At 40.3% G+C, this 133,643-nt stretch overlaps 1 protein-coding gene, 2 long non-coding RNA genes and 1 pseudogene across 15 annotated transcripts; 2 read left to right on the plus strand and 2 right to left on the minus strand.

Moving 5' to 3' along the window:
* Positions 1-20,464: 20,464 nt before the first annotated feature.
* On the minus strand, positions 20,465-20,854 carry LOC145524324 (small ribosomal subunit protein uS15 pseudogene; annotated as a pseudogene).
* Positions 20,855-25,560: 4,706 nt separating this feature from the next.
* Positions 25,561-46,968, plus strand: LOC145524327 (uncharacterized). Its single transcript, XR_014067402.1, has 3 exons — positions 25,561-25,765; positions 28,543-28,627; positions 44,696-46,968. It is a non-coding gene; the product is annotated as an uncharacterized LOC145524327 (long non-coding RNA).
* A 16,393-nt stretch (positions 46,969-63,361) lies between these two features.
* Positions 63,362-85,880, minus strand: LOC145524326 (uncharacterized). The gene is made up of 3 exons (XR_014067401.1): positions 85,535-85,880; positions 84,986-85,140; positions 63,362-66,022 (listed from the first exon to the last, which is right to left on the minus strand). It is a non-coding gene; the product is annotated as an uncharacterized LOC145524326 (long non-coding RNA).
* Positions 85,881-86,626: 746 nt separating this feature from the next.
* On the plus strand, positions 86,627-117,013 carry EED (embryonic ectoderm development). Of its 13 annotated transcripts, none has more exons than XR_014067399.1 (13): positions 86,627-86,758; positions 91,715-91,867; positions 93,758-93,850; positions 97,196-97,261; positions 98,569-98,694; positions 99,335-99,416; positions 101,471-101,562; positions 103,248-103,381; positions 105,384-106,529; positions 106,630-106,704; positions 115,295-115,453; positions 116,195-116,268; positions 116,681-117,013. XR_014067399.1 is itself a non-coding variant. In XM_081536338.1 (13 exons), the coding sequence occupies exons 1-13, from the start codon at positions 86,645-86,647 to the stop codon at positions 116,805-116,807; spliced, it is 1,401 nt and encodes a 466-aa protein (XP_081392464.1). In that variant the 5' UTR covers positions 86,627-86,644; the 3' UTR covers positions 116,808-117,013. The 13 variants fall into 13 exon arrangements, 11 of the variants coding, with proteins under 11 accessions (XP_081392464.1, XP_081392469.1, XP_081392465.1 ...); XM_081536338.1 differs by having other exon boundaries at positions 105,384-105,489; XM_081536343.1 differs by lacking the exon at positions 115,295-115,453 and having other exon boundaries at positions 105,384-105,489.
* Positions 117,014-133,643: the final 16,630 nt, after the last annotated feature.

Here is a 133,643-nt window from a genome sequence, read left to right on the forward strand (position 1 = left end):
GAAATGCTGGGCTGGAAGAAACACAATCTGGAATCAAGATTGCCGGGAGAAATGTCAATAACCTCAGATATGCGGATGACATATGGCAGAGAGTGAAGAAGAACTAAAGAGCCTCTTGATGAAGGTGAAGGAGGAGAGTGAAAAAGTTGGCTTAAAGCTCAATGTTCAGAAAACTAAGATCATGGCATCTGGTCCCATCACTCCATGGGAAATAGATGGGGAAACAGTGGAAACAGTGTCAGACTTTATTTTTTTGGGCTCCAGAATCACTGCTGATGGTGACTGCAGCCATGAAATTAAAAGACACTTACTCCTTGGAAGGAAGGTTATGGCCAACCTAGATAGCATATTTAAAAGCAGAGACATTACTTTGCCAACAAAAGTCCGTCTAGTCAAGGCTATGGTTTTTCCAGTGGCCACGTATGGATGTGAGAGTTGGACGGTGAAGAAAGCTGAGCGCCGCAGAATTGATGCTTTTGAGCTGTGGTGTTGGAGAAGACTCTTGAGAGTCCCTTGGACTGCAAGGAGATCCAATCAATCCATCCTAAAAGAGATCAATCCTGGGTGTTCATTGGAAGGTCTGATGCTGAAGCTGAAACTCCAATACTGTGGCCACCTCATGCGAAGGGTTGACTCATTGGAAAAGACCCTAATGCTGGGTAGGATTGGGGGCGGGAGGAGAAGGGGACAACAGAGGATGAGATGGTTGGATGGCATCACCGACTCGATGAACATGGGTTTGGGTAGATTCTAGGAGTTGGTGATGGACAGAGAGGCCTGGCGTGCTGCAGTTCATGGGGTCTCAAAGAGTCGGACACAACTGAGTGACTGAACTGAACTGAGCTGAACTCTGCCATATTATTTGTATGACTAATTGTAGTATTAATTTGTATGATTATTATAACTATTATTAATAATTATAAATTAACTATAATAATTATAAAATAATTATAATTTATAATTATATATTTTATATATAATTATAAATTAATTATAACATTAAATATAGTAATAATTATAAATTAATTATTAATTAGTATGATTATTTGTATGTATTAATTGTATGAACTTCAATGGAGTCAATTAAACTTCTGAGTTGGTTTCCTTAACTGAAAAAAAGAGGGAATACCCCTACTTCACATGTTTGTTTTCATTTACTTGTTTTTCAAATAATTCTACATTTTTTGATATGGGCACTAAGTTAAGCACCAGAAATATAGAGATTAAAGTTATGGCCTCTGCTGCCGAGATGTCCACAGTCTAGTGAAGGAGGCACGTAAGAAAAAAAATTCCTTTTCTGATTAAAATAGCCAGAGTTGGCTTCTGGTATTTGCAACCAGGAACCCTAACTGATACAACTGTTGGGTCCAGAGTAGGTGGTCCTGGATCCTGGGAAGCCAAAGGTCAACAAGTAACTTCTCCCTGATGCAAAGCTGACACAGAGATACAGGGTTGCCTTCAGTCTGCTCATTCCACCCCCACATTTCCTCCTGACAACAACTCTACCCGTAGGCGGGCGGGGTAAGTGGAAAAACAAGATTTTAAGATAAGGAAGATGAGGCTCAGTGAGACTAAATGGCTTCCCTGATGTCCCCAAACTAGTGACAGAACCCAGACTACAATCCAAATTTTTTAATTTCCATACAGAGGCTCTTTTACCCTGATAACACTGAATGAGCAGCTTGTACTGAATTTTTAAAACTTCATTCACAAATACTCATTAAAGATCTGTTAGGGGCCAGTCATTGATCAGGACAATGAGCTCTCTTTATCCTAGGCTCAATATTATGTTCTCTGAAAAGTACTATAAGGATCAGTAAGAAGGAATTCCTTGGTGGTCCTGTGGTTAGGGCTCAGCGTGTTCATTGCTGGGGGCTGGGTTCAATCCCTGGTCAGGGAACTAAGATCATGCAAGTTGCACGGTGAAACTAGAAAAAAAAAAAAAACGAGGTATTCCTAAATATATTCAGTTCAGTTCAGTCGCTCAGTCGTGGCGGACTCTTTGTGACCCAATGGACTGCAGCACCCCAGGCCTCCCTGTCCATCACCAACTCTCAGAATTTATCGAAACTCATGTCCATTGAGTTGGTGATGCCATCCAACCATCTTATCCTCTGTTGTCCCCTTCTCCTCCTGCCTTCAATCTTTCCCAGCATCAGGGTCTTTTCAAATGAGTCAGCCCTTCACATCAGATGGCCAAAGTATTGGAGTTTCAGCTTCAACATCAGTCCTTCCAATGAACACTCAGGACTGATCTCCTTTAAGATGGACTGGACTCCTTTAAGCGACTCCCAAAAGTCTTCTCCAACACCACAGTTCATTAGGAATATGTTTATTAACAATACTTTACTTTTAGGAAGCAGTATGATGCTGTTAAAAACCTGAATCAGACTACTTGGGATCACCCCCATTTCCCCCACTTACTACCTGGGTATAGCACATAGAGCTTTCATGTCTACACCCTGAAATTGCCTACAGAGGACACCTGTGACTCCCTGCTTAAAGGGCGCGTTTGTCCCTTTTGCAGGAGAAGCTAGGAAAAGTGTCTATTTTAATCAGAAAAGGAATTCATTTAAGAGATATTAAGAAGAAGATCACAGAACTGGCAGAAAGGCTAGAGTCAAACTTCGGAAATGGACATGAAGCAAAGGAGACCACCTCAAAAGACAGAAAGACCACATCACAGAAACAACTCAGCCCAGAGACTGCCGCCGCTCCCCCAAAGCAGTGGACCCCGGGCTGCCACAGCACGCATTCTAATCGGTCCCCAGGACTTAGGTCACGGGCTTCAAATGCAGGGTCTGGCAGGCGCATAAGCAGGACCCAACTCAGATCATATGCTTGCCTTCCAGCTGCCAGCGATCCAGGAGGGCCACAGTCTGGCCTCTTTTCCAGCTTCCACAACTCAGGATGTGGGGGAAGTGAGGATGTGCGCGTATTGAGTCATGTCTGACTCTTCACAACCCCATGGACTGTAGCCCGCCAGGCTCCTCTGTCCATGGGATTTTCCAGGCAAAAATACTGGAGTGGGTTGCCATGATCTCCTCCAGGGGATCTTCCTGATCCAGGTCAAGTCACCTGCATCTCCTGCACTGGCAGGCCAGTTCTTTACCACTGAGGCACTTGGGAAGCCCTGGTTCAAAATTGGAAAGCCAAAGCTAAGAGGTCATGATTTACTGAATAGGAACAGTGACTTGAGACTTTATTTACCAGGAACTGTTCAAGGCACTGGGTATAAAAATGACTAAGACACAGATGCTGGCCTCAAGGTGCTCCTGTCGGGTAGGGAAGAAAGATAAACAAAATACTGAAATAAAATGTGAGAGGGAAAGACCGTGACTGATAGACTACAAAGTAGAAAGGGAACACAAGAGTAAAGGATTAAAGCTGGGGACCGTGGGGATGGTCAGGAAAGCTTTCACAGAGAAGACAGGTCTAGAAGGAAGGAAGGGGAGAGGAGGAAAGAGCATTCGAGGCAAAGCCACGTCTGGTATGATTTAATCTTCTTCATCAGCCAAAATCTGGTCCTGGCATTTCCTGCTCAGTTCTTCCCCACTGCCACCAACCACAGCACACATGCTACAATGATTAAGGTCTAAAATTAGTATCAGTACGGCCCGAGTGTTATTAGAGCACTGTTAGAACCACGTTTTGCTTCTGCTGGTCTCCCCCCCAATCTCCAGTGCATAATGCTATTGGCACACGCTACTGCTGCTTCTATTGACCTTGGATGCAACCAACCACATGCTCAGTCAGGCCTGGGTTTTAAATAATCAGCCAGCCATTGGCTAATTGTAAGGCCTCTCCAAGCCTCGATTTCCTGGAAAGTAAAATGGGAATCAAGCTTACTTGCCTCCCTAAGTCTGGATGGGAGGGAAGTTTGGGATACATGTATATGGATGGCTGAGTCCCTTCCCTGTTCACCTGAAACTACACAATATTTGTTTATTAATTGGCTGTACCTCAAAACAAAACACAACAAAAGTTAAAAAGAAGAAAAAAAAACTTGCCTTCCAAATAAACAAACTCATAGGGAAAGAGATCAGATGGTGGATTACCAGAGGAGAGAGGAAGAGAGAAGGGAATTGGAGGAAGGTGGGCCAAAGGTACAAGCTTTCAGTTATAAATAAGTACTGGGGAATATAACATATGACAAGAGCTTTTAAAAATATTTATTGATTTATTTGGCTTCCCTGGGTCTCAGTTGCAGCATGAGGAATCTTTAGTTGGGCACATGGTTTCTAGTCCCCTGTCCAGGGAACAAAACTGGGCCCCCTTCATTGGAACTGTGGAGTCTTAGCCTCTGGACCACAAGGGAAGTCCCACAACATGATTAATATATCTAAAACACTGCTCTATGTCATAGATGAAAGTCGGTAAGAGAGTGACTCCTAAGTGTTCTCATCACAAGGGAAAAAATATCTTTTTCTTTAGTTTCGTATATATGAGATGATGGATGCTCACTAAATTTACTGTGGTAATCATATCGTGGAAGAAAAAGCTATGACCAACCTAAACAGCATATTAAAAAGCAGAGACATTACTTTGCTGACAAAGGTCTGTCTAGTCAAAGCTATGGCTTTTCCAGTAGTCATGAATGGATATAACAGTTGGACTGTAAAGAAAGCTGAGCACTGAAGAATTGATGCTTTTGAACTGTGGTGTGGGAGATAACTCTTGAGAGTCCCTTGGACTGCAAGGAGATCAAACCAGTCCATCCTAAAGGAAATCAGTCCTGAATATTCCCTGGAAAGACAGATGCTGAAGCTGAAACTCCAAAACTTTGGCCACCTGATGGGAAGAACTGACTCATTTGAAAAGACCCTGATGCTGGGAAAGTTTGAAGGCAGGAAGAGAAGGGGATGACAGATGCTGAGATGGTTGGATGGCATCACTGACTGGATGGACATGAGTTTGAGCAAGCTCCGGGAGTTGGTCATGGACAGGGAGGCCTGGTGTGCTGCAGTCCATGGGGTCGCAAAGGGTCGGACACAACTGAACGACTGAACTGAACTGAACCATATCATGACATATGTAATTAAAATCATTAAGCTATACACCTTAAACTAGACAGTGCTGGATGTCAAGTCTATCTCAATAAGACTAGAAGCAAAAAACTACTTGCCCTCCAGGTCTGTTGTGGGGATTACCTGACATAATGTTTGCAAAGTGCCATGGCTCAACTGTTAGCCATGATTGCTGGGTTGAGGCCCTTCTCTGCAAGTCTGGTGAAGATGAGAATACTTCTCTGCTCTTTTGCTTTGACCTGAAGGGTTTTATAGAGAAGCTGAGGAGATCACAAAAAGGAAACATCTTCCACCAACAGATGACGTGAAAGAAGACGTGATACATACACACAGTGGAATATTACATAGCCATAAAAAGGAATGAAACTGGGTTATTTGTAAGACATGGATGGACTTAGAGAGTGTCAAACGGATGGATTTAGAGAGTGTCAAACAGAGCAACGTTAAGTCAGGAAGAGAAAAATAAATACTGCATATTAACATGTATATACATAGAGTCTAGAAAAATGGTACAGATAATCTTATTTGGAAAGCAGAAATAGAGACACAGACATAAAGAACAAATACATGGATATGAAGGAGGAAAGGGATGGTGGTGGGAAGAATTGGGAGATTGGAACTGACACATAAACACTATTGATACTATAGATAACTAATATAACATATAGAGAACATACTGTATAGCACAGGGAACTCTACTTATTGCTCTGTGGTGACCTGAATGGGAAGGAGGTCCAAAAGGGAGGGTATATATGTGGGTGATTCATTTTGCTGTACAGCAGAAACTAACACAATGTTGTAAGGCAGCTATACTCCAATAAAAATTAATTTAAAAAAAAGAAAAGAGAGAAATGTCTTCTGAGAAAGAAGGAGATGGTTTGTGCCAATAATGTAAGGAAACTGAGGTGAGAGGGGAGTGATATGAAATTTATTATGAGCTCTGAACCCCTTTCAAACTTGAATTCATGGAGGGACTACAAGTCTGGTTCCTGGAGTTGAAGAAGATTTTCCAGTCCCACAAGAATGATTTCAAAAGCAGTCCTCCTGGCACCAAGAATGTTTGCCTCTGCCCGTTATGAGGAGGAAATGACTTACTCAGATGCAGGCCCGGTCAGGCTCCCTTCTCTATCAAGATCAGGCGGCAGAGCTCGGAAGGGTGGAGGACAGCAAGCCCATCCATTAACCAGCTGTCTTCACACACTGTTCCCACACGGTCACCCTAACAGGTTGAATAACACTGGTGGAGTAACATGGTGTCCTTTCAGGATAATAAGCATGATATCTGAGGGGAATTTGCTACAGACAGGAGTGGCTTAACAAACAGGGCATCTCCAGATGTGAAAATGCCGCGTGGCTTGGAATAGACACCAAATTATGTGAAGAATGAATTCAGACCCCCTTTCTGAAATTCCTGGTGAACAATTTATGAGTCTCTTCTTACTAATAAACAATGCTGTTCTAGTCCAACCTTGGATTTCTAGGTAAATTCTGATCATTCATTACTACACAACTGTAACACTGAGTACTTAGCACACGCCAGGCACTGAGAGAAGGTTACTGGATTTTTATTCTGGTTCTGAAGGAAGGAGAGGAGATCAGTTTGTAAAAATTCAGAGGTCTTCCCCCTTCAAACTGTATTTGTGAGGGAAGTGTGAATGTCCCCCAACTCGCATAGGGAACAAACAATTTCATGCAAAATGGCTTAGCTCCGGTGTTCAGCGGGCTCCTTGGCTTGTTCGGGGGCAGGCTGAGGAATGGGACCGTTGCTATGGCAACCTGGCATGAACACACCTTTGTACTAGCTCCGTTGTGTTGCCCCCAGATTACCTTTACAACCAGTGTACATTTTCAGAACATGGAAAGCTTTTCTTAATGTCTACACAGCGAGATATAAAGCATTATCCAGGGCAGATAGACAAAGGGAGTGTCCTTTGTTTATGAGACTGAGGCTCTGCTGACGCTGCTTCTTCAGGCACAATATAGAATCAGGATCTAAACTTCCGGTTTCTTTTAGGGAAGATTAAACTTTTAAATCCATCTTACAGCCTATCTCACTTTTCACTCCATGTTTTTTAACCTCATGCTTAAGCAAATCAAAAAAGCAGAAAAACGAACCTCCTTAACATTTATGCCTCAGAATAACCATGTAGGTAGGACCTAATATCTCCCTTGCACAAATGAATTTTCCATGATATGTCCACAGTCACACGGTTAGAAACCGTGAGATGAGGAATAGAACTACGCCTTTAGGTTCCAGATCTGGTGTCTTTCTGTTAAATCTCTACTGACTCCCAGTCTCTTGCAGCCTTCACTGTTTTACAAAAACACAGACATATACAAAAAAAGAAAAAAAGTGTTGCTTTGCTTTTTTAAAAATGGCTTTATTGAAGTATTATATATATAGTTCATAAAATTCACCCATTACAAACTTACAGTTCAATGATTTTTAAGATCTTTATGCAATAGCTTTATTTGGATAAAATTATATGCCATATAATTTACCCACTTAAAATGTACAATTGAAAGGTTTTTAGTATATTCACAGAGTTGTGCAGCCATCACCACAATCCATTTTAGAACACTTTTATCACTTCAGAAAGAAACCTGTGCCCTTCAGCTAGCTCTCACTTCTCAGTCATCCCACTCTCCACCCCACCCCCTGAGCAACCACTAATCTACTTTTTATCTCCGTTGATTTGCCAGTTCTGGAGCTTTCATATTAATAGTATCATATAATACATGATCATTGTGACTAGCTTCTTTCACTTAGTATAATGTTGTCAAGGTTCATCCATGCTGAAGAATGTAACAGTACTTCATTGCTTTTTATGGCCAAAAAGGATTCCATCTTTTATTTATTCCACCTTTTATTTATCCATTCTTTAATCTATAGACATTTGGGCTGTTTCCACCGCTTGGCTACTATGAATAATATTGCTTTGAATATTCATGTACACATTTTTGAGTGCACATAAGTTTTCTTTTTTCTAGAAATGAAATTGCTGTGTCAACTTTCATTCCTATCTCTCTAGGAATAATTTTAAATTTCTATCAACAATATGCAAGGGATCTAGTTTCACCACACCCTCACCTTCATTTGGTGTGCCTTCCTTTTTCCACTTGACATTATTTCTTACACATATTTCCATATGCACTGTGATTGTCAGTTTTAACGGTTACATAGTGTTCCAAAGCAGTTAGATGTTGTTTAAGCATTATGTTAAAGCTGAGAGTTAGTACTGTTTCCAGATTTACTCTAAGTAGTGGGAGGAGGATCTGTACCACTTACTACTTTTTTCCTTTAGTTTATATCCTTCAGATATGCTCTGAAGTGGGACAAAGAGCACACACAGCTCTTTGTCACTGCTTCCCAGGTTACTCTGCAAAGACTGACTGTGGTAATAACGCCACCTGAAAATCTTATGCCTTCCCACTTTCCTACAACCTCTGCCAACACAGCACTTTATGGCTTTATTCATAGTACACTTGATCTTAAGACAAAAAGCCAAGAAGCAATTTTATTGCTTTATTCATGTGTATTAATAATACAATATATAATAGAATCTTAAAGTTCAATTTGCATTTCTTTTGTTGATGGTTAAGCTTAAAATTTTTTTAACAGCCTTCAGTCAGTCTGAGTCTTTGATCTAAAGAGGTCAGGCAGTGCAGGAGAATCTATGGTCAGAGCAAAGGGTCACAGAAGGAGCTGGGTTTGGAAACATGGGTCCAGCTATGTTTGATTGGGGAGGGGGGGGTTGCAGCACCTCAGCTGTAGTTGAAGACAATGCTGCTAGAATGCCATGCTGATTTAGGCAGCTCCTTTTTCAAACTCCCCCTCCATTTGGCATCTCTTCTGGTTCCGCTCCTCCCCCTCTGACCTTTCCTTGTCAGCCCTCTTTGAGAGTTTCTTTGCTTTTACTTCCCTCTTAGAGATTGATATTCCCCAAGATTTCATTCACGGGATTCTTTTTCCACTTAGTACTCTGGACAAACTTATCCACTCCGGTAGCAGTAACGACTATGTAAGTGCTGACCACTCCCCAGCATTTATCTCTAGCCAAGGCTCCTCTCCTATGATATTCAGATACAATAAGTCCTTGCGCACAAACCTCCAAGTTGTGAAAGATACAAACGTGTATTCGCATGTCCAGTCACGTAAGTTAGTTCTATTGGAGGAGGTACTGTTAGTTTTCAAGGCACAAGACCTGAACGTAAAACAGTACAAAGAATGTAGCAGCCGTTCAGAATGCAGTCCAGTGCTACTGCATCATCTATGACAAGGGAGAAAAAAAAGAGCTGCTACCCAGAACCACTGGATCTTTTGTCCAACAGGGTAGATAGAATTGAATCCAGCAAGGAGCCAGAACCTGTGCCATCAACGTCAGACATGAGTGAAACTGCAGCCTGCCCTCCGTCTCTGTTGCTGACGACCCTTCGGCTCTTCCATCTCCCACCTCTGCTCCCTCCTTCATCAGTAACTCTTCTTGCCTGTTCACCCGATGCCCGCTGTGTGCCAACTGGTGTGCTGTGCTACTGTACTATTCAAGGTACTGTACTGTAAGATTAAAAATGTTTTCTTTCGGACTTCCCTGGTGGCGCAGTGGATAAGAATCGGCCTGCCAATGCAGGGGACGTGGGTTCAATCCCTGGTCTGGGAAGATTCCACAAGCAAAGGAGCAAATAAGTCCATGTGCCACAACTACTGAGCCAACATCCTAGAGTCGGAGAGTCGCAACTTCCGAGCCTGCATGCTGCAACTACTGAAGCTCCTGCGCCTAGAGGCCGTGCTGCTCAGCAAGAGAAGCCGCTGCAGTGAGAGGTCCGCACACTGCAGTGGAGCGCAGCCCCTGCTCACCACAACTACAGAAAGCCCACACAAAGCAATGAAGACCCAGCGCAGCCAAAATATTGTTAACTTTAAAAATGTTTTCTTTCTTTTTGTGTTTGTTTTGCTGTGTCTTGCTTGTATGAAAAGTACTATAAACTTATTACAGTACAGTACTAGGCGGCGGCAGCGAGAGGAATTACCCAAGGCCCAAGGTAAGAGAAACCCAAGTAAGACGGTAAGTGTTGCGAGAGGGCATCAAAGGGCAGACACACTAAAACTAAAATTACAGAAAACTAGCTAATCTGATCACACGGACCACAGCCTTGTCTATCTCAATGAAATTAAGCCATGCCATGTGGGGCCACCCAAGACGGATGGGTCATGGTGGAGAGGTTTGACAGATTGTGGTCCACTGGAGAAGGGCATGGCAAACCACTTCAGTATTCTTGCCTTGAGAACCCCACGAACAGTACAAAAAGGCAAAAGGATAGGACACTGAAAGATGAACTCCCCAGGTCAGTAGGTGCCCAATATACTAATGGAGATCAGTGGAGAAATAACTCCAGAAAGAATGATGGGATGGAGCCAAAGCAAAAACGATACCCAACTGTGGATGTGACTGGTGATAGACGCAGAGTCCGATGCTGTAAAGAGCAATATTGCATAGGAACCTGGAATGTTAGGTCCATGAATCAAGGCAAATTGGAAGTGGTCAAACAGGAGATGGCAAGAGTGAACGTCGACATTCTAGGAATCAGCGAACTAAGATGGACTGGAATGGGTGAATTTAACTCAGATGACCATTATATCTACTACTGTGGGCAAGAATCCCTTAGAAGAAATGGAGTAGCCATCATGGTCAACAAAAGAGTCCAAAATGCAGTACTTGGATGCAATCTCAAAAACGACAGAATGATCCCTGTTCGTTTCCAAGGCAAACCATTCAATATCACGGTAATCCAAGTCTATGCCCCGACCAGTAACGCCGAAGAAGCTGAAGTTGAACAGTTCTATGAAGACCTACAAGACCTTCTAGAACTAACACCCAAAAAAGATGTCCTTTTCATTATAGGGGACTGGAATGCAAAAGTAGGAAGTCAAGAAACACCTGGCGTAACAGGCAAGTTTGGCCTTGGAGTACAGAATGAAGCAGGGCAAAGACTAATAGAGTTTTGCCACGAGAACGCACTGGTCATAGCAAACACCCTATTCCAACAACACAAGAGAAGACTCTACACGTGGACATCACCAGATGGTCAACACCGAAATCAGATTGATTATATTCTTTGCAGCCAAAGATGGAGAAGCTCTATACAGTCAGCAAAAACAAGACCAGGAGCAGACTGTGGCTCAGATCATGAACTGCTTATTGCCAAATTCAGACTTAAATTGAAGAAAGTAGGGAAAACCACTAGACCATTCAGGTATGACCTAGATCAAATCCCTTATGAGTATACAGTGGAAGTGAGAAATAGATTTAAGGGACTAGAACTGATAGACAGAGTGCCTGATGAACTATGGACAGAGGTTCGTGACATTGTACAGGAGACAGGGATCAAGAAAATCCCCATGGAAAAGAAATGGAAAAAAGCAAAATGGCTGTCTGAGGAGGCCTTACAGATAGCTGGGAAGAGAAGAGAAGCGAAAAGCAAAGGAGAAAAGGAAAGATATTCCCATCTCAATGCAGAGTTCCAAAGAATAGCAAGGAGAGATAAGAAAGCCTTCCTCAGTGATCAGTGCAAAGAAATAGAGGAAAACAACAGATTGGGAAAGACTAGAGATCTCTTCAAGAAAATTAGAGATACCAAAGGAACATTTCATGCAAAGATAGGCTCGATAAAGGACAGAAATGGTATGGACCTAACAGAAGCAGAAGATATTAAGAAGAGGTGGCAAGAATACACAGAAGAACTGTACAAAAAAGATCTTCATGACCCAGATAATCACGAAGGTGTGATCACTCACCTAGAGCCAGACATCCTGGAATGTGAAGTCAAGTGGGCCTTAGAAAGCATCACTACGAACAAAGCTAGTGGAGGTGATGGAATTCCAGCTGAGCTATTTCATATCCTCAAAGGTGATGCTGTGAAAGTGCTACACTTGATACGCCAGCAAATTTGGAAAACTCAGCAGTGGCCACAGGACTGGAAAAGGTCAGTTTTCGTTCCAATCCCAAAGAAAGGCAATGCCAAAGAATGCTCAAACTACTGCACAATTGCACTCATCTCACATGCTAGTAAAGTAATGCTCAAAATTCTCCAAGCCAGGCTTCAGCAATACGTGAACCGTGAACTTCCAGATGTTCAAGCTGGTTTTAGAAAAGGCAGAGGAACCAGAGATCAAATTGCCAATATCCGCTGGATCATCGAAAAAGCAAGAGAGTTCCAGAAAAACATCTATTTCTGCTTTATTGACTATGCCAAAGCCTTTGACTGTGTGGATCACAATAAGCTGTGGAAAATTCTGAAAGAGATGGGGATACCAGACCATCTGACCTGTCTCTTGAGAAACCTGTATGCAGGTCAGGAAGCAACAGTTAGAACTGGACATGGAACAACAGACTGGTTCCAAATAGGAAAAGGAGTCCGTCAAGGCTGTATATTGTCACCCTGCTTATTTAACTTATATGCAGAGTACATCATGAGAAATGCTGGGCTGGAAGAAACACAATCTGGAATCAAGATTGCCGGGAGAAATATCAATAACCTCAGATATGCGGATGACACCACCCTTATGGCAGAGAGTGAAGAAGAACTAAAGAGCCTCTTGATGAAGGTGAAGGAGGAGAGTGAAAAAGTTGGCTTAAAGCTCAACGTTCAGAAAACTAAGATCATGGCATCTGGTCCCATCACTCCATGGGAAATAGATGGGGAAACAGTGGAAACAGTGTCAGATTTTATTTTTTGGGCTCCAGAATCACTGCTGATGGTGACTGCAGCCATGAAATTAAAAGCCGCTTACTCCTTGGAAGGAAGGTTATGGCCAACCTAGATAGCATATTTAAAAGCAGAGACATTACTTTGCCAACAAAAGTCCATCTAGTCAAGGCTATGGTTTTTCCAGTGGTCATGTATGGATGTGAGAGTTGGACAGTGAAGAAAGCTGAACCCCGAAGAATTGATGCTTTTGAGCTGTGGTGTTGGAGAAGACTCTTGAGAGTCCCTTGGACTGCAAGGAGATCCAATCAATCCATCCTAAAAGAGATCAATCCTGGGTGTTCATTGGAAGGTCTGATGTTGAAGCTGAAACTCCAATACTGTGGCCACCTCATGCGAAGGGTTGACTCATTGGAAAAGACCCTAATGCTGGGAAGGATTGGGGGCGGGAGGAGAAGGGGACAACAGAGGATGAGATGGTTGGATGGCATCACCGACTCGATGGTCATGGGTTTGGGTAGATTCCAGGAGTTGGTGATGGACAGAGAGGCCTGGCATGCTGCAGTTCATGGGGTCGCAAAGAGTCGGACACGACTGAGGGACTGAACTGAACTGAACTAGGTAGCCAGTTCTGTTAGGTGGGTACCTACTCTTTGTAAGTCTAACTTTGTTGGACTTACAAACGTGCTCTTGGAAGCGAGCTCGTCCATATGTAGGGGACTTACTGTACATATGTCTAACTTCCTATTGTACATCTCCATCTGAATGTCCCCTCGGCATCTCAACTCCCGTATTTCCCCTTCCAACCAACTTCTTCTCTTCTCACATCTTTGGTGATGGTGGCAACATCTAACCAATCACCCAAGTCAGAAACCTGGAAGTCACTCCTTTCCCACCCTACCTGTCTACATAGCCCATAGCCCTACCTGTCTCTCAGCTGAATCTTCTTATCTCCAAACCTATTGCATTAATTTGATTCTGTTTTCATTATTTCTCCCAGTAATTGCAGCATTTAACAGTGTCTATTAGATAGGGTTTTATTGGTCGTAATTCTATCATTTGAGGAAGAAAAAGAAAAAAGATTTTACTGAATGGATACACACACATGGAATGAAAGGAGGAACTGAGCAATCATGGGAAAGGCAACTCCAGGGCTGTTCCAGGGACCTTGAAAGCAAGGAGGTTGCCCATGGACTGTCTCTCAAACAACTGCTATGAATGAGACTTGGTTCCAAAAATGCTTAAACTCTGCCTCTCTCAGTTCAAAGTAATAAATTTCTGGGAGAGTCGAGACCAGTGAAGATCCGGAGGGTGGAGGGACTGAGTCATGTGAGAGAAAAACAGATGCTAGAGGATAGTCTTCACGTATCGGAGGCAATCATCAGAGGAAAAGACAGGGTGTGAGACAGACAGTCTTTCCAGAAGTTGCCTACTACACTGTCACAATCTCAGGACTGTTCTTCCTGCTGTAGCCTTCCCCTTCACCACCACCACCCCACACATATACCAGAAAGATCCTCCACAATACAAGTCCAGGAGAAAAAAGAAATAATGGGGAAAGTGTGGGCCCGAAATCCTCATTCAGCTCTTACTAAGTCTGGGACTTTGAGCAGGAAAAACTCTCATCTATTTGAGTCCCTGCTATTTGCCAGTGCTGTGTAGGCACTTCGTATCTGTTATTTCTACTTCTTGTACAGTTCTGCAAGGTGAATCCTGTAATTATTGTGCAGGGGAGCGCAACCTAGATGGTAGAGTAGAAAGCCTGTAGGCTCACCTCCTCTCATGAACATACCAAAATCACCACTAACTGCAGGACAATCATCAGTGAAAAAGACTGGAACCTACCAGAAAAGATCTTTTACAATTAAAGTCATAAAGAAGGCACCACAGTGAAGAGGGTCGGAGCCAGGGACTCGTGCTATAATCAAATCCCATATCCCCCAGGTGGATAACCCCACAAAGCGGAAAATAAATATATTGAGGAGGTCCTCCCACAGGAGTGAGAGTTCTGAGCCTCAGCCCATGGGTCTGGCACCGGAAAGATGAGCCCCCAGAACATTTGACTTTGAAGACCAGTGGGACTTAATTTCAGGAGCCCCACAGGACTGGGGGAAGTAAATTTTTTTTTTTTTTTTTTGCCCTATCTTGAGGGATCTCGCAGTTCTGTAGGGGGTGAGCCAGAGAGAGCGGGAATGAGAACTACTCAGCTATCAGAGGCCCCTTGTCTTAGACATGTCAATAAGCATTATGGCTCATGTTGAAGTGTAAAGTTCTTAGAGAGATGGGAATACCAGACCACCTTACCTGTCTCTTGAGAAACCTGTATGCAGTTCAAAAAGCAACACTTAGAACCCTGTACGGAACAACTGATTGGTTCAAGATCAAGAAAGGACCTACGACAGGGCTGCCTCCTGTCACCCTGTTTGTTTAACCTATATGCTGAGCACATCATGAGAAATGCTGGGCTGGATGAATTATAAGCTGGAATCGAGATAGGTAGGAGAAAAAACAACAACCTCAGATAGGTGGATGATACCACTCTCATGGCAGAAAGCCAAGAGGAACTAAAGAACCTCTTGATGAGGGTGAAGGAGAAGAATGGAAGAGCCTGCTTAAAACTAAATATTAAAAAATCTAAAATCATGGTATCCGGCCCCATTACTGCATGACAAAAAGAAGGGGAAAAGGTGAAAGTAGGGACAGATTTCCTGTTCTTGGGCTCCAAAATCACTGCTGATGGCGACTGCAGCCATGAAATCAGGAGACAATTGCTAATCTTGGCAGGAAAGTGATGACAAACCTAGACAGTGTGTTGAAAAGCAGACACGTTACTCTGCTGACAAAGGTCTGTATAGTCAAGGCTACGGTCTTCCCAGTGGTCACATAAAGTTGTGAGAGCTGGACCATAAAGAAGGCAGAATGTCAAAGAATTGCTGCCTTTGAGCTGTGGTGATGGAGAAGACTCCTGAAAGTCCCTTGGACAAGAAATCAAACCAGTCAATCTTAAGGGAGATCAACCCTGAATATTCATCGGAAGGACTGATGCTGAAGCTGAAGCTCCAGTATTTTGGCTGCCTGATTAGAATAGACAACTCATTGGAAAAGTCCCTGATTCTGGGAAAGATCAAGGGCAGAAGGAGAAGAGGGTGTCAGAGGATGAGATGGCTGGACGGCATCACCAATACAATGAACATGATATTGGGAAAACTCCGGGATATGGTAAGGGACAGGGAGAACTGGAGTGCTGCAGTCCATGGGGTTGCAAAGAGGCGGACACAACTGAGTGACTGACCAACAACAACAACCTTTCAGGCAAACCCCAAGCCTCACGGACACATCCCCACTCTCCCCCCTCACCTGCAATCTGGTCAGTCACAGCGCTGCGGCAGCTCGTCCCAAGGGCTAATCTAGGTGTGGGGCATCCAGCACCCTCTTGCCCTGTGGAGGTGCAGGGGCAGCCTGTAGCCTGGTTTGGGTAGTCAAGACTATACTCTTAAATGTCACACACAAAGTCTCCTGCACTCCACGACCAAGGGCAAAAGCTGTCATTTGATAGGAGCCTGAACCTGAACTACCTATTGGTCTTGGAGAGTCTCCTGAAGAGACGAGGTACAGGGGATCAACAGCAGCTCAGGCACGTGGACATCGGTGGCAGATATACTCATAGGGAGACATTCAGCCGTGCGCGCTGATAGCTTGGCTCATGAGCACCAAAATCTAGCACCACCCAACAGCCTGCAAGCAGCAGCGTTGCAATGCCTCGGGCCAAACAATGAACTGGGCAGTGGCAGCCCAATCCATCATCAGACAGGCTGCCTTAAAGACTCAGAAGTCCATAGCTGCCTCTGAATGTGCCCTCCGACAGAGCTCCACCCACTAGTAGACACACACCAGCCCCTCCATCAGGAAGCCTACACAAGCCTCTAGACCAGCCTCACCCACCAGGGGGCAGACACCAGAAGCAAGAAAACCATGTTCCTTCAACGCTGGCCAGACGCTACCCTGGGAGCAGCTGGGCCCTGCTCTTGCCAATGCAACATTTGGGACACCTCTGAACCCATACCCAGCCAGTGATCTGAAACAAGCTCTGGAATCCCTGGGCCCTGCAGCTAGACTCAGGAACCAGCTCTGCCCACCAGGGTGTGCATGCGTGCCTTGTTGTTTGCTCAGTCACTAAGTCGTGTCTGACTCTTTACGACCCCATGGACTTCAGCACACCAGGCTTCCCCATCCCCCACCGTCTCCTAGAGTTTGCCCAAGTTCATGTCCATTGAGTCTGTGATGCTGTCCAACCATCTCATCCTCTGCTACTCTCTCCTCCTTTTGTCTAATCTTTCCCAGCATCGGGGTCCCAGCATTAGCATGCATGCTCAGTTGCTAAGTCATGTCTGACTCTTTGCAACCTCATGGACTGTAGCCTGCCAGACTCCTCTGTCCGTGGGATTCTCCAGGCAAGAATACTGGACTGGATTGCCATTTCCTCCTCCAGGGGTTCTTCCCAACCCAGGGATGGGCAATAGCTCCAGAGTCTTTGGGACCCTGACTCCACCACCAGTGAGCCAGCACTAGTCCAGAGCTCACGAGGCTTCCAGAACCAGCCACCTCATGGCCAGGATCCATCAAACAGTGGCCAGCACCATCCACACAAGGTAGGATCTGACAACCAACCAAACTAGGGGCCACCAAGCCTCCCAGACCACCCACATAGTTAGCCCACCACAACAGAAGGACTCATGCAACTCTCTTAGGGGGAACCCCTAGAGCATGGGGCTTGAGTGGCCAGAGGGGACGGCACAGGTGGGATGCATAAGACACCACCTACAAAGGGCCACTTCTCCAATGTAACTAACTTACTACACACATAAAAATAAAATAAAAGAGCAACTTACACAAAATGAAGCAGCAGAGGAGTATGTTCCCGTTGAAGGAACAAGAAAAAAAACACAAAGAAGGACTAAGTGAAGTGGAAAGAACAGCAGCAAATTACCTGAGAAAGAGCTCAGAGTAATGATAATAAAGATGATGTAAAATGAAAATGTAGGATGAAAGGGAAATTAACTCAGTCGTGTCTGACTTTTTGCAACCCCATGGACTGTAGTCCATGGGATTCTCCAGGTCAGAATACTGCAATGGGTAGCTGTTACCTTCTCCAGGGGATCTTCCCAACCCAGGGATTGAACCCAGGTCTCCCACATTGCAGGTGGATGCTTTACCAGCTGAGCCACAAGGGGAGCCCGATAGAGGAGCATAGGATGGCCCTTGTTAGGTAATTATTAGAAGTTTCAAGTCAGCACCAGCAGAGCATTAAACCAAGTGCAGATCCCTCCTAAATGCGGGGTTTGTGTAACTGCATAGGTTGAACATCCATGAAGTTGGTCCTGGAGTTAGGGTTAATGTACATGTGATATTTTATATAGAATAGAGGCTCTTAAAATTATAGTTGTAATAATTATACTAGCTTCTTTTTGCTGCTGTAAGAAATTACTATAAAATTAGTAACTTAAAGCAACACAAATTTACTATCTTGCAGTTCTGGAGTTCAGAAGTCCAAAAGGAGTTTTACAGGCCTAAAATGAAAATGTCAGTTAGGGTCACATTCCAGGAAATCCACTTTCCTGTCTTTTCAACTTACTTGAGGCTACTTACATTCCTTAGCTCATGGCCCCTTCTTCCACCTCCAAATTCAATCTCTCTCTCTCTCTCTGACCTTTGTTTCCCTTGGCATACTTCCTTCTCTGACTTTGACTCACATGCCTTCCTCTCACAAGGACTCTTTTGATTACAATGGACCCACCCTGATTATCCAGGAAATCTCCCCATCTTAAGATCTTTACTCAATCACAACGGTAAAGTCCCTTTTGCCATATAAGGTAGCACATTCACAGGTTCCAGGAATTAGGATGACATCTTTGGGAAACCACTATTTGGCCTATAATAATAATATTTTGCCATTGCTTCATTGTTCTCTTATTGAAGTATAGTTAGATTTACAAAGTTATGTTAATTTCTGCTATACCAGCAAAGTGATTCAGTTTACACACACACACACACAAATATATGTAGGGGCTTCGGGGCTTTCCTGGTGTCTCAGACAGTAAAGAATCTGCCTGCAACTCAGGAGACCCATGTTCCATCCCTGGGTCAGGAAGATCCCCTGAAGAAGGAATGGCTACCCCCTCCAGTATTCTTGCCTGGAGAATTCCATGGACAGAGGAGCCTGGCGGGCTATACAGTCCATGGGGTTGCAAAGAGTCGGACACTCCTGAATGACTAACTCACCACACTATATATATGGCAACCCACTCCAGTACTCTTGCCTGGGAAATCCCACTGACAGAAGGGCCTGGCAGGCTACAGTAGATGGGGTTGCAAAGAATCAGACACAACTGAGTGACGAAGCACACATATATATTATATAATATATACTTTTTTCATTTTCTTTTCCATTATGGTTTATCACAGATATCAAATGTAATTTCCTGTGCTATACAGTAAGATCTAGTTGTTTATCCATCCTATACATAATAGTTTGCATCTGCTAATCCCAAACTCCTAGTTCTTCCCTCCCCTACCCTTCTTGCCTCTTGGCAATCACGTCTGTTCTCCACGTCTGTAGTCTGTTGTTGTTTCATAGATAAGTTCACTGGTGTCATATTTTAGATTTCACTTGTAAGTGACATCATATTGCATTTGTCTTTCTCTTTCTGACTTACTTCACTTAGTACAATAGTCTTTGCTGCTGCTGCTGCTAAGTGGCTTCAGTCGTGTCTGACTCTGTGCGACCCCATAGACGGCAGCCCACCCGGCTCCCTCGTCCCTGGGATTCTCCAGGCAAGAATACTGGAGTGGGTTGCCATTTCCTTCTCCAATGCATGAAAGTGATAAGTGAAAGTGAAGTCGCTCAATCTCTTCCTAGCGACGACATGGACTGCCGCCTACCAGGCTCCTCCATCCATGGGATTTTCCAGGCAAGAGTACTGGAGTGGAGTGCCATTGCCTTCCCCGACAATAGTCTTTAGGTCCATCCATATTGCTACACATGGTATTATTTCATTCTTTTTAAGACTGAGTAACATTCCATCATATAAATACACCGCTTCTTCGTTATCCATTCATCTGTTCATGGGCATTTTGGTTGTTTCCATGTCTTGGTTAATGTAAACAGTGCTGCTATGAACAGAGGGGTGCATGTAGATTCTTAAATTATAGCTTTGTCTGGATATAGCCCAGGAGTGGAAGTGTTTAATCACATGGCAACTCTATTTTAGTTTTTTTAGGAACCTCCATACTGTTTTCCATAGCAGCTGCAATTTACGTTCCCACCAACAGTGTAGGAGGGTTTCGTTTTCTCCACACCCTCTTCAGCATTTGTTCTTTGTAGACTTTGTAATGATGGCCACTCTGACTGGAGTGAGGTGGCATCTGACTGTAGTTTTTTTTAAGTTTTTGATTGGAGGATAATTGCTTTACAGTGTTATGTTGGTTTCTGCTATGCAACAACGTGAATCAGCCATAAGTATATATATATCCCCTCCTTCTAGAGCTTCCCTCCCACCCCTCACCCCCGTCTCACCCTTCTAGGTTGTCACAGAACACCAGGCATGCATATATATTGAATCTTTATTTTTTTTTCTCTGTTAAACAATGATTTTATTGCTTTAGTACAATAGACAAATTTATGCAAACAGGGCAGAGGCTGTGGATGACTCGTATTTCCAATTGGGGGGAAGGACTCATTTGGTCTTGTAGTATCGAGCCAACTGGTGAATACGGCTCTCAATTAGAATCAGACGGAATTTAGCCTCTTTATCCTTTCTGTTCCTCTCAAGATGCTTCCGAACAGCAACAGCTTTCTTAATTAAATGACAGAGATCCTCAGAGAGATCAAGAGCAAGTCCTTTGGACTTAAGAATTCTCAAGATTTTGTTGCCTGTCACAAAACGTACTTGTGCAACACTGTGTGCGTCTCTCAGGATCACACCGATCTGTGAGGGAGTCAGGCCCTTCTCGGCCAGTTTGTAGATCTGCTCCTTCACGTCGTCAGAAGTCAGCTTCAGCCAGATGGGGATGCTGCAGCAGTAGGGCAGAGCAGACTGGGACAGGCCCTTCCCGGGAGCGTGCATGCGACCCGTGATGGTGGCAATGTGGTAGCAAAAGGCTATATTGAATCTTTAAAGATGGTACTGATGAACTTATTTGCAGGGCAGGAATAGAGATGCAGACATAGAGAATGGACCTGTGGACACAGTTGGGGAAGGAGAGGGTGGGACAATTGAGAAAGTAGCATTGAAAGATATACATTACCATATGTAAAACAGATAGCTAGTGATTGCAGTTTTGATTTGCGTTTCTCTAATAATTTGTTACTCTCCTTTTTTTAAAGGGCTTTTAAAATTTTTATTTATTTATTTTAATTGGAGGATAATTACTTTACAATATTGTGATGGTTTTTCCCTATATCAACATGAAGCAGCCATAGGTATACAAGTGTCTCCCCAATCCTGAACCCCCCTCCCCACCCCATCCCTCTAGATTGTCACAGAGCACCGGCTTTGGGTGCCCTGCTTCATGCATCAAACTCACACTGGTCATCTATTTTACATATGGTAATGTATATGTTTCAGTGCTAGTCTCTCGAATCATCCCACCCTCTCCCTCCCACACTGAGTTCAGAAGTCCTTCAGCAATTTCAGGGTAAAGTCCAAACCCTTGCAGGACATGGCAGCTCATGGTCATCTGACCTGTGCTTATCTTTCTAGCTTCACTTCTGCTCCCCCACGTGCACAGAACACTCCAGGAACATTGAAGCACTTGTAATTCTTCAATTGCAACCTGCTCTTATTTGCTAACCAGTCTCTTTTCTACTGTTATTTCTGCACAAAACATACTCTACCATTTCCCCCACCTTCAACAACCTTCTTTCCTTTCAATTCTTTTTATTTATTACTTTTTAACACTTAGCCCAGATTTTCTCCTTTGGAAATCTTCAATTTACCACTTACCAGTGACCTTGAGTAAATTACTTCACTTCTCTAAGTCTCAGTTTTCGTACCTAAAGAATGAGAATAATAAAATAGTACTTACATTATTGTAAGGATCAAACGACATAACCCACAGAAAGCTCTTAGTAGACTACCTGCCAGATTTAAGTGCTCACGAAAAAGTTGTCTACAATTGTCATCATAAAGATTTCTCCCAATGGGATTTAAGAGCTTTCTCTTCTGTCTTCTATTAGCAACCAGTACATGGAAGGCAATAGTCTTTCCCATTACTGCCTGTTGATTTGTAAGTCTTTTCTGCTGTACTGATCATTCTTTGAGATCAAGGATCAATCATTTATTTCCATATCCCTACTGTCTAGCACAGGATTTGCACCTGTAGATTAGTATTTATTGAGGCAAAATAGGAAAGTAATTATTAGGAGGACACTGTGCTAAATCACTTCAATTGTGTCCAACTCTGTGTGACCCTACAGACTGCAGCCTGCCAGGCTCTTCTCTCCATTGGATCTCCCCAGCAAGAATACTGGATGGGTTGCCATTTCCTCCTCCAGGGGATCTTCTTGACCCAGGGATCAAAGGCGAGTCTCCTTTGTCTCCCTGGATTGGCAGGTGGGATTTTTACCACTAGTGCCACCTGGCAAGCCCTATTTAGGAGTACACATGCTAATTCTACTGTCAGAATGTTTCTGTAAAGTGTTCATTTCGTGTTTATCTTCCTGAAGTAGCAGCCTAAAAAGATTTCATTTGTCTACCTTCAATCTGTTTTTATTGATTTATTTACTATTTGCAGCTGCGTTGGGCCTAATTGCTGCACTCAGACTTTCTCCAGCTGCGGTGCGCAAGCTTCTCATTGTGGTGGCTTCTCTTGTTGCAAAGCCCGGCTCTAGAGCATGGGCTCAGTAGTGGTGGCATGTGGACTTGGTTGCCCTGTGGCATGTGGACCAGGAATAGAACCGGTGTCCCCTGCATTGGCTCAGATGGTTAAATAATCTGCCTGTAATGCAGGAGACCTGGGTGATATCCCTGGATTGGGAAGATATCCTGGAGAAGAAAATGGCTACCCACTCCAGTATTTTTGCCTGGAGAATCCCATGGACAGAGGAGCCAGATGGGCTACAGTCCATGGGGTCAAAAAGAGTCGGATATGACTGAGTGACTAATGCTTTCACTGCACTGGCAGGTGGATTCTTAACCACTGGACCACCAGAGAAGAACAGTCTATTTTCAATTCAAATAAAAGTACAGCCTTAACAAAACTGAACCTGTGATACCAAATTTCTTTTTGTCTTCCTTTGCTCTAGCCACTTCCTCCTGGTCAAAATCATCTCTTTCTGTGTCATAATCCAATCTTTTTTTTTATTTGGTGACAGTCTGTTTCCTAAAATTTGCATTATTGCAAGCTCGCCAGAAAGCTGTGAGTGTTACCCATAACAAAGGAAACCTATCCTTCCTTCTGCCTTTGGTACTACAGCCGTTTGAGTCACCAGGGTGTCTGGAATCTTAGCACAAGGTCAGTACATGCCCCCTCTCCCTGAAGGTTATAGCCATGCTAGAGTTGGGCAAGGGGTTAGAATAGCCCAGGCACACATCCAGGCATTATTGTAAAGAATGAAGTGCTCTGTGAGCTCAGATTTGAGGAGGAGATGTGGCTTGGAGAATACTCTTGAGAGTCTTGAGAGTACCTTGGACAGCAAGGAGATCCAACCAGTCCATCCTAAAGGAAATTAGTCCTGAATATTCATTGGAAGGACTGAGGCTGAAGCTGAAACTCCAATACTTTGGCCACCTGATGCGAAGAACTGACTCATTGGAAAAGACCCTGATGCTGAGAAAGATTGAAGGTGGGAAGAGAAGGGGATGACAAAGGATGAGATTCTTGGATGGCATCACCTACTCAATGGACATGAGTCTGAGTAAGCTCCAGGAGTTGGTGGTGGACAGGGAAGCCTGGCGTGCTGCAGTCCATGGGGTCACAAAGAGTCAGACATGACTGGGTGACTGAACTGTGTGTGGCTGCCTAATATATTCATGAAATTGTGCATTTGACAGGCCTCACAGAGCTCTGAGGCCTACCCTTTCACGTAGTGGAGAGAAGCTGCACAGTTCAGTGGAAAGAGTGCTGACTTTGGAGTCAGGACTTGACTTTGAACCCAGTTTTACCACAATCTGGCTGGCTATTCTTCTGGCCAATCACCAATATGTGAACACTTTGCAATACATACAAATACATGATCTTTATGTTGTATTCTTGAAACCAATATACTGTCATATGTTATGATGCCTTAATTTTTAAAAATCAGGCTTTCCCATGACTGGCGTCCTCTTTTAGGGTCACCTTCCCTAGCTAGACAGGAGATGTGAGATTTGAGATTAACTCTCTCTGGTGAGAGTCTCTTTTCCTTCCTTCCCTTTATTCCCTCTTTTCTAGGAATTGAGTAAGGAACCCTTGTTGTATTAAGTCACTTCAGTCATGTCTGATTCTTTGTAACCCTATGGACTGTAGCCTGCCAGGCTCCTCTGTCCATGGGATTCTCCAAGCAAGAATATTGAAGTGGGTTGCTATGCCCTTCTCCAGGGGATCTTCCTGACCCAGGAATCGAACCCACATCTCGTGTTTCCTGCATTGGCAGGTGGGTTCTTTACCACTAGCACCACCTGGGAAGCCCAAGGAACCTGTAACTCTCTGATTATCTGTAATTCAATCAACAAGTTTGTACTTTGGCATCACCTTAAAGTCTCCTGACTCTAGTCTTCTAAGGTCCTGACCTTAAATTATTGTCTTACTTTTTCTCTCGTGTTCTGTTTGTATTCATGGTTGATTCCCAATTGTTCCAAAATTTATTGATTTAATGGCTTAGCTCTATAATTCAAACTTACTCTGAAACTCGGGTTCAGAAACCTAAAAATAGGGGCCTGTCACCTAATATATATTGAACTCAATGTTCCTAAACTACTTGTAATCTAATCACAGATGTGTGATTTATACACATCAAAGTAAAAGATTGGGCAGAACTAAACTCTAAAATACATCAGTTGGTAAAGAAAAGGCAGTAAGGTCTAGTGGAAAGAAAACTAAGGCCAGGAGACATGCAATCTAGTTCTGTCATTAATTGGTTTTAGCTTTCGCCAAGTCTCTGAACCTCAACCTTGGAATTGGATTCTATATGATTTAGAACTTAGAACTTTGTCACTAAGTGCTATGTGGCTGAAAAAAGAGAACTGCTTGGGTGGCATTTGTTGGGTAAGCCTTCAGGGGAGAAATAAAAAGGAGTTTAAGATGACTCGTACAGATGGGTGGGGTTTTTGATTGGGAAGATAAACCTGAGCACACTTGTGAGTTGGAGTGTGAGTTGGAGGGAAAATCATTAGTCAAGTCGGGAGGTAGGAATGAGTGGAGTGGTTTATGGCACAACTAACATGCAGGCCTGAACCAAGAGCTGGGGAAGCTGGACAGGCATGTTATGGAGGACACGAGACTGACGGGTAGAAGAGGATCCCTGAGGAGGGAAGAGTGGTCTGGGAGCAGTGGGCGGGATGGATTGGTAAGAGAATATATTGGGGTGGGGGGTTAGATGGTGATGGTGGACAGGTGTTAGTTAAGTAAGTTTGGATCAGAATAGGTGAGGAATGAGCTGAGCACATTTTGAAATCTGGGAGACATTTTGAGAAAGAAATGAAATAAAGAAGAAAAGAAGAGAAAGCAATCCAGGGTTGCCCCCAAGAGTGGAAGGGTATTTCTCTAGGGTAGGGTTGGTGTGCTAGGGAGTTTTATAGTTTCATTTTTAGACATGAACATGTTTGAATGAAAGAAAGCTGAGTGCTAAAGAATTGATGCTTTTGAACTGTGGTGTTGCAGAAGATTTTTGAGAGTCCCTTGGACTGCGAGGAGATCCAACCAGTCCATCCTAAAGGAAATCAGTCCTGAATATTCATTGGAAGGACTGATACTGAAGCTGAAACTCCAATAATTTGGCCACCTGATGCAAAGAATTGACTCATTGGAAAAGATCCTGATGCTGGGAAAGATTGGAGGTGAGAGGAGAAGGGGATGACAGAGGATGAGATGGTTGGATGTCATCACCGACTCAATGGACATGAGTTTGAGTAAACTCTGGGAGTTGGTGATGGACAGGGAGGCTGGGGTGCTGCAGTCTCTGGGGTTGCAGAGTCAGACATGACTGAGTGACTGAACTGAACTGATGTCTGAATAGTTTTACTGAAAATCCTCTAAGGTGAGCACATCTTTCTAGGCAGTTAGAAATGGAAATATGATTGTCAGGACCAGATACACAGAGTTTTTAAAAGTCATTCACTCTGAAGCAGTAGTTGAAATTGTAGGAGTGGATGCTATGTATGAAGAAGAATATTACAAAGAGAGAGACATACAGATAAAGTATTAGAAAATCAAAAGAGTATTAGAAGTCTTTTACAATTCCCGGAAAGTCTATTTTAGCTTTCATTGTAGTATTTACATCTCTTACAGTACTCCTTTGACTTGGAGTACCACAAATCTCTCTCTCTCTTTGCAAAAATGTTAGCCTTTTCATCTCTGGGTACTTATGTTAGTAAAATAAGTGAGCTTACACTTACAATCAAAGTCTCAGTGGCTGAAAAAGTCCTTCTCATTCACTGTACATGTTTGTCACTTCCACTCACATTTTATTGACCAAAGAATCACAGAGACACATCAATCTTCCGAAGAGGTGGAAAGTGCATATTCCAGTGTGCATTAACAGAGAGAGAGTATTGGTGAACAATTCTGACAGTGACCATGATAACAAACTTTTTTCCTTAGACTTCTATCTACAACCATGCTTCCTCTGCCCTCTTCTGTGTATCATCACTAAAATGTTCCTGGTATCAGCGTTTTATAATCTATGGCACCAGAGCAGAATTCCCCTGCAAACAAGTTATTCCTTCTTCTGTTCTCTTTGTTTCCTCCTTATTTTGATGTTGAGCTTCCCTTTGGTTCCATGGTTGGCTCTTTACCCTTCATTTTCCTATTCTTGGAATGAAAGAGATTCAAGAAAATGCTACCCCCATAATCAAAACAATCTTTACCCCCTTTTTCTCCTGCCTATGGTTTTGCTTCTCTTCCTTCTTTCATAAGAATAAATTCCTCCCCTCTGGGTCCTGCCACACTTCCTTCTTCTACTTGCTTGCTTTCTTATCACCCAGAGTTTAAGGCCATCAAAGAGCAAAATAACCAAAATAGATATTACTCCATCCACTATTTATTCTGTCCAACATTAAATAGCAGGTTGCCCTGATTTTCAGTCTGTGCACATCTTGTAAGTTGTTGACTTAATTATTTCTGATCAGAATTAAACTTGTTTTCCATGAGAATCCTATAGAATGTTATTTGAAACCCTAGTATGATTGTCACAGTCTGCCTTGTCTCAGGGTTATTTTTATATATTCTTCCTCACTAAATCGTGACATCCTTATAGATTAAGCTGTAATTTGCATGCAATAAATACTCAATAATTGTTAACTCACTGGTGAATCTTATATTTGACTGAACTGACTATTGCTTTTGGTAACATTTGGATTTATCTTGATTCAGCAGTGAGCACTTATTAGACCCTTGCTCATGTCTAGGGAAAAAGGAAGAGACATGATCTTTTTTTTGACATGATTTTTTTTAATTGATGACCTCTCAATTTCTCACCTTCCATATTGAAGTGTAGTATTATTGTTTGTTTACAATTCATACTTACATCTACCTCCTAGAAGATTTTGAAAAATAGAGGTATTAGTAAATCCATTTATTCACTTATTCATTCATTGATTTATTCAATAGTCACTTCATGAGTGCTTATAACAAGCTAATAAGACATCGTGATCTCTTTCAAAATCTAGGAGCAGGTGGGAGACAGGTAAGTAAAGCAATTTGATAAATGCTATGGCTTAGAGGGAAAACACCTAAAATCAGACAGGGACTTCTTGGGAGATTGGACCCCGGAAACTAACTTTGAGGTTAAGAGAAAGAAATAGTTAGGAAGCAGGGGTGAGACATGAGCTATTTATGAGAAGGAAACAAGCCACATGCAAACACTGAGATGGGAAATTAAATCACTTGCTCCAGAAACTGCTCAAGAAATTCAATGCGACTGAAACGTAACATACAATTTGAACGAATGCCAGCGACAAAGCTAAAAAGAAGAGCAGGTGTCAGATCTAAAATGGGCTTGTGTGCTAAACTAAGGAATTTTAATTTCAAAGCTTTGGAGCATATCTGAAGTCTCCCAGGCAAGTGGGATCAGGGATGTCATTCTGGGACTACAGTTCCAGAGGCTGGGTCTGGTTATGGGCGGGGTGAGACGTCCTCATAATGTACAGGAAATGGAACTAAGAGGATTTGAAAGTGATGGCCCGGGACCCGGAATCCAAGATTAATTCAAATCTGAGAGAAAAAACAAGGAATGGTTAATGTGGAACATGAACCAGAACAAACAGGTCAAAATACAGGACCAGAGGCACAGCCAGGTGTGATTTCTTAAAGCCTCCTCTTCCCTTTCCGGGCTCCTTCAGCCTTAGACCTGAGGTCTCTCAAGGATTTGAAACAGAAGAGAGATAAACTCTTGTTCTCTTCCTAATTAGGCATACAGCGTCTTGTCATGTCCTGTAAGCACTTCCCCAAGGGTATCTGACCCACAGTAAGTCCTCAAAAAGAATTTAGCAAAGGATATGAACTTGCTGCTAATTGCCGAGCACAGAAATGCTTTCATTGAGATATTCACATGTTGTGTGAGTCTATTGTTGTTGCTGTTGTTTAGTCACTAAGTGGGTTTCCACTCCTTCTCTAGGGGATCTTCTCAAACCAGGGATGGAAACTGAGTGTCCTGCCTTGGCAAGTGTATTCTTTATCACTGAGCCACCAGGGAAGTCTGCGTGAGTATAAGGGACAAGAAAATGGATTTCATACAAACTCACAAGAACTCACTCTTCTCTTTAATAAATTCACTCATTTAATAAATGTGAACTAAAATCATGTTATTTACAAGCCATTCAGATGTAAAACTAAACTTTTTTTCACATGTCTTAGGCAAATCACATCATACGCATTAAGAAATAAAACAATAGAAAAGAAGCACCCCCTCCAAGAAGAACCGAGTAAAACAATAGAACAACCCAAGTAGTTTAGCAGGAAGGTGGTATGTCTCCGAAACAACAGTAATCCAGAAACAGTGCCTGAGGTGATTGTCAAACATAAGTTTGAACCATACGAAGCTGCTCACAAATCTGTATGTACGCATGTGTGAGTTACCAATTGTCACTGAGGATAGGTGGCTCAAATTAATGGGGGCAATAACGAGCTAGAACCCTCTGGGGGAGAAGCCTCAGTATTCGCCTGCCATTCTGAAGTCAGGGGCAATCAGATAAGCTTAAGTCCAGTCCACCAGGAGAGAAGGCTTTAAACATAACAGTTGAGCAGGGTGTGGCCAGACTGTACACATGTCACAATGGTGCCATCATGAGACAAGTCCACGTAATATAAAAAGCAAGGGAGGAAGTACAAACTTCAAGTGAAGACTAAACTGCTGAAAGTTGCAAAGCCTCCTAAATTACCCTTTCTCCACAGCACAAACATCTTGTGATGTGATGTGATGTTCACCATAAACTATTTCAACATTTAGTAAATTCAGGCATTTAGACCTGTACTACGATTGCAGTGATTTCCATGAACTTTCTGTCTCAGATTTCAGGATGATTCCCTCATATTTAACATCACCAGAGAACAGGAAGCAGCATTCTTTTTCTGCAGTGGTATTCCTTGTGGTATAATAACAATGATAGTATTTCTTTTTAAAATACTTCTATTTATTTATTTAACAATGTATTATTTGTTGCATTGGGTCTCTTAGTGGCATCATGTGAGATCTTTCTTTGTGGTGAATGGACTCTCCAGTTGTGGCACCGGTTCCCGGATGCACCGGCTCAGGAATTGTGGTGCTCAGGCTTAGTAGCTCCAGGGCACACAGGATCCTTGTTCCCCAACCATGGATCAAACCCATGTCCCCTGCATGGCAAATACTGGACCACCAGGGAAGTCCCAACAATTCTCTTTTAAAAGTATTCGATCTTTGTCCCCTGTTCCTGGAACACAGCTCCTTAGAGAGATGAGTATCTTTTGTATGCTAATAAAATGACTGGTGACTGGGGACCTGCAGAAAGCTTCAGGATAGGGGTGGCCAGAAAGACCAAGACTTGATTAGAAGCTTGGAACTTTTAGCCCCAAACCCCAAACCTCCAGGCAAGGGAGAGGGGCTTAAGACTGAGTTCAGTCACCAATGGCCAGTGGTTTAATCAATCATGCCTATATAACGAAACATTCCTAAAAACTTCTGTGCCTCCCAGATGGCTCAGTGATAAAGAATCCGCCTGCCAATGCAGGAGCTGCAGAAAATGCAAGTTTCATCCTTGAGTCAGGAAGATCCCCTGGAGGAGGTAATGGCAACCCACTCCAGTTTTCTTGCCTGGAGAATCCCATGGACAGAGGAGCCTGGTGGGCTACAGTCCATGGAGTCACAAAGAGTTGGACATGACTGAGTGACTGAACACATACATACACAAACTCCTAAACAATGCGGTGTGGATATCTCCCAAGTTGGTGAACACATCAGCGTGCTGAGATGGTGGCCCACTCCAGTTCCATGGGGACAGAAGCTCCTGCCCTGGGGACACTTTTGCACCTCGAACCATGTACCCTTTCATCAGGCTATTTATTTGTATCCTTTATGATAAATCAGCAAACACAAGGAAAGTGATTTCCCAAGTTCTGTGAGCCATTTTGGCAAATTTTTGAGCTTGATGAGAGGGTAGTGGGAAGCCTTGGTTTATAGCTGGTTGGTCAGGAGTACAGGTGATCTGACGCCTGTGACTGTTGTCTGAAGTGAGGGCAGTCTTGTGAGACTGAGTTCTGAAACCTGTGGGTCTATCACTAACCCCAAATAAGCTAGTGTCAGAATAGAATGAATCATGGGACACCCAGTTGGTGTCCAGAGAATTGGTTGGTGTGAGGAAAAAAACCCCATAAATTTAGTGTCAGAAATGTTATGAGTAAAAACAGCTCATCCTGGTTAAATGTACCTTTCTAATCTTACCATGGGCTTCCCTGGTAGCTCAGTTGGTAAAGAATTCACCTGCAATGCAGGAGAACCCGGTTCAATTCCTGGGTTGGGAAGATCCTCTGGAGAAGGAAATGGCAACCCACTCTAGTACTCTTGCCTGGAGAATCCCATGGACAGAGGAGCCTGGTGGGCTATAGTCCATGGGTTTGCAAAGAGTTGGACAGAACTAAATGACTAAGCACAGCACAATCTTACCATTCTATTTGTTGAAAAGTTAGTATCTAGCAGATCTCACAGGTTCTCTGTGTAGTGTGTAATCATGAGAAGTTCGAAGTAAAGCTTTGGTAGGTATAGAAGAGAATCTGGAGGTTTTTTTCCCCCTGCAAACAATTCAGGCCCAGATTTAATGTTGCACTGTTCTTTCTACTCCACGTTCTTTACTTTCTCAAAGAACGTGTCAAGTTAACTTGCTGCTTTGGGGAATAAATGTCAACCCCACCCCACTCAATTACTCTCTACTCTGTTCTGTCAGATACTCCATTTTCTAACACATTCTGCAAGGCGTTGGAGAGCTGAGGAATTGTTTCAAGCTTTGAAGACATGGTAAAATTTGCAATGATTTTAGGGAAACACGTAGGCCCAACGCTACATAGAACATGGATTTGAGAGAAAGTTCTGTGTGCTGGAATGCACAAAGCACCAGTTCTGGAGGCATCCGAACCTGGGTCCAAATCTAGTTACCGACACCGATGGCTGTATAACCTTGAACAAGTTACTTATACTTTCCAAGGTGGCATTTCTTTATCAAGGATGACAGTAATGGCTTGCAATTAAGTCATGTTTATGAAGTGTAAAGACTGGCACATAGCAAGCACTCACAAGTGGCAGCCATTCACTTTAATTGCCATGTTGTTCCATGAACATTTTTCAGTTGGGTCTTTGCTTGATTTTAAACCCTTTCTCATCAGCATGTTTTACTTCCCATGAAGGGCACCTGATAAAATGTCTGTCTCCCAGTCCTGAGTAGAAGGTTATTCAAATGTCATCTGAGTCCTCCTGTGGGGCAACCTTGTGTCAAAGGAATGTAGACCAATCTGCACTGGTCTTTGACACACATCTTTCTTCTAGAGCCCTTGAGACCCTGTTCACACTAGCCTTCCACTTCTGGGCTCATACCTCATTCAACGCCACCCATCCACACCACTCCTGTCCTGCCCTTCTAGAAAGAGTCCTTTCAAGAAGGAGGGGACATATGTATACCTATAGCTGATTCAGGTTGATGTATGGCAGAAACCAACACAATTTTGTAAGACAATTAAAAATAAATAAATTTTAAAGAAGAAATGTAAAAAGGTCCATTCTCATCAACCATTAAAAAAACAAACTCATTCTTCCACATCATATACATTCTGGCTCTCTCTGTTAACTAATTTTTTCAATATATTCAACCAACTTTTACTGAATGCTTACAACATGCTTCAAGCTGGAGAACCAAAATGCAAGCAGTACAGCCTTTCTACTCCAGTAATTAATATTCTACTTTGTTATGCCACAGTAAGAGCTATGATCAGAGATTCTCAGTCCAAACATTAGAACCATCTGTGAATTTTTTAAAACTACAAATGTTTATTTCCTACCGAATTTAATAAATCTGAATGGGACTAAGATATACAAAATTTCCAAATTTTCTCCAAGATTTTACTGACTAGCCAGAATAAAGAAGAACCCAAAGAGTATTGCTGAGTATGAAAAGATGATAAGAATTTGGAAGAATTAGTGGACTTCATGTTGGAGGTTTAAATTGTATGCTGAAGGATAAATAAGTTTTCCAGGCGAGAAGAGAACTCCAGGAAAAGGAAAAGCATAAAGCCTAAACCTAAAGTGTCTGAATTTGATCAACACAATTTTCACTAATATTCTAGTGGAAGAGCATTAGAAGACTCATTTATGAATAACATTTATGCATATTAGCTATAAATTTCTGGGAAGAAATAGCCTTACTTCTCTTTATCAATGCAATTAACACACAGCATCATAACCGTTTTACTTTCATGGTTAGTTTTTTCTATAAATTATGAACCCTCTCGGGATAAGAACATGTGACTTAGTCTTTGTAACCCCAGAGCTGGTGCACGGTAGGCTTCTCAGTCCATGTTTGTTGAATGAATGAATGATGGTGTCTATGTCATGATCTGTTTTTTCAGTGTCCATCAAGTTTTACTGGGACACAGTAATGCTCATCCACTCACCTGTTATCTGTGGCCACTTTCACATCACGATAGCAAAGCTGAGTATCAGTGATCATATGTCCCACAAAGTCTAAAATATTTACTATCTGGCCTATCAGAGAAAAAAATTGCCTGCCCTTGCTTCACACCAGTGCTGTTCAATAGAACTTTCTGGGATAATGAAACTCTTCCATAACCTTTTTGTCCAATCCACTAGCCACTAACCTCATTTGGCTATATAAATTTAAGTTAAAATTAAGTGAAATTAAATATTTATTTCCACAGTTGCCCTAGACACACTTCAGTGCTTGATAACCACTCATGGCTAATGACTTTCTTATTGGAAGTACAATCCTATGTCATGATCTTAATAATGAGAATTTCAAGTCAAGTGAGAGAGGAGGTGTTTGGGGGCAAGAAAGCATCTCAATTCCACTTGTAAAACATGAAAGTGATCACCTGCACCTTGTCTAGTTTGTGATCCTGTTTCGAAATACCCATTTATTTGACAAGAATTTGTTGAGTTTCTGTTACATACCAGGCCCTCTATATACTTATTTTCAAAGTGATATGAATTAATTTCTTGTTGCTTTTTAAAATTATTTATAGGGACTTCCCTAGTGGTGCACTGGCTAAGATTCCATACTTGAATTGCAGGGGGCCTGGGTTTGATCCCTTTTCAGAGAACTGGATCCCATGTGATGCAACTAAGAGCTGGTGCAACTAAATAAACAAATTTTTTTTTAAAAAAAGGATTTATTAGTTAATATTAGGGAAGAGAGGTTTGTATGTAGTGAATACCAATCATATCCTTGGCCCTTTACGTATCTGATCTGTAAAATACTGTGCAATTTTTATTAATAATTCTTATATAAACCTGGAAAATAATCTGCCCCCTGGAAGGGTGGGATGAATTGAGAGAGTAGCACTGACATACATACACTACCATGTGTAAAAGAGGTAGGTAGTGAGAAGCTGCGATATATTTTATACCACAGGGAGCTCAGCTCAGTGGGCTGTAGTCCTGCAGTATAAAGCACACTCTCACTGAGTGTTCAGCAACGTCGAAATTTTGCAACTTACTACCTACAGGCAGAATAATCAAACTCTAAACTGATAGGAAGGCTTCCTAGGTGGCTCAGTGGTAAAGAATCCACCTGCCAATGCAGGAGACACAGATTCAATCCCTGGGTCGGGAAGATCTCTTGGAGGAGGAAATGGCAACCCACTCCAGCATTCTTGCCTGGGAAATCCCAAGGACAGAGGAGCCTGGCGGGCTACAGTCAATGGGGTCAAAAAGAATAGGACACGACTTAGTGACAACACCACCAAATGTTAGATGAAGTTCATAAATTGTCCCAAAGCTGAGACTCCTGTGTGGAGTCTCCTATACCCTCCTGGTGGCTTTAGCTCCCCTCTTCTTAATTTTATGGTTGGAATGTCCCAACAGGGGGCCCATCACTGTCCTAGCACAGCCCCCTTTCTGCGTCACTTAGTAGTCAAAGCTTTCTCCATCTTACTCAGAAAATATCGAGCCCCTTTGAAGGCAGCAAGAAACAGCCCACGGCCTTCACTCTTGAAGCAGGGCCTCTCTCTGGGGGAAGTGCCCAGTGCAGGGGTGAGACCTGGGCAAAAACCTCAGTGTCACCCACAGAGTTTCTCCCTTACCCACCACTTGAGGCTTCTCCTGTTTGTGGCTGGGGAATTCCAGCTCAGTCATCTCTGAAGACCTTTGAATTAAGAGCTTGGGCTTCCACTCTGGTTCCTTTTGGTGGGGAGAGGTGGCTGAAGCAACTGTCCCCACCCACACTGAACCTTTCACACTCAACTACTTGAACCTTCCAAAAGACTCTGTCCTCTCTGAGAAAAATATGCATGCTCAGTTGCTAAATTCTGACTCTTTGGACCCCATAAATGTAGCCTGCCAGGCTTCTCCATCCATGGGATTTCCCAGGCAAGAATATTGGAATGGGTTACCATTTCCTCCTCCAGGGGATCTTCCTGATGCAGAGATCAAACCCATGTCTCCTGCATTGGCAGGTGCATTCTTTACCATTGCGTCACCAGGAATAGCCCGTGAAAAATATACCATCCTTATAAATCCCCCAAATTAGTCAGATGCAGACACAGCCTTCAGAATTGTGTACACCCACAACAGCTATATTTGGCACACTCTTTCCATAAAATTCTCCAGTCATTAGTCACATATTAAAGATTATCACCCCTATCGGCTTACTCCCCCTCCTACACTCCTGAGAATAGTACAGGAAGAGACAGGCAGGTCTGGCTCAACCCCTTGCTAGGCCACTTAAAAGAAGGTTATCAAAAAGCTTAATTTGTAGAATATAATCAATGTGTGTGTGTGTACTTAGTCACTCACGCGTGTCCGACTCTTTACGACCCCATAGACTGTAGCCCACCAGACTCCTCTGCCCATGGAATTTTCCAGGCAAGAATACTAGAGTGGGTTGCCATTTCCTACTCCAGGGGATCTTCCCAACCCAGGAATCAAACCCATGTCTCTTGCATCTCCTGCACTGGCAGGCAGATTCTTTACCACTGCGCCACCTGGGAAGCTGTAGAATATAATCATTAACTAGCATTAAATCAGTAGACAGGCTGTTAAAGCTGAAGATTCTCTGTGCCACCAGTGTCCCTGTCTTTTTTTTCTTTCCTTCCTTTTTTTTTTTTTTTTGACTGCAGGACATTAGTTCCCCCATCAGGGATCAAACCTGTGCTCCTTGCAGTGGAAGAGCAGAGTCTTAACCACTGGATCACCAGGGAAGTCCCCAAAGTCCTTATCTTTTGAATGCTGTCCACTTCACTCGTGGCTGTTGACAAGATCAGGAACCTTTCTGCTGGAGCTTCTCCCTATAGCTTCCACCAGTGACCTCTGATCCACTTGTGCCTCTGGCTCTTGTCTTGGACCACAGTTGTGCTCTCCATTTCTGAGTTCTGCCATCTCAGGCACATTCTCAGTTGAGTATTCAGCGACTTTAAAATTTTGCAACCCACAGCCCACAGGCAGAATGCTCAAGCTCTAGACGACAGGAAGTCCGAAACCTGTGCCTTAGTTCCCTCATGGTTGTTGTCTTTTTCTTCTCCCTGATCCAATATATTGACCTTGCCTATTGTGGTTCTTGGCAGGAAGTGGAACTGACTTTAGGGTTGGTGCCCTTGGAAGATTCACCCCATCTCTCTTCCTACCGATTCCACGAAACTCCATCCTGCTCAACGGTGCTGCTCAAACAGGATAGATAATGGCCACCCCAAGATATCCCTGGAACCTGAAAAATGTTGCCTTATTTGGAAAAAGGCTCTTTGCAGGTGTGATTAAGTTAAGGATCTTGAGATGAGGAGATCACCCTGAATTATCAGTGAAGTGAAAGTCGCTCAGCTATGTCCAACTCTTTGTGATCCCACCTACTGTAGCCCGCCAGGCTCCTCTGTCCATGGGATTCTCCAGGCAAGGATACTGGAGTGGGTAGCCATTTCCTTCTCCAGGGGATCTTCCTGACCCAAGGATCAAACCTTGGTCTCCTGCATTGCAGGCAGATTCTTACTGTCTGAGCTATAGGGCTAAAACATTATCAGTTCTCGGAGTGAGTCCTAAATTCAATCACAACTATCTTTATAAAGAGTGGCAGGGGGGTATTTGACACACAGAGAAGGTGATGTAAAGATAGATTTGAAGCTACTGGCCTTGAAAATTAGAGGGACACAGCCATGTGCTCAGGAATGCTGAAAGTCATCGGAAGCTGGAAAAGGCACAGAACTGATTCTCCCACAGGGAAAGTGGTCCTCCTGAAACTGATTTCTACACAATGAGACTGAATTCAGACTTCTGGTCACCAGAACAGTGAGAGAACAGTCTACTCTCTGGGTGATTGTTTTCGGCCACCCCGCATGTGGCCGTTTGTTATAGTAGCCGCAGGAAATGAATACAGCAGCCACACCCAAAGCATCTTTCCACTGCATCTCGCCCATTTAATGCAAGTAGTTCTGATGACCGACTCCCTTCTTCCTCTCTTTTCCAGGAAAGGAAGCCGTTTTTGCCAACAACAGCATAGGTCATTTTCCAAGAATCCTTTAGAAATTTTAGGCTGCTGGATCGCTACTTTCTCTTCTTTATTTTCTTTTACTCTAAATAATTCATGGAAAAGAAAGTACTGTTAAAACTGGTAGAGTTGGTACTCTCTCAACCAAAATTCTCCATTAATTAACCAATATCTCTAAGGTCTTCAGTACAATGGTGGTCTTCAAAATGACACCCTTAAGACTCAGCAAAAGCATGAAAACTTTTCCTAGGCACTAAGAGAAAGGTTAATTTTACCAATTTCTCATATCTCTAGAAAGGCATAGACCTTTAACCTCTGGATTGCTGGGCATAGAGAGGGTCTTGAAACCAGAAGACTGACGGATTTTTTTTTTTAACCAATATTTTAAAAAATTTACTATTGTATTTATTTATTTTTGGCTGTAGCTGGGTCCTCATTGCTGTGCAGGCTTTTCTCTAACTGTGGCAGGGGCTACCCTTTAGCTGCGGTGCACAAGCTTCTCATTGCAGTGACTTCTCTTGTTGCAGAGCACAGGTTCTAGGGCACACGGGCTCAGCGGTTGGAGTTGTAGCTCCCAGGCTCAACTGCCCTGTGGCATGTGGGATCGCCCTGCACCAGGGATTAGACCCATGTCCCCTACTTTGACAAGTGGACTCTTCACCACTGAGCCACCAGGGAAGCCCAGATTGACAGATTTAAAAGAAACAGAAGAACAAAAGAATTGTAGATATTAATGAGATAATCGTAAAAGCCGAGGAATGAAGCTGGAGTGGAAAGAGATGGTCAGAGAAGTCTAAGACTTAATGTAATGTAAGGGCTGGCACCATATGGGTGATGTCAAAATCCTGGCGGAGAATGGAAGTACCTGGAGTAAGCTGATGGCAAAGGGCACTGGTGTCAGGAAGGCACGAAACTGGGAACTTGGGATGTTGGGTAGATCTTTCGCCTGGGCGCTGATAGCCAGGGATGCATGAATCCAGGACATAGAGAGGAGGGAGGGGAAAGAAGCACTGTGACCAGGATTTAAAAAAAAAAGCCTCTGTAAGTGAGGATGTTGAAGGACGCTAGGTCAAGGGAGGCAGGGGGCAGGGAAGGATTCAAAAGGGGTTTTAAATAATGTGAAATGAATTAGAGAACTGAAACTACAGAGAATTTCAAGAGACTGCTGCAGTTGTGGTAAAGAGGTTATTAATGAACTTCAGAAAAGCAGTTACCCCACATTAAAAAAACACCTTTTCATACTGTTCATGTTCATGGGGTTCTCACAGCAAGAATAGTGGAGTGATTTGCTAGTCCGTCCTCCAGTGGACCACATCTTGTCAGAACTCGCCACTGTGACCTGTCTGTCTTGGCTGGCCCTGCACAGCATGGCTCAAAGCTTCACTGAGTTACACAAGGTCCTTCGCCACGACAAGGCTATGATCTTGGCATGCTGCAGTCCATGGGGACGCAAAGAGTTGGACACAACTTAGAGACTAAACAAGAAGAAAAACCAGTGTTCTAGAAAATATCCTCCTAGTCTTTCCCCCTTCCTTTCCATTTCTAAAGGGGTTCAGGCTTTTGCTGCTGTGTTTGAAGGTGGGTTTCCTGATTCTAACCTCACTTCATTCCAGTCCTAATTGCCACACTAGAAAAATTTCCCTTAAATGTATTGTGAGTATGTCACTCTTTTGGTCAAAATCCTACAGGCAGAGAGTTAAGTAAGCCACCCAAAAGAAAGTGACTCAAGACCCTTCTCATTTACCTAAGACTGAGGAGTTTCCAGGAATGCAGGACTTTCAATGCTAAAACTAGGGAAGTTCCAGGCAAATCAGGATGAATTGGCAACCCAGAGAATTAATTCGAAGAGAAAAATAAGTTTCCATTATTATCCAAAGATCCAGGCAGTTAATAAAGCCCATCAGAGTACTCCTTCATACAAGGCCCACATCACCAGTAAATTTAAGACCAAAACGTAAATACAATGAAATCGCAGAACCATAACACAAACAACTGCCAATTTGTTACAATTGCCTGGCTGACAGAATTTCAAAACAAAAGCTGAATTCCCAGAATCTAATTTTCACTGTATTTTATAATCTAGAACCACATTGCTGTTACCAGTCACAAGGTGGTTATATCACTAAAAGTCCCACATCTCAGCAAACCAGGTTAATTGGTTACCCATGACCTTATTGGCTTTTTTAGAAAACAAGAACAGAAGAGGAAAGAGAAACGTCTCTATAAACTTGGTTTCTCCAGATTTCCCATCAGTCTGTGTTGTTTGTTGAGGTTTTATTTTCCATAAACTCAAAGACCATTTCTATCAAGAAATTAATTGTAACAGTGTTGTGCTATTTAAGGAAATACAAAAAATAAACCATAAACACTACAGTCAAAATAAGATAAATCTTACAAAATGAAACATACTCTTACCAGCACTCACACTCCCTGATATTTACTCAAATGAGTTGAAAATTTGTCTACACAAAAACCTGCATGGAAATATTTATAGATGCTTTATTTATAATTGCCAAAACTTGGAAGCAACCAAGATGCCCAACAGGTGGATACATAAATAAACTGTGGTACAGCCATACAGTGAAATGTTACTTGACAGTACAAAGAAATGGGGATTCCCCAGTGGCTCAAATGGTAAAGAATCTGTATCCAGTGCCAGAGACGCAAGAGACTGCGGTTTGATCCCTGGGTTGGGAAGATCCCCTGGAGGAGGAAATGGTAACCCACTCCAATATTCTTGCCTGGAAAATCCCTTAGACTGAGGAAAAAAAGAAATGAACCATCAGTCTGCAGAAAGACTTGGAGGAAAGTTAAATGTGTGTTACTAAATGAAAGAAGCCAATCTCAAATGGCTGCAGGTGGATGATTCCAACTTTATGATATTTTGGAAAAGGCAAAACTATGGAGACAGTAAAGAAAAAACAAATCAGCAGTTACCAGGAGTTAGGGGGAAAGAAGGGATGAAAATGTGGGTGGAGCAGAGGGAATTTTTAGATCAGTGAAACTATTGCATGAGACTGTAATTGTAGACATATGTCATTTGATATGTCATTTATCAAAACTCAAAGAATGTACAGCACAAAGAGTGAACCCTTATGTAGATTATAGACTTTTGTTAATAATAATGTATCAACATTGACTTATCAATTGTAACAAATGTGCCACAATTATGCAAGATGTTAATAATAGGTAGGGGGGCCTCTGGCCAGGATGGGAATGGGATGGTATATGGGAACTCTCTACATTCTGCAACATTTTTCTGCAAACTTAAAAGGGCTCAAAAAACAATCCATTAATTCAAAACAAACAACAATAATTGACTCCATCCCTCAAATGTGGAGTCAATTGATTTATAATCAAATTGGATGCATATTTTTCCAGAATATTAAGCAGAAATCTGAGAATTTTACAGGGGAATTATCCATAAAGTGGAAAAATTGAATTATGAAAATATTATTGAAGAATACTAAATGTGAAAAATTTCAGACATAGAAAACAAATCTATGGTTACCAAAGAAGAACAGAAGGGGGGCAGGGAGGGATAAATTAGGAGCTTGAGATTAACAGATACATACTATATACAAGATAGACAAACAACAAGGTCTAGTGTACAGCACAGGGAACTACATTCAATGTTTTGTAATAACATATAATGGAAAAGAATCTGAAAAAGAATATATACGTGTGTGTGTGTTTGTGTGTGCATGTGCTCGGTCGTGTCTGACTCTGCAATCGCATGGACTATAGCCCACCAGGCTCCTCTGTCCATGGAATTCTCCAGGCAAGACTACTGGAGTGGGTTGCCATTCCCTTCTCCAGGGAATCTTCCTGACCCAGAAACAAACCTGTGTCTCTTGCCTCTCCTGCACTGGTTGGTGGATTCTTTACTACTGTACCACCTGGGAAGCCCATAAGTATATGTATACACATATATATAACTGAATCACTTTGCTCTAATCTGAAACTAACACAACATGGTAAATCAACTGTACTTCAATAAAAAAGTTAAAAAACAAAGTGAAACAAACATTAATATGCTAACACATTTAATGTCTTTTAAAGGACAAAATTATAAATGGTAAGAACTTTGGAAAAATATTGCAACAATATGATACCTGAAGGACTGGAATCTTCACTGTAAAAAAGAAGATTTTATATTCTCTATTTGGTAGCACCACTTGGCTTTTGGGGTCTTAGTTTCGGGACCAGCGAGCAAACTCCTTGCTCCCTACAGTGGAAGCACAGAGTACTAACCACTGGACTGCCAGGGAAGTCCCAGAGATCTTATGTTCTGATGAAGAAATAAACAAACTTTCTAACAGAAAAAATAGGCTACAAATACGAACAGCAGATTCACAATAGAAGAAACACAAATAGGCAATTAGCATTCAAACTGAGTAAGAATCCAAAAAATAAAAAAGAAATGCCAATACTCATCTGAAGGATGTGGGCAGTGGACACTCTGCTACGCTATTTGTTCTTTTTTATCTAATTGATTCATTTATTTTTGGTGTGCTGGGTCTTCATTGCTGCACTGGCTTTTCTCTAGTTGTGGCGTTTGGCGGCTACTCTCTAGTTGCAGTGCACACGCTTCTCATTGGGGTGGCTCCTCTCATTGCAGAGCGTGGGCTCTAGGCAGGCAGGCTTCAGCAGTCGCAGCACATGGGCTCAGTAGTCGCAGCTCATGGGCTCTCAACCACAGGCTCAGTAGTTGTGGTGTATGAGCACCACGGCATGTGGGATCTTCCCAGATCGGGGTTGAATCCATGTCTCCTGCATTGGCAGATGGATTCTTTACCACTTAGCCACCAGGGAAGCCCATGCACTGGTTGCTCTTATATAAATGACTATGACCTTTCATGGGGCAATTTTTCAGCATACATCAAAAACCTTAAAATATGTATTCTCTTTGACTAGCATTTCTACCTCCAGGAATTTATTCTTAGGAAATAATTTGGCAGAACTAGCAATGTACCACAATTTATGTCACAATCTTAATTGTAATAGGAGTAGCGAATATGAAATAATCTAAATCTAGGAGACTGATTGAATAAATATTAGGATAGCATACAAGGTAATAATGTAAATTTATCAAACATGGTAAGGAAATATTTTATAATTCATTGACATGAAAAGATCTCTACATCATACTGTCAAATTATAAAAAGTTTCCAAACAGCCTATGTCAAATGAGCTCAGGTACACAAATCTGAGAGGCAGTGCGATTTAGTGGGCCAAATCCAAGACAGACCTGCACGCAGAGCTCTGAGATCTGCCACTTACTGGCAGCAAAAGCTAGGGCACATCATATCACCCACCTAAGCCTTAGTTCCTCATCTGTGAATTCAGGATGGTAATAATATCTGCTCCTTAGGGAGGCTGTGAAAATTAAGAGAAACAACTTAAGCAAAGCTGTCAGTAATGGCAAAGAAAATCATCTGGAATAATTACTAAAATTTTAATAACGCTTGCCTTTGGATGGTGGGTTTTGGTGTGATTTACAATGGCCTACTTTATTTTTTGGCTCCAAAATCGCTGCAGATGGTGACTGAAATTAAAAGACGCTTACTCCTTGAAAGGAAAGTTATGACCAACCTAGACAGCATATTAAAAAGCAGAGAAATTGCTTTACCAACGAAGGTCCATCTGGTCAAGGCTATGGTGTTTCCAGTAGTCACGTATGGATGTGAAAGTTGGACTATAAAGAAAGCTGAGCACTAAAGAATTGATGCTTTTGAACTGTGGTGCTGGACTCTTGAGAGTCTCTTGGACTGCAAGGAGATCAAACCAGTCCATCCAAAAGGAAACAAGTCCTGAATATTCATTGGAAGGACTGATGCTGAAGCTGAAACTCCAATGCTTTGGCCTCCTCATGCGAAGAGCTGACTCATTGGAAAAGACTGTGATACTGGGAAAGATTGAGGGCGGGAGGAGAAGGGGACAACAGAGGATGAGATAGTTGGATGGCATCACCGACTCAATGGACATGGGTTTGGGTAGACTCCGGGAGTTGGTGATGGACAGGGAGGCCTGGTGTGCTGCGATTCGTGGGGTCACAGAGTCAGACATGACTGAGTGACTGAACTGAACTGAACTGATGCCTTTTTTTATACTTTCCTGTATTTAATTAAAACATATATACATGAACCTATTAGATTTTACTCCAAAAAATCCAACAAAACCACTTTTTTATTAATACAAAGAAAAAAAACTAAAATATATATATTATTTGAAATATTACAGCAAGAATGCATTTACTTATTACTTATGGAACTTTAAAAAAACAAACTGCCAGGATATAGACTAAAATATCACAAGCGATTAATCTCTGGATGATAGGATTCTAGATGACTTATTTCCTTTGATATAATTTTTCTCTATTTTCAAAGCTCACACAGTGCACAGATAGAACTTGTGTAATAAAAAAATCTATATAAAGAAAAAATAATGATATAGACTGCTTATCAATGTTAAATAGATTCATAAATGGATTACTAAGTGAAAAAAACACAAAACAAAATGTAGGGACTTCCCTAATAGTACAGTGGATAAGAATCCGCCTGCCAGTGCAGGGGACAGGGGTTTGATCCCTGGTACGGGAAGATTCCACTTGCCACGGACCATCTAAGCCTGTGCACCACAACTGCTGAGTCCACACTCTAGAGCCTGGGAGCCACAACTACTGAACCTGTGTGCCCCAGCTACTGAAGCCCTTGTGCCCCAGAGAAGCCACTGCAATGAGGGGCCCACGCACTGCAACAGAGTGGCCCCCGCTCGCCACAACTAGAGAAAACCCACATGCAGCAGCAAAGACCCAATGCAGCACGCCTCTAAAATGGATTGGCTACTTGATTTACAGTGTTGTGTTAGTTTCAGCTGTACAGCAAAGTGAATCAGTTATACGGAAACATATATCCACACTTGTTTTAGATTCTGTCCCCATACATGTCATTACAGAGGATAGTGCTTATCTTTAAGTGGTTGAATTATGGCTAATATTTGTTCTAGATTGTATTTTTTTAATATTCTGCATAAGTCATTTATAAATTCTATAATGAGATAGAAATATTACTAAATAAGAAAAGTCAGAAGCACATAAATGATAGAATAAGAGATCATTTGGGTTAGGACCTATAGGTTTTCATGTTAAAATATCAGATCATGTGTTAGAATAATAATATAGTTCCTATAACTGAAACATAAAAGGAAGTAAAAAAGCAAAAGCAAAAATGTTCTCTGAATGTATGCAGAAACAATAAGGTTAAAGTTGTGACATTCTGATACTCACAGTCTAGGGTAAGTCCAACACCTGTGCAGACAGCCTGCCCTCCCAGAGACTTGCACCTAAATGCCACTGTGAGCGGTCAGTAGCAAAACTAAGAATTCTCAACACTGGCATCTCTCTCCCTTAGGTCATTCACAGGTCTTCTTCATTCCTGGGGATTAAATACCTTTCCAGGGTCCTAGACTCATGCCATTGCTTTGGCATTTCCAGCTCCTCACATGTAAATTAGGTGAGGGCCAACTCTGTCCAAGAAGACAGACTTTATTTTAGAGAAGGTATATACCTCACATTTGGCTTTGTGTTTTTTCAAATTCCAGGCTCCTGCTGATGAAAATATTCTAGTCCCAGAAGTGAATGTGAGCCCAGGCTGGATCCTGCTGCCGCCACGAGGAATGAATTTGCACTAGTGTGCAGCTGGCTGTTTTTGTAGTCTCAGCCTTCACTGCTGTCAGAAATAATAGTTCCCCATCTCGGCCTGGGCTTCCCAGGGGGCTCAGTGGTAAAGAATTCGCGGGAGACTTGGGTTCGATCCTGTGATGGGAAGATCTCCTGGAGCAAGAAATGGCAACCCACTCCAGTATTCTTGTCTGGAAAACTTCATGGGCAGAGGAGCCTGACGGGCTACAGTCCATGGGGTCGCAAAGAGTCAGACAAGACTGAGAGACTGAGCACACATCTCTGCCTACTGATACTCACCAGCTGAAGCTTTGAGCAAAATCCCCTCTCGACAAGAATCCCACCTATGAAATCCTACCTGGGAAATCCTAGTCCCCTGTGTGACCACAACCAGATGCTAATTACATACAGTTGGGTGGAAGCAGTCTGACCAGAACCTTGCATCATACATGTGCTGCATCATGCACGTGGCTACACACGCGTCTCACCAAACACCTACACAAAGAACCCTCGGGCCCAATGCCCACTTTTTACGACCAGCTCATGCTGGCCCCAAATCCTATCAGGCCTCTGGCTCAGCAGCTGGGCAGGACAATGTGGACTCCCCCAGGAATTTCTGCCCTTCTGACTTAGGAGTGTCTGCGACCAGTCACAGGCAAAGAAGAGGTAACAAGATAAGAGCGTTACAAGAGCTAACCAAAGCTAAGAGTCGCCAGATGACTGATGGGGGAAAATATTCTCTCAGCCCACTTTCATTTACAATGACTTCATTCCTCTGACAGAATCTCCCACAGAATGCCTCTTTTCTTTAAAATATCTATTTTGTTCTAGATTGACACCAGCTCCTTTTGCTTTGGAACGAAGGATGGAAACTTTGAGCTCCCCCTGGAGGCAGGAGCGTGCTAGTAAGCGTCTCCATGGACTGGGACTCCTGACCCACTCTACCCAGTTCCTCTTAGCAGCCACCTTGGTTAACATGGTTGCTGACTTTTGCCCATTTCCAGTCCTCTTCTGAGTGACCTGTCTACAGCCTCCACGACACCTGCCCGGGGCTTCCACCCTCTCTGTATTTTAGCTACTCGAGTCCTTTGCGCAGTTGCACATCAAACAGCGCACCCTGTTTCCCAGTTCTGTGTTCTCTAATGATGTTATTGTTGTTCAGTCGCTCAGTTGTGTCCGACTCTTCACGACCCCATGGACTGCAGCACTCCAGGCCTCCCTGTCCATCACCAACTCCCGGAGCTTGCTCAAACTCATGTCCATCGAGTCGATGATGCCATCCAACCATCTCATCCTCTGTCTCATCCTCTAATAGAAACACTTTGTTAATTTTATGATTCTACTTGACACTTCCCCAACGTTTTCCCTTCCTTTGTATCCTTGTTATTACTCTTCACATTACCTAGAATTCTTTTCCTTACCCTCAACCTTTATCTCCTCTGAAAATCCTTCTCATCTCTTAAAAGCCCAAGTTCCAAGACAGGATCCTCACACCGACCTCTGAAATCCTGTAGAACCTGTTTACAAAGCCCTTGCATACACTGTTTTGTATTTTAGTTATCTTTGTATAGCTTATCTTACTGTATCCAATCAAATGCCCCACATGATGACTAGTGTGCAGAAGATGGTCCTTAGATAAATGTTGAATTAGATTGTTGAAGGATGATTTCAAACATCCCATTTTTAAAGAACAGAGAACATCACACTTTTAAAAAAGAAAGAGGGGAAGAGAGAGAAAGAAGAGAAAAGGGACATGAAGATAAATGTCCTGAGAATCTCAGTCTGTTATAGAAAAAGCATTGGACTGAAAATCAAGGATATGGGCTCTAGTCCGACATGGCTGTTAATGAACTAAATGACCACTGAACTATCCTCTAAAGAACCAAGGCCGTGGGTTGTATGAACTCTGTAGTTTATCACTGTGCTGAAACTGACTGACCATCTCCCTATTCAAGCACACTGGTAGCTGACTAAACAAGATACCATTCAAATTAGCCTACAACAGAGCCTAGGAAAACATGTGTGCTAATAAATGGCAGTTATTCTTTTTTCCTCATACATGATGGGAACATTCTGTAATAGTCTCAATTTTAAGAAGGAAAAAGTTGGCCTTTATTCATCGAGGATGGATGCATACAAGACTATGTGTCTGACAAAATGGTAATAAAGAGCAGTACACTTGTTTAATTAAAAATATTGCTGAAATATTTGTCTTCCCCTCTGGATATGTACTTTATGGAAGAACTTTCAGTGGCTGGTCTCTCATGAGGCTGAAATTACTTTCTTATCATTTTTTCCTCTAGGTCTTGCCATATGTCATTGTAGGTAGAAGCTTCCATTGCAGCAAATAAAGGGAAACTGAAAAAGAGCTATGCCAAAACAAATTCTCAGTCAACTACATCATAGTCTGGGAAGACGTGGAAAATCATTTGACAAGATTCTAAACAGTAAGCAGGAGAAGAGAAAGGTAACACTTGGAAGCCAATGTAACAAAATGGAAAAGAACTTAAGATATGCCAGGAAAATAAACAGATTCTGACGGATTAAACTAAGTTTCTGGAACCTAGAATAACTGCAGAAATTCAGATTAATACATGTAGACTGCAGAAATTCAGATTAACACATGTAGTAGCAATTCCTTTAGAGAAGATTTTATAAAGTGATGAGTTCTATTTATGGGACTTTTAGAGTTCACTAAACGTTTAGTTCTTTTGATTTCTAAAATGCTGAATAAATTTCAGTATTTTACTGTGATGCTTTCCTGACTTATTTAAGAGAATCCCAAACTACTCAGTGTCCTGCAGATAGGTAATGTTCTTCCAGGTCTTCTGTGCCATGTGGATGCTGTCTCCTCCTCCTAGAGTTTTCCTTCCTCCTTCCTCCTTCAAAACTCTTTCAGATCTCTGGGAAGACCTCCCAGACTTCAGTCAGTGAAGCACGTTGCTCCCACTGTCGTCCTTCAGTCTTGGCTCAGAGCTCTATTATTTTCACAATCACTGGGGCTCTGGCTGTGTGAGAGCAGGTGCACCCAATGGGGATCAGTGTGGGAAGTGAAGAGGAAACTGATAAGAATGGCAGTACTCAATTATGAGAAGGTAGATGCCTTACTTTACTGAGCATCTAATATATACTATGATCTCATTTTTTGAAAAAAAAACTTTATGAAATGTTTTCACCTGATGCTGCTCTGAGTGTATTTGGAGTGGCTCTTCATAGAAGCCAAATTGTGGGGGAAAATATCTAGAGGAGGAGGGTGCAGAGCTAGGAGGGTGGAGATAAAGAATGCTCAGTCTCAGAAGACTTTATAATAAGTAAGGTCTAAGTTTACCCACTCCCACATCTCCACTTAGTAATCCTCCTACAGTTCTTCAGATTTCAGCTTCCTTAGGAAAGCATCTCATGCTGTTTCTAATGAGAACAATCATAGCATCTTGTACTTCTCACAGCATTTACCATAATTGTAAATCTACCTGTATATGAGATTCTTTGATGGGTGTCTGAGTCTACCACTAGGTTCATGAGAGGAAGGACTCATCTAATTTTATTCACCATTGTTCCCTAGGCCTTATCATAGAGCCTGGCACATAATGGGATTTCAACCCTTGTAGAGTAAATGACTATTGTTGCACGAAAGGACAGCAGGGTTGTGAAGTGAAAGTCACTCAGTCGTGTCCAACTCTTTGTGACCCCATGAACTATACAGTCCATGGAATTCTCCAGGCCAGAATACTAGAGTGGGTAGCCTTTCCCTTCTCCAGGGGATCTTCCCAAACCAGGGATTGAACCCAGGCCTCCCGCATCACAGGCTGATTCTTTACCATCTGAGCCACTGAAAGACAGGAGGGTAAAGGACATTGAAAGAGATTTAAAGGGCTGCTTACAGTAACTTAGCATATTGCTCATTATCAACGACAGAATGTTACAGGTATGAGGTCTAGGTGAGAGGGCATGAGAGGCTTTTTTCCTTTTTGGCCACACTATGCAGCATGTGGGATCTTAAGGTTCCCAACCAGAGGTTGAACCCATGCCCCCTGCAGTAGAAGTATGGAGTCTTAACAACTGGAACACCAAGGAAATCCCATGAGAGGCTTATTTCTACCCGACTGTATATATGTTGATGTCTTTTCTAACTCTGACACTAACTGGGACTCCAACAGTTTCAACTCTAACACTATCCATTTGGATTTAGCATCAAGTTCCACAAGTTAGGGCTTCCCAGGTGGCGCTAGTGATAAAGAACCCACCTGCCAATGCAGGAGACATAAGAAATGTGGGTTTGATCCCTGGGTCAGGAAGATTCCCCTGGAGGAGGGCATAACAACCCACTCCAATATTCTTGCTGGAGAATCCCATGGACAGAGGACCCTGGCGGGCTACAGTCCATATGGTCTCAAAGAGTCAGTCACGACTGAAGCGACTTAACACACACGTCCACAAGTTAAAGGGCTCACTCCCACATGACTGGCCCCACTTATAGATGCCAACTGCAAGTCTCCAGTCATTCATGCTTCTGACCCATTGGGTAAATATCAAGGATCACTGTGACCCCCCCCCTTAGGTTGGATACTTTCCTAGAATTGCTCACAGTACTTAGGAAGACACTTTACTTACATTTATTGGCTTATTAAAAGGATATGAATAAAGAGCCAGATGAAGAGGTCCATAATGCAAGGTCAGGAAGAGTCCCAGTGAAACAGGAGGGAAGGGGGCAGGCACAACCTTTAAAAGAATGACAATAGCCATAGGACATGACAAAAACTGGTTAGAATCAACTAGGTCCAAGAAGGTGGAAGGCTGGACTTCCAGTAGACCTTGAGTCTTATAATACGCTTATTGTAATACATTAGCTAAACGAACACATCCACCAGTGCCAAGATGGTTCTGAGGCCAACCATATAAAGCCCAAAAGAGGGTGGCAGCTCAATTCCTGGAAATCCCCGCGCCTTCCCCAAAATAGTTGGGATAATCTTCCCACTCATTAGCCTATGAAATTACCCAGTCCATAAAAACTAACCACCCCTGTATTTCAGCACCTCTCAGGTTCTGAGATGGTCCATAATCTGTCTGTGGGGTGTCTTTCTTTCTAAATAAACCCACTTCTTACATATCACTTTGTTTCACTGAGTTTTTTCTTTTGGCTGTCTTGGGTCTTCACTGCGGTGCACAGGCTCGTCTAGTTGCAGTGTGTAGGGTTAGTTGCCCTGCAGCATATGGGATCTCAGCTCCCCAGCCAGGGATCCAACCCACGACCCCTGCATTGGAAGGCAGATTCTTAACCACTAGACTACCAGGGAAGTCCCTCTCACTGAATTCTTTCAGCAATGAGACATCAAGAACCTGTGCTTCATTAAGTCCTGAGAACAGGTGTGTGATCTCAATTAAAAGACTGTGGGTTCAAGTCCCCATCCGGATTTTGACTGGGTTCGAGTCCCAGCACATGGGTTCAAGTCTCAAATCTGAGTTGCACGGTTTCACCAGGGCAGGAGCTTCTGTCCTCTGCTACCCTCCCATCACCTTGATGTGCTCAACACCCTAGAAGTTCCATCATTTAGGGGTTTTTATGGCAGTTTCACTATGTAGGCATGATGGATTAAATCATCGGCCACTGGTGACTAAATTCTATCTCCAGACCCTTTACCCTTCCAGGAGGTGGGGCTAAAAATTCTATCCTTGCAATCAAGGTTTGGTCTTTCTGGACACCACCCCCATCCTGAAGCTATCGAGGGGCTTGCCAAGAACAGCCTCATTAAAAGGCATTCCTATCACCCTTATCACTCAGGAAATTCCAAGGGTCTTAGGCACTATGCCAGGAACTGGGGATAAAAAAAATATCCTTCCATGATACCACAGTGTGGGAATTAATTTAAGGGCATAAATTTAAGGGTATATAAAGTGAATAAGTAGTCTGTAATTATGATGCCGACAATAGTTTCAAAGTTTCAAAGGTAATAATAAGTCACTAGGTTACACTTGTGTTTCATCACAATTTATTTTCCACTAACTTTTTCACTAGGGAAATTAATGACATCACTCATTAATTATAGCACTCCCCTCCCTACTTCATCTAGCCCCAATGCCATCTTACTCTGAGCCATTTATTTGATAATTAGATGTTACAGACACTCATGAGAATGTGTGGCTGAATTAAACATTCTGGCACTGTGATAGCCTTTCTAGGAATAGAGGGGTGGATGCCTTTTAATAACCTTAGGCCTCACACAAGAATCATGAGTTTAGACCTAAACTTCCTTTACTTCTTCTTTACTCAAATATTTAACATATAAAAAAATACTTTCCAGTACAAACTATAACTAAGCTGATAATTTAAGGGAAAAAAAATCAGACCTTGTTCAATCTACACACTGCTGCTCAAAATTGTTATCAGACCTTGTCAATCTACACACTGCTGCTCAAAATTGTTGCCGACAGGGTAATAGAAAGCAAATAATATATAACATATAGATTAAGGTATTAAGTCATTCATTCTCTCGAGTATTTGTTCATTGCCTTTTACTAGCCTGACACTAGGTATATAGGAGACCTCTATGATAAAGTGAAAATAAGAGGCCTAGACGATGCGATGGCAACCGACTCCAGTACTCTTGCCTGGAAAATCCCATGGATGGAGGAGCCTGGTAGGCTGCAGTCCAAGGGGTCTCGAAGAGTCGGACACGATTGAGCGACTTCACTTTCACTTTTCACTTTCATGCATTGGAGAAGGAAACGGCAACCCACTCCAGTGTTCTTGCCTGGAGAATCTCACGGATGGTGGAGCCTGGTGGGCTGCTGTCTATGGGGTCGCACAGGGTCGGATACAACTGAAGCGACTTAGCAGCAGCAGAGGATGTGATGTGAGCTCAGTGTACAACCTACCCTCAAGAAGCTTCCAATCTTGCTAGAACAAAAGACAAAAGATTACATAACAAAATCTATAATTAAATACTAATATAAAACAATTGTTCTACAGAAATATGGGGGAAAGGCAACCAAATCATATTGGGGAATTAGAAAAGATTTCCCAGCAGGTCAAGGTTTGAAGGATGAGCTAAATAAAAAGGGTAAGGTTAAAAAAAAACAAGAACAAAAATGAAAACAAGGTTGCCTTGCCTCTCCTCTCTCAAGGCAAACCAGAAACCTGCAATTTTGAAATGTTGATAACTAACTCAACATTTTTAAATGTTATGCAGATCAAATAAACAACATGCAGTTTGAATTCAGTCTGCTGCCCACCACTTAATAACATTTGATCTTTGTGTATTTGGTGTGTTTAATCTTAGCTTCCAATTTTTCACAAAAACTACAAATTATGTTCAGTAAAAACAAATGCAACTAGATTATCAGCAAGTGTTAGAGGGAAGAGACATACAATTAGTATGGAAACAAAAATAGATATGGTAAAAAGTTGAAAATGATGAATGTATGTATTTATAGAATAAATTGTTCATCAATAATGACATTTCTGAAGAACAAAGATCTCGTCATTCAATCATGCCTATACTGATGCCATCAACCATAATGAGCAAAAAGAATGGAAAGTTATTGTTAGGATGAAAGACTTTAACAAGCATGCAACCAGAAAACAGACATTAATGCCAAATGTCTAAATAAAGTTAATTCTGGATAAAGACCAGCATTTCTTTAGGAACTTAAAGACTGAACATGATAAAAACACAGCTGTGAGAGCTTCTGACACAGCCACAGAAAATCCTGTAGTTCAAGAGCATTCCAGCTCCAAGTTTCCCACTTGCAGTTGTCATCAGGGAGGTGGATTAGTTCTCCTGGCACATGTTCAACATAGTGGAAACTGGTCTATAGGAAAAGATCACTTATAGACTAATAGAAGGTAGGAGAAAAAAGCATGTTTGGTTTGTGGTTTTAAAGACTGATTTTTTTTTAAAGCAAACACTGTAAATATTTAAAAATCTAAGTAGTTTAAAAAGATATACAGTAGAAAATAAGTCTTCATCTCGCCCTAACCCTCCAGTTCTCCTACCTAGAGGTGAATGCTATTAAGAGTTTCTCATATTTCCTTTCAAATTAATTAGCACAGTGTGTGTGTGTGCATGTGCTTAATTGCTTCAGTTGTGTCGAACTCTTGGCGACACTAGGAACTCTAGCCCACCAAGCTCCTCTATCCCTGGGATTTTCCTGGCAAGAATGCTGGAGTGGGTGGACATGCCTTCCTCCAGGGGATCTTCCCCACCTAGGGATGGAACTCACATCCCCTGTGTCTCCTGCATTGCAGGTGGAATCTTTACTGCTGAGCCACTGGGGAAGCCCAACCAGCACATATTATACATTTATTTCTGTAACATTTTTCTCAATGTATTTAGGAGATTCTTTTATATTAACTCTTATATTGTCGTTTAGTCGCATAGACTTGTCTGACTTTTGTGACCCCATAGACTGTAGACTGCCAGGTTCCTCTGTCGATGGGATTTTGCAGGCAGGAATACTAGAGTGGGTTGCCATTTCCTTCTCCAGGGGATTTTCCTGACCCAGTGATTGAACCCACATCTCCTACACTGGCAGGCAGATTCTTTACTGCTGAGCTACCAGGGAATATATATTGATGACTGCTATTGGTGTCTCATACTCTTATGGAAGAAAGTGAAAAGGAACTAAAGAGCCTCTTGACAAAGGTGAAAGAGGAGACTGAAAAAGCTGGCTTAAAACTCAACATTCAAAAAACAAAGATCATAACATCCAGTCCCATCACTTCCTGGCAAATACATTGGGAAACAATGGAAACAGTGACAGACTTTACTTCCTTGGGCTCCAAAATCACTGCAGATGGTGACTCCAGCTGTGAAATTATAAGACACTTGTTCTTTGGAAGAAAAACTATGACAAACCTAAACAGCATATTTAAAAGCAGAGACATTACTTTGCCAACAAAAGTCCATCTAGTCAAAGCTATGGTTTTTCCAGTAGTCATGTATGGATGTGAGAGTTGGACCATAAAGAAAGCTGAGCACTGAAGAATTGGTGCTTTTGAACTGTGGTGTTGGAGAAGTCTCTTGAGAGTCCCTTGGACTGCAAGGAGATCCAACCAGTCCATCCTAAAGGAAATCAGTCCTGAATATTCATTGGAAAGACTGATGTGGAAGCTGAAACTCTAGTACTTTGGCCACCTGATGCAAAGAACTGACTCACTGGAAAAGACCCTGATGCTGGGAAAGACTGAAGGCAGGAGGAGATGGGGATGACAGAGGATGAGATGGTTAGATGGCATCACTGATTCAATGGACATGAGTTTGAGCAAGGTCCAGGAGATGGTGAAGAATAAGGAAGCCTGGCATGCTACAGTCCATGGGGTCACAAAGAGCTGGACATGACTGAGTGACTGAACACCAACGACAAGCAGGGAACACCATTAATTCATATCAGTTGAGTTCAGTTGCTCAGTCGTGTCCAATTCTTTGCAACCCCATGGACTGTAGCATTTCAGGCCACCCTGTCCATCACCAACTCCTGGAGTTTCCTCAAACTCATGTCCATTGAGTCAGTGATGCCATCTAACCATCTCATCCTCTGTCATCCCCTTCTCCTCCTGCCATCAGTCTTTCCCAGCATCAGGGTCTTTTCCAATGAGTCAGTTCTTTGCATCAGGTGGCTGAAGTATTGGAGTTTCAGCTTAATATCTATCAGTCCCTGCAATGAATATTCAGGACTGATCTCCTTTAGGATGGACTGGTTGGATCTCCTTGCAGTCCAAGGGACTCTCAAGAGACTTCTCCAACACCACAGTTCAAAAGCACCAATTCTTCAGTGCTCAGCTTTCTTTATGGTCCAACTCTCACATCCATACATGACTACTGGAAAAACTACAGCTTTGACTAGACGGACCTTTGTTGGCAAAGTAATGTCTCTGATTTTTAATATGCTGTCTAGGTTGGTCATAGCTTTTCTTCCAAAAAACAAGTGTATTTTAATTTCATGGCTGAAGTCATCATCTACCGTGATTTTGGAGCCCCAAAAAGTAAGTTGTCACTGTTTCCACTGTTTCTCCATCTATTTGCCATGAAGTGATGAGACCAGATGTCGTGATCTTAGTTTTCTGAATGTTGACTTTTAAGCCAACTTTTTCACTCTCCTCTCTCACTTTCATCAGAGGCTCTTTAGTTCTTCTTCACTTTCTGCCATAAGGGTGGTGTCATCTGTATATATGAGGTTATTGATATTTCTCTCAGCAATCTTGATTCCAGCCTGTGCTTCTTTTAGCCCAGCACTTCTTATGATGTACTCTGCATATAAGTTAAATAAGCAGGGTGACAATATACAGCCTTGATGTACTCCTTTCCCGATTTGGAACCAGTCTGTTGCCCCATGTCCAGTTCTAACTGTTGCTTCTTGACCTGCACACAGATTTCTCAGGAGGCAGGTCAGATGGTCTGGTATTCCCATCTCTTTCAGAATTTTCCACAGTTTATTGTGATCCACACAGTCAAAGGCTTTGGCATAGTCAATAAAGCAGAAATAGATGTTTTTCTGGAACTCTCTTGCTTTTTCAATGATCCAGCAGATGTTGGCAATTTGATCTCTGGTTCCTCTGCCTTTCTAAATCCAGCTTGAACACCTGGAAGTTCACGTTTCACATATTGTTGAAGCCTGGCTTGGAGAATGTTGAGCATTACTTTACTAGCATGTGAGATGAGTGCAATTGTGCAGTAGTTTGAACATTCTTGGGCATTGTCTTTCTTTGGGATTGGAATGAAAACTGACCTTTTCCAGTTCTGTGGCCACTGCTGAGTTTTCCAAATTTGCTGACATTTTGAGTGCAGCACTTTCACAGCATCATCTTTTAGGATTTGAAATAGTTCAGCTGGAATTCCATCACCTCCACTAGCTTTGTTCATAGTGATGCTTCCCAAGGCTCACTTGACCTCACAATCCAGGATGTTTGGCTCTAGGTGAGTGATCACACCATTGTGATTATCTGGGTCATGAAGATCTTTTTTGTATAGTTCTTCTGAGTATTCTTGCCACCTCTTCTTAATATCTTCTGCTTCTGTTAGGTCATACCATTTCTATCCTTTATTGAGCCCACCTTTGCATGAAATGTTCCCTTGGTATCTCTAATTTTCTTGAAGAGATCTCTAGTCTTTCCCATTCTATTGTTTTCCTCTATTTCTTTGCATTGATCTCGAGGAAGGCTTTCTTATCTCTCCTTGCTATTCTTTGGAACTCTGCATTCAAATGGGTATATCTTTCCTTATCTCCTTTGCCTTTAGCTTCTCTGCTTTTCTCAGCTATTTGTAAGGACTCCTCAGATAACCATTTTGCCTTTTTGCATTTCTTTTTCTTGGGGATGGTCTTGATCACTGCCTCTTGTACAATGTCACAAACCTCCACCCACAGTTCTTCAGGTACTCTGTCTATCAGATCTAATCCCTTGAATTTATTTGTCACTTCCACTGTTTAATTGTAAGGGATTTGATTTAGGTCATACCTGAATGGTCTAGTGGTTTTCCCTAGACCTAGAGAACTATTAGGGGAGTAAAAGTTACAGTACTTTGGGTTGATTGGACACGGATGTGATTGAATGGACAGAATATGAGATGAATACCAGACTTCTGGATTGGCCTGCTCAGTGGTTGGTATTAGTCACTAAGGCAAGAAGGAGCAAGTACAGAGAGAAATAAGTTTGTGAGTTTTGAACATTTGACCTCGACCTTCTGGAGCATGTAGGTGGTTATGTCCAATAAAGGGTAGAATACGTAGATCTGAAGCTCAACAGGAGACCTACACACTAATAGCAGTCATCAGTATATATTCCATAGTTGAAACCATGAGAATGGAATAGGTCATCTAAGGGTTACACATTCATTGATGGAGCAAAAGGAAGAGATGATGGAACTTTAAGGAAAGGAGATATTTAAGCAGTGGTGGTGGTTTATTCGCTAAGTCGTGTCTGACTCTTTGTGACCCCATGGACCGCCTAGCCCACCAGGCTCCTCTGTCCATGGAATTTCCCAGGCAAAAATACTGGAGTGGGTAGACATTGCCTTCTCCAGGGGATCTTTCCAACCCAGGGATGGAACCTGAGTCTTCAGCATTACAAGCAGATTCTTTATTGTCTGAGCCACCAAGGAAGACCATATTTAGGTGGTAGGTAGAAGAAAAGGAGACAAGGAAAGAAGTTTGAAAAAAAAAAAGGCCTTTAATGAACATTTAAAAATTCAATAAAACTTACATAACAAAAGATTCAAATATTGGCATAATAACAGATTCAAATAATTTCATCTTATTTGAAATTCACAACAACCCCAAGATATAATATTTAAAGAAGATGTTACTATCAGAGTCCCTTCTTTATAGGCGACTTAGGCTGATTTAGATGACGAGCCTAAGATTTCACAGTTTTTAAATAGTAGAGCTGGAACTATAACCCAAGTCTTTCCCAGATTCTACAGATCTTCATTCCTCCATGCTGACTTTAATTTGCTTATAATTCATAGATATACAGACTAGAGAAACCAGAAGTGGGAAAGAGATAAAGCTAGTACAATAGCAACCTCTCCCAATAGCCTCTATTTCCATGCTTTTTATACAGTAGATAATTAAGGCTCAGAGAAAGTTTTTAAAAAGACACTGTGGACTAAGGATGCTACCTGTCTTATCAGTAAACAAAGTATGTCACATTGGGACATCACCTTACAGTCTCCTCCCACCCCTACGGTGAACCCTGAGGGGACTCGGAATAAAAACTGCAGGTACTGGTCCCTAGAAGGCTAAGGTGCATATCAAAGCAAAGATTTCTTTTTCTTTTTTCTTAATATATGTATTTTATTGAAGCATAGTTGACATAATGTTTCATGTACACAGCAAGGTGATTCAGTTATACATATAACACATATACTATTTTTGAGATTATTTTCTATTATAATAAGATATTGACTATAGTTTCCTGTCATGTCCAGGGAATTTTTCTCAACCCAGGAATCGAACCCAGGTTTCCCACATTGCAGGTGGATTCTTTACCATCTGAGCAACTTGGGAAGCCCTATAGTTTCCTGTGTTATACAGTAAACTTTTGTTGCTTGTTGGATATCTATTTTTTTTAATTAGAAATCTAGCATTCTATTCATACTAAGTCAAACAAGTAGAATCAAACTTTTATAAATTTTTTAGTTAGGTAAAACTTCATATGTTTTCTAAAATATGTGTATATATATATATATATAAAACATATATTACACATGCTATTTTATATATGCATGCAAAAGCTTTTCTATTACATTTAATAAACAAAGCAATGAGCCCAGACTCTTGCATCTTTCCGTACATAGAAAAATGCTAAATTCATTAACTTGAGGTGTCTGTTTTTTTGTAATTAACAGTAAGCTACCTGGCTTTTGATGCAAAAACTCCTAAACACCTTGACTCTTCCCTGCCCCTTTGGAGGAATCCCTCAGAGCTATCTGAGAAGCTGTCTCCCAGTCTTGAAGTGATCAGAATGCCTGCCAAACAAAACATAATTCTCAACTTTCAGAGTGTCTATTTTTTTAAGTTGACAACATCTTACCTTAAAACTCTACTTCTTACAAAATTGACCTAAAATCCCAATCCTTTAGCATTCACAAGCAAAAGGGCATTAATAGTTTGCTTAAATGTACTGTGCTGTTCTTAGTTGCTCAGTCATGTCTGACTCTTTTGTGACCCCATGGACTGTAGCCCACCAGGCTCCTCTGTCCATGGGATTCTCCAGGCAAGAATACTGGAGTGGGCTGCCATGCCCTCCTCCAGAGGATCTTCCTGACCCAGGAATGGAACCGAGGTCTCCTGAATTGCAGGCTGATTCTTTACCAGCTGAGCTACCAGGGACGGCCTTGTATAAAGATACATGTGCTCAGAAGAGAAACTAACTAGCATCTTTTCTGTATTATAATCAGTTGAGTATGAACTTTGGGACTTCTTAAGTACCAAATGATGTTTTACATTTCATGCAAATGTTCTATCCCATATGATGTTTTACATTTCATGCAAATATACTGTTCATGGGAGATACCCTATGTAGTTTTCACTAGCATGACATGAATGAGTGTTGCTGCTGCTGCTGCTGCTGCTAAGTCGCTTCAGTCGTGGCCGACTCTGTGCGACCCCATAGACAGCAGCCCACCAGGCTCCCCTGTCCCTGGGATTCTCCAGGCAAGAACACTGGAGTGGGTTGCCATTTCCTTCTCCAATGCATGAAAGTGAAAAGTGAGAGGGAAGTTGCTCAGTCGTGTCCGACTCCTAGTGACCCCATGGACTGAAGCCTACCAGGCTCCTCCGTCCATGGGATTTTCCAGGCAAGAGTACTTAGAGATAAGTAAACCATCTCGTTATAAAGATATTAACACAGCATCATAATTATGGGCCTGCAAAGGCTTAGAAATATTTTCACCATAAATCATCCTGTAAGTGAAATCTGTTCCCCAGAATTTGACCTGAAAGAACAGAACTTGGTCATCAAGTTTCAAATATGTGGCAGATGGTGGGGAGGACATGGCAGCCATCTTCACTCCTGGGAGCAAGGAGAGCTTACCAGTTAGAGGGGGAATCAACATCAGGTTGGTTCTTTGGTTATCAGGGACACTAGCAGAACGGTACGCCTCCCCATTGCCCCTTTAATAAGCCATCATGGTGGTCAAAGTTAGAACCATCATTAGCTGGGGCTTGGGGCAAGCCTGTAGGAAGGTCCGCCAGGCGAAGGTTTAAGTGAAGCAGGCACTGGTCGAGCAAGGGATGTATAGAGAACAAGATAACAGGCCATCTTGGGTGGCCTGATCTTACAGATGGCACGTGGCAAAACTGGCATTTTGGTACGACAGTTGAAAAGCTTGGTTGGTATTTCTCACTGTTGTTACTACGCTTTCTGCTCCCAGTGGAAGGATCTTTACAGTTTTGACAGTGCTTTCAGGATCTGGCCCCTAAGGCGTTACAGATCTTTTAGTCATCACATGATAACCCATCTCTACTGACAGTTTTTTTGCTTTATTTATTTATTTGACTTTAGTTGCTGCACGTGGGATCTTCACTGAGTCATGAAGGATCTTTCGTTGTGGCATACAGACTCTCTAGTTGCTCAGCACAGGCTTCAGGAGCTGTGGCACTTGGGTTTCGTTGCCCCATGGCATGTGGGATCTTAGTTCCCTGACCAGGGATGGAAACTGTGTCCCTTGCCTCGCAAGGCAGATTCTTACCACTGGACCACCAGGGAAGTCCCCTGGGAATGTTAACTGGTACACCTTTTCCAGAATGAAACAGTATCTTGGAACGAATGATTTAGCTTCCTCCTCTTTCCCTCTCCTAAAGAGACGTTAACTCAGATACAAAAAGGTATGTACATATATATGAAAAGATCAGAAACAGTTTAATGAATAACATTTGGGGTGTTGTTAAATAAATTTTGAATTTCCTATGCAGCCTGATGTGAAGAGCTGACTCATTGGAAATGACCCTGATGCTGGGAAAGACTGAAGGCAGAAGAAGGGGATGACAGAGGATGAGATGGTTGGATGGCATCACCAACGCGATGAACATGAGTTTGAGCAAGGTCTGGGAGATGGTGAGGACAGGGAAGCCTGGCGTGCTGCAGTCCATGTGGTCGCAAAGAGTCAGACACGACTGAGTGACTGAACAACAACATGCAGCCATGAAACGATGTAATACTATGTGGCCATAAAAACAATGCTTTAGGAAAACAAAGAAAAATATTCTATATGCTGTCGTAAAAATTACTTACAACCTGTAACATGGTATCAATTATATTTCCCAAATATGTGTATATTCATGTTTGTGTGTACAGAGAGGAACATTAAAAGACTAGAAGATTCAAATATTAGTAATGACTATCTCTGAGTGGCAAGACTATAAGAAAGTTTTCATCTTTGTAGTTTTTCTTGTGTTTTCTAGATTATCCAAAATGTACATGTGTTACTTTCAATATTTGAAACAAATATATTTTCAAAAAGAAGGACCAAAAAGTGGTCTAGCTCTTCCTATTTTGTAGCTCGTTTTGACAAAGAAGTCTTACCAAATTCCCCAAGGGCTGGAACGGAAGGCTATTTTAGTGATGCCAACTCTGCCAACTCAAAACATTACTCACAGCACTTGAATCGAGAAGCAAAGAAAAAAGTCACTTGCCAATCTGTCTTGGACACACTCACCAGGAGCTGCAGGGAGCATCCTTCCTATATCATTCTATGTTTTTACTTATTTATTTTTGACTGTGTTGCTGTGAGTGGGCTTCTCATTGTGGTGGCTTCTCTTGTTGCAGAGCATGGGCTCTAGGGTGTGAAGGCTTAGTAGTTGTGGCTCACGGGATTAGTTGCCCAGTGGCATGTGGGATCTTCCCGGACCAGGGATCAAACTTGTGTCCCCTGCACAGGCAGGTGGATTCTTAACAACTGGGCCATCAGGGAAGTCCTTTTGTACATCATCTTTTGTTTGGAGTTTTTAAATTATGGTATTCCTGGGACCTCACAAGTAATGCAAAACTCCCTGTCATCTCTTCCTGTATACTAGGTGGCCATGTGCAAATAGCAAAAATTATTGATGCCCTTCAGTCATATCTAAGATTTCCTGAGAGAGGCTGGCAAAATAGGCTGTATTTGGAGGCAGGACATCGTATTAGTCAAGAATTCAGACTCTGTAGTCAACGGACTTCAGTTAGGACCCTAATACTAAAATGTACTAATTGTCTCAATTTCCTTATCTGTCACAATAATAACATTTACCTATAATATATTATCTACCTAAGTAATGTTTTCTATGATGATTAAAAATAATAATGCATGTTAAGTACTTAAAACAGTGTCTGGCCCATAGTAAATACTCAATCAATACAAGGTGTTGAGCATTAAAATAAACTGTTAGAGGAGAGAACAAGAAGGCGGAGGAGCAGGTGGACATGGAGTACGTCTCTCTCCATGGATACATCAGGAATACACCTTCAGACAGAGAAGTGCGTGCAGAACACCAGCTGAGAGCGGGCAGGAGGACCTGACCAGCGGAAAAGAATATATAGACCCACGCAAAACACGGTAGGATGAAGGAACTAGGGGGAGAAACAGGAGTGTTAGTAGGACTGGACCTGCTCTCATCGGGTGGAGGAACTGAAGCAGGAGTCTGATCCCCATATCGGGGCTATTGTCTGAGTCAGAGGAGAAAGATTTAAGGGTGAGAGTGAAACAGCTGATCTGTGGCAGCCTAAATGGAATAAGAATCAGACAGTCCTTGCCGCAGCCATACATACCCCGAATGACACAGTGGCTGGGAGTTTGGAGTTTAGGGATTGTGGAGCAATCCCAGGGCGAGGGCTGCTGGTGACTGTGGAGAGACGGATCGAGGGGCTGTGAGGGAGGAGATCGTGGTGGGAAATGCCTGGGAGGAAAGCCAGGCAGACATGGAAGCAAGGCGATTCTGCTGAGTCACGCGTAGGGGGTGGAGCCATCACCATAGCCTCTCTCCCCCCACACGCCAGCATTGGCAGCTGAACAATAGAGAGGCTGGCCCATCAAACGCCTGCGGCACTGAACTACAGAGTAGAACCCCATCCAGGTTGATTCTTTAAGTGCCTGATGCACTGATCTACAGAGCAGGACCCCAGCCATGGAGCCCCCTCTATGTGCCTGACACGCCAAACAACAGAGAAGGACCCCAGGCAAGGGAGCCTGTAAGTGCCTGAACGGGCGGAGCTAAGGAGAAAGACTGGCCGAAGAGGCCTTCTGATCACCAGCTACAAGAGGCTCAAAAAAAGACTCTGATAGGGCCATAACTCCTGCAGCGGAGGCAGTCCGTGTCCCTGCACACTTGGTGCCACCAGGGTCCCCACAAACCAAGCAGCTGCGCCACCTTCACGCTCAACTCTCACTGGGGCAGAGCTGCCACAGGCAAAAAAAGTCTTGCATCTGTGCAGGCAGGGTAGGTTACCGAAGAAATCAAAAGAGAAATAAAAAAATTTCTAGAAACAAATGACAATGAAAACACGACAACTCAAAACCTGTGGGATATAGCAAAAGTAGTTCTAAGAGGGAAGTTTATAGCAATACAATCCTACCTCAAGAAACAAGAAAAACATAGAATAGACAACCTAATTTTACACCTAAAACAACTGGGGAAAAAAGAACAAAAAACGCACAAAATTAGTAGAAGGAAAGAAATCATAAAGATCCGAGCAGAAATAAAGGAAAAAGAAATGAAAGAAACAATAGTAAAGGTTAATAAAACCAAAAGCTGGTTTTTTGAGAAGATAAACAAAATTGACAAATATTTAGCCAGATTCATCAAGAAAAAAAGAGAGAAGAATCAAATCAACAAAATTAGAAATGAAAAAGGAGAGGTTACAACAGACCATGCAGAAATACAAAGGATTATAAGAAACTATTATGAATAATTATACGGTAATAAAATGGATAACCTGGAAGAAATGGACAGATTCTTAGAAAAGTTCAATCTTCCAAGACTCAACCAGGAAGAAATAGAAATTATGAACAACCCAATTACAAGCACTGAAATTGAAGCTGTGATCAAAAATCTCAGCAAAATTCTCAGCAAACAGAATTCAGCAACACATCAAAAAGCTCATACACCATGATCAAGTTGGGTTTATTCCAAGAATGCAAGGATTCTTCAATATATGCAAACCAATTAATGTGATATACCATATTAACAAATTGAAAGATAAAAACCACGTTAATCTCAATAGATGCAAGAAAAGCCTTTGACAAAATCTAGCACCAATTTATAATTAAAACTCTTCAAAAAAATTGGCATAGAAGGAACCTACCTCCACATAGTAAAGGCCATATATGATAAGCCTACAGCAAACATTATTCTCACTGGTGAAAAACTGAAAGCATTCCCCCAAAGATCAGGAACAAGACAAGGGTGTCCACTTTCACCACTATTATTCAACATAGTTCTGGAAGTCCTAGCTTCAGCAATCAGAGAAGAAAAAGAAATAAAAGGAATCCAGATTGGAAAAGAAGAAGTAAAGCTCTCACTGTTTGCAGATGACATGATACTGTACACAGAAAACCCTAAAGATAATATCAGAAAATCACTAGAGCTAATCAGTGAACTTAGCAGGATACAAAAATCAGTACACAGAAATCACTTGCATTTCTATATACTAACAATGAAAAATCAGAAAGAGAAATTAAGGAATCAATCCCATTCACCACTGCAACAAAAAAATTAAATATCTAGGAATAAACTTACCTAAGGAGACAGAAGAACTGTACACAGAAAATTATAAGACACTGACGAAAGAAATCAAAGATGACATAAACAGATGGAGAGATATTCCATGTTTCTGGGTAGGAAGAATCAATATTGTGAAAATTACTATACTACCAAATGCAACCTACAGATTCAATGTGATCTCTATCAAATTACCAATGGCATTTTTCACAGAGCTAGAACAAAAAATTTCACAATTCATATGGAAACACAGAAGACTCCGAATAGCCAAAGCAGTCTTGAGAAAGAAGAATGGAGCTGGAGGAATCAACTGTCATGACTTTAGATTATACTACAAAGCTACAGTCATCAAGACAATATGGTGCTGGCACAAAAACAGAAATATAGACCAATGGAACAAAGTAGAAAGCCCAGAAATAAACCCATGCACCTATGGGTACCTTATTTTTGACAAAGGAGGCAAGAATATACAATGGGGCAAAGACAGCCTCTTCAATAAATGGTGCTGGGAAAACTGGACAGCTACATGTAAAAGAATGAAATTAGAACACTTCCTAACACCATACACAAAGATAAACTCAAAATGGATTAAAGACCTAAATGTAAGACCAGAAACTATACAACTTTTAGAGGAAAACATAGGCAGAACACTTCAGTTCAGTTCAGTTCAGTCACTCAGTCGTGTCCGACTCTTTGCGACCCCATGAATTGCAGCATGCCAGGCCTCTCTGTCCATCACCAACTCCCGGAGTTTACCCAAACCCATGTCCATCGAGTCGGTGATGCCATCCAACCATCTCATCCTCTGTCGTCCCCTTCTCCTTCTGCCCCCAATCCTACCCAGCATTAGGGTCTTTTCCAATGAGTCAACTCTTCGCATGAGGTGGCCAAAGTATTGGAGTTTCAGCTTCAACATCAGTCCTTCCAATGAACACCCAGGATTGATCTCCTTTAGGGTGGACTGGTTGGATCTCCTTGCAGTCCAAGGGACTCTCAAGAGTCTTCTCCAATACCACAGTTCAAAAGCATCAATTCTGTGGCGCTCAGCTTTCTTCACCGTCCAACTCTCACATCCATATATGACCACTGGAAAAACCATAGCCTTGACTAGACGGACTTTTGTTGGCAAAGTAATGTCTCTGCTTTTAAATAAGCTATCTAGGTTGGCCATAACCTTCCTTCCAAGGAGTAAGCGGCTTTTAATTTCATGGCTGCAATCACCATCAGCAGTGATTTTGGAGCCCCCCCAAAAAAACTCTGACACTGTTTCCACTGTTTCCCCATCTATTTGCCATGAAGTGATGGGACCAGATGCCATGATCTTAGTTTTCTGAATGTTGAGCTTTAAGCCAACTTTTTCACTCTCCTCTTTCACCTTCATCAAGAGGCTCTTTAATTCTTCTTCACTTTCTACATAAGGGTGGTGTCATCTGCATATCTGAGGCTATTGATATTTCTCCTGGCAATCTTGATTCCAGCTTGTGTTTCTTCCAGCCCAGTGTTTCTCATGATGTACTCTGCATAGAAGTTAAATAAGCAGGGTGACAATATACAGCCTTGACGGACTCCTTTTCCTATTTGGAACCAGTCTGTTGTTCCATGTCCAGTTCTAACTGTTGCTTCCTGACCTGCATACAGGTTTCTCAAGAGACAGGTCAGATGGTCTGGTCTTCCCATCTCTTTCAGAATTTTCCACAGTTTATTGTGATCCACACAGTCAAAGGCTTTAGTCAATAAAGCAGAAATAGATGTTTTTCTGGAACTCTCTTGCTTTTTCGATGATCCAGCAGATATTGGCAATTTGATCTCTCGTTCCTCTTCCTTTTCTAAAACCAGCTTGAACATCTGGAGGTTCATGGTTCACGTATTGCTGAAGCCTGGCTTGGAGAATGTTGAGCATTACTTTACTAGCATGTGAGATGAGTGCAATTGTGTGATAGTTTGAGCATTCTTTGGCATTGCCTTTCTTTGGGATTGAAATGAAAACTGACCTTTTCCAGTCCTGCAGAACACTTGCTTTGACATAAATCAAAGCAAGATCCTCTGTGACCCACCTCCTAGAGTAATGGAAACAAAAACAAAAGTAAACAAGTGGGACCTGATTAAACTTAAAAGCTTTTGCACAGCAAAGGAAACTATAAGCAATGTGAAAGGATAGCTCTCAGAATGGGAGAAAATAATAGCAAATGAAACAACTGACAAAGGATTAATTTCCAAAATATACAACAAGCAGCTCATACAACTCGATGCCAGAAAAACAAACAACCCTATCAAAAGGTGGGAAAAAGACCTAAACAGATATTTCTCCAAAGAAGACATACCTATGGCTAACAAACACATGAAGAGATGCTCAAGATCGCTCATTATTAGAGAAATATAAATCAAAACCAGAATGAGATATCACCTCACACCAGTCAGAATGGCCATCATCAAAAAGTCTACAAACAATAAATGCAGGAGAGGGTGTGGAAAAAAGGGAACACTCTTGCACTGTTGGTAGGAATGTAAATTGATACAGCCACTATGGAAGACAGTATGGAGGTTCCTTATAAAACTAGGAATAAAACCACCATATGACCCAGCAATCCCACTCCTAGGCATATACCCAAAGGAAACCAAAATTGAAAAAGATATATATATCCCATTGGTAATTGGAGCACTATTTACAATAGAACATGAAAGCAACCTAGATGCCCATCAACAGAAGAATGGATATAGAAACTGTGGTACATATACACAATGGAATACTACTCAGCCATAAAAAGGAATGTATTTGAGTAAGTTCTAATGAGGTGGATGAACCTAGACCCTATTATACCAACTTAAGTGAGTCAGAAAGAGAAAGATAAATATTATATTCTAACACACATATGTGGAATCTAGAAAAATGGTACTGAAGAATTTATTTACAGGGCAGCAATGGAGAAACAGACATAGAGAATAGACTTATGGACATGGGGAGAGGGGAGAAGAGGGTGAGATGTATGGAAAGAGTAACATGGAAACTTACATTACCATATGTAAAATAGATAGCCAAAGAGAATTTGCTGTATGGCTCAGGAAACTCAAACAGGAGCTCTGTATCACCTAGAGGGATGGGGTGGGGAGGGAGATGGGAGGTAGGTTCAAAAGGGAGGGGATATATGTATACCTGCAGCTAATTCATGTTAAGGTTTGAAAGAAAACAACAAAATTCTGTAAAGCAATTATCCTTCAATAAAAAAGAAAAAGAAAAAAATAAACTGTTAGATGCTTAGACTCTGAAAAAAAATACAAAGTGTTATATTACTATGATAAATGCAATGAAGAGATAAATGTAAGTATCACAGGAGAGCAAGAAAAGGCACAATCACTTCTGGTTGATAAAATAACAAAAAGTTTCCTAGGAGGAGAAAATTTAGATATTCTAAGATGAAGGGTAAAGTCATTTCAAGTGATGGCAATGTAAGAGCACAGAGGTGAGGAAGCTACAGAACATAAATGTTGAACAGTTTTCCTGCTGTATCACATACATGAAGAAGCCTTTAGGAAACAAGAATGCCAGGTAAAGAAGTTTAGTCTTAGCTTATGAGTAAAAGACATGCTTCATTTATTTGTCATACTTTTCATCCTCAAATAACTTTTGTAAAATTACACAGAAATTTGGACTTTCTTGGTGGTCTAGTGACCAAGACTCCACGCTCCTGATGCAGGGGGCCCAGGTTCAATCCCTGGTCAGGGAACTAGGTCCCACAGGCTGCAGCTAAAGATTCCTCATATAACAATTAAAAGACCCAGCTGAGTAAAAAAAATAAGTAAATAAATAAACATTTTTAAAAAATAGAAATCTCTTTTTGCAATTCATCTGAGCATGTGTGAAAGTTCCCCCTCATGACCCTATACATTGTCTAGTTAAAACCAAGTTTTAGTCACTGGTAAGCCAAAGAATCTCCTGGGGGTTCGATGCAGGAGACAGGGTGCTCAGGGCTGGTGCACCGGGATGACCCTGAGGGATGGGGTGGGGAGGGAGGTGGGAGGGGGGTTCAGGCTGGGGAACACATGTACATCCATGGCTGATTCATGTCAATGTATGGCAAAAACCACTACAGTATTGTAAAGTAATTAGCCTCCAATTAAAGTAAATAAATTAATTTAAAATGTTTTAAAAAAGAAAAATAAATAAAGACCACAGGCCAAGCAGTAAAAACAACAAAAACAAAAGCAAAGAATCTCCTGGCTAAGTGGTCTCTTGGGACAGGGGAATTAACTAGAGATGGCAGAGTAAGGAAAGCCTGATCCTTTCAAGTTATGGCTTCAGAAACACTTTAACTTATCAAGGGCTATGAAAAGAAGTAAGGTTATGCTTGTCCTGTTAAATAGGATCATCTCTTGGATAAACACTTAAATGACATAAAAAATATATGCAGAAAAAGAATAAAAGTTCATGACAGATAACACTCGATTTCAAGATTCACTATAAAGCTAGAGTAATTCACTATTCGTGAAAGGATAAACATGCAGACCAATGAAATAGAAGAGAAAACCCAGAACTAGAACTGCACAGTTGCAATCAGTTGATTTTTTTGACAGTGGTGCCAAGGGGAAAGAAAGTCTTTACAACAAATGGTGTTGGAACCGCTGGATATACACATGGGAAACAAAATTAAACCTCAATCTTTATCTCACATCATACAAGAAGATTAACTCAAGATTAACTCATATATATCTAAATATAAAAGCTAAAGCTATGAAACTCTAGAATAAAACATAAAAGAAACAATTTTGTGACCTTGGAGTGGGATTTCTCAGAGAACAGAAAAAAAAGAAGAAATTATTTAAAAACTGATCATTTGAATTTAATCAAAATTCAGAACTTTTTACTACTTTAAGAGCTATCATTAAGCAAGTGAAAACACAGTTATGGACTAGAAAAAACTGTCCATGGTTCTGTATATAATAGGCAAAGGACTTGCAAATAGGACATATAAAGAACTCCTATAATTCAGTAAAAGAAAGACACAAAATTTTTGAAAATGGACTGAAGACTTGGACAGACCCCTCACCAAAGAAGATAATTAGATTAAACAATGTGCTCAATATCAGCAAAATGCACATAAAAACCATAGCAAGACACCACAACACACCCACCAAAATGGCTAAAATTAAAAAGACTAACAATACCAAGTGGTGGGAAGAGCACTTGCAGAGCAAATGGAAGTCTCACGTATTTGCCGCTGATAATAAAAATATAGTACAACCACCTGGAAAACGGATTTGATAGCTTCTTGCATTGGCCATCATACATTTGCCATATAATCAAGAATTCTACTCCTAGGCATCCACCCAAGGAAAATTGAAACATACGTCTACCCAAAAACTTATCCATGAATATTTATAGAAGCCTTATTCATAATAGCCTCAAACTATAATAAACTCAATTATCTATCAACAGGTAAATGGGTAAACAAATTATTATGTATCCATACAATGAAATGCATACTCAGCAGTAGAGAGAAACAAACTATATATGCATGCAACAACAGAATGAATCTCAAGAAGTTACGTATGCATAAAAGAGCACATACTGTGGGATCAAATTTATATGAAATTCTAGCAAATGCAAACTAATCTACAGCAACAGAAAACAAATCAGTGGCTGTATGGGATGGAGGTAGAGGATAAAAATGACTACCAAGGGGCACTAGGGAAGGTTTTGGGATGATGGAAAATTCTGTATCTCAGTGGCAGCTGTTACACTGGTTTCAAAATTCATTGAGCTGCATACTCTAAATGAATGTAGTTTATTACATATAAATTATACCTCAATAAAGAATGAGAGGTACTAGGCATGCCAGGTGCAATGTTAGGGCCTTGTGGGACACACAGAAGAGTAGATTTTACAGCTCCCCAGACTTCAGAGTAGAACATGAAATGTGCATAGCATTCAGTAAAGATAGAAGTCTTTTCCTTTGCCATCTTTCCTGACTTACCAGCCCAACAAATGCCATGCATTTGGCTCAAAGTTAAAAGTTTACAAAGGCAAGCAAACAACCTCTACAAGACCCAGAACTCCCACAGCCTCCAGTTTTGGGTTGGGAATGGGAAGACAGAAATGCCTACTACAATCTGGAATGATGATTTCTGCCAGGGGAGGGGGGGCATATAGGATGTCAGGGACTTGCGTTTGTTTGGTTAGTGATGAGTGATGACTTCCTGGAGCAAGTAACATCTAAACTCATATTGAAAGAGTGAATTGTAGTTAATCAAAACAATGTTAGCTGTCACCCCAGAAACACTCCCTTTCAGCATCAAGAGTGACATCCAATATGCTTGTGTATATATTTTGGGTTAATGCTTCCACAACTAACCAGTTTTTCAAAAAGGTTTTCAAAATTGGGGGTAATTTATATATGCTTTTAGTTTAATACCAAAAATGTACATGTGTGTTAACCAAAATACTAACACTTTCATGACTAAAGTCCTAACCCAACTTTGCACACTATAGCTTGGTATACTGCTATATATTATAAGTAAGTGTTAGTTGCTCAGTCATGCCCGACTCTTTGCAACCCCATGGACTACAGCCCACTAGGCTCCTCTGTCCATGAGATTTTCCAGGCCAGGCAAGGATGCTGGAGTGGATTGCCATTTCCTTCTCCAGGGGATCTTCCCAACCCAGGGATCGAACCCGGGTCTCTTGCACTGCAGGCAGATTCTTTACTGACTGAGCTACAAAGGAAGCCCAATACATTATGTTATACATTATAGCTTGTTATAACTACACACATATATGTATGATTGATTCACAGTTTCAGGTGTACAGTCAAGTGATTCCGTTATACATATACATATATGGAGATATATATCTATTCTTTTTTTTTTCTTGGCCACACCACATGGCATGTGGATTCTTAGTCCCCTGATCAGGGATTGAACCTGTCCCCCTTGTATTGGAAGTGCAGAATCTTAACCACTGGACTGCCAAGGAAGTCTCTCAAATACATACATATACATATATATATTCAGTTCAGTTCAGTTCAGTCTCTCAGTCGTGTCTGACTCTTTGCGACCCCATGGACTGCAGCACGCCAGGTCTCCCTGTCCATCACCAACTCCTGGAGCTTACTCAAACTCATGTCCATTGAGTTGATGATGCCTTCCAACCATCTTATCCTGTCATCCCCTTCTCCTCCCGCCTTCAATCTTTCCCAGCATCAGGGTCTTTTCCAATGAGTCAGCTCTTTGCATCAGATGGCCAAAGTATTGTAGTTTCAGCTCTAACATCAGTCCTTCCAATGAACATTCAGGACAAATCTCCTTTAGGATGGACTGGTTGGCTCTCCTTGCAGTCCAAGGGACTCTCAAGAGTCTTCTCCAACACTATAGTTCAAAAGCATGAATTTTTCTGTGCTCAGCTTTCTTTATAGTCCAACTCTCACATCCATACGTGACTACTGGAAAAACCATAGCCTTGACTAGATGGACCTTTGTTGACAAAGTAACGTCTCTGCTTTTTAATATGCTGTCTATGTTGGTCATAACTTTCCTTCCAAGGAGTAAGTGTCTTTTAAATCAGTGGACTTAAAAAAAAACTTTTTATTTTACATTGGAGTATAGCTGATTAACAATTTTGTGATAGTTTCAGGTGGAGAGTGAAGGGGCTCAGCCATACATAAACATGTATGCGTTCTTCCCCAAACACCCCTCCCATCCAGGCCCCAACATAACATTGAGCAGAGTTCCCTGTGCTATATAGTAGGAATTTGTTGGTTATCCATTTTAAATATAGCGGTGTGTACATGTCGATACCAGACTCCCTAACTATCCCTTCCCCCCATCTTTTCTCCCTGGCAACCATACGTTCATTCTCTAAGTCTGTGAGTCTGTTTCTGTTTGGCAAATAAGTTCATTTGTATCATTTCTTTTTAGATTCCACATATAAGGAATGTCATTATGTAAATCAGTGGACTTTGAGTAAAGCAGATTGTCCTCCATAATGCAGGTGGGCTTCCTCCATCCAGTTGAAGGCCTGAATAGAACAAAAAAAATGACTGCCCACAAACAAGAGAGAATTCTGCCAGCAGATGGGCTTTGAACCTGAACTGCAGATTTTGAACTTTTCAGACTTCATAACTAAGTGAGCGAATTCCTTTAAACCCGCTCCCCCCGCCCCTCCTACACATACACTTCCTATCGCTCCCATTTCTCTGGAGAACTCTCACTGATATACCCTCCTTGAACTTTGACATAAGATTTAGAAAATGCGCAGTGGATAAATGAAATTAAAGGAAATTATCATGTTTACCCTAGCTATGGATAGGCATGGTCTCATTAAGTGCACATCTCAAATCTTCAACATTTCAAGTATTTGAATTTTAGAATATCCCTGAGCATTTTACTGCGCATGTTTTCCTCTGCACTTTTAAACTCATGCACACTCTGAGGGCTTCCCTGATAGCTCAGATGGTAAAGAATCTGCCTGCAATGCAGAAGACCCTGGTTTGATTCCTGGGTCAGGAAGATCTGCTGGAGAAGGGACAGGCTACCCACTCCAGTATTTTTGTACTTCCTTGTGGCTCAGCTGGTAAAGAATCAGCTGTCAGTGTAGGAGACCTGGGTTTGATCCCTGGGTTGGGAAGATCCCCTGGAGGAGGGAAAGGCTACCCACTCCAGTATTCTGGCCTAGAGAATTCCATGGGCTGTATAGTCCATGGTGTTGCAAAGAGTCGGGCACGACTGAGTGACTTTCACTTTCACACTTTGAGGAGTGTGTGTGTGTTAGTTGCACAGTCATGTCTGACTCTTGGCGACTCCATGGACTGTAGCCCATCAGGCTCCTCTGTCCATGGATTTCTCCAGGCAAGAATACTGGAGCGGGTTGCCATTTCCTTCTCCAGGGGATTTTCCTGACCCAGGGATCGAACCTGGGTCCCCTGCATTGCAGGCAGATGCTTTACTGTCTGAGGTACTGTAATCCATATGTTTCTAATTATTTATACTTAACTGATCAAAATCTCTTTCCACAGCTGTCACTCTGAGCCTTCTGAATGCTTTAGCTCTATCAAGTCTTTGTTCTAAGAATCCGAAGTCACTTTTTGCTCACTTAAAGAAATGAAATAAAGTAAAAATCCAAGTTGGAGTAAATTTGAAATGTATACTTTTTTAATTTAGTTCTTGCTCTGCTTCTCAAGGCACATTTATTTTTACTTATCACATTTTCATCAGGAAAAAACTGCCTTGGACCTAAAACCTATTGAAGATTCTCTTGCAGACATATTTTTAAATATATACAGATCTTCAAAAGCAGCAAGTTATTTCTGTATCAAGCTTATTTACATTAAGTATATTTCTTTTCTTGCCTTGGTTATATATACTAATGGTGGACTAGTATCAAGTTGAGTGAATCCAAGTGTATTAGAGATTGTTTTTCTTTTCCCCTTTAAGTGCCTCAGGTAGTATTGCAAAGTCCATGTAATTTAATCTATGTAATTACCTTTTCAACACAAAACACTTCCATGGTGTTGCCTTATTCCAACAAAACCAGCCCTATCTGATCCAACAGATGAATATTCCTGAGACATCATACAACAATCCAATATGGACACAGGAAATAGGAAAAGGAAATACTGACAAAGAAATTAGAAATGTAACTTTGCACCTCTAAGGTGCTAACTCAAATTTTTAATTTAAACATAAGATCTCAGTTTTAATTCAGTTCTTACTCCCCTTCTAGAGGCACATTTAGAGAAGGACATGAAGGACACATTTAGTCGGGGCACTGACTTTAACTTATAGATAGTAGTGAATTTCTTAAGGCTGATTAATAGTCTTTTAAACAATTTAAAGATTACAAATATTAAAAAAATCCTCCTGTTTCTCTGGCTTTGATAGCTAAACTTTAATTTTAGAATTGTTCATTTATCTCTATTATTCCAGATGCTAAGATAATGACAGTTAATAAACCTGGCAATGATTGTCATCTGTTTTTCAGAGAACTAAGCATACACTATGAACCATGCACCAGACAAAAGTTGGTCTTCAAACAGCTAGGTACTTAATGCTTAAATGTATCACATTAGGTATAGAGATGCTTTTTAAAGGAATGAAAGAGAATTAGGCAATTTTAAAAAATTCATTTATTTGATTGCTTTTCAAATTAAAATAAACTTTTTCCTCAATCCCAAAGTAATACATGCTTATTAACAAAAATACAGAGAAGCAGAAAGAAAGAAATAGAGGATATACTCAGGTCCACCACCCACCCAGAGATAAACATGTTGACAATTCAGTGCAAAGCCATCTGGTGCAGAGATGAACTCAGATCCCAGAGTAAGTACTTTTAAATTTGTCTCCACCATTTACCACCATTTACATCTGTGAGCTAGTGATTTAATTTCTCTGTCTCTTCTTCTTCATCTGTAAAATAAAGGTGCAAGGATGTGGTGAAGATTATGAGATAAATCATGCAAGGTCCCCGGCATACAGCAAACCTTCAGTGAATGTTAACTCTTTGTTCAACTTTCTAGATTCCTTCTGTCTTAGCATTTTCATCTAGGGACAATACTGAGTCTGATTTACATTTGAAAAGAGCACTGAGTGTCTCAGAAGATAGTCACAGAAGATAGTTATAATCAGACACTGTCTCAGATCAGTTCAGTTCAGTCACTCAGTTGTGTCCGACTCTGCAACCCCATGGACTGCAGCATGCCAGGCTTCCCTGTCCATCACCAACTCCTAGAATCTACTCAGACTCATGTCCATCATGTCAGTGATGTCATCCAACCATCTCATCCTCTGTCGTCCCCTTCTCCTTCTGCCTTCGATCTTTTCCAGCATCAGGGTCTTTTCCAATGAGTCAGTTCTTTGCATCAGGTGGCCAAAGTATTGGAGTTTCACCTTCAGCATCAGACCTTCCAATGAACATTCAGGACTGATTTCCTTTAGGATGGACTGGATGGATCTCCTTGCAGTCCAAGGGACTCTCAAGAGTCTTCTCCAACACCTTCAAAAGCGTCAATTCTTCGGCACTCAGCTTTCTTTATAGTCCAACTCTCACATCCATACATGACTACTGGAAAAACCATAGCTTTGACTAGATGGGCATTTGTCGGTAAAGTAATGTCTCTGCTTTTTAATATGCTGTCTAGGTTGGTCATAGCTTTTCTTCCAAGGAGCAAGCGTCTTTTAGTTTCATGGCTGCAGTCACCATCTGCAGTGATTTTGGAGCCCCCAAAAACAAAGTCTCTCACTGTTTCTATTGTTTCCCCATCTATTTGTCTTAAAGTGATGGGACCGGATGCCATGATCTTAGTTTTTTGAATGTTGAGTTTTAAGCCAACTTTTTCACTCTCCTCTTTCACTTTCATCCAAGAGGCTCTTTAGTTCTTCTCCACTTTCTGCCATAAGGGTGGTGTCATCTGCATATCTGAGGTTATTGATATTTCTCCTGGCAATCTTGATTCCAGCTTGTGCTTCATCCAGCCCAACATTTTGCATGATGTACTCTGTATATAAGTTAAATAAGCAGGGTGACAATATACAGCCTTGATGTACTCCTTTCCAGTACTGTTGGAACCAGTCTGTTGTTACATGTCCAGTTCTAACTGTTGCTTCTTGACCTGCATACAGATTTCTCAGGAGGCAGGTCAGGTGGTCTGGTATTCCCATCTCTTGAAGAATTTTCCCCAGTTTATTGTGATCCACACAGTCAAAGGCTTTGGTGTAGTCAATAAAGCAAAAGTAGATGTTTTTCTGGAACTCTCTTGCCTTTTCGATGATTCAGTGGATGTTGGCAATTTGATTTCTGGTCTCTCTGCCTTTTCTAAATCCAGCTTGAACATCTGGAAGTTCACGGTTCACGTATTGTTGAAGCCTGGCTTGGAGAATTTTGAGGATTACTTTGCTAGCATGTGAGATGAGTACTGTTGTGCAGTAGTTTGAACATTCTTTGGCGTTGCCTTTCTTTGGGATTATAACTATCAGAAGATAGTTATAATCAAAATATATTTTCTTCCTTCTTGCTGTTGTTTAGTTGCTAAGTCATAACCTTCTCTTTGGCAGCCTGCCAGGTTCCTCTGTCCATGGGATTTTCCAGCAAGAAAACTGGAGTGAGTTGCCATTTCCTTCTCAGGGAGTCTTCCAGAGCTAGGGATCAAACCTGCGTCTCTTGTATCTCCTGCACGGGCAGGTGGGTTCTTTACTGCTACACCACGAATGAAGCCTAATTTCATCCTACCTTTTTTAGAACATTTATTTTAGAAGGGGGATATTGTGGATAAAATCTTATTATTCCTAAAATCAAGGCTGGTTATTTTAAAGCCCAAGCAAGCTCTTCTTCCAAAAAACAAAATATATTTATCATTCAACAACTTTTCATGCAGTAACAAATGTTTCAGTCTCTCCTACAGATTGTCTCATTTACTGCTCACACATAACTCTTTTGACAGCATAAAACATTAGAATTAACTCTATTTTTTTAGCTAACTCTTCCCTTAGATAAAGGACAGATTATTGTTGTTTCCACTGGCCCTTGAAGACCATATTTAGATTTGGGGAGAAGTAAAATCACATGTCTCTCTGCTCAACACTGAAAGTTAAAAATTCCATGTGCTTCTCCTCCTATTTTTTCTTATCTTATTTAGAGACACCACCACCCAGGAATTCAGGCATACTATTAACCTGAGTCACTCTATGCCCCTCTCTCTTCATCCCTCACATTCCATGAATTACCGAGTTCAGTTGATTATGTCTCTTAAATGCCTTTGGAAACAACTCTTTACCTTCCATATTCTTTGACTGTCTGACTTCAGGTCTGCAGCGTTGCAGTGGCCCTGGAGTTCGTTTTCCTGCCTCCAGTCATACCCACTGACTTCTGCCAAAAGGAAAACTCTTCTTTGACCACCCATTACTTACAGACTAATGGCAGAAGGCTTTTCATAATCTGGCCCCTTCCCAACTAACAAGACATCCGTTTATAGATGATATGCCCAAGTATTAGCATTATGCTGTAAAATATACCTCTCCAGTGACAAAAACAGAAATGTCTACCCTTTACAGCACTGTCTTCTTGTTATTAAGGAAACCAGAAAGTTGAACTAACGATCATAAGGTAGTATTTGGTAAGCAAAGCCACTGCATAATCACCACAGATTTTATTCAGGCTGTCACTGATCCGAGTAAACTTTCCTTTATTCTCAATGGAGTGTGCTTTTCCAGTGATTGGAATACAGTATTTGCATCCACTGAGTTGTCTTTGCCTCTCTGACTCTATTAGGAAAGACTGATAAAAATGTATTTTCCAAGATAATTGCCACCTCATTATAAAGACTTCTCATATGTCCACTAAGTTAATATTATACATCCCCCTAACCATCTTATTCTAGTTCTGTATTCAGTGTTGGGAATTTCTACTATAGGACTCATTTGTATTTTTATCACTATAATAATTCATGAAGGTCATTTTCTTCTAGAAAGCTGAAAGTGTTATGATAAAAAGGACTAGTACATGGGTCAGCCAGATGTGGGTTTGAATTCTGATTCTCCCACTCGCTTTTTGAGTGGCCTTTCTCTAGTATCTTCACCTCTCCAGCTACTCTTCCCTCTTCCATAAAAAGCAGATAATATGGTACTGGCTTCACAGAGTTATTGAAAGAATTAAAGGGCAAGCTGCATGGAAAACACTTTCTACAGTACTGGATGCACTCAATAACGAAAACACTCAGTAAAGTCAATCTAAGTGATCATCTTTTTATTCATGGCAGTGAGAAGCCCTGTGTGTAGGATGGGAACGATTAGGCACTCTTGCTTTTACTCTTAGTGGTTTATCAATTTTGGGAAGCAAGAGCACTTTCTCTTTTAAAATATTTTGTCCATTATTGAGTGAAGAGACTTTCTCAAGCAGCTAGAAATATGCATTTGGTTTACCTCTGTCTTCTTACCAGACTGTCAGTTACTAGAGGAGACGCATAATATTTTAGTTAATTTTGAATCTCCAGGACCTAGAAAGTGCCAGGCACATAGCAGGGGCTTAAAAATATGTTTACTAAGTGAATAGCTAAATTTCTAGAAACTGTTATAAGACATTTCTGAATTTATCATCTAGACCAGTGGTTCTCAAAGTGTGGTTCTTGAATCAGCAGCTTAGGCATATCCTTCAGTTTATTGGAAATGTACACGAAAGGGCCCTTTCCCAACATAGTGCATCAGAAGTTCCAGGGTGGAGTCTGTTAAACTGTGATTTAACAAGATATTCAGCTGACTTGAAAGCCTCTTATAGTTTGGGAACCACTGATCCAGATAACTGGGCTTCCCTGGTGGCTCAGTGGTAAAGAATCCGCCTGCCAGTGCAGGAGGTGTGGGTCTGATCCTTGGGTCAGGTAGATCCTCTGAAGAAGGAAATGGCTACCCACTCCAGTATTCTTGCCCGGAGAATCCCACGGACAGAGGAACCTGGAGGGCTACAGTCCATGGGGTCACAAAGAGTCAGACACGACTTAGCAACTAAACAACAACAACAATCCAGGTAATTAACATCATTTTTTAAATCTCAAAAACATTATGCTGAGCAAAAGAAGTCAGAGACAGGACTTCACTGGTGGTTCAGTGGTTAAGAATCCACATGCCAGTGCAGGGGACAAGGGTTCAATCCCTGGTCCGGGAAGATTCCACAGTCTCAGAGCAATTAAGCCTGTGTGCCACAACTACCAACTCTGCTGTGCTCTAGAGCCCAGGAGCCAGAACTCCTGAAGCCCTTGTGCCCTAGAGCCCATGCTCTGCAACAAGAGAAGCCGCTGCAGTGACCAGTCCATACACTATAACTAGAGAGTAGCCCCCACTTGCTGCAACTAGAGAAAAGTCTGCACAGCAACAAAGACCCAGTACAGTGAAATAGAAATAAATAAATAAAATAAAAAGCAGTCAGAGACAAAAGAATTATTTCTTTTACATGAAGTTCTAGAATAGGCAAAACTAATACAAGGTGCACAAATCCATAATAGTGTTTTCCCTGGAGGGTGGGGTGGTGGTTTGAACAGAAAGAGGCAGGAGGAAAGCAGACTGAGTGGGTATATGCTTATGTTAAAATCTATCAATCTGTGTACTGAAAATCTGTGAATTTTGCTACATTTAAATGCAATACCAACAAAAAATTAAGATGAAATAAATTAATGCCCTTTGAATTCTTTCTGTATGAGTCTTATCAGCAGGAGATCTATTTTTACATTGTAGTCTTAAGATGGTCTACAAGGTTCCACATGATCTGACCCCCTACCTACTTTTTCTAACCTTATCTGTCACCACTCCTCCTGTCACTTTTTCAGTCCTTCTCCAGCAGTGATCTTTCAGTTTCACAATGGTATACATTCTTATCCTGTCCCAGGGCCTTTGCACATGTTGCTACTACTCCCTGGAATGTTTCTTGTTCTTTCTTTTCACCTGGTTAACTCTCTTTCTCCTTTGGTTCTCATTCCCTGTTTCGCAGGGAAACCTTACCAAATCCTACTTAACTGTGTGTCCATGGAAACTTCTGTAGAGCTGCTGTCTACACTCGTGCAGGTTATTCATCTAAAGAATGGTTCCCAGCTGAGGTAATGGTGGCTGAAATCTGCTTTAGTCCACTTACAATGCCTTGCACAAAGATCAAGGCCGTGTCACTTGGCTGAAGGGCTGCCTTTTTCTAATTCATCAAAGGCATAGTTGGCTTGTCAAGCTAGGTTGTTTCTGCCTATGGAGGTGCCTCTTAAAACATAGCACAAAGACACTCTACAGACTAACAGCAGTCCTGGTTTTGTACTTTCTCTTCATAGTAGTTTTACCTTTATCTGAGCGAATATTTGGTTAATGTTTAAGTACCCCCTACACAGTCAGCTCTATGACACTAGGAAACTGTCTAGTTTTGTTTATTATCAAGTATTTCCAGCACCTAGAACAGTGCCTGGCACACAATGGTGGTAGTGGTGGTTTAGTCATTAAGTCATGTCCGACTCTTGCAACCACATGGACTGTAGCCTGCCAGGCTCCTCTGTCCATGAGATTCTCCAGGCAAAAATACTGGAGTGGGTTGCCTTGTCCAGGGGATCTTCCCGACCTAGGAATTGAACCTGGGTCTCCTGCATTGCAGGGAGATTCTTTATGGACTGAGCTATGAGGGAGCACTCAGCAAATATTTCTGAAATGCATGAGACATTTTTCACTGCTGGAAGACTAGGTAGATCCTCTTATTTTCCCTCTTTCCCTCTCCCACTCTCCCCTACAATTACCACACTGCTTTGCACATAAATGACATTCAGTAAATTCCTCCTGATTGACTTTAAAATGTTCAAAGAAGCCATATGATGTTCTTTTCCTAGAAAAGTGGATCTGCAAGCATCTGATTACACACTGCCTGAGTGATGATGAACAGCTGCTATTTATGAAGCAGAAGAGACAAAAAATGTTGAATGAATGATAAATAGACTTCAGTTGAAATGGTAAGGATTTAATTTAGCTTTTGAAATTCATTTCCTGATATGAAGCTTACAAAATACTAAAAGGCAACACAAAAGGAGGCTGTGAAAAAATTTCATTCTTTATAAATAGATTATATTTGAACGTTTTCCAAAATAAATCAAGTACTTATTTGCAGGTTAACGGGTATTTCTGACCTGAGTTCTCAACAGTCTGATATGAGACAGATTTTTTTTTTTTAAATAAGGTTTTTCATAGGGAATAATTTTACAGAAAAGTTGGAAAGTTTTTCTCATTAACATCTTACATTACCATGGTACACCTACCAAAATTAAGAAATTGGAACACATAATTATTAACAAAACTTCAAACTTCATTTGAATTTCCTGTTTCTCCAGTTATCTCCTCTTTCTGACCCAAGTGAGACAGCCTTCTAATATTCTTCAGTGGTGTGTAAAAGATTGTGTGTTCTAGATATCAAGCTCTGTAAGTAGAACTATACATATCTAGAGTTGCCTGGGGTCCTTCATCTTGAGGCAGAAGTACTCTCCAATCAATCAGACTTGATTAGGATCCGTAGCTCTATCACTTGGAAGAGCTGTGTGCTTATGAGCAACTTGTTTAATTACACTGAACCATGGTTTCCATGGGGTTTCCCTTGTGGTTCAGAGGGAAAGGATCTGCCTGCAATTTAGGAGACCCGGGTTTGATCCCTAAGTTGGGAAGATCCCCTGGAGAAGGGAATGGCTACCCACTCCATTATTCTTGCCTGGAGAATCTCATGGACAGAGTAACCTGGTGAGCTACAGTCCATGGGGTTGCAAAGTATCAGACATGAATGAGCAAATAATACACACGTGCTCTACACATCTGTTTTGTTTTTGGCCACCGCACGGCTTCCTGGATCTTTGTTCCCTGACCAGGGACTGAATCCAGGGCCCTCAGCAGATTGGAGTCCTAACCACCAGATCACCAGGGAATTACCTCCACATTTGTAAAATGTAGGTAGTAAGACCTCTCCAACTGTGATGGTTTCTGAAATCTTTCACAGTAAGATAATTCAGTATTGAAAAACATGATTTTAATAGGTAACTAGTCTTTTGCATTTATTAAACAAATATCATAAGAATAGCACTCTAAATATCATACCTGTGATATTTTATATGTTGAATTAGAAGAGGGTTCAGAACAGCCTGACTAAAGACTCTTTAACTAAACATTAATCAGGCTCCTCTGAGCCCTGTCCTCAACTAGACCTTATCCTCAGTTCAGTTCAGTTCAGTCGCTCAGTCGTGTCTGACTCTTTGTGACCCCATGAACCGAATCACACCAGGCCTCCCTGTCCATCACCGACTCCAGGAGTCTACTCAAACCCATGTCCATTGAGTTGATGATGCCATCCATCTCATCCTCTGTGGCCCCCTTCTCCTCCCACCTTCAATCTTTCCCAGCATCAGGGTCTTTTCTAATGAGTCATCTCTTCACATCAGGTGGCTAAAGTATTGGAGTTTCAGCTTCAACATCAGTCCTTCCAATGAACACCCAGGACTGATCTCCTTTAGGGTGGACTGGTTGGGTCTCCTTGCAGTCCAAGGGACTCTCAAGAGTCTTCTCCAACACCACAGTTCAAAAGCACCAATTCTTCGGTGCTCAGCTTTCTTTATAGTCCAACTCTCACATCCATACATGACTACTGGAAAAACCATAGCCTTGACTAGATGGACCTTTGTTGGCAAAGAAATGCCTCTGCTTTTCAATATGCTATCTAGGTTGGTCATAACTTTACTTCCAAGGAGTAAGCGTCTTTTAATTTCATGGCTGCACTCAACATCTGCAGTGATTTTGGAGCCCAGAAAAATAAAGTCAGCCACTGTTTCCACTGTTTCCCCATCTATTTGCCATGAAGTGATGGGACCAGATGCCATGATCTTAGTTTTCTGAATGTTGAGTTTTAAGCCAACTTTTTCACTCTTCTCTTTCACTCTCATCAAGAGGCTCTTTAGTTCTTCTTCACTTTCTGCCATAAGGGTGGTGTCATCTGCATATCTGAGGTTAATTGGTATTTCTCCCGGCAATCTTGATTCCACCTTGTGCTTCATCCAGCCCAGTGTTTCTCATGATGTACTCTGCATACAAGTTAAATAAGCAGGGTGACAATATACAGCCTTGACGTACTCCTTTTCCTATTTGGAACCAGTCTGTTGTTCCATGTCCAGTTCTAACTGTTGCTTCCTGACCTGCATACAGATTTCTCAGGAGGCAGGTCAGGTGGTCTGGTCTTCCCATCTCTTTCAGAATTTTCCACAGTTTATTGTGATCCGCACAGTCAAAGGCTTTGGCTTAGTCAATAAAGCAGAAATAGATGCTTAATTCAGTTTTCGCAAGAATTCTGCTAAATTGGTTTAGCAAGAATTCTCCAGGTTTGATATTTGATAACCCTGGTAAGCTGGATTAGGAAGAATCCCCCTACTCTTGATGTCTCCTTTAGCAAATCTCCATCCACCAACTTCTCTGTAGAGGAGGAAAGACTTTCCCTCTAACCTTCTGGGTTTGATAGCTATGCCTAAGAAACAAACTAAAAGCAAGCAAGTTACTAAAATAATACATAAATTTATTAATTTTAATAACACATGCAGGGGGCATCGTGGGGGAAAAATTGAATATCTAAAAAAGCAGTGATCTTTGAGAGTTTATACCAATATCAGTAGGAGAAGGGGAAGGGAGATGTATGCCACTTGGCCAAGAGTAATGTTTTAGAAAGGTGAATGGGCTCAGAATAGAGGGGAGGTAATGATAGTGTGTTGCATAATTTCTCTGGGTGTGGTGTTGAGTCCTGACTTCTAGTCTCTTCTTCAGTGATAAGAGCCAATCTTTCCTGATTGCCGAAACTCCTATGGAGGGAATTTATGACAGTTCAGTTCCTTTTGGAGGACTATCTTAAGGCAGACAAGTGGAGCTCAGAGAAGTCTGTTTTCCAAAGTGTCTTCACCTCAGAATTATTACTTCCCTGGTGGTCCAGTGGCTATGACTCCAAGCTCCCAATGCCAGGGCCTGGGGTTCAATCCTTGTTTGGAGAAATAGATACCATATGCCCCAACTAGTTCACAGGCACCACGAAGACTGAAGGTCCTGCATGTTGAGACCAAGACCCAGCGAAGCCAAATAAATAAATATATATATATATATAAATGTTAAAAAATTAATATACCAAAGCAACAAATTGCAAGTGACACGTCTAACTCCTTCACCCCCCACTCTTCTCCTTGGTTATAAATCCCCAACTACCCTTGCTGTATTCAGAGGTGAGCCCTATCTCTCTCTCCTACTGTGACAGTCTTGACATTTATCATGGTAGTACTGAATAAAGTTCCTGTTTTAACAAGCATCAGAATAATTTTTTAACATTAGCAACAACGAGTATTAACTAATTTCTACTTATTATCTCTGATTCGTTGTACAAAACTTTAAAAATATCCCTCCAAGTTTTAACAAAACTCTTTAAAAATATTTTTGTTTTGTTATGGGTATCATGAATGCTGAAAGACATTTTCCTTCCATATGTGTCCTTTATCCAAATGAAAGGGACAGAGTAAAGGGACAAAGTAGGTGATCAAATAGCTAATCCCACTAGGGGATTATAAGTAGGAAAAAATACGGGAGACCCCACAAATTAATGATTACTCAGGAAAGCACATTTACTTAACCACAAAACCAAGCAGGCTTGCTTAGCAACAAAACCATGCACTAGAAGCACAAGGCATGACCCAAAACAATAAAACAGTGGTGGCGTGAGACCGAAATCCTGCCCAGCGAGCTCAATAGGTTAATGATCCTTAGGTCATACTCTGCACACATAAAAAACAATAACTCTGAACCTAGCTTGACCATGTAAGGACAAGAAAACTTCCCTGTCCAACCTGGAGGAGGAACTGATGATGGAAGCATGAGGTCTACTCAAGAAAGACAAAGAAGGTCTTCTCCTCCTCCCCTCTCTTCCTCTGACTACAAAAATGTAACCCACTAAGTACTCAGGGCACAGCACCCCCTCGCCCACCTGCTTGTAAACCTCACAAGCGTCCTATTCTAACAAATCGTTGTATCTATCACTTTGCCTCTCACTAAATTCTTCCTGTGCTGAGACATAAAGGACTGTGGTACTGAGCTCTTTGGAGCCCCCTGAAACGACACCATTGAGTTTCACAGTCGTTCAGCACTTTTTAAATTTTATGAGAACAAGTTGATTCCCACTTCCAGCTCCCACTGATCCCAGATACAAAGAGTAATTTGGATTGGAATTGCTTTAGTTGATTTCCCTTTTATTTGTACGACTGTATTTCACAAACATCCTTCTCAACAGATAAGTGGGGTATGTTTGTCTCTGCCCATGAACATGTCAAACAAGGCACATCTTACTTTCTCAGTGGAGACTCCATACTAGTCTCATCTCTCTCTCTCACCAACTAACTGATTAGTAGCGCCTGGCACATTAGGAGTTCAACAAATAAGTGCAATTACTATACTAAATCCAAACTTTTTTTTCAGCTTATTTTTTTCTTAAATCTTCATTACAAAAACATCTAAATTCTGTCCTGCCTCACCTCTCTTATTCTCAGGAGTTCTCTCCTTGTCTCCAAAAGAAGTGACTTGCCATCTGCAGTATGTTAAGGCATCATGCAGAAGTAGTTCAAGGACACTAGAATTTTATGGATGGGGCATTCTTCTACTGTTTATCCAACAGGTGATGTAGTGAGGTCTAGAACACACAAAAAAGTAGATACTAGCCAGTAGTGCTCAAGAAATGTTAGGTCCCTTCTTTTATTGTCATTTTTACAGATGAGGACAATGATGGCCAGAAATATAAGCAGTCACAGCTAAGTTCTCAAAGAGGCAGTTAAGAGGGAGCTGTCTTTTATTTCTTATCATAGTTCTCCTTTTCTGGGCTACTCCTTTGGTTATGTGGCTTAATGACCCATCTAACAAATCCACGAGGCTCACCAATACACTTAGCACCTGTCAAGAGCCCAGACATAACACAAACAGTTTTATAAAACATCACAGTTTTTGTTTACTTCCTCTATAATTTTATTGTCAAAATCACGCCCCCAAAATAATTGTGCGTTATTTAAGTCCCATAGTCTCATACATACTTGGAGGTGAACACTGCTTTTCAGGCCTTGGCATTGTTCAGGGCCGTTAACATTCTTTAAGAGGTAAAGGAAGCACTTTGGGATGTAATTCAAGGGAGTCTAGAATTATAATTTTAGGGTATTCCTACTTAAGCCCTATCCAATATTGGCACTAACTGGACGAGGATAATCATTCCTTGCGATCAATATTCACTAGAATAAATATTCATCAAGAAATTAGGACGGACTCAGGGGACTACGATTGGGTAGCGCCTTGAGATCCATCCTTGGCCACGGAAACCCGGTGGAAGACTACCTGGTTGGAAAACAAGATTTCCAAGAGGAGGGGCCTGGAGGAGGCGGGCCCGGACAACCAAGCGCGAGCACAAGCCCCGGCGCATGCGCACCTGTTAGCGGGCACCTTCCATTCGCTAGGCAGGGGAGGCAGGTGCGAGACTCTCTACAGTTTTTTAATTTCTGTTCTCAACCACAAGTGAGGTGGCGACCAGTTGCGCGCATAACGTGACAGCGTTACTCCTCGAGTTCAAGATGAAGAACACTCAGCACAGACGCCCGAACCGTGAGGCGACTTCTCGTCTGGTTCCCCCCGTCCCCTGGGAACCGAGTCGGCCCGTCCATTCCACAGACTTTCGAGTCCTCGCAGCGGGGTCGGGGGATCGAAGGATTGGGCCAATTGCGGCTGAACCGTCTCTGGAAGGAGGAAGGGGGTGAGGCAGCACCCCCTCTTCAGAGTTCCGCCTCTCCCTTTACAGGGCGGTCGCGGGGAAGGGGGACGTTGGAAATAACTGCCCTCGGAAGCCGACGGATCCCACACCCGCTCCGTGCAAACTGCCGGGAGGGCGGCGGGAAGAGGGCAAGACGGGAGCGGGGACAGGGAAGGACCCAGGAAGCCGCGCGGGAGGGCGCGCGCGCGCGCGCCCCTTTTTCAGCAGTGTGGCGGGGTCGCACGCACGCCCGCCTCGGCGGCTGGGCGCGGTTTGCGACAGTGGGGGGAGCGGCGGCGGTGGCGGCGGCGGCAGCTTTGCGGCAAGCTCCGGCCGGGCTTGCTTGACGGCGGTGTGGCGGAGGCCCCGCCCCCGGCGACAGGAACCTGGAGGGAGGCGGAGGAATATGTCCGAGAGGGAAGTGTCGACAGTGCCGGCGGGAACAGACATGCCTGCGGCCAAGAAGCAGAAGCTGAGCAGCGACGAGAATAGCAACCCGGACCTCTCTGGAGACGAGAATGTGAGCGCAGCCCCCCAGGGCAGTCCGGTCGGGACTTGGCAGTCAAAGTTTTCAATTCTTTTTAAACTGTGGGCGCGGGGGCGGGCGGACGACTGTGGTAAGGTGGGGGGGGGGGGAGGGAGAGGTGTCACCGCTCTGCTGAGGAAAACGCGGGCGTGGAGGAGAAAATCGAACTCGTCTCTGAGAGGATTTTTTTGAGCTGGGGCGCCGAGAGCGAAAGGAAACTTCGCGAAGGAGAGTGTGGTTGGGGCCAGAGCGTGGTGGCGGAGGGTCGGAGGGGGTCTGCCCTGAGAGCGTTCTGCGTGGAGGGGGAGAGTTTGGGCCTTGGGGGGAAAGTGCGGATCTGAGATTCCAGTAGTTTAAAAGGCAAGTTAGAGGTGTTTTTTGTTTTTCTAAGACAGTTGGAAGGAGGGGCCAGCGTGTGTTACGGACTTTTAAAAAAGGGATTTAGGGACCGTGTCCTTCTTAGACCCTTCCAGGCGGTCCAGGATGGGAAGAGTAGATCTCGGACGTCAGGGGTTTCGGTGACTCTCTTAAAGGGGCTTTTGTGTTTGCTCCTGTCTCTCTGTGGAGAAGGGGTGCACCTGACAGTCGGTCTCACTTCTGGAGGAGAACTGCGAGAGCCGTCTCCAGAGTTGGAGGGGGAGCGACTCTTAAGGAATGATAAGGGACAGTTAGTCTTTCGTCGGTTTTCACTAGGATAACGGGGACAACCTGGAAGACACTAGGCAACTGTGGTAAAGGTAGATGGCTTTAGGTGTAGGCTCGTGGTCTCGCATGTGTAAAGGTGCTTTGGAATCAGATTTTTTTTAAACTTTTTTTAAATAGTCATAACGCTATTCTGTCCCAACAGTTGACCCCACTGTGTTTAGGTGAGACGCCAGTGATAACCGAATTGACGTTAATTTTCCGTTTCATGTTTTAAGTTTGTACCCAATAAGTTCAGAAAAAAAAGTCTGGGCGGTTCATTCAAAGGTGATAACTCTAAAATGTGAACCCTCCGAGGAATGACTTCTGAAGTGTTATAGAAGGGTGGCGTAAGTTCTTTCTCTGAGTTTGCCTAGTTTTAAGAATAAATGCTGTGTCTTACATACCGACTGAAGCACATATATGGCATGGTAATCAAGACCAAAATTTTCACTGAACAGATGGGAAAGAATTCTTTTTGCAGATAGAAGAAAGATATTTGGGGAGTTGTCAGTTTGTGGGATTTGGACTTGAAATTTCTGGAAGGCTTAGTAGGTGTTTATTGGTACTTTAAATCTTTTTATTTTCCTGTTGGTGCTTTCCAGTCTTATTATATATTGGGGTCTAACATTTTTGACCCTCTTCATTCCAGCCGTTGGAATCTGTTTTATTTCCACCTTCTCTTTAATTTCTCTTGGCAGATTAGATTAGTGACTAGGAGCACAAACTGGATTCAGGTGTAAGGTTAAAATTCGCCACTCTACTGCTTACCGGTTGGTTGATCTAGGTACTTTACCTAGTTTCCTTGGATTCTTACCTTAAAAATGGGGGTAATAACAGTATTTACCTCATGGGATGTTGTGAGGGTTAAATGAGATAATATAGGTAAAGTGCTGAACTGAATGCCCCGTTCATAAATACCATGTAAGTGTTATTTAGTCATTATTCCTTATTTTGTAATCACATTATCTAGACTTGTGTTTCTGGCCCTTCCAGATATTTATCAGGCAGAAATGTAATGAAGATGTCAATACCCAGTTTAGACTCAGGAAAATTTCAGGGAACTAAATTGAAAGGTTATTTTCTTTCTACAGATCCTTAAGAGGAATGTATTCTTTGATGCATACTGAAGCTATTCAGAGCTACATGGTTGGACTAAGCCTTTGTTTTGATTCCTTTGTTTAGATGGCGTCTTTTAACCTTTCCTCTGCCTTGGACACCTTAATGAATCTTGTGAAACTTCAGAGTAATATTTTCAAATGTATAAAATACAATATATAAGATTACAAACAAAATCAATGATAAAATTATAAGAAAGTTATAAAATGGTTTAAAACAAATTTCAGGTTTGTTTTAATACGTCTTTATTACATTAAGTAACTAGACCTCACAATGACTGATAGTACTGATGGGTATAGACAGCTTTGAGATCTGCAACAACTATGATGGGATATAAAAATTCATGATTTCCATTGCTGGGAAGGTTATGGCTACAGTAACATTAACACATATACTGCCTGTATTATAATAGAAGGAAGGAATAGATTTCAGTTAAAAATGTGAAAATTAAGATGCAATCTTAAATTTATTTATGAATTTATTCAACTGCATAAGTTCACAGGCCCTCTGAATTCCATCCAGGGACCCAGATCTAGGACATAGGTTAAAAGAAGCAGTAAAGGAAGGGAGTTGTATAAAAATGAATTCAGAAAAAGCTAATAAGGGCAGTGGTTTAACTCTTGAGGGAGCCAAATAATGATAGGAAGGCCAAAGGCAAGTGGAGGAAAGAATGTGGTATTTGTGAGTTGCAGTTAAGGTAGTCTGAGCAGTTGATACTGTTAAAGTGAATCAAAGAATTGATAGGACGTTAAATTTTTCTTTAATTTAAATATAATTGACTAATAACATCATGTTACTAGTTTTAGGTGCCCAACATAATGATTCAGTATTTGTTTGCATTGCAGAATGATCAGCACAGTAAGTGTAGTTAATATCTGATCTATTTTAAGTTCATTGTGTATGTATCTGCCATTTTATTGACTTTTTCATATAAGTGAGCATAAATGGCTTCTGAAAGAATACTAATTGTTGCCTGGTAGTAAGATCAGAAGGCTGAATCTGGAGACTTGTCTTTTGCTTAAGGAACCTGTGGCAAGATGAAGGGACAAATTACTATCCCCGTTTCCTTGTTGAGCAAATGAAGGTGGTAGTGCCATGTCAGTTGCACAGTACCATTCTATACTTTGAGGAGGAGGATCCAAGGTGGAAATCAGCCTGTGCACATACTAGATGTTCAGGAAAGGTTTGAATTTGCAAATAAAGTGAAAGCAGTGTGACTATTGTATTTCCATTTGATTCTATCTTGATTTGTCTATTTGAGGAGATGGGTAAATTAAATGAATAAAAGGTGTGTGTGTGTGTGCGCACACCCAATTATTTACTATGTTTTGTATGGATAAATTAAATGGTTAAAAGTGTGTGTGTGTAAATTAAATGGTTAAAAGGTGTGTGTTTGTGTGTAATGTGCCCCAGTTATTTACTGTGTTTTGTGTGGATTCTTGATTAGCAGTTGAATTTTTAGCCAGAGTGGAAAGAAGCTGGTGAATAAATGTCTAACCATTGTATTGTTTCATTTCTGTAGTGTTAAAAGATCATTTTCAGAAACATTTTATTTTACTCATGTGAGGGAACTGGTCAAGTTTAAGTCACACAGAACAAACCATATAGATGAAAGGAATGTAGAGATGAAATTGCAAATGGAGACAAAAACTTTTCTTAAGAATGCAAGGGAAGACATTTTGAACCTCTGCCTTTGGCTGTCACAGTGTAAGAGATGTAAGATTGTTCAGAGGCAGTGAAGCAGACTTGAATCTGATAACATGGAAGAAGCGGTAGACATGAAGTTTTCCAGTGAAATACAAATCTAGTGTTTTCTACACTAAATTTTAACTGTGTAAATTCAACTGAAAGGAAGAAATAGAGATTAAAAAGCAGTGATTTCAACCTAGGAACTGAACTCTATAAATATAGTTTTGTATTTTCTGTATCCAAAAGCTGATTGTGTTTACATTAAATTACAGTCTAGATATTGAGCACTACTCTGCCATCTATCCACTCCATTCCCTTTTTCCCATTATAGCGTTAGAATAATTTGTGTACTTTTTAAAAGCATTTCATTTTGGTATGAACCATTTGAAGTTTTGGAAACCACCCCTTAGAACTACCATATAATACCATACAATTTTTAAGCAAATTAATGTGAGTTTTTAATATACTTTTTGATATTCTAGTAAATTTTTAACTTTCTGTAATATCATAAAACTAACTTTAGGAAGCAATAATTTAAAAATAGCCCCTAGGGCAATGGTTTCTAGTCTGTGTTCTCATAGATGTTAGTGGGCACTCCATGAAAAAAGCTTCCTCTGGAATGAATTTAGTAACTGCTGCCCTAAGGTGATACAGGTTTAAATAAATCTCTTTATTCCAAAGAACACTTTGGAATGTGTAATTGGAAGAGGTAGTGAAATCCTCTTCTGAGAGTAGAGGACCATTATCTTGTGGACGGGAGACAGGATATAAATTAGGTGAATTTTTAAGGTTTATAGTCACTTCTACATTTGGAATGATTTTACTTCATAGTGAGCTTCTGGAGCTCTGAATCATGAGTATTTTAGAGCCATGAGTCACTGGTAAATAGCACATAATATGTAGGACCTAAAAAAATTTCTAAATGGTGTGTTATAAAGAAGCAGAGTTTGAATGATAATCAGGATTTTCCTCTAAAATAGGAAGTACTGACACACTGGCCTCAAACAGCCACCCGCTGCCGCTCTCCAGACGGAGCAGCGAGCAGTCAGATACGCCGAGGACGTGCCGGTCAGAGTCAGGAGTACCAGCAACCCTAACCAGCAAGACACCTCCTTAGGCTCTCTAAACAACACTTTCTTATCTAACAGTACCTTGTGTGAAGAGCAGTAAAGATGAAGTGAGGCAATGTAGTGTCATGGCTGGTGCAAACCAATGCCTTGTTATTTAAAGGCAGTATTATTCTTACTGTTAGCATTATCAGGATTAGTTTTTTGTTTATATTTTTGCCAAAATAGCAAATATCCACAAATCCTAATGCATTTGCAGGAATACATTTTTTCATTTCTCGCAGGATTTAGTACTTACTTCTTTTAGGTTGGTCAGCAGATCTCCAGTTTCAAGTCATTACCTAAGTACAGTATTGCTGTTTCATTTAGTTTTTTTCTGATTTGCTGCTTATAGGATGATGCTGTCAGTATAGAAAGTGGTACCAACACAGAACGCCCTGATACACCTACAAATACGCCAAACGCACCTGGAAGGAAGAGTTGGGGGAAGGGAAAATGGAAATCAAAGAAATGCAAATATTCTTTCAAATGTGTAAATAGTCTCAAGGTATGTGGAGAAAGACACAATCTGTGGGCTGAAGGCAGGGTTCCAGAATTGGAGGGTTAAACATTTTATGCTCAAGGTTCTCTGTCAAGTTAAAAATATTTTAAAATTATAATAATTGGAAGGCTTTGTTGTAGGGCAGACTACATAATTATAATCCATTCCACATTTGTTTAGCTTTTTTGGTTTGTTTTAAATTAAATGGGTAGTACCTAGTATTAAAACATCTGGTTTTTCTTTATTGTTTTTATTAATTTTCAGAAATGTTACTCTTCTTATTTTGTTAAAACTTAAAAGCGTAAGCCATTGTCTGGTACCTGTTACTGAAAAGAACTGAATGTGATTCATTAACTTTGAGTTAACATAAATTGAAACAGATGTCTTACTTTGTTCAGTCTTTAAAAATTTCACTCTTATTTGTAATTGTTTTCAAGAAAAAAGGTATGAATTAAAATTATTTTTGCATAGTTAATATTTGGGAGAAATAATAGGTTGGAGTTATTTAGATTACTGTTTTTCTCAATAGTCTTTAAAAAAATGTTTACTGATATTTAAGTGTCTTATATATTCATTTCCTGTTTTTTTAATTTGGGGATATTTTTCCTATACTGAGCAAAAATATACATTATAGTGTCTTGTGCATAGGTTGGATTCTTTTTAAAATATCTAAATATCCTTTTAAAGTCTTTGAAAAGCATAAGAAGCTATGGCTATATGGAAATTATTTTCCTATCTAGGTAGCAAAATTCATTGCTCTGTGTGTCAAATTATACTCTCTTAAAGGGAGAGAAATTAATCTTAGTGTTTGTGTGTGGGTGTTTTTCTTCTAAAGCAAAGTGTCTCCTGTAGTTTCATGTTAATATTTAGGTATATTAACCTATTTTTACATAGTATATTTGGAAAATGGTTTGAACTGCATTATTTTGATTAAATAAAACTGGCTTTTTAAAGGATAAGAAATGAATGTTGTAAGATATTAAAGTGCCTTAAAGTGAATATGAAAGTTACCGTTAAACATCAGGAAATTGCCAGTAAAATCCTAAGGCTGAAAAATAACTTTATGAACAAAACTGAATACTTTTAGCAGAGGGAACTCTGCTCAGTACTCTGTGGTGACCTAGATGGCAAAAGAGTTTGAAAAAGAATGGGTGTGTGTATATGTATGGCTGAATCCCTTTGCTGTGCACCTGAAACTGACACAACATTGTTAATCAGCTCCACTCCAATTAAAAAACAAAAAACTGAATGCTTGTTTTTTATATACCTCCTTACAACCTCCTGATAACTGTGGAGTTACAGCCCACTGCCTTCCTGGCCCCCACAAGTATTCTTGTTCATTATAAAACTTCTTAGGTTGTTTTTCTTTTAGGATACAAATGCAAAGTAATTTAAAATTGTTTCTATAGAACTAATGGAAAGCAGTGATTTGAATGGAATCAATTTTCTTCACAAGGGAAGAATTCAACCAGAAAACGTTTAATGAGTACTGGAGAAACTGTATTAACTCTCAGCTTATTTGTTATTTCAGAAAAATAAATTTTGTCCTAAGAGATTAAATGCATTTGTCACAATTATCCATTATATTTTGATGCAGAAGCATGGCATTTGGGTTTAAGAAGATAGAGAGCAACTATTAAAGTATTGTCATTGATGAGTACTTGTTGCCTAACCTCTAAGTCTTTAATTGTTACATAGTTTTATCATGCACCAGTATTTTAAAATGTGAAAACTGGACTAACATCTTTTAAGTGTCAAAAGTCAGTTTATGTATGATACATAAAATTGCAGCTTGCATTTTGGGGAGGGGGAGGTTTTTAGTGGGAATGATCGGTTTACTACCTTTTTTTGTTTTTAAAATATATTGATTTTTCTTATTTCTTGGTTATTTTATAGGAAGATCATAATCAACCATTGTTTGGAGTTCAGTTTAACTGGCACAGTAAAGAAGGAGATCCATTAGTGTTTGCAACTGTAGGAAGCAACAGAGTGAGTGTTAAGGGGCTGTTTGGCATTTGGCTCATCAGTCTCTGGTATTAATGTAAGACTGAAGTGTAATGATTTTGAAGTAAACTTTCTATAGCTAGTTTGACAGTATCATTCCTTTATGTAAAAATGAAACATTCTAGAAATTGTCAAAAATTAAAACTAACATTCATGCCTGAAAATACATCTTTTTTCATATATACTCACAAAATTGTTCATGAAACAAGTCTCTATATTTTGTCTTCATAAATATTGTTCTAAGTGGCTGAAAAAATTGACTTTACTTTTTCCAAGTGACTGTGATAGTTGTCAACTTGGAGTAAGAAGTCTGTGATTTCTTAAAAATAATAAATGTAATTAGTTGCTCTCTATAAATGCAAAGCATAAATCCAGTGGATTTGTATAATAGTTACTTAAAATATTTTAATTATACACAGTAAACATTTGTTTTGAATTATTTTTATTTAAGGAAGCCAGAGTGTCTTGAACTGAGAGAATGCATGGAAAAAAACCGTAGTGGACATGTTTTGATGTAAACTGTTATTTAACTTTTTAGTTGAACCTGGGGCTGAAAAAGTGGATTGCAAAGACTTATTTCCATTCACTTCTAAATGAATGGGGAAAAGGAAGATTCCTTGTGCCTGCCTGGGAGTCTCAGGAGTCTGTTAAATTGCAATCATTTTGGAAAAGTTGTCCTTCTAATAATAAGTCTTTTATCAACTTACATTCTGGTTATTCATTAATAATGTACTAGGAGTTATGAGGAATAACAGAGAAACAGATTGGTGTATTTGGAAAGAGAAAGATGGGGGAAATTGACTAACTAGTATGGGTTTACAGTAAAGTCACTTTCTTTACCTTTAGCCCAAGAGGGGAAGGGAAGGAGGTGAATCTGGGAGCTATTCTGTAACTTCTTGTTTCAATTGAGTGAAATTAAATCTTACGATTCTTTAGTAATTGCTTGTTAGAGAAATAAAAGACCATGATTTTTAATGCACTGTTTCCTATATTTATGTTTTTTAGTGTTAGTATTCTGTTCTCAATCAAAACTAACCTAGGAGTTGTCAGCTGAGTATTTTCCAAATGGCAGCATATTTCCAAGCTTTTTTCTTTTTTTTTTTATTTTCTGAAAGTTTGAAAATCTTACAGACATGCATGCATCTATTCTGGGCTAAATCCTTCCTATTCCTATTTTCTGAAAAGTAAAATTTGGCTTTAAATAATTTCCTTGAAGTCGTCAAAGAAGTTTTTATATATATATATAATTTTATTGTTTGGCTCTGCTGGGTGTTTTGCTGTGTGGGCTTTTCTCTAGTCACAGCGAGCATAGGTTACTCTCTAGTTGAGGTACACAGGCTTCTTCCTGAGGCGGCTTCTCTTGTTGCGGAGAAGGCTCTGGAACATTGGGGCATCAGGAGCTGTGGCATGAGAGCTCAGCATTGCGGCTCCTGGGCTGTAGAGCATAGGCTCAGTAGTTGTGGCGCACAGGCTTAGTTAGTTGCCCTGCATTCAGAGAAGATGCTTTTATTGGTTGTTAAAGTTCTGAAAATTTGAAACTCACTACTTAAGTTGATAACCTGGATAACAGCCTTTTTTTTATGTTTAACCAAATGTATGTTGTGATATGTAGCTCGAAAACAATGATTCAGAGGGAACGTGATGCAGTTCAAAGAAAAAATTAAGGTTGTTTTTTTCTGAAAATTGGGAATATAATCCATTAATTGATTTGAATTCACTTTTAAGACATCACTATAAGCATACTTCACTAACTACACCATCATTATTATTAATTGTCATGTTAGTTAATTAGAATTAGTACAACTTGTGCTTCAGAATGCCTATTGTAATGTTCCAGGCTTTCTAACAAAATGAATCCCTAGTCTCACTTAAAATGACATTGAATTATAGGTTATTGAATTATAAGAAAATCTCCTATTTGGACCTTTTTTTTTTAAGAAAAATAAAACACTCTCTAAAGACATAACCTAGTTAATGTCCATATAAAGAATATTTTTTTAGAATATTAATGTAGGGATTATCTTATTAATAGATGATTTAAAGGATTTTTATGGAGTTCTTATAGACTTATTAAAATTAGTAACAGTATTGCTAACATGAGTAAACTAAGAAAAATGGAAAGAGATTTTTTTAAAATGTGATATTCCAGGGACTTCCCTAGTGACCCAGTGGTTAAGACTTTGCCTTCCGATGCAGAAGGTGCAAGTCCTATCCCTGGTTGGGGAGCTAAGATTCCACATGCTTTGGGGCCAAAAAACCAAAACATAAAACAAGCAATATTGTAAAAAAATTCAATAAAGACTTTAACAATGGTCCACATCAAAAAGTGTTTAAAAAAAATTTTAGTATTACAGAGTAAGCCCTCTGTATCCTCGGGGTTCCACATCCACAGACTCATCCAACTATGGATCAAGAATATTCAGAAAAGAAAATTCCAGAAAGTTCCAAAAAAGCATAATTTGGATTTGCTTTGTGCTGGCACTTTTATTTGCATAGCATTTGCGTTGTATTAGATGTCATAGTGGTTTAAAGATCAAGATCAACTATACTGGAGGATGTGTGAGATTATATGCAAATACTGTGCCATTTTATAGGAGGAACTTGAACATTCTCAGATTTTGGTATCTGTGGGCGTCCTGGAACTTATCCCCTTGCAGATACTGGGACAACTGTACATAACTGAGTAAAGTGAATATGTTATTAATTTTAGAAAATGACAAATGGAAAGGGCCACTGTACAACAGAAGGTTAATATTTGATGAGCAATGTCCATGAGGCAAATTTTAGATTTTCTTTTATGTAATTAATAAATGCTCTAAAACCACCCAAAGACTTGAAAGAGAATAAGCCACAGGAATTCCCTGGAGGTCCAGTGGTTGGAACCCTGCACTTTCACTGCCATGGGCCTAAGTTCAGTCCCTGGTCAGGGAACTGAGATCTTGCAAGCCATAGGGCACATCCGGACAAAAAAAAAAAAAAGGATAAACCACAGTTTTAGGAAGTAGTTATACTTTACTGTGAGGTACTCAACTGTATTGACTTGGAAGAATTGGTCCAATTATATGAATAACTTGAAAACATTGGAAATAGAAACCATTATTATTACTACAGTGTTTAATATGCTCTGGAAATTATGTAATGCATTAAGGTTTATAATGGTTTCCTTAAATTTAAAGGAGTTCTCCTTTTTTAATAGTTTTCTGTATTATTTAAGTTATTTTTAAAAAGTTTTTTTTGACTGTACTGCACAGTAAAATAAAGTATGTTCAATAGCTGAAGAGTGTGTTTCTGTATTTGAGATAAACTTTGCTGTATTTTTGTTTTCATTAGGTTACCTTATATGAATGTCATTCACAAGGAGAAATCCGGTTGTTGCAATCTTACGTGGATGCTGATGTATCCTTTCCTGGGTTTTCAGTATCATTGGCTAAAGAAATTGAATAAGTACTCCAAAACTTTTGTACCTTACTTTCTTAACTTGATCCAATGCTATTCCTTCACTGCTACCCAAGAGATTCTTGGTATCTGGTTTTCCTGCTCCCTGGAAGCCACTTTCAGGGCGGGCATGAGGGAGGGCAGTACACGTGGCTAGAGATGGGCACTGGAAACTCAGTAATAGAAAGTGATAGTAGAAAGTAGTTAAAACTTCCTGTTTCTTTAACCTTGCTAAGATTTTTAGTATTTCAGGGCAGGGATGTTGGTGAATTTGGGTTGATCAGAAGCTGTGCCTGACAGTCATATCAAGTATTTGGTCAGCAGAGCCTACAGGGAAAAAAATAAGCATGTTTGTTTAGGAAATAAAATATCGTAAAACATGGGCTTATAAAGAAAAAGCTTTAAAAGGCCAAAGGATACAACAGTCAAAGCTTCGTGTTAAGATTTCTTCCAGATCCATTTGAAAAACCTAGCAAGTAAGAAAAAGAACATTTTAGTCTTCCCTTTGGTGATAAGGAGGGAGGTGACCTTTGGCAGTATTGGGAAAGTCTCACACAGGAAAAGGTGGAAAACTGAATAGTTAACTAATTTTTATCTAGAGGCACATAGAGTTATTGAGATAGAGTCAGGGTCAGCAAGTTACAGCCTGTGGAACTGGACATCTGGTTTTGTTTTGTTTTGTTTTATTTATTCTTAATACCAAAAACATTTTGTATTGGGGAATAGCTGATTAACAATGTTGTGATAGTTTCAGGTGAACAGTGAAGGGACTCAGCCATGCATATACATGTATCCATTCTTCCCCAAACCTCACTCTCATCCAGGCTGGCACATAATGTTGAGCAGAGTTCCGTGGGCTATATGAGGGTTTTTGTTGGTTTGCATTTTAAATACAGCAGTGTGTACATGATCTTCCCAAAGTCCTTGACTATCCCTTCCCCCGGACACCTGTTTTTATAGATAAATTTTGGGGAGGATACAACCTATGCCTATTCATTTACATATTGGCTGTGGCTGCTTTCAAAAGACAGAAGTAAATAGTTGTGCAAACAGCAAAATAGTAATCAAAATTGGGTGGAAGGACTGGCTCTGTTTGATCACTTGGTGTAGATTTTAGACCTAAAATCTTCATTGTTTCAACCCTGATGGTATAAAGAAAAACGGGAACTTCTTTGTCAAGAGCTTCAGCAATTCTTTGGAGGTTATTGTGATCATTGATGTGTTTCCTTTTCAAAAACAGATTATATTTCTTAATTGGGATTTCTTAGGCTGATGAAAACTTTTACACTTGTGCATGGACATATGATAGCAATACAAGCCATCCTCTGCTGGCTGTCGCTGGATCTAGAGGCATAATTAGGATAATTAATCCCATAACAATGCAGTGCATAAAGGTGGGTTTTCTTGTTAAATTGTAGATCTGCTTTTTTTGAATGCACACCTGTGAAAACTTGCCATGTTAAATTTAAAACTGAGTCAACTTCTGTGCAGTTTTTAGTTTGGTTTGTGCTTTGCCTGTTGCTTCCTTTAGCTAAGTCTTTTGAGACCTTTGTCACATTTGGGTGTAATGCAAATTAAGGAATAAATGGGAAAATTTTATCATTTGCACTGTTTTCTGTTAAAATCATTTCTGTTCTTTTGCTTTATCCTGAGAAACTCTAAATGAACAATAACTAAAGAGTGAGCTCATTTTTCAAGAACCCCTAAATAGGAGTATGGAGTCAAGGGCACTTTTTAAAGAATTGAAAAGTGAAGCCTTGGAAGTTGCTACTAAAAGAAATTTTACAGATCACTTTAACCCTGGGGGCACATTAGAATCACCTGAAAATCTTTTAAATCCTTGCTGTGGCTCAGAATATCTGCAAATGGGACTTGAACGTCTTTTATTTTTCCTTCAAGCTGGGTGATTTTAATATGTGGTCAAGATTGAGAACCACTGCTTCAAGTGAAATTATTTTTCCATTCTCTTAAGATTAATGAAAATGAATTTATTGATTTTTATATGAAAGTTGAAATGTCTTAAATTTATTATAGCACTATGTTGGCCATGGAAATGCTATCAATGAGCTGAAATTCCACCCAAGAGATCCAAATCTTCTCCTGTCAGTAAGTAAAGGTAAGAGAAACAAATATTTCCTTAAGTTGCATTTATCTGGGAGTGAGTTGGGTTTTGTTTGTTTTGTTTGACTTTGGGACAAACTAAGGGAAAATTCCAAATTTGAAAAGAAGTAAGGTTTAGAAAAATCTTGGGCTACATTAGCATCCCCAAACCAAGAACTGGAGAATGGGACCATGAAATACACTATTCATGTAAGATGTAGATAAAATAATTGACACTGAGGGTTAGGTGTGTGTTATCCTTATTTACCATATTGCATTATGATAGTTCTAGAACTTCATTCTCAATTGAATTATCATACTAAACTATGTATTTTAATGGCAGGTCACCAAAATTGCAACATTTTTAATAGTTTGAAGGTAGTCTAGCAAATCATCTGATGCTTTCCATTCATGTAATAAGAAATAGTGTATCTGAAAATCCATAATGCTTTTTTTTGCCTCTCTATAAAGCTATTTTATAAAAGATTCCCTGTAAGATTCCTTAAAATGCTAAGTTAACCAGCGTAAGCTCTTCTAAATGTTTTCCTTCCTTACAAAGAGAAAGCATTGTCTTGCTCTGTATGCCTGTGTTGGCAGTATAAGTTTATTTTGGGTTCAGACAGCCCTCTGAATCATTCTTAATCATTTCTGAGCTCTCTAAAGTGATTTGAGTTGTTCTTATTTCTACATTCTATTTTTTATTGCCCTTTCTCCTTTCATTTCTACATTATTATTCTAGTCCAGTGTATTCTTTTCTTAACAGCTATCACACCTATAACCTAACCCCCACAACCTCCCCATATTAAAAGATGTCCTCAACTTAAAACTCTTACATGAAAAATATTTCAGCGTGATTTTTCAACTATCAAGGCTTGTTTGGAAATAGACACCTAAGAAGAGAGCTGATAACTTTTTCTCTTCTGTTAATAACAGTAGCTGGGCTCAGATATTCTTTTACAAGTAACACAGACCATAATGCCTTACTTGTTCTTAATATCACAGTTTCTTAACCTTGCTCTTCCCCCATTGTGTTAGAGCATTTTTCAAACAGCTTTTCAAAATGAACAGGAATTTTTCTGCAAGTAAAACTCAGGAAAAGACAGCTTATAGGAAAAAAAAATATGCAAATTGTGTATCTAATAAGGGGCTTAAATCAAGAGGTCATACAGTTCAGTAATAAAAAGACAACCAAATTAAAAGCAGACAAAGGATTTAAGTAAACACCTTTCAAAAAAATAGGCAAGAATGTCCAATAAGCACATGGAAAAGCACTCATTGTTAATCATTAGGGAAATGCAAATCAAAAATACAGTGAGATACCACTTCAAACCTACTAGGATGACTGTAGTCAAAAAGACAGTAAAATATGGAACCCCTTCATCCATTGCTGGTGCAAATGTAAAATGTGTAAGCACAATGAAAAACAATCTGGCCGTTCCTTAAAAAGCTAAACATACAATTACCACTCCTAGGTATGTATATCTTCAAGAGAAATGTGAATGTGCACAAAAACTTGGATGCAGATTGGAATCAAGAAATCATTTTTGTAACAATGTTTATTTCCACTACTAACTATATTGTATAATGTGTTAATATTACACAGTATAGACATTGTTAAATTTCAAAGTCTGCTTGGTATTATATTTATGAATATTGCTTTCTGTTTATTTTGTTGCTGATGTTTAGTGGAAGATGAGATTGCTCAGATTACAGTTATAGAATTTTTGAAAGGTCTATAATACTCTAAATAATGTCCCAATGTGTGTATGTTTCAATCCTAGTTTCAGATTTACTATAGAGATCTTATAAATCTACTTTGTCCTCTTCAATTTGTAAATGTGGGTATGGTGGAGGGGAAAACTAGTACCCTTGAAAGTTTGAACTCATACTTAGTTAAATCTATAGGTAATATAAATATTTTAAGTTCCTATATGATATGGATTCCTTCTTAGTCATTACTGTGAATGAGTTAAGTCCAAACTTTGGTAGTTTTTTCTTTAAAGAGATAATTAAAAGTCCACAGTAAATGAATGATAAAAGTTTATGTTAATTTTTTTGTGTCTATACTAGATCATGCTTTACGATTATGGAATATCCAAACGGACACTCTGGTGGCAATATTTGGAGGTGTAGAAGGGCACAGAGATGAAGTTCTAAGTGCTGTAAGTTGAAAGCTGCAGGGCAGTGACCTTCAGGTGTACAAAGCTGTGAACAATCCCTTTAAGAAAGCATGTGGTTTGTTTCATGTAGCTTGGCAGGCAGTTATTTCATTTACTGTGACAGACAAGGTTTTAACTTAAAGATGAAATAAAGCAAGTAGGCTCTTTGTGTTTTATCTGTACTCTTGAACATGTTTTACCAGTGCCTGGGTTCTCATGAAAGAATTCTATGAACTTGTTCCTTTCCTTTTTTAATCTAAAATCACGAAGTTAACCTTTTGTTGTTTCTCAGTTATTAAAGGAAAAGGTTAACCTACTTGGCAATTAAATTTTTTCATCTTTTATTTGAAGTTGAAATATAAGTTACTCATTTCTAGGAAGTGTTGTTCACATTGACTTGTAGATAACTTCCCTTTGATGGCATGGTGTTGTCTTTATGCTTTGTATTATAATCTGTTGATCTGTTGTAGTAATATTAAGTGTTTTTAGTTAAGTTTCAGATTTTTTGTTGTTTAGGTTTACTTACATTCTGTGTGTAGCTTACTTATTTAGTAGTCTTACAGCTATTCAGTTTTGTTTTGTTTTTTTTTTAAACTATTTTAAAAGGGAATTATATTTTGAAGATGTGATATTTTAATTGGAGGTACTAAATATTCCTATATGCTTTCGTGAGACTCATACCTACCTTAAAGGATTTTCTAGAACTTGCAGAACTCCATCTGGATTTATGTGTGAAAAAACAAAGACTACTGTCCTTCCTTAAAAACTAAACGAGAGCTCCTGGCTCTAGAGGTGTCTTGTTGCTATTGACAGTGAGGTTATTAGGAAAAGAGGCAGCTGCCAGACTTCTGAATTCAATAAACACCAAACCTGAAGCTCTCAGACTTTTGTAAAACTGTATTCATGATTGATTCAAAGATTGGATTAACATAGAATATCTAGATTAGTGAGGAAAGTACTCTCCTTAAATAGAACTCTCTACTGTTATTTCTTAAAATGAAAGCAGGGGATAGTTTGTATCTGTTCTTTACCAATAGGAGTTCACTGCTAGAAGGATTGGTGTGTGAGATTTTCATTGACACATGTACCATGTGCTAAAGTAAATATCTCTGAGCCTCAGTGTCTGATCTGTGAGATGAGGTGGAATAAGGTTGTTACAATAGATGATCTGCTAGGAGCTCATTAAAAATTAGTAAATAGCAAATGAGGAAATGTTGCTTCCTTTTTAAGACATGTTTTTCTTTATTCATTTAAAAAGTGAACTCTAAAACGAAGGTACCTGGCTTATCTAAGTGTTCTGACGTAGATGTACAAGTAAATTTCAGTTGTTTAAAGGACTCCTAATTTCGCATGCAGATACCAGTTTCATTGCTTCATCTGGGTTGGGCAAAGAAAAATAACAACCATTCAGGTTTTTATGTCATAGAATAATTATTTTCCCTCAGCATTAGGAGTTTACTTCTTACCTGCCATATTGCATAAGCTCGTATATTGTGGTGATAGCAAGTCAGTTAAAACTAAATCTTGAAAGTGGTAAAAACCTTGTGACTTATGGCCTGCATATATGAAACCCAAAATGTTAGTGTTGTGGTTTGAAATACAATTTTCACAGTACTGGACATGAAAATCAGCATAATTTGGGGAAACAATTTACATATTTAATTTAAGCTTTTCTGTTTTATATACAGGATTATGATCTTTTGGGTGAAAAAATAATGTCTTGTGGTATGGATCACTCTCTTAAACTTTGGAGGATCAATTCAAAGAGAATGATGAATGCGATTAAGGAATCTTATGATTATAACCCAAATAAAACTAACAGGTAACAGTCGTAGTATTTAAAACAATTTGCTATCTCATGCCTTTGAATAGTGTTTTACTTTTTCAAAAATTGTTATATAAGTCTCCAGTATTGAGTTGAGAACCCCCTCTTTTAATAACTTTAAGGTACAATTTATATGCCATAAAACTCATTGAATTTAAATGAATTTATTTTTATTTATTTATGAATTTATTTCTGAATTTTTATATATGAATTTATTTGAATTTATTTTTATCTGATTATGTTTGTGGCTCATGTTTCAAAAGCTCTTTCAGTTGTATTTTTACCTTAATTTAGTAGCCCATTTCACGTATTTTATTTACATACGCATGTGCTAATGTTGTTAGCACTGCTTGTCAACACTGTAAATTCTAATTAAAGACAGTAAGTCATAATTTTTTCAGTGGGGTTCTTAGCTTTAATTCATGATAAATGCTTTCCTTTAAATGATAACTCATTTCACTAAACAGAAAATTCAAAAGCAGGAGCTTTGTTCTAAGGGGCTACATGTGGGAACTTTTCAGTTTTCTTAATTTATTTTTGAAAAACCTCAGTTCTTAATTAATTTACTGTCTTTTTCAGAATCTTACCAAGCTATTCTCTTTCACTATGATTATTGTATGTTTGTAAATGTTAACTTTGTTTGCTCTTTTCATTTTAGCAGTTAATTCCCTGATTATGGACCACATTATAAGCAGATTGTTAGTTGAATTTGTAACCATAAGTAAATATTTTAATACAATGACATCACATCTCAGGCCTCTTAAGAATTAGCACAGCTTTCAAATTGTGTTTTAAAACACCAGGGGTTAGTACAATATTAAATTTATGTTTTTGTATTTTCTAGAGCTCTGGAATAAATAGAAGTTGTATTTTACAGCTTACAGAAAGTAACAGTGAATTATGTTGGTCTTCTTGAGAGAGGTTTAACCATAGATTATAATACATAGTTGGCTAAAAAGCAATTAATAAAGCTATAGCAGTTAAGAATTTATATCAAGTCATTAATAGCATTTTAATGTTTTAATAAAAGATCTGGGAGTTTCCTGGTGGCCCAGGGGTTAGGATTCCAGGCTTTCCTGTGGCCCTACTTCAGTCCCTGGCTGGGGAACTAAGATCCTGTGAGCCACAAAAAAAAGGTAAAAGAAGATCCCACAATTTGAATTGGAAAACATATTTGAAATGATGCAGCCCAACATCCTTTTTATGTATGAGGGAAAAGCCAAGGAGAAGACTTGTGAGTTGCCCAAGATACAACTAATTCATGGCATATGATACTTCTTCAGTTACTTCACTTTAAAAACTGAATCACTTACTAGATTAGAAATGTTAGGTATACATTTAATTAACTTAAGAATTGGTAGCAACTTCTCTAACTTATGGTCTTGTCACAAACATCTTTAAGGAAAAATTGGACCATATTTAACTTTTCTAAATAGAGGAAAAGTTCTAACTAATGTCAAATTCCTGTCAGATATCATCTTGAAAAATTGTTGTTCTAGGCAGGATTCTCACCTAACTATCTTTACCAGACTTTGAAATGTGTCATTGTTTCTGAAAGATGACTATCTTTTGAAATAAGGTAGGTGTGTTAACTTTCATAGACCATTGTTAATTTGAAAGGATTGAGTTGGTAGCTTAGCATTTTCTATGAGAAATTTTCAGTTCTAAGCAGATGTCTTTGATTATTGGTTACGATAGCCAGAATTGAAGTAGTTGATTTTGGTCTATATATAGTAAGGCAGGAAGTTGCAGTTTTTATAAATGAAGTTTCATAGGATGAATACAAAATTCAGTTGTGAGCTAATAATGAAGTAAAATGTAGAAACAAAAACAGAATGAGATTTTAGTTTCCAATAAACAGATAAGAAAGTATTTAGTTTTATAGGAACACAGACGAACTAACACTCATCTGTTTTTCAGAGTTGTATAAATCCTAAAAGGAAAATTAGTGAGCTTCTGCTACACATTTTTCTCTTAACTTTTGATATTTCCATTTCAGGCCATTTATTTCTCAGAAAATTCATTTTCCTGACTTTTCTACCAGAGACATACATAGAAATTATGTCGATTGTGTGCGATGGTTAGGTGATTTGATACTTTCCAAGGTATGGTAACTGCTGTTAAGCTGTATTTCCATTGTTTGTGTGAGTTGGAGCTCTGCAGGGAGCACAGTTTTTTATGCAGTTGGTAAATTGTGTAACAGATGGGAAATTGCTTTTTTTTTTTTAAGTTTCATGATACTTTGAAAATTCAGAAACTTATTTTAGGCATGAAACATCCTGATGAACTATAATTTGTGCTCCAGTAAGATAAAAAATGTTAACTTGCAAGATGATATTCTCTGATATCCCGTGTTACTGTAAAATTACCAATATCCAAAGCCAGTAGTAGGGGTTTTTTTGGGTTTTGTTTTTAATGTTTGTGTCCGTTTTCGTGAACTTACATGTACAAAAACAGACAGATGGAGTTGGCTCATGGGCTCTAGTTTGCCAGCCCCTGCTCTAGTATGTTGATATATATTTTTTCTACTGATAATTTAGAGAAGTTGGTGGTGATGTCATCTGAACATTTAGGATTGTCAGATTTGGACAAATTGCTATCCAGTTTCTTTTCTTGGTATAGGTTTCAGAGATTTCACTTTTTCTTGGGTAGAGCCTGATTATTTATATTTTCCTTACCAATGAGGGTATAGTTACCAATGAGGGTTTTTTATTTTTTTAACCTTTGATTTTGAAATTAAATTCACAGGAAATTCCAAAGACAGTTTAGAGAGGTTCCACATTGCCCTTCACCCAGTTTCTCCCATTGGTTACACCTTATATATACAATATCAAATCCAGGAAGCTTACATCGTATGTGTATGTATAGTTGTATGTTATTTTATCACATGTGATTTTGTCATTTCAAGAATGTTTCTGTATAGGACCTTTTAAGATTATTTTTCACTCAGTATAATGCCATCCAAGTTGTGTGTATCAGTAGGTCTCCCTTTTAGTTGCTAAATAGTACCCCATGGTATGGATGTACCACAGTTTATTTAACCTTATTCATCTATTGTAGGACATTTTGGTCCTTTCCAGTTTTTGGCCTGTTACAAATAAAGCTGCTATTGAACAGTCGTGTGTAGGTTTTTGTGTGGACTTACGTAAGTTTTCACTTCTCTGGGATAAATGCCTAGAAGGGCAATTGCTGGGTCATGGTTACATTTGTTTAGTTTTTTAAGAACCTGCCAAACTATTTTCCAGAGTGGCCGTGCCATTTTACATTCCCACCAGCAATGTATGAAAGATCCAGTGTCTTCGAATCTTCGCCAGCATTTGGTATTGTCACTATTTTTTATTCTAGCTGTTCTGATAGGTGTGTAGTGATACGTCATCATGGTCTTAATTTACATTTCCCTGATGGTTAGTGGTGTTGAACATCTTTTTCATGTGCTTATTTACCATCCATATATCCTTTCAATGATGTCTCTTCGTATCTTCTGCTCATTTTCTAATTGGATTGGTTTTGTGTTTTTACTGTTGAGTTTTGAAACTTCTTCATGTATTCTGAATCCTATGTCAGATAAGTAGTTTGCAAATTTTCTCTTCCAGTCTGTAGCTTGTCTTTTCCTTCTCTTAACAGGGTCTTTTGCAGAGCAAATATTTTCAATTTTGATAAAGTTTAATTTATTGATTTTTTTAAAAAAATTATTTTTTTATGGATAATGCTTTTGCTATTACTTTGAAACACTCTTCATTAAGCCATGGATCCTAAAGATTTTCCCCTGTGTTTCCTTCAAAAGTTTTTATAATGTTTTATATTAAATTTATGGTCCATTTTAAGTTAATTTTTGTATGACATTTTAGGTAGAAAGTTCATTTTTTGCCTATAGTTTATCCATTTGTTCCAGTGCCACTTGTTGAAAGGCTGTCTTTCCTCCTTTGAATTGCTTTTGCACTTTTTTCAAAATTGTTTGGCCATGCTTGTATGAGGCTGTTTCTAGTTATTCTATTCTGTTCCCTCTACCAGTACTACATACACAGGCTTGATTGCTCTAGCTCTATAATAAGTCTTGGGATTGGTAGAGTAATTACTTCCACTTTATTCTTTTTCAAAATTATTTTCGTCTAGTTCCTTTGCCTTTCTATATAAGGTCTAGAATTATCTTGTCTACATTTACTGAAAATCTTGCTGGGATTTCTTTGGGCGTAGGGAACATTTTAATTGGAATTGTGTTAAACCTGTGTATAAGTTTGGTGGAGAATTAATATCTACTCTGCTTAGTTTTCTTGTCCTTGACTGGTATGTCTTCATTTATTTAGATCTTTGATTTTTTATTATCAGCATTTTGTAGGTTTTTTAAAATATAATTTTATTTATTTTATTTTTTGGCTGTGGTGGGGTTTTTTTGCTGCATAGGCTTTTCTCTCGTTGTGGCGAGTGGGGACTACTCTCTAGTTGTGGTGCATGGGCTTTTCATTGCAGTGGCTTCTCTTGTTGCAGAGCACAGGCTCAATAGTTGTGGTGCATGGGCTAAGTCACTCTGTGGCATGTGGGATCTTCCTCAATCAGGGATCAAACCCATGTCTCCTGCATTGGCAGATGAATTCTTCACCACTGAGCCACCAGGGAATCCCCCAGCATTTTGTAGTTTTGAGCATGCAAGTCCTGTACCTACTTTGTTAGATGTGTACCTTAAGTATTTCTCTTTTTAGAGTGACTATAATAAATGGTATTTCTGATTCCCATCTCTTTGTGTTCATTGCTAATATATAGAAATAAATTTATTTTTGTGTATTAATCTTGAATCCTATCTATTTTAACTACTATAGTTCAAGAAGGATAGTTTGTTGGGGGGGGGGTTGGCTAATTTCTTGGGATTTTTTACATAAATCATCGTTTTATCTCTAAATAAGGACAGTTTTTGTATCTCTGAGCTGAATTTTTAAAGAATTTTCCATTTCTTGTCTCATTTCACTGACAAGCTTCTGGTGCTACATTGAATAGCAGTGTTAACTCATTAATGACCAGGGGATTTTTGCAGAAACTAACTCCTGTGGCTGGTGATATTTATTTTGACCGGTCAAAAATTAGTTCTGTTATTTCACTAACACTGTACAGGTACATATAGTCAGTTACACCTGACATACCTGTAATTCTTCTAATTTTTGTGAAATGTTGTCTTCAATCCACTCTTCTGTAGAAGTACAGGAGCAATCTCCAGCACTGTTGCATTTTCACTTTGTATCAGAATCAGTCATTAAGATTGTTTGTTGGTCTGATATTCACATCATCTGAATTAGAACTATATTCTGAAGAACTATCATCTTCTGAGACACTAGTATATATGTCATTTAAACATAGAACATATCTGCATAAAATTCACTGAAAAATTCTTCCTCAAAATATCGTAATATGTCATTTATGAAAATTTTATGTTTATAATATACACATAGTTAGAACAAAAACCTGATGGAGCAAAACATAAGTGATAATGACACTCATAAGCTGTATGATGAACCCTTGGTGCAGTTTAAGCTCTTAACGACTTCACATGGTGATATTGATTGTATCACTCTAAAAACATATTGATGTATCTCCAGTCAATAGCATTCAGGTAACAAAAGATATGTTAATATGTCTCTGTTCAGTAATGTGTTAAGAGCAGACTTCCTAGGCTTGTTTCTGATGTTAAAGGGGGAAAGAATTTGTTCTTTCACAATTTACATATCAGCTTTTTGATTCTTCTTTAGTGTCTGTCTTTTGGGCTGTGTCAGGTCTTGGCAGCGGCACTTGGGATCTTCATTGCCTTGTTCAGGGTCTCTCCTTGTGGCACATGGGCTCTCTGTATGTGGTGCGCGGGCATAGTTGCCCTGCAGCATGTGGGATTTTAGTTCCCCCACCAGGGATCGAACCAATGTCCCCTGTATTGCCAGACACTCTGGACCACCATGGAAGTCCTAGCTGTACGATTTTCTTAGATGTTCTAGATCCAGTTGAGAGTTCTTTTTCTTAATTTTTTCAGAGTTTTATCATGAATAGGTATTGAAGTTTGTCAAATGCTTTTTCAGCATCAATTGATATGATCATTGTTTTTTCTATTTTAGCTTGTTAATACAATGGACTGCACTCATTGTTTTTGAATATTGAATCACTGGAATAAGTTTACTTGTCATGCTGTATAATTCTTTTTATATGTTGCTGAATTCTGTTTGCTAATATTTTGTTAAGGATTTTATGTGTATTAATGAGATGCAATATTGGTCTGAAGTTTTGTTACTTGTATTGTTTTTGTCTGGTTTTGATATCAATAATACTGGCATTTGGGCCTAAAAATTTTTGAGGAGGAATTTAAAAATTAAAAACTTGATTTCCTTAAAAGTGAAAAGGTTGTACGAATGAAGTTTCATATTGGGTGAGTTGTGGTAGTTTGTGCTATTTCAGGAATTGATCCATCCCATCTATATAAAATTTATGTGTGGAGAGCTGAGTATTCCCTTACTATCCTTTTGATATCTGCAAGGTCTTTGGTGATAGCCCCAATTTCATTCCTGAAATCAGTAATTTATGTCTTCTCCTGAGTTTATTTTGTTTTTCTATTTGCTAGTTTGGGGAGCTTAGATTATTAGTTAAGACTTTTCTAATGGAAGCTTTTGGTGCTATAAATTTCCCAGTTAGCACTGCTTTACCTGCTTCTCACAAAAAGTTTGATATGCAATGTGCTATTTAGTTTTTTGTAGTGGTTTAGTCACTAAGTCATGCCCACCTCTTTGCAACCCCATGGACTGTAGCCTGCCAGGGTCCTCTGTCCATAGGATTTTCCAGGCAGGGGTAATGGAGTGAGTTGCCATTCCCTTCTTCAGGGGATCTTCCCAACCCAGGGGTTGAACCTGGGTCTCCTGCACTGCAGGCAGATTCTTGACTGACTAAGCTACTAGGGAAGCCCATTTAGTTTTTAGGTGTTGAAAAATTTTCATTATCTTTCTCTTACTGATTCTAGTTTGATTCCATTTTGGTCAGTCAATATATATTCTTTTATGATTTTGATTCTTTAAAATTTTTCAGATTTGTTTTTTGACCCTGTTTTGGGTATGTTCTGTGGGAGCTTGAAAAGGATGTGTATTCTGTTGTTGGGTGGAGTGTTCTGTAAATGTCAGTTAGATCCTATTGGTTGAGTGTGGTTGAATTCTTCTTTGTCTTTGTTGATGTCTGTCTGCTCTAAGTGCTGAAGTCTTCAACTAGAATTATGAATTTTTCCCTGTCTCCTCCAGTTCTGTGACATATTGCAGCTCTGTTGGTTAGCATATACACATTTAGTATTGCTTTTTCTTAGTAGCTTGACCCTTTTATCATTGTGGAAAGTCCATCTCTATCTCTGGTAGATTTTTTTGCTTTGATGTCTCCTTTTATTGTATAGTATAGCCGTTCTTTCTTTCCTTTAATTAATGCTTACATGGTGTATCTACTTCAAATGCTTTACCTTTAATCTATGTGTATTCTTACATTTGAAGTGAGTTTCTTACAGACAGCATACAGTTGGGTCATACTGTTTTTTAATTCACTTTGAGAAACTGTCTTTTAGTTTGTAAATTTAGACTGTTTATATTTGAGCCTTAACTTACCAATTGTTACATTGTCTGGCATTTAATTTTTTTTCATTTCTCTGGGTTTTCTCCCCTAACTTCCTGTAGGTTATGTGCACATATTTTAGAATTCCAGTTTGATCTATCTGTACTACCTCTAAGTGTATTTCTTTGTGTAGTTTGTTTTGTTTTTATATTTTCTCTGGGAGTTGCAGTATATGTATGTGATCATCAGTATATCATCATTTTACCACTTCAAATGCAGTATAGGAAGCTTATCTCCCTCTTTGTCCTCCACTTACAATTGTTTTAAATATTTCCTTTACAATTGAGAACTTCATTAAATAATATTACAATTTTTGCTTGAACCATCAAACAATTTAAAAACTTGAAGGAAAGGAGAATTTTGTGTTTACTCATTTTACTTTTTCTGTTGTTCATTCCTCCTTTCTAATATTCCAAGATTCCTTCTTTTATCATTTCCTTTCTGTTCATAGAACGTTCTGTAGCTATTGTTTTAGAATGGTGACAGATTCTTTCAGTTTTTCTTAGTCTATGGACGTCCTCATTTCCCCTTTATTCCTGAAGTGTATATTCCCTGAATAGAGGATTTTGTGTTGACAGTTATTTCTTTAAACATTTGGACAATGTTGTTCCCGCTCCTTTCTGGTCTCGGTCATTTGTAATGAGACATCTGCCACCACTGGAATTGGTTTTTCCTCATAGCTAAGGTATTCTTTCTGACTTAACTGCTTTGGGGATTTTTTTTTCCTTTGTCTTTAGTTTTCAGAAGTTTGACTGTGCTGTGCTTGATATTGATGTCTTTGAGGGATTCATTCACCGTCTTGAATCTGTAGGTCTGTCTTTAGGGGACATAATATCGTCCCAAATATGAGGATTTTTCAGCAATCACACAAATTCTTTTTTATCCCCTTTTTCTCCCCGCTCTCCTCTAATGATACTTTAGATTTTTTGTTTGGTCCCTAAGACTCTGTCATTTAATAAGTCTATTTTTCTTTGTTCAGTTGGTAACTTCTTTGTTCAGTTCTTGTTCAAATTGGGTAATTTCTATGTTCTAACTTGAAATTTACTGACTGTCACCTCTCTTCTGCTGGTGAGCCCTTCAGTTGTTCTTTATTTTGGTTATAGTAGTTTTAGTTCTAAAATTTCCACATGGTTCTTATCTTTTATTTTCTTTGCTGAGACTGTATTTTAAATGTGTTTGTAATTTCTCATTGAACCATTTTTTTTCAAACTTTGAACTTTTAATTTTATATTAAGGTGAAGCATTTTTATGATAGCTGCTTTAAAATCCTTGTCAGATAGTTCTAATATCTGTGTCATCTCATTGTTTGTGTCTCTTGTTATCATTTCTCATTAAAGTTGAGATTTTACATTTCTTGGTATGACAAGTGAACTTTGATGGAGATATGGTACTGTTAGGAAACGTGGGCTCTCATTTAGATCTCTTACAGCAGGCTTCCTTTGATAAATTTTCAGCTGTAAAGTCCGTGCCGCTTCGTGATTGGGAGGTGGCAAGGGATGCTCAGGTTTCCCACTTGGTTGACTTGGTGATGATGTCTCTTTTCTATGGGGCAGGAGTTCAGGCTTTTCACGGGGCCTCAGCTGACACTACCTTAGCAGGGAGGGGTTTGGAGCCCTCTTTACTGCTCCCTGGGTGGTCTCCGCTGACACTGGTACGTGGTTGTGAACATCCTGACTCTGCTCAGTTCGGTCAGTCAGTTCAGTCATGTCCAACTCTTTGCAACCCCATGGACTGCAGCACACCAGGCCTCCCTGTCCATCACCAATTCTCGGAGCTCGCTCAAACTCATGTCCATTGTGTCAGTGATGCCATCCAACCATCTTATCCTCTGTCGTCCACTTCTCTCGACTCTGGACTTTGCTAGACTCTGCTAGGCCGCCTCTAATACGACCCCAGCCAGAGAGGAGGAGTCACCTCATTACCATGAGGGGTAGGGAGGAGTCAGCAGGGTATTATGTACTTGAAGTATTTAGTTACCACCTGTGAGAAGGGATTCCTACTGGGACTTTGCTGGTTCATGTGTGGGCAGGTCCACAGTTTTTTCTGTGGTATTGTTTACCTGAAAATTTTCTCATGCTGGGTTGCCCCTTTCCTGGTCCTTTGGAGAGACTAGGCTTTGTGGGGCTTTGTTTTGTCTTTAGCTTTGTTGCATCACTACCTTCTCTAGCATGCAGTCTGGGATGCAGAAAGGAGGCAAAAGAAAACCAAGGAACTCAGTGTCCCAGGGTCCTTAACCTGTCTGCCTCCTCCTTACCCTTCAGACTTTTAAGTTCTATTTAGTGAGATGAATAGGGAAAAGTACCTCTACTTCATTTGTTGCTGGAAGCAGATGTAAAAAGGCCATAGCTCTAAAATTTCTGCTCTTAGAACTTAATCAGATGATAGGAAAAGATTTCTGCTTCTAGATAAGAGGCTGAACTGAGTATTGGTGGTCTCAAATCTGGCTCCACATCAGAACTACTGGGAGGACATGGTGAAAACCAGATTCCTAAGCTTCGTCCCCAGGTATTCTACATCTGGCACAAGGACCTGAGGATTTGTAATTGTTAGAAACTCTCTAGATGACTTTCAAGTACAGCCATCCATTAGTGTGGGTAGATTCTTTTTACCTCCCTATGCTTTAGCTCTCTGTGAGGGGACTCAACTGGCTAACGATCCTTTACCAGTACAGTCAGTAAGGAGCACTTGAAGAGCTATGTTACAATTCTGCTGCTTTGGCCTCCTCTCTCAGAAACTGTGATTCAGTGAGATTGGGGCCAAGATGTGTTTTTAAAGGCTGTCAATCCAACTGTGCACTTAAAAGAGGCACCAGACTAGGTGCTCTCTGAGGTACTTTACAATAAAGAACTTGTATAATGGATCTGTAACCCTGGGATTTTATATAATCTAAAAAAGGCAAAGAAGAAAAAAACATGTTCTTCACTCCCTAATCTCCCTATGACCCTGCTGTTAAACCGTTGAAATGCCAGTGAACCCCACAGGGCTACCGTATGTGGTTGTGTAGAATGTGTCCTATAAAATTCCAGTAAGCACCCTTCATCTCCATCAGAATTTCTCAGTCCTGGGTCTGAGATAATGGGATCAGACAGTTCTTTTTTGGGGAGGAGCCGTTCTCTACATTGCAGTTTTCAGCATTCTCTGGCCTCTGTTAACTGCAAGCCAGAGACATTGCCAAAGATCCCTTAACTGGCAAACCACTAGCCTACACAGTAATATAAATAGTGCCCTCTGTGTTGCATTTTCTTCTCCCATTTTATTCTTCACCACTTGCTACTAAAGTAGAATGTATGTAAAGATTCACTGTTGCAGGACAGAGAAGTTGTTACTCAGCCTATTTCACTCCTGTCCCCTTACCAGTGTGGGGATATTGAATCACTGCTTTTATTGCCTTCTGTATAATCCCATCTGTAAGGCCCCTTCTATGAATTCATTAGCTTTCCTACAACATCTATTGAGTAACTACCATGTAGTACAGATACTGCAGACGAAGGATTAATAGTTAACTGTATAAAGGGAACCACAGTGGATTGAAACCACAGGAGATTAGAAGTGAAATAGGGAAAGATGGAATTCAGTTCAGATCAGTTGCTCAGTCGTGTCCGACCCCGAGACCCCATGAATCACAGCACGCCAGGCCTCCCTGTCCATCACCAACTCCCGGAGTTTACCCAAACCCATGTCCATCGAGTCGGTGATGCCATCCAACCATCTCATCCTCTGTCGTCCCCTTCTCCTCCTGTCCCCAATCCTTCCCAGCATTAGGGTCTTTTCCAATGAGTCAATTCTTTGCATGAGGTGGCCAAAGTATTGGAGTTTCAGCTTCAACATCAGTCCTTCCAATGAACAATCTGGACTGATCTCCTTTAGGATGGACTGGTTTGATCTTCTTGCAGTCCATGGAATTAGCAGGGGCCATATTGAAGAATCGTGTATTCTAATATGTTTGTAATTTCATCTTTACTATAAAATACTTAAGTCTCTGTATGCTGAAGTATCTAAGGCTGAAACTTGGTTTGGAAGAGAAGTTGTGACTTCAAAAATGAATATTCTAGATAGTGTAATGCTTTTGTATTGTTAAAATCTGTTGATAATCAGACAATCAGACGTCTTATCTGTAAGCGTGGATACTGATTCTGTAAATACAAATGAATATGTTTATCATTGGACTCAGTTAATGGATAACCAGGTTTAAAGAGCTGTGAATTCTGAAATGATAGTTGAGAAAAAGCTTAGTTTGTAATGTTTAAAATTCATTTCTACAATTAACATTTCTTTTTTATCTCGTGTCTTTTTTTTAAGTCTTGTGAAAATGCCATTGTATGCTGGAAACCTGGGAAAATGGAAGATGATATAGATAAAATTAAACCCAGTGAGTCTAATGTGACTATTCTTGGGCGATTTGATTACAGCCAGTGTGACATTTGGTACATGAGGTTTTCTATGGATTTCTGGCAAAAGGTAGCAACATATTTTACATTTTGAAATTATTTGACTTAAAACCATGCAATTTTAGTTTTCTCTGAGTCCATCTGTGTTCTCTTTCCTCTTAAGTGTAATATACCTTGATTTTTTTGTATTATTTGCTTTAGCCTTTGATGTTATTCTACCCTTGTGGCTCTGCACACCATTTGCAGTGCTTATTATAGATGAAATTGACAGGTGTCAATGGTGGCAGTTAGGTGTTTACTTTCCATAACATCTGTTACTAAGATTTAATGTTTTGGTGATTAGAATGTTCATCTTCTTATATGGAAAACCAGCATGGAAGATAGAGACAAAATCTTAGTTATCTAAAATTTTACAGAAGTTTGGTATTAGAATTTTATGATAACAAATTACTTGGTTATTTCTTTCTATATGGAAAGCTTTGGAAATTTTCTGTGGCTTTTATTACAGTTCTTTAAGGCAGAATGAAGAATACATGCTAATTGTGTACATTACAAAGTTCTTCAAAAATTTGCCAAAAGGCTTAATTTATTCAGGACACCTTTGTGAAGCATTAATTGCTCTTATCTTCATTTACACATCAGAAATATAAGATGCAAAGAAATAACCAAGAGCATTGCCATAGGGTGGAGCTGAGGTTTTTCTGCAATAAGAAAGGTATCTTAGGATTGCTTGAAATCTTTATAGCTTATATTAATAATTTGATGAGGTTTTGTTTTGTTTCTTATGGGTTTTTAAAATATGTTTATACAGATGCTTGCATTGGGCAATCAGGTTGGCAAACTTTATGTTTGGGATTTAGAAGTAGAAGATCCTCATAAAGCCAAGTAAGTATTTAGAAATTCCTCTTCATAATTTCTGACTTTTCCTCCAGAGTGCTGTCACTATAGAGTAAGTAATTGATACTTACAATGCCATCCTTAACATCATTTGTAACATTTACATTCTTAGCATATTGTAAAGTATTTCTTTTTTATTCTAATAATAATTGTTTTTCCTGAGTACTTTGGTAGTAAGTTATTTCTCTTTTTTTGTAAAAGTTATATGGTGCCTCTTTGATTTAAAATACACCCGAAATTTGAGATTAGGCTATTAGTGAAGTATATTCTGGTTTCACGTGCTTTCTGTATGTATGACTTAGAACATCTATTCATTTTCTTATTCACTGTTTTTAAGTTTGATACTGACAGCATTATATGTGTGTGGTATTTAAAACCTGTTGTCATGTTTTCTCCCTAGATGCACAACACTGACTCATCACAAATGCGGGGCTGCTATTCGACAAACCAGTTTCAGCAGGGACAGCAGCATTCTTATAGCTGTTTGTGATGATGCCAGCATTTGGCGCTGGGACCGACTGCGATAAAGTCCTTTTCCCAATCAAAATTAGCGTGTTTTCTGTGTACAATAGAACTAATGTATCCTGCTAGTAAGGGCACATAGAGCATTTAGAGTTGTCTTTCAGCATTCAATCAGGCTGAGCTGAATGTAGTGATGTTTACATTGTTTACACTCTTTGTACTGTCTCCTGCTCAGACTCTACTGCTTTTAATAAAAATTTATTTTTGTAAAGCTGTGTGTTACTTTAGTTTGTTTTGTTCATTGTGATGCAATGTTGAAAGTAATAAAATTACACCTTATCTTTTTTCAGTGATGATTATTGTTTTATTTGCCTAATGGAAAAAGCTATAAAAAAACATAATGATTAAGTATAAGCTCCGGAACTAAACTGAATTTTAATCTTGGCTCTGCCATTAACTGACCTTGGATAAGTAAAAAGGATCACATGATTTAATACATGTGAAGCAATTTGAACAGTATTTGACTCATGAAACCCTTACCTTTATTGGAAATTGTATTTCCTATGGTTTTATATTTCTTAATGATTTCTTCTATACTAACTTTGTAATAAGCAAAGTCTATAAGAGTTATAACATATAATGTTTTATCTTTACAGTTAGAGAACATTGCCATTTGATTTACAACTTGGTCATTAGTAATCTTGGTGGAAATATCATCATCAGAGCAAGGGAGGAGAGGACACAGAAGCTTAAATGTAGTGGGTTGAAAAATGAAGGAAATGGAGAGTGTGTTTGTATAGTGAGTTCTTGTCCCCTTTTCTAGAAGAGTATTGGTTAAAACAAGCAATTTGAGGATATCCTGGGGTTGAAATACTTAGTGATTTTGTCCCAAACATAGGGTACTTTGGTTGTATTTATGGAAAAGAATAGAATTAAAATACAAAGCAAGAATAGAATCAAAATATAAAGACCAGAAAAATCCTTCTAAGAGGACCGAGATGACATATGGAGCATTTAACCAGAAGCAGAAAAAAACCTGAGCAATCATACAGATAAGGTAGAAGGTGAAATGAAGGGAACCAGGGTAAAAGACAAAAGACTGAATTTTGTCCAGTTTCTAAACTCATGCACCTTTTCTATAAATACATTTCTAAGAATATACCACTATTTAATATCTTCTGGACATGGTAATTGCTTTCTACTGTTTGCTGTTACATGTATTAACAGCCCAGTACAGAAGTCTTTGTCTACATCTCTGATTATTTCCTTGGGCTCATTTGTCAGAATTAATAGGTGAAAGGGCATTTTTGTTAAGGAACCAAATTCATTTGCTCCAACAGTGTAGGTTGGTGCTTCCTGAGGTTTTTGTTTTTAGTTCCTTTGTAGGTCTTTGTAGATGAGAGGTCAGCTGGCTTTTTTTTTGACCTCTGTAGCAGCCAGATGGTAAATATTTTAGCACAGTCTCCATTCCGTGTACTCTGCTGCTGTAGCATGAAGGCAGCCTTAGACATTACATAAACGAATGAGCCTGGCTGGTTCCAGAACTAGTACAGAAACAGGCAGTGGGCCATATTCAGCTTACAAGCCATTCATTGTTATGGATGTTAGCTATTAAAACAGGAAACCTCAACGAGGCCCCTAAGATTTCTAAAAATTTAGGTTAACTAGCTTACAATCAAAGATCACCAGATAGGAAATGAAATAAGCTACTGTGACAGTTTAAACAATTTGCAATATACTGAGACCACTAAAGATTTCAGAATAATACAAAATCACATTTAAAATCAAATTCTTTGTGTCCTCTTCTTTATTTTCCATCAGTTGTCACCTAAATATACTGCATAATTTACCTACTTGCTTTGTTGTATTTCTCCCACGAGGATCTAGGCTTTCAGAGAGTAGATGGATTTTTTTTCCTTCTGTTTCATTTCACTGGTATAACTGCAGTACTTGTAACTTGCATTTGGTGGGTGCTCAATAAATATTTGTTAAATGAAGGAAAGATGCAGTCACAAAAAAGCAATAAGAGACTCCCGAGATGGACCAAGAGGAATTGAAAAATAGAATTTTCTGAAATGAAAAGTGTGATTATTGAGATAAACTCAGTGGATGGGTTAGATACAACTTGAGTAGAGATTAATGAACTGAAAGCCTAATTACTTAGAACGTGGTGTACTTAGAGAATCAAAATGGGGAATACAGAGTTAAAACTATAGAGGATAAAATGAAAAGATCTAATGATACTCTTAACCGGAGATACAGAAAAAAAATAGGTAAGTAAAAATTTGAAATGATTCTTTTACTTGCTTCCATGATGTCTTAAGTGCCATGTGGGCATGTATGATAGAACAAGGAGAGGACTGTTGGTTCCAACATCGCCCATACCATCATGTCTCCTGCTTCCACTGCAGTCATAACCACTAATGTGCCATCTGCTTCAGTTTCTACCAGCCCTAGAACTTCACCCCTATCTGTATCCATATCCTGAGAAGAGGCTTCCACAGTTAATTTCAACCTGGACGAGTGGCCAACTGATGCCGTAGCTTGTTTGTGGTGAGGTAAGGTGCTCACTAGGACAGGTGAGCCTTCTACAGCATAATTTGAAGGGCAAGACGAAGTCCCTGTGTGGTTTTGTTTCTTGAACAATGGGATCCAAAGACTGGCCTTCCTACACTATATGTCTACCCAGGGCCTGATGCTTAATCTAAACTCCCTCTTGTCATCCGCCTCAGGTAGTCCAATACTATGAAGAGCCACAAATTCTCCCTTTAATTCCACATCATGGAGCCCATTTTCTTGCTGGATTACAACTACACTTCCAGTAGCAAGGGAAGGTGCACATTTAGCTCACCTGGACCTCCAAAAAGGAACAAAAAACCCTATTCAGCAGTGGTGGTAAGCACTGACACTCTCCGTGCAGGCCAACGTGATGCTCACTGCCCCTGAGGGAGCCAAGGTCATGACACATCATGGGTAAGGAACACATGATTCTTGTCCATGGAGATCAGAACGAAGCCTTCCCTGAGTCCGTTGTGCTTTGTGGGCCTGGCACACCCAGCTCTTTGAAAAGAAATGTGGAATAATCCAAGAGGGACAGCATGCTGTTGATCTTGTTTCTAGTCCTGAAGGCAGGGTCAGCTAACATAATTTGCAGGGCCTAGTGCAAAATGAACGGAGAAGGCAATGGCACCCCACTCCAGCGCTCTTGCCTGGAAAATCCCATGGATGGAGGAGCCTGGTAGGCTGCAGTCCATGGGGTCGCGAAGAGTCGGACACGACTGAGCGACTTCACTTTCACTTTTCACTTACATGCATTGGAGAAGGAAATGGTAACCCACTCCAGTGTTCTTGCCTGGAGAATCCCAGGGACAGCGGAGCCTGGTGGCTGCCGTCTATGGGGTCGCACAGAGTCGGACACGACTGAAGAGACTTAGCAGCAGCAGCAGTGCAAAATGAAAATGCAAGCCTCTTGTTTAAGCAGCAGGAAAAACGTAAGATGCTGAAATTCTAAGCTTTACCCTTTCTTCTGTGATTTCTTGTATTTTTTAAATTTTCAACGCCACTCCCAAGTTAAACTTCTGTCAACACAAATTTTATCATTCATCTTCATATTATATAGCAACAGTCTTAAATGCAAACAAAAGCATTTAACCCCTTTGGGGAATCATTGAAATTACATAATTGATATTTTGTAGCTCATGCATTCATGTGTGTTTACTAGTACAGTGGGAATGTTGGGCAAAAGTAACTCAGCTTTTTATTTCACTTACTGGTAAAACATATTCTACCAACATTCCCTGTGTTTGACTTACTGATATGTAAGGACAAACTGGAAGGAAAAGAAACTATTGATTGCCCTATCTTTCCATTTTCTTCAATGTCATAAACTTTGGTGTAAGTAGTTGGCTAATAAGGGGTTCCCAGGTGTGGCGCAGTGGTAAAGAATCTGCCTGACAATGCAGGAGACTCAAGAGACGCCGGTGCAACCCTTCGGTCAGGAAAATCCCCTGGAGAAGGAAACGGCAACCCATTCCTGTATTCTTGCCTGGAAAATTCCATAGATAAAGGAGCCTAGAGGGCTACAGTTCATGGGGTCGTAAAGAATCAGACGCGACTTGGCGCACAGTTGGCTAATATGAGGAAGTGACAAGCAAGAATAGGGTTTCTTGGTTGTTTGACTTTCCTAAAATGTATCTTCTTTGTTCAAAACAAATGTCAAGATGGGACAACAGAGCATTAAGCCAAGCATCTTTCTGATCTCAGTGCTCTGCACGACTGCACCGGTCACACGCCCATGAAGCTGACCCTGCCGGGGACTGACCTGAAATCCCATGCCTCCCTTTTCCCAGCAGCTCCATGTGGTACTGACATGTCTGTTGACAGGTTCTCATGGCTTTTATAAACTATTTAGTCTTGTTATCAGTCTCTTTCTGTTGACATCTTTGGTCCATTTAAGTAAAATGAATAGGACAGTTATCCATGTCCCCGTGGTCCCACATTTGCCCCAAAGAAAAACAGTTGTTTCTTTTAGCAGTAGGAAATTGGGGAACCATACTGTGCTCTGTGGGGAGGGGACCAGAGTCCCAAGAAACAGGTTAAGAAAGGGCTAGGATGTGTATCATCCTACTACAGAAATGATTATAAAGGTTGTTTTCTTTTTTAAAGCAAATGCCTGAGAAGGGCAGTGGTCTAAAGAATTAATGGTCACCTTGTCCGAACATGCTTAAAGAATTAAAGTGCTCACTTGAGACAAAGGGGACAGTCATTCTGCTTAATCTCATCTTCAAACTAGGATGAGATAATCTAGGATGGTAATTTTTAAACTTAAAAAAAAAATGCTACCCACAGTAAGAGATAGACTATATATAGTATATTCCAATCACACACACATAATAAGTTCCATAGGTCAATCACACAAAAGTTCCACTAAATGATACACTTTACATGTATGATATATTCTGAAATTTTCTTTTTTCCTTGTAATTTTGTTGAGACTCACTACATTGATTTCACAGCTCAATAGTGGATCTCAGTCCAGAGTTGGAAACACACTGATCTAGAGGAAATGAGTCTAGATGGCTTTTACCAAGGAGACTGGGAGCAGGACCCACATTTTACAAGCAAAAGTGAAAAAAAAATGCTGCATGGTCTCTCTAACCACTGAATGTATCTCTAACCCTGTAAAGTTTGTAACTTCCCCTACTTTCATTTATCACCTGTGGGTTTCCCCTGTTGTGATTTGCAGAAGATGACTATCATTTTGGAATTGAGCTGGTGGATTTCTGAACAGATTCTTGGTATTTTGTGGTTATTTTCTGAGGTAGACCAAGACTTCGGATGTAAAAGCAGACTCATTTCACCCTCCTCGCTTCAATCTCCCCAGGCTGGTGTGAAATGTGTTGGGTTGGTCAAAAAGTTCATGCGGGATTTTTAGCCACATGGAGAAACCCGAATGAACGTTTTTGGCTAACCCAATAACAAGTTGGTTGATTTCTGTGACATTTTTGTGTGATGAGTGAGGGAGTGTGCATTTGTGTTTAATTCTAAGACCATTTAATCATGGGTTGTCAGAAAATCCTTGTGAGAAATGTCTAGCACTATATTGGCCATTATTTGATTTTTTTGGATGCAAAATCACTTGTAAAAAATTATTTATTTTTGGCTACGCTGGGTCTTTGTTGCTGCATACAAGTGTCCTCCAGTCGCGGCAAGCGGGAGCTACTTACTCTTGGTTGTGGGGCAAGGGCTTCTCATTTCAGTGGCTTCTCTTATGGAGCCCAGGCTCTAGGCTCTCAGCCTTCCATAGTTGCGGTACATGGGCTCAGTAGTTGCACTCTGGGCTCCAGAGCACAGGCTTAGCTGCTCTGCAGCATGTGGGATCTTCCCAGACCATGGATGGGACCCATGTCCCCTGCATTGGCAGGCGAATTCTTAACCACTGGACCACCAGGGAAGTCCACAACGTCACTTTTTAAACTGCTAAAATTTTGCATAAAAAATATTTATCTTTCTGAAAGACTAACTGCAAATCAAGGTTTCATAATCCCAGCTCTGAGTAGCTTACCTATGTCACTGCATTGTTTGCCTCAAGTCCCGGAATAAAGCTGGTTTCCACAGTGGTTAACTCTTGGAAGTCAAAACCCTTTGTGAAGCGCCCTCTAAAATAATAATTTATTACCTTTGCCTTAAAGTGTGAACTCCTAGTAAACAGGAGAGAATCACTTAGATACACTTAATTGGCCAGGTGTGCAAAGCATTTCATTAATCAGGTCATTGTATTAACTTGTGCCCTGCAATGGTTGCCACATGCTGGTCTGTGGAAAGAGTGTGTGCACCAGACTCATTGGAGAGTATGTGACTTATCTCTGAGTCTCAACTTGAGAGATTCAAATTCAGTATTAACAAAAAACAGACTCACCCAGGTGATTCTGATACACAGATTGTGCTTACCTTAACCCAGCCCCCCACAACTTTCCATAGTCATCTGAAACTTTCTCACGTGGCTAACTAGTACCTCCCAGACGCATGTTCAGGGTTGCTGGTGGGAGTGGAGGACAATTGTTAACAGTTGTGCTATCTGCCATGTCACCTCTGTGTCTGGGATTTAGCACCATTTCTGTCTCAGGTCTCAGACTGGGACCTGACTCAGCTTCCTGCCAGGACTCCCCTGTTTCTGTGGCCTTTCTCTCTAGTCTTCTGGGCCACAGCCAAGATCAGGACATCCAAGAAAGGCAGCTGCAAATAGGCTGGAAGTTGGCAGGGACAGTTCAAGGCCCCTCATAGACGGGTCTCTCTTTTCTCCCGGGCCAGGGTCCCCCACTTAGCCAATGCCCTTTCTCTTTTCTTCTGGTGGCCTTACTAGGCTTGGGCAGAGGCTTTCCAGGAGGTCGAGTTGTTTTCTGCATTCAGTTAAACATTTGTAAAGAATTGCCACCTTTCTGAGTAACTGCCTCTCTTCCACTTCCCTTCATAATATCTCTTGTTGAAACTCTCATTTTAGCATCCCACAGAAATGCATGCACTGTTGTGTTTTCCTATGTTATGAAATCAGTGCTAGAGAAAGAGCTATTGAAACACAGAAGTGTTTCCTTATTTTTTTGAATCTCAGTCTCAACACACTGCCTCATAGTAGACATTCAACGAAACGCGGAATGAATGAAAAATGAGCTAACCTTCTCTGGTGGTCCAGTGGTAGAGAATCCACCTACCAATGTAGGGGACAGGGGTTTGCTCTCTGGTCCAGGAAGACTCCACATGCCATGGGACAACTAAGCCCGCAAGCCACAAATACTGAGCCTATGCATTGCAACTGATGAAGCTAGTTCACCTAGAGCTGGTGCTTCGCAACGAGAGAAGCCACAGCAATGAGAAGCCCACGTACCATAACTAGAGGGCAGCCCCTGCTCACACCAACACAGACCCAGTGCAGCCAAAAAATAATAAGCGAAATTTCTTACATGTTGAAGGAAAAACCAAAACCCATGAAAAATGAGCTAAGAAACCTTTGCTTAAATGAATTTCTGATGGGTTTCAGGCATATGGACTACAAACACACACACACGCGCACACACACACACACACACAAACACACACTCAGTGTATGAACAGAGACATGAACACCACTAAGCCTATGTAAAGCTGTCCTGGGAAAAGAAAGAGAAGATTTGTGCCTTATTGGCCTTGATATTCTTAACCTCTAGCACATACAATGCCTGGCTTCTTGTATTTTCTTTAGCAATCTTTTCCAAATTTTAACATGCATCAGAATCATCTGGGAGGTTTGTTAAATCCCTCATTGCTGTGCCCCATCCCAGAGTGTCTTATTCAGTAGGTTTGGGGTGGGGCCAGAGAGTTTGCATTTTTAACAGGTTCATGAGTCTGTTGATGCTGTTGGCCCAGAGACCACACTTTGAAAACCACTGAAGTTTGCATCATAGTAGCTGTACTATTAGTTGAGTACTGACCATCTTATTCCCTACCATGTACTATGTTAAGTTCCTTATACGAATTATTTTACTTACCATTCAACAACCTCATGAAGTGTAAATTATTGTCCCAATTTTACAGATGAGGAATCAGGGAAGTAAAGTTGTTAAATACTTTGCCACAGGGTCTTAAGTGGCAGGCAGGGCTGAGATGTGCACTAATTTCTAACTCCAGGGCCCCTGTTTATAGGCATGATGACAGACAACATAGTTTATGTGTTTTAAGTAAATATCTGACAATGTGCAGACCAGTAATTTCTCGGATGCCAAGTGATATCTACCCCTGGACAGCTACCAAACACCAGCTCTTTTGGAGCAAGGAGCCTGATCATCCTTGTTCCTTTTTTCCTTTTTTATATCTAAAGCCTAGTAACAAGCTCTCCCATAGTAAGTGCACAATAAATGGATACTTGTTTAAAAATAGTGCATATTTAAAGCATCTAGTTTTGGCAAAAAATCCTTTTCTGAATAAAGGAGGAACATGTTCACCTGTACAGACTGAGTGTTCAGATTCTTGAGTTGGGGTGGTAGGCATTTACTTCACTCAAGCTTTAAGACCTCTGAATGGGCTTCCCTGGTGGCTCAGTGGTAAAGAATCTGCTTGAGTGCAGGGGACACAGGTGTGACTCCTAGTCCAGAAATACCCCACATACCACGAGACAGTTAAGCCCATACACCACAGCTACTGAGCCAGCACTCTATAGCCCGAGAGCCACAGCTACTGAAGCCCACGTGCCTAGAGCCTGTGCTCTGCAACAAGAGAAACCACTGGAATGAGTTGCGGTTAGCCGCACTAAAGAGGAGCCCCTGCGCACTGCAACTGGAGAAGGCCCGTTTGTAGCCACAAAGACCCAGCACGGCCATAAAATAAATAAATTTAAAAAGAAATCCTCATTTAAGAAAAAAAAAAGACCTCTGAACTAGAAAGCTCCAGTATGTATGAGATTACATGTTGGTGTTTCTCAAAGGGCGGTTCCCTGACCAGCACCATTAGCATCACTTGGGAACTTGCCTAGGGGCTGCCAGACTTAGCAGTAAGATACAGGATGTCAAATTAAGTTTGAATTTCAGATAAACAATAAATAATGCAATACTTAACAACAAGCGTGTGTGTGCTCAGTCTCTTGGTCATGTCCGATTCTGTGACCCCATGGACGTACAGACAACCAGGCTCCTCTGTCCCTGGGATTCTCCAGGCAAGAACACTGGAGTGGGTTGCCATTTCCTCCTCCAGGGATGGAACACTTGTCTCTTGAGTCTCCTGCACTGGCAGGCGGAATCTCTACTACTGCGCCTCCTGGGAAGCCCCACTTACAACATACTTTTAATTAAAAGTTATTCACATTTATCTGAAATTCACACTGAAGATATTGGCAACTCTTAACTGGTTAGAAATTAAAATTTTCTAACTCCAGACCTGCTGAATCAAGTCTGGAAGCCCATCCATCAGTGTTTGAACATACCCTACAGTTGATTCTGACAAACCTTAAAGTTTGAAAACCACTGCTTTGTTTACCTAAAGCAGGCTCAGCCAAATCTGGCCAGCAGTCCTTGTGGTCAAGTTTTCAGGACACAGCCACACCCATCATTTTACTTATTTTCCTTATTCTCTTATGTATATACTTTTAAGTTCCCTGCCCTCTTGGAACTTATATTCTAGTTGTGGGCGGTTGTGTTAATTTTATCCTCAGCCTGAATTAACAACCAAGTCAGCTAAAATTGGCTTAAACAATAAAGGAATGTGTTATCTTGCATAGCCAGAAGCACAGAAGGAGGGTAGTTCTCTGGGGCTGGTTGGTTCCGAAAGTCTTGTGTTACAAGGGTGTGTCAGCACAAAGACCTTCCGGCTCAGGAAGCGCAAAACATTTGCCACCTGGCCTTTTACAGAAAAACATTTATTTGGCCTTGACCTAAAGAGAACTTTTTCATTTGGCAGAAGCACGTCCTCAGCACAGACACTGAGGTTCTGAATTTATGGAAAAGTCCCTTCTAAGCTCCACCGAAGGCATTGCTGTGGTCTTTAGCTCCCAGTGGGGAAGAGGGGTGGATGAGCAGATAAGGGAGAGTGCCTAGTGCCAGAACACCTGGCTGTGTGCACCCTCTGCTGGAGAGTTGGCAGAATATTCTGGAACACAGACCATCTCAACAAACGTGCAGAGAATCTACTGTCCGCCAGGTACTGAGGAGCAAACACAGAGTCCCGTTCCTGAAGGGTTCACAGTCAGGAATAGTCAGACTTGGGGACTTCCCTGGTGGTCCAGTGGCTAAGATCCCACGCTCCCAATGCAAAGTGCTCAGGTTCCCTGGTCAGGGAACTAGATCCCACATGCTGTGACTAAAGAGATCGCTCATGCCACAACTAAGACCCAGCACACCCAAACAAATAAATAAATATTCAAAAGTATAGTCTCCCTAATTAGATCTTTATGCCATCTAATCAAGTGTCAAATGCAGACATACTCAGTGATTATCGATATACTTTCATTCGTTCAGCAAATGAGATGCTTCAGTTCAGTTCAGTCGCTCAGTTGTGTCTGACTCTTTGAGACCCCATGAACTGCAGCATGCCAGTCCTCCCTGTCCATCACCAATTCCCGGAGTCCACCCAAACCCGTGTCCATCGAGTCAGTGATGCCATCCAACTATCTCATCCTCTGTCGTCCCCTTCTCCTCCTGCCCTCAATCTTTCCCAGCATCAGGGTCTTTTCAAATGAGTTAGCTCTTCGCATCAGGTGGCCAAAGTATTGGAGTTTCAGCTTCAACAGCAGTCCTTCCAATGAACACCCAGGACTGATCTCCTTTAGGAGGGACTGGTTGGATCTCCTTGCAGTCCAAGGGACTCTCAAGAGTCTTCTCCAACACCACAGTTCAAAAGCATCAATTCTTTGGTGCTTACTAGAGGGTAGATGCCAGGCTTGTCACCGGAGATACAGCAGCAGACAAAACAGACACGTGCTCTGCCCTCTTGGAGCTTATATTCTAGTGAGAGTTGTGTTCATTAGAACATCAGCTGTAACAACAAAGTTATTTTTATCTCTTTACTCTGCCTTCCTGATTGTGCTTTTTTCTCAGATTGTTCTCAGGTTGTTTCAAGATGATTGCTACAACTCCAGGTGTTACTTTCAAATATATCAAACATAGAGAGAGAAAGTGACCAACTTTTCCTGTGACTTTCTTAAGACCAAGAAACCTTTCTCAAAAGCTCCCAGCAGACTTCCTCTCAGGTGTCGCTGACCAGAATTGGGTTATAGGATTGACCCTAAAACAGTCACTGCCAAGGGAATGGAAATTTGTCAATTAGATAAAGCAGGGTCTTCTTCTGGGGCTCCTGAGTCTCACGGAGGAGGGGTTCCTGAACCAAACTGTGGTTAACAAGGAAGTAGGAGGGAAATGGATGTTAAATAGATAACTTGCAGTATTCATTATAGGGAAGCAAAATTAATCAATAAAAAGTGATTACCGATAGTGACAGAACTCCATAGAAGTTAGCTTTTGCTACATAACAAAACATCTCAACTTTATTTATCTTAGGATTCTATTTGGGCTGAGCTCAGCTGAGTGGTTCTTCTGGTCTTGTCAGGGTTCACTCACATGTCTGATCAGCTTCAAGTCAGGTAGCTGAATGGTCTTGGCACTTCTGTTGAAAATCAGTGGACCACAGACATAACAGTTTATTTCTGGATGCTCAATTCCAGTCCATTGTTTAACATACTGATTTTTGTCCCAATACTGCACTGTCTCCATTATCATTGCTTTGCTATAACTTATGAAATTGGAAAGTGTTGATTCTCCTGGCTCAGATGCTCAGTCGTGTCTGACTCTTTGTGACCCCATGGACTATAACCCACCAGGCTCCTCTGTCCACGAGATTCTCCAGGCAAGAATATTGGAGTGGGTTGCCATTTTCTTCTCCAGGGGATCTTCCTGAAACAGAGATCAAGCCCACATATCTTATGTCTCCTGCATTGGTGGGTGGATTCTTTACGATTATTGCCATCTGGGAAGCCATTAATCTTCCTAGTTTGTTCTTCTTTTCAAGACAGTTCAGGCTATTCTGGGTCTCTTGCATTTCTTGATAAATTTTAGAATCAAATTGCTAATTTCTACAAAAATAGCTGAGATTCTGATAGAGACTGCATTGAATCTATAGACCAATTTAGGGAATAGTGCGATCTTAACAATATTAAGTCTGCAGACCCATGAACATGGGATGTTTCCATTTACTTAGATATTTAATTTCTTATTTTGTTTTTTAGATAGCTTCTGGAATGTTTTACTCTTTTTGATGCTACTGTAAGTGGAACTGTCTTATTTTTATGTTTGGATTGTTCATTGCAAATGTTTCTAAATATAATTGATATTATATCAATTTGTATATTGATCTTATATCTTACAACTTTGTTGACATTGTTTATTACATCGAATTGTTTTTTAATAGAGTCCTTAGGATTTCCTACGTACAAAATCATGTCACAAATCGAGATAATTTTATTTCTTAATTCTGGATTAAGAATTAATGGATGGATGCCTTTTAATTTTTTTTTTCTTGCCTCATTGCTTTAGCTAGAACTTCCAATACAATGTTGAATAGACACGGCTGGAGAAGCCATCTTTGTTTTGTTCCTGACCTGTGGAGGAAAGCATTCAACATTAACCATTAAGTATGATGTTAGCTGTGGGATTTCAAGCTCTTTATCGGCTTGAGGAAGCTGTCTTTTATTCCTAAAAGTTTGTTGAATTTTTATTTTAATCATGAAAGGGTTTTGGATTGTTACATGAATTTTTAAAGTGACCCTCGTCCCCTATGGATGACTTAATAAGAGATACTCCTCTCTGCATGGGTGATATAGAAAAAGGCGGTCCCCCATCCTCCAACTGGATGTTTTAGAAAAGCCACCCCCACTCTGGGTGGCAATCCTACATTAGTGTGAGCTAAGTGCTCCTCTCTCATGGGGTACTCTATTTCAGGACCTAATCTGTACAAGGCAGCCTTGCCCCACAATCTTTTTTTTTTTTTCAGTATCTGGTTTCCTAGTGCCTGGGGCCTCTCTGATTCAATTTCTTCCAGAGATTTCATACCAATGGCTGAGGTGTTGAAGAGGGTCAGATATAAAACCTGATGTTGATTTTAAGCAATCTACATGTTTCAGTCTACTGCCTTACTGTTGCCTTCTATGGTCCCTGGTATCTACAATTCCTGAACTTCTTTGGTATTTATTATCTTTCTCTATAGGTACTTGAGTTTGACCTTCTGCTTTGCTAAGTTACTTGTCTTTCCACTTGTCCTTGTGACTTGGAGATACACATATCTCTTGTTCAAAGGAGAAGGAATTTGTGCTTTTATTTCTTGTTCTCCCTGCTTTAGAGAGGAAACTTTCCCAGAAGAGAAAAATAATTTTGCTCTTGAAATCAGAATTCAATGTCCTCATTCTAGAAGTATGGAAACCTAACACCTAAAAAGATAAATTACTTCATCCCTAGGCTAGTTAATCGAAAAGGTAAAACCAGAATTCAATTCCCAACTCCCTGGCCAAAACTCAATTATGATTTGTTCTTAGTCCACAGAAGCACATGTAGTCTGAAAGCCGGTAGGTACCTTTGAGGTCCTAGGTCAGTTTTCCCAAGTTTTCTATGAATCTCCTTAACAATATAAGTAGATTTCAGCATTGGTTAAAATATCAGTGTGAATGGGAGAATTCACTATCCCATGCCTGCCTATTCTTATTTCAGAGAGTTCTGATTATTGGAAAGATTAGTTTTCCTCTGAAACACTTTTCTTCACTTTCATACACTGCATCTACTTCTGCTCTCTTTAGTTACGAAGGACTGTTGTATTTAAAACACAAGGGACTTCCCTGGTGGTCTAGTGGTTAAGACTCGTGCCTCCACTAAAGGGGGCGTGGCTTCCACCCCTGGTCCAGGAACTAAGATACCCACATGCTGCGCAGGTGTGACCCAAAACAAAACAAACAATAATAGTATAGTATGGTGAAGAGAAGGCTGATTTTCATAGTCTGGAGAAAGGACACTAAACTCATTGTCTGTAATTCTTTGTCCAACCTAGAAGTAGACAGTTCACCAGCAAAATGGAGAAAAACTCAAATCCCAGATAACAAAGGTTGGGCCAATTAATAAACAGCAACTGTAGTTTACAAAAATCTAACTAGCTCTCAATCAATTAGATAAGATTGTCATGTAAGAGAAGGAATGACTAATTACAGGAAAGTCATAGAAAGATTTCTGAAGAAAATATTTGAGCCAATTGGAAGGGTCTGTAAAAAATTTCCAAGGAAGTATTACAGACAGATAAAACAAGCCACATAAGCACATAAACGTTAAAAACTACAAGTGGCTCAGAGAATCAAAATACACAGAATACATAGTCACAGTATGCAAAAGAAAAAACCTGGTCTTCCTCCCATGCTTCTTCTTTACTTTCACACTACAACCACACTGTTTTTCCTACATCAGGCAATTCTGTGACACCAGCTAAGTCCTACCATCCAACCCCATCCTGACACTGTCAATCTGAAGACAGCACCCGGAGATAGCATCAAATCCCACAGGTTAAGGTCTCAGCCCCTCAGTACCCCCCTTTAGATGCCAATCACAAGTAGTTAAGTCCCAGGTTACCCACAACATCTGTCCAACATGGCTACAAACTGGAGGTTTCCATACCTTCCTCCCCTTGGATTTGATTATTGGCTGGAGCGACTCACAGAACTCAGGGAAACACTTACTTATGTTTACCAGTTTACTAACAGATATGATAAAGGAGAAGGATGAATGGCCAGGTGAATAGATGCCTAAGGCAAGGTTTGGGAATACAGGATCTTCTGTCCTGGTGGAGTCGGGGTATGGCATCCTGGTACATGGTATTCATCAACCTGGAAGTTCTCCAAACACCATACTACTGGAATTTTATGGAGGCTTCCTCATGTAAGCATGATCCATTAATTCCATTTCCAACCCCTCTCCCCTTTCTATAGAATGGGGGAAGGGGCTGAAAATTCCAAGCTTCTAATCAGGCTTCATGTTTCTGGTGACGAGCCCCCATCTGGGAGCCACCCAGGAACCTACTCAGAGTCCCTCATTAGAAAAAAAGATGCTCCTAGCACTCTTATTACTTGGGAATTATAGGAGCCCTCTGTAGGAAACAGAAGGCAGAGACCAATATATTAATTTATTATTTCAGAGGATACAAGATGGGTATGAATACATGAAAAATTAAGAAAAGTAATAACTGATTCTGGATGTGGTGCTGGAGAAGACTCTTTAGAGTCCCTTGGACTGCAAGGAGATCAAACCAGTCAATCCTAAAGGAAATCAACCCCGAATATTCATTGAAAGGACTGATGCTGAAGCTGAAGCTCCAATACTTTGGCCACCTGATGCAAAGAGCTGATTCATTGGAAAAGACCCTGATCCTGGAGAAGATTGAGGGCAGGAGAAGTGGTGACAGAGGATGAGGTAGTTGGATGGCATCACCCACTCAAGGAACATGGGTCTGAACAAACTCTGGAAGACAGTGAAGGACAGCGAAGCCTGGCATGCTGCAGTTCATGGGCTCGCAAAGAGTCAGACACAACTTGGCAAATGAACAACAACAAATAATCTGGCTACTACTTTACTACTTTACATGTAATAATGTTTACAAGAACCTTATTACTATCTCATTCTATACATGGTGAAAAGGAGGAAAAGGTAGTGTTAGATTATCTGGCCTAAGATTATAAACTAATTAATGACAGAGATGGGCTCTGAGTCCAGGCAGTTTGTCTCCCTCTCATGAAACAGTCTCATATGAATGTCCTTCTTATTCTGAAGATTCTGGGACTTCTTACATAGAAAGCTGGAGACACTGGTAGAACAATCCTCTTCTCTCTATTAATCTTTGGCTTGGCTATTCAAAGGAGTATCTGAGACAAAGACAGATGGTCCAGTCTATGGTGCTGGAGTGGAGACCAGAGGACTACTGTTCCAAACACTCTGATCCTCCACATACAACCTGGGATAGACTTGCTGGTGCCTGGTGGACTAAGCACAGATATTAAGTTGAGCAGAGACCTTCGTAATTGGAGAGGAAAGGGAACTGAAGTTGTGAAATGCAGAAACAGTATTAGTGGCAGTCAGTACTTGACACTGGTTCTTCTGGCTATGAACCTTTTCTGCAAATGTGCAGACAAAAGAAAACAAAACAAAAGACATTTTACAACAAAATAGCCTTTAGTTAAGTACTGCCAAGTTCTAAGGGCTTAAATTTAACCCTCACAGCAACCCTAGGAGACAGACACAATTATTCTTATTTTACAAAGATGCCATTAAAATACAAGGATATTACTATACAACTTGCTTACAATTTTTTTTTTTTTACAGCAAATAAATGGAGGAGCCAAGTGAAGTTGGAAAGAACTACAATAAAATTGCCAATAAGTACAAAACAGCTGATTAAAAATCAGTACTTTTCAGCTAACATATAGCAGAAAGATTTCTCAGGAGGTTGCCAACAAAGGTCCGTCTAGTCAAAGCTATGGTTTTTCCAGTAGTCATGCACGGATATGAGAGTTGAAAAAAAGAAAGCTGAGCGCTGAAGAATTGATGCTTTTGAACTGTGGTGTTGGAGAAGACTCTTGAGAGTCCCTTGGACTGCAAGGAGAGCCAATCAGTCCATCCTAAAGGAAATCAGTCCTGAATATTCATTGGAAGGACTGATGCTGAAGCTGAAACTCCAATACTTTGGCCACCTGATGCGAAGAACTGACGCATTGGAAAAGACTCTAATGCTGGGAAAGATTGAAGGCGGGAGGAGAAGGGGATGACAGAGTATGGTTGAATGGCATCACTGACTCAATGGACATGAGTTTGAGTAAGCTCCGGGAGTTGGTGATGGACAGGAAGGCCTGGCGTGCAGCAGTC

Source organism: Giraffa tippelskirchi, chromosome 10 (assembly GCF_054371585.1).
Source record: "Giraffa tippelskirchi isolate mGirTip1 chromosome 10, T2T-mGirTip1v1.2.pri, whole genome shotgun sequence".
NCBI lineage: Eukaryota > Metazoa > Chordata > Mammalia > Artiodactyla > Giraffidae > Giraffa > Giraffa tippelskirchi.

What these genes read in the sequence shown, in the direction of transcription:
- EED (XM_081536338.1), top strand. Translation starts at nt 86,645, where the DNA reads ATGTCCGAGAGGGAAGTGTCGACAGTGCCGGCGGGAACAGACATGCCT. An exon ending in CAACTGTAGGAAGCAACAGA is followed by an intron (nt 93,851 to 97,195) that starts GTGAGTGTTAAG and finishes TGTTTTCATTAG; the next exon opens with GTTACCTTATATGAATGTCA. An exon ending in TAACAATGCAGTGCATAAAG is followed by an intron (nt 98,695 to 99,334) that starts GTGGGTTTTCTT and finishes AATTTATTATAG; the next exon opens with CACTATGTTGGCCATGGAAA.